Below are 144,179 nucleotides of genomic sequence, written 5' to 3'. Positions count from 1 at the left end.
TTTGGTTTTTTGGCTAAAATATGAGGTAAAAAAAAAACTACTATGTTTAGAATGGCTTTTTGATTTTTTACGAAAAGATGTGCAAAAAGTAGAGAGAAAAGGAAATCTTTGACTTTTTGGTATAGGTTATAGGCTTTTTGATTTTTTTAGTAACTTTTAGGCTTTTAAGCTAAAACATTGACATGCCAAACGAGGCCTAAATATAAGTCTAGCCACCAGAGGAGTTAGAAAAATAATCTACATGGAAAATACATTATCTTCACTGAAGTAAATAATAAGAATAAGAATAATAATTTAAAAAATAAAAAACCAAATTCTTAGCTTTGACCTGCCAGTTAACTGGGTCACAGCATGAAGTATCTATGTGCTCATGTGTAGTTAAGCTGAGGCTGAGTATACATATGCATTGAAAACTAAGAATAAAGTGCAATGATTTCATGAGGCCTTGGGCTTTAGGGCAAATTATTGGATTTAGTCAAGATGCCAATGGTGGTGGATGACAAGCAATAAACTCATTCAACTTAGTAAAGGGCTATGCTCTGAGAGTTCAGAGGATTCTTTGGATTTGGAAAACCAAATTAGAAACCTTCCCAGTAGTCCTGTTCTTTGTTTTGAAGTTTTATTCTTCCTCAAAAGCAAAATATCACTACCTACCTACCAAGGAAGGTGATATGTACCATTCTTAATTCATATCAACAAACTAAAGAAAAATGTAAGGTCATGAGAAGTTATGTAAACTCCAATGTAAGTAACAGCACTAAAGGTCTCGAACTGTCAAAAAATTGTATGATAATCAACATCATTACAAGAAAGCAAGTAAAAATTGGCCTGCGGAAAAAGGATTTCAAATTCTGGGGAAACCTGGAATCTATTGGAGTACACAAGAAATCTGAGAAATGAACAAATCTAGAAAGAATAAATAATGAACATACCTGTTAAGCTTTGTAAGGATTGCTCAATCTCCCAGCAAGCCATTACTGCTTCCATTGCATGCACACGAACATGTTGTTGCAGTTGTTCTTTAAAAGAACAGAGCAAGAGTACATAATGTGTCTACATTATAAGAGGAAGATATATGAAAAATAAGATACATTTAAAAAAAAACTTTCCTTTTGAATGTAGAACATGTTTATGTATCAAAATAAGTCTTAAAATAATATAATGCAGTCATTTTATGACCATGACAGTTGCTCAAAGAAATTAGCAAATGAAAATTTTTGAAACCTTATAAGCGTATTACTTGTATTATAATCAGTGTCTCAGAATATGCTCAAGTATCTGCCACCAAATACTGACTTTGGCATTCAAAAAAAGTGAAATCGGATAATTGAAAGAACTAAAACAACTCCTTAACAAGGCACATTAGATTCCAAATTATGTTCTCATTTTGCATACCATCACTATCCATCTTTAAGGCAAGATTATCACTTCTAAACAAGTTTCAATCATAATACACCAGTTTAATACCTTGCAGAAGATGAAAGTTATGACTCTGTCATTCCTGAAATTGTAACCTTGGAAGTTTCCATATCATTGAGATCAATAAAGATCACTCATTACTGTTCTAGTATATAGTTTGAAATTGAGAGCAGATTCAATCCTTTGTGCACACAATCCAATTTTCCTCTGCTGGGGATTTATCATAAAATACTATTTAGTGCAAAACTACCACAGGGAAAAATAGAAGAACTCTTCTACTACCACATCCATGAGTTATTTATATGAAATATATCCATATAAAATTCATCCACCCATGCAGAATAGTAGTTTTATCTCTAGGAAAGTTTCTTCCTACAAATTTATAGGTACAAAAAATGAGAAACCTTATTATTATCAAGAAATTCTGCTTTCAAGTTCTTTAACCTCTTTCCATTTAATTGACAGGGTTGCAGGATGTATGCCGCTATGTTTACACAATATAGCTGATGTACAAGTGTAGACTCTTGTCAGTGACGAAACACCTTTCATGACTCTCAATTAAAGCACTCAAACCTCGGAGAAATAAATTAATTAATTAACTAAAAATCCAAAATGTATGGCATTAAGAAAATATTACTACCATTCAATCCAAGTTCTCTAGATGTGGGAACCAATTCAAGCTCTTGTAGAATTTCCAATAGAGAAAACTCAAATTCATCCACAAGAGCCTAAGAATTGAAGCAGTTTTAATTCAACACAAAATAGTTAACTAATGCATTTAGTTGTACTACCTTCTTAAGGAAACTAAAACCCTAAAATTGGAGTTAATCAATGAGTTCATGTTTTTCCACATACTCGTCGTACACCTAACCTAATCATTATTAAAATGCCTTTATTCTCATTGTTAATAGGTCTACAGTTTGAAATGTCCAATTAAGATGCGACGCAGAGAGACAATAATGTGTTTGGTTATCTTGGAAACGACTTTACTTGGAAATGACTTTAAAGCAACAGAATCATCTAGTAGCATATGCTGATCATCTTTGACAGTAAAAAATATTTAATGAAATTGTTGCTTCAACTTTCAGATTCATTGAAAATGATCTTGGCTTTGAGTCACATCATCATCACTTTCTACATCTTTTAATTTTGTGAATGCATTACACTCTTAAAACTTTATTTAGATGTGTTTTATATAAATGGTAAAATTAATATCACATTTCCCTAATTGATTAACTAACTAACTTCAATCAAATATGAGTTCAGGGTATCCTCAATTGAAAAATGCAAAAATTATATTATCATAACAACTTCAAAGCTTTCTCAATCAGAGGTTATGAGATTTATTGTTCGCGTCAATTAATTTCTTAAAGAAGAACAAGAAGAAGAAAGCGTTGCTATTGATTCTAATCGTATCTAAGGTCAAGAGCAAGGCTCACAGACTCTTAGGTTTCAGGAGAACCTTAGTTTACAGCAATCTCCATCATCAGCGGTGCATTTTGTAGTCATTGCTCATAGAGTCAGTCCATTATTGTGAGAAGTATGCTGTTGAAATTTTTTTACTACGTAGTTCCAAATTTAAATTTTTCGCCCCCATGTAATCCAAATTCAGTAAATATTTTCTCAAAACTGCAGTTCAAAGCTTCTCAATCATGAGTAACACTCAATGAATAAGCAGCAATATTGGCCATTTTTTCATATCAACAGTCTCAGCTCCAATAAGTAATTGTCTATCACTGCAAATCAAGACCTCTCATATAATTTAGTAAAACAATACTTTAAAGTTCCTACCAAGAACTTAATTTAAGAGCAAAGACAACTAATCAAGACCTCTCATCCAATATTTAGTATAACAATACTATAAGTTCCTAAAATAACTTAATTTTATGAGCAAAACGTTTGATGCCCTTGTTCCAGCCACTCTTCACATTACAATGCAGATCCATACGAACGCAACAAGTACAGAAAGAACAAAAATAACCAATATTTTCCCTATAATATTTACTTGTCAAGAGGATATTGATCAAAATTGATTTAAAAAAATAATCTATAGCAAGGAAAATTTTCGCCCTGATGAATTGTTATCTAGGAAGCACGGGTGCGGGTACGAGTACGGTACGGGTATGAGTGCGGGTACGCCGATACGGCAAAACCCCAAAAAAGTATGATACGGGTACGGCTGCGGTACGCCGATATTTTTTTTTTTTTTTTTTTATAATTATGGTTAAGGGATCCAACCTACAGGAAGATAACTTAAAACCATTGTTGAAATTAACCAATGTTGAAACAGGCAGATAACTTAACTTAACTCAAAACCAATGGTTATGCATCACAAATTAATGCTCTGTTTTTCAGTTACAAAATCCTCATCACTCCCCCTCAAAATAAATAGCTACCAAAGAGAATTTAAGGTGTCAAGGGATTTTAATTTGTCATCAAGCTTTACAACCAATATCATATTGCATATATATATGACATATATCAGAAAAAAAAATAAGGACAGATCTTAGTTAAACAAATCTGGACAGATTTTAGTTCAAAAATCTGGACATATATCAGAAAATAAATAAATAAATTAGGACAGATCTTAGTTCAACAAATCTGGACAGATTTTAGTTCAAAAATCTGGACAGATTTTAGTCCAAAAATCTGGACATACATCAGAAAAAAAAAATAAAATAAATAAGGACAGATCTTAGTTCAACAAATCTGGACAGATTTTAGTTCAAAATCTGGACAGATTTTAGTTCAAAAATCTAGACATACATCAGAATTAAACCTTATGAACAAAGTTTCCTTTTTGATTAAGAATTAAACCTTATGAACGAAGTTTCCTTTTTGATTAAGAATTAAACCTTAATCAAAAAATAGTCATTCAAGTTTTTTCGGTGTCACTTATAGATCCACTCACTTCTCTCAAATTATTTCCCAGCAAAATACACATTAAACTCCCCTTGCTATTTTTTTGCTTCTTCAGAATCTTTGCTAATTGAATCTAGGTGTGAAATGATATACATAAAACTATGACAAACTCTAGTTCTATCAAACCTTATGAACAAAGTTTCCTTATATATGTCCAAAAGAGTCCCATGTAAATCATACAATCATTGAACACCAACCACAACCAAAATAATTAAAAACAATGTCTGGCACAACATTTGGACCTCAATGAAAAAATTAGCTCCAAATCCAAACAAGTGATGAATCATGAATCTATTACAGTGTGAGACTCCAATACCAAACAAAATATGTCTAACAAACATATGCCAATTTCAACAAAAATTTAATCAATCTCCAAGCTAGGAATAAATATGGAGTTAATAAGGCCAATAGATGATACTGGAAGAGTTTTCTGTTACAGGAATCAACATATCACATATGGCATTAGAACCAGTTATAGTGTTTCTAATACCATCTTATGGATCCCAAAACAAACAGTATATGCATGTCAAATTATTAGTTTTCTTTGCACAACCGAAACATTTTCTGTTTTATATAATCAAATAAATTTTTTTAATTTCTATGGGAAATCAAAATACTCACGCAAACATATTATGTTTGAAATTCAAAACTTGAAGAAGCAAAACAAACCTTGTTGGATCCATTTTTGCAGTCAAGGATTTAAGGGAAAAAAGTAGACCGAACATGAGCTTGTGGTCCTCACCTAACATCACATGAATATGATAAACTAAGATTAAAAAGACAATTACATGCATTACATATATTTATGTACCTATTTGCACATATTTGCTCATAGGGAATAACAACCTTTAGAAGGTACTGAAAATATGAGCATCGTCGGTGCTGATTCTTGTTTTTGTATACAATTCTATCAACAATTTCAATCTTTGAACCCATATATTCACCTGTTCAGGAATATATTGCACCAATGTGACCAAACACAAAGCTAATTTCCTTTAAAGAAAAGAAAAAGAAAAACAACAACAGATATTGATGTCAACTGAAATTGGAATAGGTTCTAGTATGAGATCAGTTCATCTAAATATGAACTATAACACTATTTTTTCTCTTTTTTTTCCTTTTCTTCTAATGTTCTAGCAACAAACTCTCTCTCTCCCTCTCTCTCTCTCTACATATATATATATATATATATGAATTTGAGTGTATTTGGGTTCTGCTCTAATGAATGCCAAACAGGGATCTTGAGCAGTGCCTCTCAAGACTCACTGGTTGTTCCTCTTTTTTTATACTAACAAATTCTTTGATTCTTGAATTCATGGATTCTATCAAATTCTCTATAAAATCTCACTCAGTTCTGTTTTTTTTGTTTTATAATTTCCTAGATGCATTTATGTTTTTCTTATAGAAGTCCATATATTTGATTCATGACATCTTATCAAAAGTGAATAGACAAGAGAAATCAAATAGAATCTTGTGTGTGATACAACTTAAGCAACCAAAACATACATAGGTTACCATAAATCTATCCTTCGGTGTGTTCAAATGTCTAAATAAGCCAATGTACCATTTTTTTCATTTCTATAATTGTACCTAATATTTGATATCATTAATTCTAATAAATTGCCACAATTTTTCACTAACACTTCAGTCTAGAGAGCACTGAATCTGAAGATTTCAACTCACCAAATGGCAAAATTGAAGAAAAGTCTCACTTGGTTATGAAAGAACTATCTAGGTTCCAGGTTTTTTCAAAGCAATTATTCCAAAAGAGTGCACACTGCATATATAATAACAGAACTATTTCAATGGAGTTGAAGCATGTCTTTTCTTATTTATATCTTCTCTTACCGTAATAAGAAATGTAGTGAAAGCAATTCAAGTACAAAATGAAATGCAATTCATTTTCACAAAGAGAAAAGGCACTCTTACACGATCCAAGTTCCGGTACTTGGAAACCAAAGAATAAGCTTTCGTAATTCCAATTCCAGGAACAGATGGAAGAAAAGCGCAGCCAACTAAGCGCACATGCCTGTGAGAAAGCTAGAAGATAAGTGCGTCTCCTGTCTCAAATTAGTTCATATATATGATAGAAAGGAACCGCAAAGGGTTGTATAATTTTTAGTGTTATAAGTTTGTAAATAAATTTGAAGTGTCTCAAATCACCTGTGAAAAGTTCTTTATCAAAACATTGGAAGGAAGGCACACGAGATGCAGACTAAAAAACCTTGTTTTGCACTATCTCTTCACCATTGCCATAGCGGTCCATCTTGAAGACAACCTGCTTGCAACCAATGCAAAACATAAAAATACAATTAGTGCTAAAAATGAGGCTTGAGTCATCAATATCAAAGTTCTGTTGAATTTCTTACAGTTGGACAGCCATATGCCAGTAGATCACTGTCCTTTGAAGTCACTGCTACAATTCCACCTTTTTCTGCTTCTAGGCTGGATAGGTATGCTAATTGTGCATCAGCTTCACATGGAGATACTACAAATTCAATGTTCTCTGATCTCAGAATCTAAAAAATCAACAGTTGAAAGAATCAAAGATTATAAAAAATGGCAAATTGGTACTTTTAATTCACAGTAGGTAATGGAAAAACACTAAATAGTATTCCAAGTTGCAAATAGCTGATAAAGAGTCGCAATTTGGTACCTGAATCAGTTGATGTGCTGTTGATGGAGTGATACTCACTGCCCTTTGCATGTGAAAACAGAAAAGTGAGTATGAATACTTGATTGTTTCGATAATTTGCATATAACACATAATTATCAGAACTAGTGAGTTGTTTTTTGTGCATTTAAAAATTTTAAAAAGTGACTAAAAAATCACCAAAAATAGAAAAACTAAAAAACAGTTTGTGAAGACAAAGTCAAACAAGATGTGATGGATTTGGTCAAAAAAAAGATGTGATGGATTCAGAATCATACCTCCTTTGTGAAGCCGTGAATAAGCATCAATACCCACCTGAAAAAAGAATGCAAAAAATGTAACTACGAAGAATCTGACATAGATAGATATATATGAAATGAGAGGAGGTGATTATATTACCCGCTTGCCCGCATACTTCTTGATGTGAATGGGTTCAATATGGGGTTTCATGAACCTGAGAAGATCTTTGATACCCATTACTTATAAGCATTTTATCAAACAGTTGAAAGGCCATTATGCAACAGCATTAAATTGTGTTCTATGTTATCCAAATCCGAAGAAACATCAAATACTAAACCAAATTCAACAATTTCAAATATATGCAAGATGTAATCTTTGATTTTTCATGAATACTTTTTACTATTAGCCAGAAACAAAGAAAGAAAATAGTCTGTATAAATTTTCTTCTCTGTTTCATCAATATTTTCTGAACCCATTGAAGCAAAAATGAACAAAATAAACAGAACCCATTGAACCGATCGATCTGTGTTCATTTTAACATAAATTAGTGTACACACACATATATATATATATATATCAAATAGATCTAAGATCGTAGATACAGATCTGAGTTCGTATATAAACAATCAAAAAATCAGAGAATGAGACTCACAAAATTAATCTTCAAATCGGATTGATCGAGAGCTTTGAGCCAAGATGAAGAGAGCCGGATAGAGATTACGATCGTGAATCGGAGCTTTGAGCCAAGATGGAGATCGTGATCGTGAGTCGGAGCCGGATAGAGAGCTCGATCTAGTGAACTTTCACCATAAGAAAGAGGAGTGATGAGGGGACAAAAAAAACCCTAGATCTATCTCAGGACTGAGAGAAATGGAAGAATGAAAAACGTGTGGGCTTAAAGGGGAAATATGTTATACAACTAGCACGGTGCTTTTTTAAATGAGTTGGCTATAAAATATTTTGAAAACCTTTTAAACAACGATTTTAAAAACAACGCCATAACAAAAACGTTGTTATAGGCCAATTTTTTTTTGTAGTGTGACTGTTTCAATTAAATTTATAAAAAAATATTTTTAATTATTCGAATGATAAAAATTATATAAAAGTGATAATTATTTTTTATTTTTTAACTAAATTAATTTTTAAAGATAAAAATTATATAAAAGTGATAATTATTTTTTATTTTTTAAGTAAATTAATTTTTAATTTTTAATTTTTTTTTCTAAAAATCAAACCATACATAGCCTAAGAATCTTTTAATAAGTCATTTCTTATGTTGGTAACTTATTTAATTATTTATTAATTTTACAACATTTTTACCATCATTTTCAATTTTTAATTTATATTTAAAAAAATTTTAAAAACTGTCATAAAAACTTGTTCAATACTTTTTTTGATTTATAAATGGACGTCTCAGTTTGTAAATTTGAAGAAAAAGCGTAAATTCAAAAAATGAGTTTATGTTGGTTTTTAAACATAAATTTAAAAATTTTACTAATAAATTTTTTTTTCAATTAATTTTTTTTCAATGAATTTTTTTTCTAACTGATACTAACCAAGGGGGCAATTGGTAATGCTACTTTAAACCTTAGGGAGGAGATTGTAATTTCTAAAATGTGAGGGGTGGTAATGTAATTTACCCACTGAGGACAAAATTAGTATTCAAAAAAATTAAATTGCTAAAGGGGAAAATTCGTAATGAAACTTTAAACCTTAGGGGGGAAATATAATTTCCAAAATGTGAGGGGGAAACTGTAATAAACATAAATCTCAAGGGGTGTTAGTGTAATTTACCAAAAAAAATTAATTGGAAAAAAAATTATTTGAAAAAAAATTAATTGAAAAAAAAATTAATTGAAAAAAAAATTTGCTAGTAAAATTTTTAAATTTCTATTTAAAAACCAACGTAAACTTATTTTTTGAATTTACATTTTTTCCTCAAATTTACAAACTGAGACAATCATTTATAAACCAAAAAAAATTATCAAACAAGTTTTTATGACAGTTTTTAAATTTTTGTAAATATAAATTGAAAATTGAAAATGAAATTGTTCTGTTTGGTAACGTTTACGTTTTCTGTTTATATTTACAAAAATTTTATAAACTGGTTTTTGTTTATTTTTAGAAAAACATAAATTACAAACGCGTTTGGTAATTGACAAAATGTTTAACAAAATTTAAAAATATAACAAAGAGTGAGAAATGGCAAGTGGTGGCGGAAGATGGTAGTGGAAAGTGGTGATGGTAGGTGGTGGGTAGCGGGTGGTGGTGGGTGGTGGTAGTGATGGGTGGGTGGGTGGTAGTAGACGAGTGGTGGGTGGTAGTGGTGGTGGTGGTGGCAGCGGGTGGTGGGCGATGGTGGCAGGTGGGTGCCGGAATGGCAGGTAGTGGTAGGTGGTGGCGGCGAATGGTGGTAGGTGGGTGGGTGGGTGACGGTGGTGGTGGTGGTGGTGGGTGGGTGGGTGGATGACGGTGGCAGGTGGTAGCGAGTGGGTGGTGGTGGTGGTGGTGGTGGTGGCGGGTGGTCGGTGGTGGTGACAGGTGTGTGGCGGGTGGTGGCGAGTGGCAGGCAGGTGGCGAGTGGTGATGGTGGGTGAGTGGGTGGGTGATGGTGGCAGGTGGTAGGTGGTAGCGAGTGTGCGGTGGTAATGGTGGTAACGAGTGGTGGATAGTGATGACGGGTGGTGGGTGGTTGTGGCAGGTGGGTGGCGGGTGGTGGTGGGTAGTGGTGGGTGGTGGTGGGTGTAGGTGGGTGAATGTGGTAGGTGGTAGCGAGTGGGTGGTGGTGGGTGGTGGTGGTGGGTGGGTGGTAGGTGGTAGGTGGTAGGTGGTTGGTGGCTGGTGGTGGGTGTAGGTGGGTGAATGTGGTAGGTGGTAGCGAGTGGGTGGTGGTGGGTGGTGGGTGGTGGTGGTGGGTGGTAGGTGGTAGGTGGTTGGTGGCTGGTGGTAGTGGGTGGCTGGTGGTGGATGGTGGTGATAGATGGGTGCTGAGTGGTGGTAGCGGGTAGGTGGCGGGTGGTGGATGGTAGTGGCGGGTAGATGGCAGGTGGGTGGTGGTGGCGAGTGGGTGTTGGTGACGGGTGGTAGGTAGTGAGTGGTGGTGGCAGGTGGTGGTGGGGGATGCGTGGCCGGTGGTGGTGGCGGAAGACGGTGGTGGAAAATGGTAACGGGTGGTGGCTAGTGTTGGGTGGTAAAAAAAAAAAAAACTCAAAACTCAAAACGGAAACACATTTTTTGAGTTTACATGTTTTGGCCAAATTTATAAACTGAGACCACTGATTTATAAATAAAAAATTTACCAAACAAGTTTTTATTTGAGTTTTTAAAATTTTTGTAAATATAAACAGAAAACTGAAAACGGTGCCGTTTGGTAACACTTACGTTTTCAGTTTTCTGTTTATATTTACAAAAATTAAAAAAACTAAAATAAAAACTTGTTTAGTAAAATTTTTGATTTATAAATCAGTGGTCTCAGTTTATAAATTTGGCCAAAAATTAAAAACACAAAAAATGTGTTTCCGTTTTGAGTTTTCAGTTTTTTTTTTTTACCACCCAACACTAGCCACCACCCGCCACCACCACCTACCACCCACCCCCACCACCACTCACCCCCCACCACTACCTGCCACCACCACCCACCACCCACCTGTTACGCACTCGCCACTACCATCCACCCCTCGCCGCCACCACCACCATCCACCACCCACCTGCCATCCACCCACCACCACCCACTACCCGCCACTACCATCCACCGCTCGCCACCACCACTACTTGCCACCTACTTGCCACCACCACTCACCACCCACAAGCCACCATCACTAGCCACTCACTACCACCAGCCACCTGCCACCCACCCGCCACCACCACTACCACCACTATCACCCACCACCCACCTGTCACCACCACCATCATCCACTCGCTACCACCTACCACCTACCACCCGACACCGGCACCCACCCACCCACCCACCACCACCACCACCCACCGCCATCCGCCACTTACCTGCCACCACCACCCGCTACTTCCACTACCACCACCACCACACACTCGCTACCACCCACCACCATCACCCATCCACCCACCATCACCACCCACCACCTGCCATCCGCCATCTGCCATCTGCCACCCGCCACCCACCACCCACCATCTGCCACCCACCACCCGCCACCCACCACCCACTATCTGCCACCCACCACCCACTCGCTACCACCCACTACCCGCCACCGTCACCCACCCAGCCACCACCACCTCCAGCCACCACCACCCATCCGCCACGACCCGCTACCACTCACCATCTGCCACCCACCTGCCACCACCACCCGCCGCCACCACAACCACTCACTCGCTACCACCCGCCACCCGCTACCGTCACCCACCCACCCACCCACCATCACCACCACCACCACCACCACCACCACCACCACCACCCACCACCACTAGCTACCCATCACCCACCATCACCACTTTCCACCACCGTCTTCCGCCGCTACTTGCCATTTCTCACTCTTTTTTATATTTTTAAAATTTTTTAAACATTTTTTCAATTACCAAACGTGTTTGTAGTTTATGTTTTTCTAAAAATAAACAAAAAATAAACAAAAACTAGTTTATAAAATTTTTGTAAATATAAACTTAAAACGTAAACGTTACCAAACACATTGGCACCTTAGAGCTTTAGATGGTAAAAATGTTGTAAAATTAACAAATAATTAAATAAGTTACCAACGTAAGAAATGACTTATCAAAAGATTCTTAGGCCATATATGGTTTGATTTTTAGAAAAAAAATTTAAAAACTAAAAATTAATTTGGTTAAGAAATAAAAACTAAAAAATAATTATTATTTAAGGGTAAAAAATAATTATAATTTTAATTTTTGAGCAGGTTATATACATACGTATGACTGTTTCAATTTAATTTGTAAAAAATTATTTCTAACCACTCGAAAGATAAAAATTATATAAAAATGATAATTATTTTTATTTTTTATTTATTAACCAACTTAATTTTTAATTTTTTTTTTAAAAATCAAACCATACATAGCCTAAGAATCTTTTGATAAGTCATTTCTTATGTTGGTAACTTATTTAATTATTTGTTAATTTTATGACATTTTTACCATCTGAAGCCTGTTTGGTAACCATTTCATTTTCAGTTTTCAATTTATATTTACAAAAATTTTAAAATTTGTCATAAAAATTTATTTGATAATTTTTTAATCTATAAATGGTTGTCTCAGTTTGTAAATTTGAGGAAAAAACGTAAATTCAAAAAATAAGTTTATGTTGGTTTTTAAACAGAAATTTAAAAATTTTACTAACAATTCTTTTTTCAATTAATTTTTTTTCAATGAATTGTTTTTCCAACTAATACTAACCGACGGGACAATTGGTAATGCTACTTTAAACCTTAGGAAGGGGATTGTAATTTCTAAAATGTAAGGGGTGTCAATATAATTTACCCAGTAAGGGCAAAATTAGCATTTAAAAAAAATTAAATTGCTAAGAAGGGAATCTGTAATGAAACTTTAAACCTCAGGGAGGGAGATGTAATTTCCAAAACGTGAAGGGGGAACTGTAATAAACATAAACCTTATGGGGTGTCAGTGTAATTTACCCTATATATATATATAATCGCACTTAATTAGAAAGTGACATTAAAAATAAATATTATCACACTCAATCAGATTAAGTGTGATTAAAAATTTGGGAATTGTATATTTTATATAAAAATCAATTTAAAATATTTTATACAATCACACTTATTTAAAAAGTGTGATTAAAAAGTAGTAATGTATATATAATCACATTTTAATTACCTTAAAAAATATATAAATAATCACACTTATTTAAAAAGTGTGATTAAAAAGTAATAGTGTATATATAATCACACTTTAATTAGAATGTGTGATTAAAAAATATATATAAATAATCACACTTTAATTAGAATGTGTGATTAAAAAATATATATATAATCACACTTATTTAAAAAGTGTGATTAAAAAGTAGTAGTGTATATATAATCACACTTTAATTAGAAAATGTGATTAAAAAATATATAAATAATCACACTTTAATTAGAAAGTGTGATTAAAAAATATATAAATAATCACACTTTAATTAAAATGTGTGATTAGAAAATATATATATAATTATACTTATTTAAAAAGTGTGATTAAAAAGTAGTAGTGTATATATAATCACACTTTAATTAGAAAGTGATTAAAAAATATATAAATAATCACACTTTAATTAAAATGTGTGATTAAAAAATATATATATAATCACACTTGTTTAAAAAGTGTGATTAAAAAGTAGTAGTGTATATATAATCACACTTTAATTAGAAGGTGTGATTAAAAAATATATAAATAATCACACTTTAATTAGAATGTGTGATTAAAAAATATATATATAATCACACTTGTTTAAAAAGTGTGATTAAAAAGTATATAATCACACTTTAATTAGAAGGTGTGATTAAAAATATATATATATAATCACACTTGTTTAAAAAGTGTGATTAAAAAGTATATAATCACACTTTATTTAGAATGTGTGATTAAAAATATATATATATAATCACCCTTGTTTAAAAAGTGTGATTAAAAAGTATATAATCACAGTTTAATTAGAAGGTGTGATTAAAAAAATATATATATAATCACACTTAATTGAAAAGTGACATAAAAAATAAATATTATCACACTCAATCAAATTAAGTGTGATTAAAATATCAATCTAATTTTTTTTATCACACTTCCAATAAAAGTGAGATTTTTTTTTTTATCAAAGTGTGATCTTTAACTATTTTTGTAGTAGTGAGTGCTCTTAAATATTTTAGATATCTAATATATATAATGAAACACTTTTTATTCTTTCCACTCTCAACTTCTCAAGTGCACAACATGGCACCACCAAACCAGGGTCACAGTATCCCCCGCATGGCCACCTTTGCAACTTCACAAATGGTCACCAAAGACACCCTATAAACAATATAACAATTCACTCTCATACATACAATCACATTCAAACAAACATACAATCACATTCAAACAATACACAAATTCAAAACATGAAGTGATCACAATTTTTGTGCTAACGACTATTTTGTCATTTAGGTCTCGTTTGGGAACAGACTAATTTAGTAATTTTTTGGTTATTTGACTAAAGTATGAGCTAAAAAAAATTAGTATGTTTGGGATGACTTTTTGACTTTTTATGAAAAGATGTGCAAAAAGTACAGAGAAAAGAGAATTTTTGACTTTTTAGTATGGGTTATTGGCTTTTTGACTTTTTTAGTAACTTTTTTACTTTTTGGCTAAATGGGAGGGTTCCCAAACGAGGCCTTAATATAAATATAAATAAAAAAATGCCCGAATAATTGAACCTCAATATGCATGATTGCATAAATACATGAAAATAGTACTCCTATAGTCTCAACCATTGCTCTCTAGCTACAAATGCCACATTTAAATATGGTTTTACTTCCTCATAATTCAGGGACTTTGACCATGGCACTATGTTTCTTCTATCTGCTCCTCTCCCTCTGCAGTGGTATTCTCCAAACATTGCAGTCCTGTAATTGCAAACTCGAATTATATTTCAAAGTTTTGAATAGTTTAAAACGTTTCCGTGTTTCATTTTCTATTTTCTTTAATAAGAAAAGATTCATACTTTTGCCTGGATGGTTGATTCCAGTCGCTCCACCCGGATGGAGTTATTATATTGTCGATATCATAGTATGAGTATATTACTCGCGAGTAATTTCCCCAAGCTCTTCCCAGGTAGACAATTCCTGATCCATTAATTGTGCAATTTACAAAAGAGAACCATGTATCATCATATTGTGAATCTCTATGATGAGCTGCAATTGCTCCAAATCTTTCAGCTGTTGAGTGAAGAACACAATCCTAGTTCAAGAAATCTAATTCTACAAATCATTATCAAGAAACATATTGGACATATGATTATCATATATGGGTAGTGAGGATTTGAATGATACTTGATAGAGCGACCGAGATCTACCAAATATAAAATCAACAGAACCTTGAATGTAACACTAATAAAAATAATGTGATCTGTAATCGTCTAGAAGTGTGTCTTGTGTCCCCAATACCCTAACTTTATACAACATGGCTTTATCGGCGGCTAACCTTAATGCTACAGCTTGCATTCCATAGGCTCTAGGGACCGCAACCACTGAGTTCAGGCATACCACATCATTGATGAGAATTGTTTGTGTTTTGGGGTTTTTGTTTTAAAAAATATAAAATCAAAAATAGATATGGGTTTGTACCTCAAAGGTGATACCGATTGCGCAAAAGAAATCAGATTCTATAGTGACAGAGGCCCTGTTTAGTACAGCTTTTTTTCAGCTTATTTCAGCTTTCAGCTTAATTTAAGCTATTTTGATGTGTTTGGTTTAGCTTAACAATGCCGCTTATAGCTTTTTGTAAGTCAAAAATCAGCTTATTCTTTGAGTAAGGCAGAAGAAGCTTAATTTATAAGTCAAAAATCAGCTTATGTTCATAGTTATAAGCTATAAGCTGTTAAGGCATAAGCTATAAATACTTTCCCCAAGCTCTACCAAATAGGGCCAGAAGCTGATCTAGAGGTCCCTAATCGACGTCCATTATTGTCTTTATCAGAAACTTTATAATGGTTTCAGAAGTTCGATTTTCATCTCCAGTGAATGAAATGTAAGGCTTGGAGTTTGGAACAAACACTTTTTCTCTGCATTGTAATTCAATTCAAGTATTTTGAGATCTTTATATGTATGTAGAAACACAAGGAGCTATGATGATGGAAAATGGTACACAAATATAATTTTAAAAAATAAAATAAAATCATCAGCATAACATTACAAAATTAAAAAAAAAAAAAAGAAAAGAAAAAGAGAGTGGTATTTTTTAAATCATTTGTAATGTTTTAGTTTAAATGAAAGGATCACAAAAGGTAGTAATCACATATGAATGGAAAAAAAAAATAATAATAATAATTTACAATAGACAATTCATTATTTTTTAAAAACAAATATGATGAAATTATATAATTTCAATTACCAAATAAATGTGATTTTTAAATAAATGTCCTACACAGAAATTTACAAAATAATAAGAACATGAGACCCGCTTTAGGCTTCACAAATCCAACATAACCAGATTAGACTTCTTTCAATTTGAACAAAAACAAGATCCTATATATAACCCAAACAATTCACTCCAACTATTAGCCTTTTATGTGTCTCCATGTCATATAATGGGTTCTATTTTTTCTTTTATTATATTTTTATATATATATGATCGATCTTATAGATGTTATTTATTTCATTAATATGAGTGACAAAAAAAAAGTAAAATATAAAATGGTGAAATACATTTTCCCTTGTTTGAAATTCTTCATATAACTTACAAATACTCTTACGCAAGGATAATAATTACAAAAAAAAAATATATATATATTGAAGGTAGCTTCAAAATCAATATATAGAAATTAGAATGGATATTCCATAACTTTCAATACCCACGTTCCCACTTTTCGAGTCCCCATCTTCCCAATACAACCCCACATTTATCAACCAAAGAAAGAAAAGGAATAAAAGAGAAATCACCATAGAAAGAGAGAAAATTTACTTACTGTGGAGTTTATTCTCAATGACAATCATAATTATATACATAAATACATACAAACCTGTAGATTCCAGGATGAATGTAAACTTTCACTCTCTGTGAATTGAGCAGAGGAACCATATCAACTGCACCTTGTACTGTAACTGAATCTCCCTTACTATTCTGATCAACAACGATTACTCGGCTTTGATTCTGTTCCTCATTCAAATCCAACCTCTCTTTCTGCAAATCCACCTTCATATCCTCCCAAGTAATGTAATTCATAGTGTAGGCTTGGCTCTTTCCAGAGCCCACTTCAATGCTTCCCAAAAACAGTACCAAAAATCCTGCAACAAGTGAACCCATAACTTGATTTCCTCAAACCTTTGATGTTCTCTTTGTGGGTATCTTTGAATTTGAAAGTTGATGGAGTTGGACTAAGGTGCAAAGGTGGTGAGGAAGAAGTGGAGGCAATAAATATAGGACGGTGGTGGTGTAAAAAGATGGTTTGTTGAGGAGTAGTTATGGAACTCCAAGAGACATTTTTATTGTATACCAGTAGTGTTGGCACACACTATACGGTGTGCAAAAGTGAAATAATTAGATTGATAATTACGAATTAAAGAAGTTAAATAAGGTGAAAAATTACTCCAAGCATATGGATGGACTTAGAGGTGCGGTTGCACCTATTTATATTATATTAGTAATAATAAAATAATTTTAAAAATGGGAAATTATACGTGTATTTATCTCCCGAAGTTAGAATCTTGATTTGTCATTGTTTAAACAGTTATGGTGCCGGCTTTGTCTATACCACCATAATTATTGTTTTATAATAATATAGATAGATATACATTCTTATATATTATGTATATACATATTTATATAACGGTTATGGTTCTTCACTTCAGCTATGTTTGTGGAGGGAGGTGAAAAGTCACTCTATTCTGTGATAAAGCATGAAGGGGAGAACACAATTAGTAGCAGGTCCTCCTTAAAAGCATGAAACATGCATTACTCTCAAAATGTTTTGTAATTACATTCATATCTGTATGAATTTACATTTACTCTCTTGAATATCTCTCTACAGGAACACGAGATTGATTTTGTGTCTTATTTGTTAAGTTTTAATGTTCACTATATTCTTGGGCAAATTATATCTGTCATTCTTGTAATTTGTATCAATTTTACTTTTAATCTTTAATAATTTATAAATTTAGGCTATGTGATAATGTGTGGGTGATTTTCTGACCACACTGCCCTCCTAGTAATCAGCTGGAGAGTACCGGCAGAATAGATGGCTTCAACTAACCTGTAACAGAAAGAAAAGGCTCCGGCGGTGGCTCTTCCACCCGGGGGCACTTCGACGATCAAGTCAGTATGTCTCTCAAAGATATTCAAGTGCTAAACTTACTACTCAAAGCATAAAACTGCGTACCTTAGACTCACGGGAGTGCCTCTCTTTTATAGTTAACTCAATTCCAGCCCTACTAGAAGCCTGACTTTTATGAACTCCTATTCAGTGCTTACTTTGGATTTCACAAGAGATAAAGATAAACTCCCAAAAAGTTTTATCCTCATCCTAACTAAAGTCACCTCTTTATCCCAGGACTCTTGTCCCTTATCTTTTATCCTCTTATCTCGGATTCCGATATCTTCGGAGATAACCTCGGCCTTGCCGAGATAACCTCGGCGTCACAACCAGGACACGTGGCACCTCGGCTGACACGTCGGCGTCACCTTGCCACGTGTTGGTATTCAGAAAATACATCCCCACAACTGTCCCTAGGTTCTATTACCTCGGCATTCTGAGGTGATGGAACCTATATCTGTATTTTCTTTCAACAAATCGGCTTATAATTTGACAGCCGAGATCATTCATTTCTGGCCGACATGCTTTCCCTAAAGAATCAAGATTTTTAAGGAACTTCTCACGTGCATGAGCTGTCATGCACTTCAATCCAACCGTTTTAGACACGCGTTTCCTTCTTATTGGTTCGTACATTTGACGCGTTTGTTAGCCACCTCTTTTCTCACGTCCGCCGTCTGACGCCCTCGTTCTTCTAGGCGTATTGATTGCTTTTGCTGCCGTTTCTGTTTAATCAAAAACTTTTTTCCCCTTTTTTTTTCGTCTCTTCATTTTTTCATTCGAATTTCCTGCTCTCTCTCTAGCTTTCGAAATCCTCCATTGCTTCAAGCTTTCAAAGCTCTGCAACCTTCTCCGTTCACCCCTTTCGGCAAGATTTCCTCCGGTCTTCTGCTCTTGCAATCGTCGTAGAACATCGGCAAATCCCTTTCCGGCTTCCATTTCTCTGGTAAGCTACTGTTCCTTTCATTTTCATTTCCCTGATGTTTCTGCTTTCTCGTTATTGTCATTACTGTACTGTTTTAAGCTTTTTTAATTCATAAATCGTTCATCTGAATGCATTCATCCCTGATTTTTGCCTTTGCCCATATTTTGAACACACGCACCGTTTCACCACTTCTTTGCACTTTTGCCACTGTTCTTGGCTATATACTCTTGTATTCTTCATGTTCTTGATAGCCCATCCCAATTCTTGTTTCTGAAACTTTGTTTTTGTTTTCTATTTTTTGTATCTTTTCCAGATCTGTACCTTTGATCTTCATCTTCATAGCTTTAGGTTTGGGATTTGTTTGTAGAACCCACGATTTAGGGCAAAACTGAAACATTCCTTACAAATTTCTGTACCAGCATAAACCTAAGTTTTTGCCGAGGTCCCATCAATAAGAAACATCTTCTTTCTGAATTTCAACCCTTCTAATTCAGGCCGATATCATGGGTATGTGAAGACATAGGGTAGATACCCCGACCAAACTTGAGTACTTTAGGCAGGAGTTCTTTATCCCTGCCGATGTCCATCTGAGACTGGCTGGGGATGATGACTCCATCATGCCTACAGAAAACGCCATGCCCCTTCCCATTGTAGCTTTTACTGAGTGTGGACTCCGACTCCCACTCAACATCCTTTTTCGCGAGATCCTTCATTATTATAAGTTGAACCCCATGCAACTGGCAATCAATTCTTATCGAGTGATTTTTGGTATTATCGCCTTAACTAAACAAGAAAACGTTAGGATCACCCTAGCCGATATACAGTACTGTTACACCATGTGTGCCCTTAACTTGAAAGAAAAAGGCTTCATTTACTATCTTAAGCCGAAGTCTACAGAATTCAAAATCATAGCCGACCTCCCAGACTCCAACAAGGGGGTTGGAGATGACTATCTTATTACCTCGGGAAATTGGGAGTTTTCTCCAGACGAGGACATCCATCTCTACCCTCTTCCCCGATCAGTTTTAGAGGGCAAGGGTAAGAGCCCAGCATTTAGCTTTGCCTGTTTTCTTTCAAAGTCTTAAATACTTTGTCTGTTTTTGATGTCTGTTCTTCTTGCAGCTGTTCGTCAACCACCAAAAAACTTTCGTCAATCCTTTGTTCCCAGCAAGGATTTAAAGAAATTACTGGACTTACCAGTTCAGAAGCGAAAGGCACCCCTGCTTCTGAACTTCATCCCAACATACAAATCAGCTCTCCCCGACGTCCCCAGAAAAAAGAAGAAGAAGAGCTCATCTCCTCCCTCTGCTACAACTCTTCCATTTGCTTCATCATCGCGAACAGACCAAGGATCAACCTCTGACCCAGCAAAACAGCCGTCGACCTCGGCGCCATACTTTATTCCACCATCCCAAAGAAAGCGTCGCCGACGTCTTGTTCTTGCAGCCGAGATGGGTTGCGCAAAGCCAGTTGCTAAAAACCTCCTAGCCAACATTCCATCATCTATTGACAAATAACCAACACAAACCCAACCTCTAGAAAAACCAAAAAGAATTAAGAAAGCTCAACCGAAGGTGAAAGTTTCTCAGACTGAGTCTTAGGATGCTTTGCCTATATCAAAGTTGGCTAAGAGCGACAAACCTCAACCCGCTGCTGGGAAGAGGCGCTCTGAAACACAGCCATCAGAATCCCCAGAATCCAAAAAGCCGAGGTCTTCTTCCACGACGACTTCGGGGTCCAAACAGAGCGGCGCCCCTTGGACTCCAAAAATTACTCTGGAGGACAAGCCAGTCCTGTCCACTGACAGTGCCGATAATATAAATGTCGGCGTAGCACTCAGTACAGCTCTGCTTCTACCAGGGGACTTGGAGCGTAATGTTGGTTTTAGCGAGTATGAAAATTACGCCCTAATGCTTCAACACTCTGTTCAGGTAAATGTCTTCTAATTGGTAATTTTCCTCTTTCATACTTTAAATTTTTTCTAATACCTCTATTTTCTTTCAGGCCATACAGCATGCCCACTCTTTCTCAATGCAGTCCTTTGAGAATTGGCAAAGGCTGGTCAACATGAAGAGGGAGTTCTCTTCTATTCAAAAGATCAATAAGGGCCTTGAATCAAAAATGAAGAAGCTGGAGGATCAAGCCGAAGCTGCAATTAAAGCTCAGAATAATGCCGAAGAGAAGGCTGAGGCAGCTGAGGCGGCTGAGGCTATCAGAAAGGTGACTGAGTCTCAAAGGAGAGAGGCCGAGGAAAAAATGGCCCAAGTTGAGAAAGACCTTCAGGAGGCCCTGGCCACCAAAGAAGCTGAAATCAAAGACGCTGATGAAAAGGCGTATAATCAAGGCATGGCCGACGTTACTGAGGCCTATGAACTTCAAGTAAAGCAGGCATGCAACAAGGGTTTCACCCTTAGTTGGATGTCTCTTCTGAAAAAACTGAATGTCCCTGAGGATTCGCCTCTGAGAAATGCCGACAATATTCCTCTTCCTTTCCCTCTAGCCCAACCCTCAAGTCAGGACATCGGCGAATCCGAGTCTGAGGATGCCGATGAGGAAGAGGATGAGGCTTTGGTCAGAAAGTCAAAAGATGCTGATGGGGCCAAGTCCCCTCCTCAGAATGAACAAGTCTTAGACTTGACTCAGGATGAGGAAGGTGATGAGGTTATCCAAGAAGCTATTCCCGACATCGCACCAGCCGACATCCCTTCTGAGGTCAAGACTGTTGAAGAAACTCTCCAAGAAATTGACGCCGAGATAGCGGCAGAGAAGGAGGCCGAGGTGGTATCTGATCTTCAATTTTAACAATCTGGAGAGGAGGAGCTTTAGCTTTAAGTCTTCTTCTTTCTTGTATTTTCTTGCTTCTTTATCTTAGGGAAGGATGTATGTTCTTTGTATGGCCGATGTGCCCTCCTTTTTACTTTGAATGTTAATGCAACTTTTCTCTTTTATTGAATGCTTGTAATCCTGTCTTTTCTTCTTTGTCTTCGTATGATTCTATACTTAGAATATTCTGCATATATCGTATGTACTCTTTCTTCTTTGTGCAATCTTCTCGGGGTAACATACCTCGGTTATGCCACCCCATAATTTATCTTGGCAAGTATTTGTCCTGTAAATTGCTTATAAGTTTCAACAAAGATAAACATATAATGGTTATAAATTTTTCTCAAGTTATAACAAATGCTAAGCAATATATTGGCTTAATTTCAACTTGTAAATTGCTACAAATTTCAACAAGTGAAGATAAACAATCATCTCGGCTTAACTTCAACTTGTAAATTGCTACAAATTTCAACAAGCGTTAAGCATTACTTCGATTTAACTTCAACTTGTAAATTGCTAGAAATTTCAACAAGTGAAGATAAACAATTATCTCGGCTTAACTTCAACTTGTAAATTGTTACAAATTTCAACAAGCGTTAAGCATTACTTCGGTTTAACTTTAACTTGTAAATTGCTATAAATTTCAACAAGTGAAGATAAACAATTATCTCAGCTTAACTTCAACTTGTAAATTGCTACAAATTTCAACAAGCGTTAAGTATTACTGTCTTCTCTTTGCCCCCAATGTGAACCTGAGTTCCACTTGGGTTCTCATTATTCAGAAACAATCATTATGTATCTTTTATCAATTCACAAGTCTTTTGGAGAATTCTGCTAAAATTTTATTGATGTCGGTAAAAAATAACAAGGGACATCTAATGATAGAAATATTTCAAATTACAAGTGTTCCAAGGTTTTGGCAATGCTTTGCCCTCACTGTCTTCAAGTCGATATGCTCCATTGCCCAATACCGAAGTGATTCTGTAGGGTCCTTCCCAGTTTGGTCCAAGCTTGCCTTCTCTGGGGTCCTTCTTGCTGCCAACAACTTTTCTTAGGACTAGGTCGCCGACCTGAAAATCCATTGGATTAACCTTCTTATTGTAAGCTCTAGCAAGCTGCTGCTGGTATGTTGCGAGCTGAATTGCAGCTTTCTCTCTTCTTTCTTCTAAGAGATCTAAATCTCGGGCTAGAAGTATGTCATTAGTCCCATTCTCTACTCCCTGGGTTCTGATCCCTGGGATGCCGATCTCCAGTGGGATAACTGCTTCTGTGCCGTAAGCCATGGCAAATGGGGTTTCTCCTATTGATCTTCTCGGCGTAGTCCGATATGCCCAGAGTACATTGGGCAACTCGTCCACCCACTTTCTTTTTGCTGCTTGCAGCCTCTTCTTTATCCCATCCAAAATTACTTTGTTGGATGTTTCTGCTTGCCCATTGCTTTGGGAAAAACTTGGTGTTGAAAAGTAATTTTTTATCTTGAATTTTGCACAGAAGTTCTTGATGAGTTTGCTGTCAAACTGCGTTCCGTTGTCGGCAACTATTGCTCTTGGAATGCCAAATCTGGTGATGATGTTTCTCCATATGAAGTTCTTGACGTCCACATCTCGAATTTTGGCAAGAGGTTCTGCTTCTATCCACTTCGTGAAGTAGTCTGTTGCTACCAGCAAGTACTTTCTTTGTCCAGTTGCTTGAGGCAATTGCCCAACGAGATCCATGCCCCATTGGGCAAATGGCCAAGGACTGGATACAGGGTTCTGGTCAGCAGCCGGCTGGTGTATCAAAGGTGCAAACCTCTGGCATTGTTCACACTTCTTCACATATGCTTCGGCATCTTTTTGCATGTAGGGCCACCAATACCCCTGGGTAATGGCCCTATGAGCTAGCGATCTGCCTCCAACGTGGCTTCCACAAATCCCTTCATGAATTTCGTATAGAAAATTTTCAACCTGCAAAGGGTATACGCACCTTAAAAGGGGTCCAGTAAAGGACCTTCTGTAGAGACGTTCGTCCGCTATCAGACTGAATCTTGCCGACTTCAATCTGACCTTGTGTGCCTCCTTATGGTCTCCTGGTAGTTTTTCCTCTTTTAGGAATATAGCAATTGCATCCATCCAGCTTGGACCCAAGTCCACACACATTGCTTCTTGCTCTGTGATCGGTTGTTCCATGCTCAGGCTTGACAGATAGTCAATCATTATTGTTCTTGTTTTTTCAGTTTGTATTGAGCTTGCCAAGTTGGCCAACGTGTCGGCATGGTTGTTATCATCTCGGCTGACTTGAAGAAGTCAGCAATTGCGAAACAAGGCTGCCAGCCTGATGACTTCTTTTGCGTATGTCGACATCCTCTCATCTTGGATTGCAAACTCTCCTGTTGTTTGATTTACTATAAGTTGTGAATTACAAAAAATTATTATCTCATCTACTTCTGCTGCTATTGCTAGCTTTAGTCCTGCAATCAGTGCTTCGTATTCTGCCTCATTGTTTGAGGCCTTGAACCCCAATCAAATAGACTGTTCTAATATCTCCCCATCAGGAGATATCAACACCACTCCTGCCCTTGCTCCTTGCCGGTTTGAACTCCCATCGACAAACAGGCGAAAGGAGTCACCGATGTAAATGCTGCAGGGTCTGAGTTTTTCCTGTTATTTTGCCTTTGGCTGGGCTTCTCCTTGTTTGCTTGGACATTGTTCATCTTGGCTCAACGGAGCCTGATGTTTGATGGATTCTTGCATGAATTCGGCCACGAAGTCAGCCAAAACTTGGCCTTTAATTGCTGTTCTCGGCCTGAACTCCAGGTCATATTGGCCCAAGGCCACAGCCCATCTTGCTATTTTTCCAGTTAAGTCTCCTTGTTGTAACAAGGACTTCAGTGGGTGTTCTGTCAGCACTATAATCTTGTGCGCTTGAAAGTAATGGCTCACCTTCTTTGAAGCCATTACTAAGGCTAGCATTAATTTCTCTAGTGGTAGGTACCTTGTTTCTGCATCGACCAAGGTTTTGCTTACATAGTAAACAGCCTTTTGCTCCCCATTTTTCTCTCGGATTAGCACTGCACTTACTGCATGTTCTGAAACTGCCAAATACAAAAACAGTTCTTCCTTAGATTCAGGTGTTAAGAGGACTGGAGCCGTGGTCAGGTACTTTTTTAGGTCGGCCAGAGCGGCCTCGCATTCCTCAGTCCATAGGAAGTCCGTGGCCTTCTTCACCAGGTTGAAGAAGGGTTTACATTTGTCTGAGCTTCTGCTGATGAACCTGTTTAGGGCGGCGGCCCTTCCAGTAAGCATCTGAACCTGTTTTGCCGACGTTGGGCTTTTCAACTCTAGGATGGCCTTGATTTGATCTGGGCTGGCCTCAATGCCCTTTCTTGTTACCAGTTACCCCAAAAATTTACCTGATCCAACTCCAAACGCGCGCTTCGATGCGTTGAGTTAGAGCTGGTATGTTTTGAGTATCTCAAAGACCTCTTTTAGGTCGGCAAGATAACCCCTTGGATCCTTGGTCTTCACGACCATGTCGTCAATGTAGACTTCCACTGTTTGGCCAATCAGATTTTTGAACATCTTGGTTACCAACCTTTGGTAAGTTGCTCCTGCGTTTTTCAACCCAAAGGGCATTACCTTGTAACAATGCAGTCCTTTTGGGGTGATAAACGCTGTCTTCTCCTCGTCTGGGGGGTACATGGCAATCTAGTGGTATCCTCTGTAAGCGTCCAGGAAGCTCACCCTTCCATGTCCAGATGTGGCATCTACCAACTGGTCAATTTTGGGTAGAGGAAAGCAGTCTTTGAGACAAGCTTTGTTTAGGCTTGTGAAATCTACACAGACCCTCTATTTACCGTTTTTCTTCTTTACCACTACTGTGTTGGATAGCCATGTCGGGTAATGAACTTCTCGGATGGCCCTGGCCTCCAGAAGTCTGTCCACTTCTTCTTCTACTGCTTCGACGTGCATTAACGTCGGTCTTCTGGCTCGTTGAATCACAGGTTTTGCCGATCTGTTGACATTCAGTTTGTGGCAAGTGACCTCGGGGTCAATGCCAGGCATTTCGTAAGGTGTCCAGGCGAACACCTCAATGTTGGCTCTTAAAAAAGTCTCCAACTCTTTTTCCTCTTCTTCGGCTAAGCCTGAGCCGAGAAGAAAAAAGCGTTCTTCGTCTCCATCCTGGACAAGGATTTTCTTTAGCGTTTCTTCGCTCTTCTCGGCTGGTTCTTTGCCGACGTCTTCTAGGACTTCTACGTCCTTATTTTCAATTTCTGCCTTTTCTGGTTCTCGAATGTTGCAGATGGATTTCATTGCTGCCATGGAGCAATTCTTTGCCTGTAGTTGATCTCCTCTGACTTGTTCAATCCCATGCTCTGTTGGGAACCGCAGTAGTTGATGCAATGTTGAAGGAACTGCCCCCATTGTATGCAACCATGGTCTTCCCAAGATGATGTTATATGGTGAAGGTGTGTCAATCACCACGAATTCTGTCCTGATCTTCTTAGTGCCAACTTGTACTTCCAAGCTTGTTGCGCCCAGTGGCCATGTCGGCGTTTCATTGAAGCCGACCATCGGGCCATTTGATTGCTCCAAGTCATCAGGATGAAGGCCCAGCTCTTTGTAACATCTAACGTACATGATGTCTCAAGAGCTGCCTTGATCAATCAGGATGCGTTTCACTTGGCACTCCCCAACCTGGAGGGATACTACCAAGGCATCATTATGGGGATGCTGGACCATCTCTGGGTCGGCTTCAGTAAATGCTATCGTCAGTCCCTTGCATTCTTCAGGCCGAGGTCGTTTATGTCCAACCTGGTTCACGTGCTGCAGGTGTTTTACCTTCTGGGTCTCCCCTCGCGTGTCATTTTCGTTCACCTTTGAGTGAATTACGTTAACCACCCGTGGTCCTCCTAACTGTGGTTGCTGAGCTGGGGGAGGCAGAGCTACTGGTGCTTGAGGCAATCTTGCCTGTTCTTCTCTAGTCCTGGCCTCATCAACAAGGTCCCTCAGATGTCATTGCCTTACCAAGTCTTCTAAGTGTGCTTTTAGGGCTCTGCAGCCCTAAGTTGGGTGTCCTTCTTCATTGTGGTAAGAACAATGCCTACCGACGTTTCTTCCCATAAATTCCCCTGGTGTCTTGTTGGTCCTCTAAAATAGGGTTGGTTTCATATTTGATCCAAGACTTTGTGGATCGGGACTCGGAATATAGTCGTTACTGTCTGTTTCGCCTTCAAGTCCGTTTCTTGTTTGGTCGGTCCGTTGTTACCTCGGTTTCGCTTCGGCGAGCCGTTTCCTTTCTCCTGCTTTGTTTCTTTATTTTCCGACGTATCCTCATCGGCTCTGGCGTACTTCTCTATTCTCGCCATGAGTTCTTTCATGCTTTTTGGCAATGTTTTTGCCAAAGATTTCCGCAGTGGGCAGTCATCTTTCAGGCCCTTTTTGAAGGACATGACCGCCACCTCTTGGTTGCAATCAGGTATTCGATTGAACACCTCGTAGTATCTTTTTGCGTAGGCCCTAAGGCCTTCATCCTTGGCGATTTTTAAAGCCATTAGTACGTCGACCCTCAAGGGCTAAAGTTTATTTGTCACAAACCTGACCACGAACATCTCGGCCAGGCCCTCCCAAGTCTTTACGCTTCCCTTCGGTAGTTTATGGAACCAATCTGATGCAATTTCCCCGAAGGATGAGGGGAATACTTTGCAGAGCAACGGCTCGTTCCCACTATACAACGCCATTGAATTTAGGTATAGGCCAACGTGAAAGTTGGGATCCGACTTACCATCATATATTTGGAATCTCGGCATACTGAACCTCTTTAGTGCTTGAAATTTGTCCAGTTCCACCGAGAATGGCGTCCTCGGCTTAACCGGGAATGTTACCTCGGCTTCAGCATTCTGTTGTTTCCTCTTGAGATAATCTCTCAAGTCTTTTTTGCTTCTCTCTGGAGCTCAGCTATCTCTGGACTTCAATCTCTTTGGTACACTACTTTCGGCCTCGTGGTGGGATCGTTTTGATCTCTCTTCATGTGTTGTGTCAAAGCAGAGCGCCTGCCTTTGAATATGCCGATGTTCTTTGGGCTCTGGGTCCTTCGTGTGATACGTCCTTCGGGACTCCTCTCGTCTCGGCTCCTCTCGTCCGACTTCCCTAGAAGTTCGGTGAGAGTGCCTTCCACTCCTGGTTTGCTGAGGGGCTTCGGGGATTGTTCTTCCTCCTCCCTTCTGGGTATTAGTTGCTGGCATCGGCGTATCCTACAGCGGGTATAGTGGCTGCATGACATTATTTTGCATCATGAAGTTGACGACCGACTGTAGGTCTGCCAACTTGTTTGCTAATTATTTTACTTCCTCATCCCTCCGTAGTCACCTATCCCTCCATACCTGAAGGTTATCTTCGTTATAGTACTTGCTTTGGTCTGGCCTCTTCGAAGTGTCGCCCTCCTGGCCGACGTCTCTCTCTCCGTGGCCCTGGCCATGAGTTTCTGCATTGTGGTTGTCCCCTTCAATGTCAAGGTCAATTGGTCTGCCACTCCTAGCAGGAGTGTCGCCCCCAATGTTTTCCTTCTGTACGTTACTGGCCATCTATTCTTCTAAGTTTCCCACAGACGGCGCCAAATTGTGTGGGTGATTTTCTGACCACACTGCCCGCCTAGTAATCAGCTGGAGTACCGGCAGAATAGATGGCTTCAACTAACCTGTAACAGAAAGAAAAGACTCCGGCGGTGGCTCTTCTATCCGGAGGCACTCCGACGATCAAGTCAGTATCTCTCTCAAAGATATTCAAGTACTAAACTTACTACTCAAAGCATAAAACTGCGTACCTTAGACCCACAGGGTGCGTACCTTAGACCCACAGGGGTGCCTCTCTTTTATAGTTAACTCAATCCCAGTCCTACTATAAGCCTGACTTCTATGGACTCCTATTCAGTGCTTACTTTGGATTTCACAAGAGATAAAGATAAACTCCCAAAGAGTTTTATCCTCATCCTAACTAAAGTCTCCTCTTTATCCCAGGACTCTTGTCCCTTATCTTTTATCCTCTTATCTCGGATTCCGATATCTTCGGAGATAACCTCGGCCTTGCCGAGATAACCTCGGCGTCACAACCAGGACACGTGGCACCTTGGCTGACACGTCGGCGTCACCTTGCCACGTGTTGGTATTCAGAAAATACATCCCCACAGATAATATTCCTTTAAGAAAATAAACAGAAACTAAGAGTAAAATGGTATATTTAAAAGAGAATGAATAATTTCAAATTGGATTACGGCTTAACAGCTTTGAAATGAGTAAATAAAATATGTTGTCTCTTTATTTCAATCTAATTTCTAAACAGAATTTATCAATTAGACTAAACTAACAAATCATGAAAATTTTAAAAAAAAAATTTAAGCTATACAAATTATAAAAATTAAATTAACATAATAAACAAATTATAGAAACTGTAGATGAAATTTGTCCAAATTCTTATATACATGTTTAAAATCTTAGTGCCGCATTGAATCTGGTGAGATTTTTCTTCTTGAATTTTGGATACATTTTATTTATTTAAGCAAAAGACATTATTTTCTGTATATATGACAAAAATCAAATGTGAAAAAAATAATTATTTTGACTAGAAAATATTTTGCAAGACATGCCAAGCTAAACACCGCCATTAAAAAAAAGCAATGTTTATAAATTTTTTTACAAAATACTCACATGAGTGTGAGACTTACATTCATGAGAATATTTGATAAAAAATTTAAGATTTATAGCATTTTTGTTAAAAAAAAATATTGTCTAGAACATATAATATTCAATTTATTTTTTTATTTTTTATAAATTACATTAACCACTCTTAAATTTAGAAAAAAATATAATAAATACCACAAGTTTAGCATTATTACACAACCTCTATTTTAATAGGATTAAAACTAAGAGAAATAATGCATAGGGTACGTAAACATAAAAGTGAAAATATGAATTTCAATATAAATTAGATAACAACATTAATTTCATATACACTATTAATAAAAATAAGATAAAATATTACTACATATTTTAAAATTAAAATAAAAATCTAATGTATTATATCAAATTTGTGAGACTCGATATACATATTTTTTAATTTATCTAAATATTATTTTTGGTCCAAATAAATTGTTTTTTTAAAAAATTATTGAAATAGGGAAAAAAGAAATTTACATTTGGATAACACTGCGAAACTGTTGCATACCAGAGAGAGAATCAATGGCTGTTTCATCACTTTCTGCTACAATTCGTCACCATTCCCATCACCATAATCATCCAATTTCTCCGCCATTGCTGTCAAGCCTAAGCTTTCTCTTCTCTCTTTGTCCTCAACTGATACACCGCTAAAAGCCCTAAAACCCTCTCGATCATCTACTATTAGGGTTTTTGCTGCACCTGAAGTCTTGGATTCCCAAGAAACCATAGATGGTCCTGACTCTTCTGCGCCTGAGGTTTGTAATTCTTCTAATTTAGTGTCATGAAATACTCTATGTTTCTCTGAATTTGAGGAGATTAATGTTAATTTGGGGATGTTCAGATTGGAGGATTGGTGGATTCTGGTTCGTCGCCGCTCAGTATTGGGGCCGATGCTGAGAAGGTAATCTTTTTCCCTTTATGCTCTGTTTGGTTGCTGAGAAAAGTTGAAAGGAAGAATGACATTATGTTTTTATGTAGAAATAGATCCCAAAACAACCATTTGGGTGGTAAAAGCTTCACAACCATTTGCAATGGGATTGTGATTCTTGCTCTAAATGACATTTGTCTCTCAAATTTTATGAAAAATAGATTACACATGTTTTTACATTTGATAAGAATAGAAGAATGGTGATATGTTGAGGAATTAAACAAATACACAATAGCAAGAAGAATCAATTACAAATAAAAAAAGCATTACATATATAGATACGTGGTTCGGCAAGATTAGTAACACTAGTTTCGCTATATTGAAAAAAGAAAAGAAAAGAGTACAGATTGGTTGCTTGTTTAAACAACAATGTATATGTTAGGGTTCACAGCCCAAAAACTCCCACCTTCGGGCTGGCTGCCGCCTGCAAACCCTCCACCAACTAACTGCCAAGTTGGATTCACAACTTCATGGTGAGGTGTACAATACTAATTAGGCTCCACAAATCCAATATGATAATCTTTTGAAAAAGAATAACTAGTCATTAAAATAGTCTTGCATTGGATAAGTGTCAATTGTTTAATTTAAGCTTTTGATGGCGATCTGTTTAGTCAAATATCTTTGAAGTCCATGTAAATTGTAACAACCCTCATTTTGACTTAGTCATACTTGCATACATTTATGGATGATCTTGTTTTAATATGTGCGATTGCAATCTTGCCTTGTTTTGCTTGAATGATTACTTGCATGTTTTGTTCTCATCTGGTACGTTGCCGAGGCCATCTTAAGCCTAGACACCTTCGAGACCTTGGTCACTTAGAACTATCTTGGAACCCCGTTGGTTGACCTCCATCTTCGCCCTGGCATATTGGCCGAGATGTCACCATCTGGGCCGAGGTTTGCGTTGCCTAGGCCGAGATGTGCATCATCTGGGCCGAGATGTTAATATCTAGGCGTTCTAGATCCTTGATCCTTGCATGAGTGATTTTGTTCCTGGAATGGTATGACCTAGACCGAGGTGTGGCACACCTAGGCCAGGGTGTGGCACAGTTTAGTCAAGTGTTGTCCTTTCAAGCCGATGTCCTTGCCCCTTGATTGCCGGAGTCTTGTTGCTAGCCGATGTCGTTACTTGCTGGTGTATTCGTGTCGCCTAACTTGCTGAGTACGCTTTGTCTTGGTCTTGTCTTGTCAAGTCAGTCACCTTTTTGAGTTGAGCGAATCAGTCGATGCCATGTGTCCCGGCAAAGGGATTAAGTCAGTGATTGGCGTGTGAGGCATATCATTTTGTATCAACCTTGCCTTTTTAGAGAGAAAAACTCTAGTTAGAAGGAAGAGAAGTTTGAGCTAGAAAAGGCGACTTCCAAGCTTGATCGTTAGAGCTTAAGCCGTTAGATTCGAGTTTTGAGGTTAGAATCTTAACCTATTCTTGTTGTTCTTATTCATCATCTAGCTGCATTGTGCGATCAAACCTGTTCTACACACCATTCATCGATTTAAAGTTAGTTTTAGAAAGAGAAAACGGTTTCATGTGTTTTTGAAGAAAAGCCTCGTTTGATCCGAAAGTTTGCATCGAAGCTCATGCATTTGTGTTTGTTTTGATAAGATCCTTGAGTGTGGGTACCCAGGTCCACGTTTTTGTAGTTATAGCATGAAATCTCAACTTTTGTATAGCAAGTTTTGATCTTTGCATTCATCTTCCTCATGTCCATGTTCTTCAAGTTCTTCATGGTCATGTTCTTCATGTTTATCAAGAGGGAAACCAGATTTTTCCCGACTTCACTTTTGAATGTGGCCATCGAGGCTACACCTCGGCAAGGAGGTGTGGGACCTTGGCCCAGACCTGGTAACTACCCAGCGTGTTTTCCAGAATGAGAAACTGTGTTTTGATTCGATTTGACTTAGTTTTTGAAGAACGCCGAGTCATTTGCACGTGTGATAGATTTGTTTTGAGTAGTGCATTCAATAGACCTTGCCATGTGTTTGTCAGGACTTGGACTTGCCCTGACCCCGACGTTTGAAGAACAAGGTGAGTGGTATTTCTGATAAAGTTATGTTATCAATGTTTTGAAAAACTTTGCTTTGCTTGTCTTGAAAGATATTTGTTAAGCATGAATGATTGTCCTTAGCTTCGTATCTCGTATTATATTTGTTTGAACGACCTTCTCGGAAAGTCCCTTATGCTGGAGGACTCTAAACTTTCGCAGCACATCTTGTTTTGAAAGTCCCTTGTACTGGAAGACTCTAAACTTTCGCAGTACCCTTGATTTGTACTCTAGTGTTAGAGGGCTACGGGCCTTTGTAACATAGGTTCCTTATGCTGGAGGACTCTAAACTTTCGCAACACATCTTGTCTTGAAAGTCCCTTGTGCTAGAGGACTCTAAACTTTTGTAGCACCCTCGTTTGAAATGCCTATCTTGCTTTGTCTTGCTTTGCCACGGACGGTTTACCGCGTGGACATATTTGCCGAAATGTTATTATTTGTAATATGTGATGCTAATACGTATCTCTGGAAACTGTGAAGATTTGTTAGATGGACGAGGTCCATTCCTTGTTATATATATATAGAGTTTTGTCTTGTACTGTTTTGAAAGGATTTCGGCTATTATTCATGCAAACCCCTTTATTATTATACCATTCATTGAGTATCCAAGCTCACCCTCTCTATATATATGTAGGTGATGAACAAGAAGGCGGTGACGCCTAGATGTGATTTCTGGAGCTTGTTTTGGGTCTTGTTTATGTCGGCTTAACTTGCATTTATGTCGGCAGTCTTGAAAATCATGCTTCTCGACTTGTAATATTTGTATTTCGAACACGTCGGCTGAGAAGCGTTTTGATCAAGATGCATGTTTTTGTATGATTGTTATGTCGGCAAAGAAGATGTCGGCAACCTGGCAGACTGTGTATTTAAACCTGTAATTCGTACAATTTGTTTATGTCGGCTTGTGGAGCCCTTTGCTAATACGAAAAATATGACTTGCACTTTGCTTGTTTGTTATTAAGTCATAACCCATATGTGAATGGTTGCTATCTCATTTGACTTATACACAGCTCTTATGGACCACTTGTATTCTAAATTTTGCTTCCGCACTTGAGAGCCCCATGTATCTATACTCTGTATGTGTGTGAATTTTGTAAGATTGGCCTTCGGTAACCTCGGATTACTGGCCATCACGGCACCAAACTACTAGGGGCGGTTTGGGGTCGTGACATAAATCGTTCAAGACTAAATGAAACTAAATTTTCGATTAGATATATCTCTTAGATTTTTTTCTTAATATTCGGTAGTTTTAGTGACATTCCGGTCGTCTTATTATGTTTTTTGCCCATTCTCAGATGGCACCGAAGCAGAAAATTAGGATTAAACTTAGGTCATATTGGGTGTGACTGATAGAGGATTCATGCAAGCAAATAATGGATGCTGCAAGGACTACCAATGCAAAGACCATGCATCCTGTGCCGTCACCAACCAAGAAGGGAATTTATTGTGTACTTAAATCTCCTCACGTCCACAAAGATGCCAGGTTCCATTTTGAGATCAGAACTCATCAGCACCTCATTGATATTCTATACCCGACTGCCCAAACGATTGATTTCTTGATGTAGCTTGACCTTCCTGCCGGGGTTGATGTGGAAGTCAAGCTCTGAGAAAGCATTGCTGCAGCTTCAATGAGCACTGTATGTTCACACTTCTTTATTTGAGATAGGTTAGACACCCACTCTTAGAACTGTATATGAGAATTCCACCTCATACAGCCCAAGCAAAAAAACACTCAAATACTAGTTCCAATGGATATGTAACTGAACGTTTGAAACTTCTTAATCTTTGATTCAATCTTTTCTATGGTGTAAGAAAATTGAGAAAGCTCTTCTTTGTGGCAATAATGCCAAATTATCAAGTTGGTTCAGTTGTCTTTATCTTGATCTTGATCTTGATCATAGCTAAAAAAGAGCACTATATTTTCCTACTGGCATTTGAAGCTCTCTTCAAATTTAAAAGCAAGCACAACCGCTAATTTGGTGGTAGTATCATGTCATGCTTGTACAAGAGTTGCTTGAGAATATTGTTGAATGAATAACTAAAATATTGGTTGCAAATGTTGAGTTCTTTTTTGTTTTTAAAGATGTTGCCCATGTCCATATGAGCAGTTTTGAAGGACAATTACTATGGAAGAAAATTTGGGAGATTTGTAAATCATTGAGTATGGAGATGCAAGTGTTCTTGTGCTTTGGTGCAAGTGAAAACTGTGGCCTTATTTGCACTAGAGCACATACTCCACTTGCACTATATTTTTGCAATTAATTTCACTTTTTTAACACTAATTTGCAATTTCCTCAAAATAAAATTTCTTGATTACACACCTAATTGGTATATATGACATATATATGACATCTTTTATTCACTTTTTGAAACTTTTGATGGCTGAGTCCATAAAATTCAGGCTTTAATAACCAATTTTATTTGTTTAGGTGCAAAAGATTACATCTAGGTTGAGAAATTGCTAAGGGAGCAATTGCGGGGCTGGTGGTGAAGGGATGATGTTGTGGTTTTGAGCCTTGAAGGTAAGCTTATGATTTCTTATCTAGGAAAACCATAGACAATTGATTTCTTAAAAAAATGCTCAACCAAGTACAGTCCCTTTGGTAATTGAAATCAATGTATGCTTTGTTTTGAAAACCACGCCAGGAAACAAATTTCCTAGTTCAGTGCACATCTTTTAGAATATTGAATTGGTAGATTTCATGGTTTTCCACATAGTGCCAATATTGATTAAATGTCGCTACTCTGTTGCCAAATTTAGTTATCGACGGTTTAGATGCAAGATAATTCAAGCTTAATAGGATTGGACTGAGTGATAGATATTCTGAATTATTATAATAAAAAAAATTCCACACACTTTTATATGAATAATGTCCTAAGTTTCTGATGTTTCAAAATTTTTGTTATATGGTATTGATAATAAGTGCATTGAAATCATATCTCAAAAATTTTATGGTAACATACCGTTAATAATGAACTAAAAAAATAAATAAATAAAAATCATAAATTTAAGGATAAAGTATCTTGACCACTTGGTGCAGTCATTGTGTAAACTTTTATTAGGATTTAAATGCAATGAATCTAGGGGTGTTTTGAAAAGTTGATTTTTGATTTTTTACCAAGTTTTTTAGTTTTTTGGAAAGTGATTTGTGAAGTTGGTAAAAAATTAGTTTTTTGCTTTTTAGTTTAATATTTATTTATGATGTCAAATAAAATTAAAATGACCAAAATACTCTTACTCAACATAAGAAATTTATTTTTTTTTTTTCATAGGCCTTAATTTGTAATTTTACACCTGCGTTTTTAGCACTTGCCAAACCAATTTTTTGGCGTTTTTGACACTTGCGTTTTTGGAGTTTTTGGATATTTTGTCCAAAAACGTGAGTTTTTGCTATGTTCCCAAAATGGTTTTTGGGCATCTAGTAAGGAGTGAGTGATTGTGAAATAATGATCCAGTCAATTAAATAAAGTTTCAATGGTCATTGGTCCTGTTTGGTAGGGCTTATTTCCAGTTTATTTCAGCTTTTAACTTAATTTAAGTTATTTTGATGTGTTTGATTCAGTTTAACAATACAGCTTATAGCTTTTTGTAAGTCAAAAATCAACTTATTCTTTGAGTGGGGGAGGACAAGCTTAATTTATAAGTCAAAAATCAGCTTATGTTCACATGTATAAGTTATAAATTATTAGATTATAAGTTATAATACTTTTTCACAGCTCTATAATACGGGGCCATTGAAAGATATTGGAGAAGAAATAAAGCAGTTGACACAGATTTATTTGATTGATGTTTTAATTAAATAATAAAATAATTAATGTGAAAAATAATTTTTTTTAAAAATATTTTTAACACGTCTTTTTATTAAATAAATTAAATATAACAATGAATATTGTAATAAAATATTCATTTAATTTTATTCTTGTTCCAGTAAGCTAATAGGAGTCTGCTGTTTTGCATTTTGAAGAGCCACCACAAGCTTGAATCAAAAAAAGAAGAGCTACCACAACCACTAAGCCAAAAGTGACACAGACTGGGAGGGTCCTACGACTAATTGATACGGTTGATTTGTGAGAATAATATTTGAGACGTCTAAAATTTTTGATTCTAACGATTTTTAATTAATTTATGATCCTTTATTATTTACTTATTATTTTTTTGTTTTAGGGTTGGTCTGGCAAGTGTGAAAAAAATTAAAAAGTTGAAAAGTTACAAAAAAAAAAAAAAAAAAAAAAAGTTAAAAAGTTATCACTATTCATTAAAAAAAAATATAAAAAAATTAATATACAAATATTAAATACAAATCAACTTTTTAGCCCATCAATGTACTGGTCAGGGCAGCTTCAGTGAAAGGGGAAAAAAAAATTGCATGTGTACATTTACTAAGTTAGATGGTAAAGTTGGGCCTGTGGGGGCCCACTATGAGTCCCGTTTTGATAATCTGAACCGTTGAAAATGTAGAACTCGTCTAGTACTATATGCCTGTAAAAAATCACGTCTATCGGATATCCTTAACTACATGATCAAATTAGTTTTGTATAAAAATTGAATGGTGCTATAGTTAACAGTTGACAAAAAAAACTAATACGATCAGATAGTTATCGATATCTAATCAACGTGATTTTTTACAAACATATAATAATCGACGAGTTGTACACATTGAATGGTTTCGATTAGAAAAAGGGACCCGTGGTGGGCCTCTATGTGCCGAACAACACCGTCAATCAAAGCCCAAAAAAGAGGCAATATTTTCTTATGTATTCACCAAGCCGCCTGCATTGCCAATTTGTATAGCGTACTACACTATTTTTTCCTACACACTTTTTTATATAATTTTTTAGTACATATTTTTTCAAAAAAAAATCAAAAAATTAACCTAAACATCAATATTTTTTTTCTTAACTTTTTATTCTAAAAAGATAAAAAATACATTTATTTAGAACTCTTTAAACAACCCCTTCTCTCCCCCTCTCTCACAAGGCGGCGGCGAGTGTTTGGGTGCTGGAGGTCCTTATCACAACTGTTTTTCGAAAGCTACATTGTATACAAGAGTGACGCATGCTAATACATCAGACTATAGAGCCTAAAAGTTTAATAAGGATTCTCTTCTTAGGGGTTGTTTGGGATGACTTAAATAAGTGTACTTTTTATCTTTTTACGAAAAGATGTACAGAAAAGTAGAGAGATAATGTGATAAAAAAAAGATAAAAAAATAAAAAAAATAGAATATATTGGAGTCGTCAAACTTGGCCTTAATGACGGTTCCAATGTCAATTTTGTCATTAAGTTGTTTCCTCCTTGATGAAAATAATAATTTAAAATCTCCTAGTGAAGAATCATTGCACCAACCAAGAAGATTAAAGAAGGGAAATAAAATAAAATAAAATAAAATAAAATCTTATTTGGACCTTCAATTATTGTGAGAGATTTGTTAATGGAAATTTAAAAAAACAAAAAAATATAATTAGATTTTTTAAAATATATTTCTCCATCCACAATTTTTGTTGTTCAATATTCTTTGACAAAATTGACCAATTTTTATTTTTTTTTTTTTTCATTTAGACATTTATACTAGGAAAAATTACATTTCAATAGAACTGTGGAAAAAAAATAATATATTTTTATGATGGTACAACTATCCTTTGTGCATGATACAAATTTATTCTTATGCTTAATATAACTCTTTGTGTATATCAGAATTATACCCAAAAAAAAGTTTCATTTATAATGTTATTTTTTTCTCGTTACTAGAAATTGAGATCTTGAGTGAAAGTAAATAGATGTACAGAGTCTGCATAGCGTGTAGTAATTGGTGGATTATTTATTCTGTTTTAGCATTTATTGTTGGAAATTGTAGAAAAATTCTGGGTAAAATCAGAATTTTTTCTCAAGTTTGGTCTATTTTTTAGGTGGGTCCCGAGTGTCGATTTACTCGGGTCAAAGTGGTAACGCGTTCTATGCCGCGTTGTGATTCACGTGATATATTTGGTTGCTCAAAACCATTACCGAGTGAATGAGAAATTGAAGCCAAAGTGTGCTCCATGGAAATAGAGTTTTGGTAGAAATTCCGTAAGGTTGTAAATTGGCTTGTCCCACATTGATTTGGTGGGAAGTTTTGAAAGAGTTTATAAGGCTTGGGTTAGATACTTGGGATGTGTCCCAAGGGGTACCCAAGTGTTTTAGAGGGAGAGGTTATGGGCTACACCCATTGGACCCAAAAATCACCACACATGCGCGCGCCGCCGCCACCGGTCGGGCGGGCTGGATGCGTGGTTGGAAACGGGTTTGTTCGGCCAAATACTAATCTTTTTGGGCAAAAAATATTTGAATTTAATTTTATTTTTGTTAAAATAAAACCAGAATTCAAATTAAACTGGTTTGGATTTACTGTTCATCCAAACAGAGCCCTTCCCATTTTTTATCTATTTGAATTATTAACCCAACAGATTCAAATCTGTTTAAATTTGAAACTAACAGTTTTCATATCTGTTCAATTCAAAACCAAGAGCCACCTTTACATCTATAAATAGACTAGCCTCCCATTTGGATTTCACTCCAATTTTCGTACTCCATCCTCTGCTTTAAATCTCTGCATTTTGCTGCATTTTATTTTTGAAAGAAAGAGTGTAAACACTGTGTGTGTTCGACGAACGATTAAATTGTAGTGCTGCTTTTATTCGTTGATAAGATCATTTTATCCTGGGAGATAGACATCCAAATTCTGAAAGCACCATGGAGAGGACGAATCTGTCTTAAGGATACAGTGTTAAACACTGGACTTGATTAGAAAAGTTATTCAAATAAATTAACCAAGTAAGTTGTTTAATTTTATTCTGTTTTTATTTGTTTATTTAATCAGATTTTATTTTTGTTTTTGTAACAAAATAAAATCTGTGATTTTATTTATTTATTTATTACTTCGAGTTTGATTTTTGTAATCAAACAAATTCTCTCATTTTCTTTATTTCTTTATATTCTTGTTATTGTTTTGTACACAACAGAATTTAACTTAATTAAATACAGTGAAGATTGTCTAACACTTATAAATAACAAAAATGTTTAAGACTCCTTTTCTCACCCACCCCCTTTAACCCCCTTTCTCTTTCATTGGCTAGTTTTTCTTTTGCTATTTTTTTTTTCCTTCTCCTTCAATCACCACCCGCCATGTGTGTGTGGGGGTGGTAGTGGTGGTGATTGGAGGGGGTCTCTATCAATGCTCTATAAGTAATTGCTAGCGAAGGAAAAATATTTGGAATATATATATATATAAAATTGTTGTGGACTTTTTGTGATGACAAAATATTATACATAATGATCATGTTTGATTCACAAGATTAATAGTGAAGTATTAATAATCATATTAAATTAGTGTGGTATTCACTATCCAATTGGATTAATATCTATTGGATTAATAATCCCACCCCTACCCCATTACTAATAATCCTACAAATTTGTTGGATTAATTATCCATTGGATTAATAATCCTAAATCAAAATGTTAAAACAAACATAGGATAATTGGACCCACGGATTAATAATCCTAATCCCATGCTCTAATCCACTCAATCAAACATGCTCAATAAGAGTTATATTTTAATTCTCATTCTCTTTTAAAATAACTCACAAATTTGATTCGACATAGGTGAGATAAAATGTATATACTTAGAGCATGTTTGTTTTGAGGGATAAGGGTGTGGGATTGGATTATTAGTCCCATCGGACTAATAGTCCATTGTTTGTTTGTAAAATTTTACTCCGGACTAATAGTCCCCCCGGACTATTAGTCCCACAAATATGGGACTATTCTATCCCATAAGGGGTGTGAGATAGAAACCATGGGATTGGTATCCCATGGGATTATTTGGTGAAATGTCCATTTTACCCTCCATGCTATTACTTAGTAAACAATTAGAAAGGGTAAAATAGTGTTTTGAACATTTATAAATTATTTTTTTAGTGTTGTTAATTTAAAATTATATATTAAATAAAAAAATTAAATTATAAATTATAAATTAAATTTAATTAAAAATAATAAATTAAAAATTATGGCCTTATAAATTAATTTTTTTAGTGTTGTTAAAAAATTAAATTTACATATTTCTCTAAAATTATTTTTTTAGTGTTGTTAGTTTAAAATTATATATTAAATAAAAATTATAAATTATAAATTATAAATTAAATTTATTTAAAAATAATAAATTATAAATTATGGCCTTATAAATTAAATTTTTCAAAAAAATTTAATTTATATATTAAATAAATTTATTTTTTTATTGTCGTTAATTTAAAATTATATATTAAATAAAAAATATAAATTATAAATTATAAATTAAATTTAATTGAAAATAATAAATTAAAAATTATGGCGTTATAAATTAAATTTTTTTAGTGTTGTTAAATTATAAATTATAGATTACAAATTTAAAATTATATATTAAATAAAAATTATAAATTACAAGGATAAAATAGTCTTTTGAACGTTTATTCTTATCCAGTCCGTTTAACCAAACATTGGATTCATTAAAAATAGTCCAATCCAGACATCTAATCCCATGACTAAACAAACATAGGATACAAATCCAGTCCAACCAAATAGTCGGGGGACAATGTATCTCGGGACTAACAGTCCGATGGATTACAATCCCCCCTTATCCAGTCTGTCCAAACAAACGCACCTTTGGGGTGTATTTGATTGGGGGATAAGAGGGGGGACTATTTACTGTGCGGATTGTAACCCGGGGGAAGCATCCAATCCGCCGTTTGTTTTTTTTTAGACCGCCGGACCGGACTCCTTATCCCCCATATGGGGGACTATTGTATTCTGGGGGGTATGAGACAATTTTTTGGGGACTATTCACTGTTGAGATTAGGTGGTAAAATAATCATTTTGACCATCTACTATTTAATTATATATTATATTTAATAAAATTCAATAAAATTTAAATGTCTCAATTTAAAAATAAAATAATTTTATTTAACTTTTTATTGATGTTTTATTTTTTTTTAATTTTTTTAAAATAATTTTTTATAGATATTTTATTGATGTTTTATTTTAAAATTTTGTTTATATTTGATTTAATTTCATTATTTAAATTTAATAGATGTTTTATTTAATTTCATTGTTTAATTATTATTATTTTTAAAAAAAATTATTTTTTAAAATTTTAATTAAAAAAAATAACATATACTTTTATTGATATTTTATTTATTTAATTTTAAAAAAATAAATTTATTTGATTGTGTAAAAAATAAAATAAAATAAATTTTTATTTAATCTAGCTAAAAATAATTAAAATATTAAAGATATGTTTAATATTGCTATTACTTAGTAAACAATTGAAAAATGGTAAAATAGTCTTTTGTTTATTTATCATATCCAGTCCGTCCAACCAAACGTTGGATTCACTAAAAATAGTCATTTCCAAACATTTAATCCCATGAAAAAATAAACACAGGATACATATTCAATCCAACTAAATAGTTGAGGGGATTCACAGTCTCAAGACTCAAGTCCGATGGATTCTAATCCCTCCTTATCCAGTCCGTCCAATCAAACACACACTAGAGTGTGTTTGATTGGAGGGATTAGAGGGGGACTATTCACTACTCGGATTGCTTATCCGAAAGAGTGAGTAGTCCATCGTTTGTTTTTTTTTTAGTCCGCCGGATATGGAGTCCGGTAGAGGGATTATACTATCTCGGGGAGGGGGTGTGGGATAGTTTTGGGGGGACAATTTATTGTTGGGATTAGGTGGTAAAATGACCATTTTGACCCTTTACTATTTAATTATGTATTATATTTAGTAAAATTCGATAAAATTTAAATGTCTCAATTTAAAAATAAAATAATTTTATTTAGCTTTTTATTGATGTTTTACTTTTTTAATTTTTTAAAATAATTTTTTATAGATATTTTATTTTAAAATTTTGTTTATATTTTATTTAATTTCATTATTTAAATGTTAATAGATGTTTTATTTAATTTCATTGTTTAATTATTATTATTTTTAAAAACAAATTTATTTAAAATTTTAATTAAAAAAATAACATATTTTTATTGATATTTTATTTATTTGATTAAAATAAATAAATTTATTTAATTGTGTAAAAAATAAAACAAAATAAATTTTTATTTAATCTAGCTAAAAATAATTAAAATATTAAAGATATGTTTAATATTGCTATTACTTAGTAAATAATTGAAAAAGGGTAAAATAGTATTTTGTTCATTTATCCTATCCAGTCCAATCAAATATTGGATTCACTAAAAATAATCATTTCTAGATATCTAATCCCATGAAAAAACAAACACAGGATATATATCCAATCCAACCAAATAGTCCGGGGGATTCACAGTCCCAGGACTCAAGTCCGATGGATTCTAATCCCTCCTTATCCAGTCTGTTGTGTTTGATTGGGGATAAGGGGGGGACTATTTACTGTGCAGATTGTAATCCGAGAGAAGCATCCAATCCGCCGTTTGTTTTTTTTTTTAGTCCGCCAAACAAGGAGTCTGGCCGAACTCCTTATCCTCCATATGGGGAACTATTGTATCCTAGGAGGGGTATGAGACAATTTTTGGGGGACTATCCACTGTTAGGATTAGGTGGTAAAATGACCATTTTGACCATCTACTATTTAATTATAGATTATATTTAATAAAATTTAATAAAATTTAAATGTCACAATTTAAAAATAAAATAATTTTATTTAACTTTTTATTGATGTTTTATTTATTTAATTTTTTAAAATATTTTATTGATGTTTTATTTTAAAATTTTATTTATGTTTTATTTAATTTCATTATTTAAATTTAATAGATGTTTTATTTAATTTCATTGTTTAATTTTTATTATTTTTGAAAACAAATTTATTTAAAATTTTAATTAAAAAAATAACATATATTTTTATTGATATTTTATTTATTTTATTTTTAAAAAATAAATTTATTTAATTGTGTAAAAAATAAAATAAAATAAATTTTTATTTAATCTAGCTTAAAATAATTAAAATATTAGAGATATGTTTAATATTGCTATTACTTAGTAAACAATTGAAAAAAAGTAAAATAGTCTTTTGTTCATTTATCTTATCCAGTCCGTCTAATCAAACATTAGATTCACTAAAAATAGTCATTTCCAGACATCTAATTCCATAAAAAAATAAACACAGGATACATATATAATCCAACGAAATAATTCGAGAGATTCACAGTCTAGGATTTAAGACCGATGAATTCTAATCCCTCCTTATCCAATTTGTACAATCAAACACACCCCTAGATTAGTTGTGATGAGATGCTCCACATCCACTTGAGGAAGGAAAAAAATAAAAAATAAAAAATTGCAACATTCAAAAATTGGAAGAAAAAAAAATTAAAGAAAAGAATTTTTTTTGGACGTGGGGTCCACTGCGTTGTAGAAATTGAGCAAGGATCCTCTAGAGTTTTTTTTTCCTAAAGTTTCTTAGAGTGGTGTATTGTGTGGTTGAGATTTAATGACAAATCACATCAATTTTTCAGCATTAAATCTCGACCACACAATATATCACTTCGCAAAATAGAACATTCGCAAATATAAACCCTATTTTCCAAGAAAATTTTCACTTTCCGTCAAAGATCTGTTCTAAGCCCTATCCATGGCGAACTCTCTTCCTCTATAAAAACTGCTTATCACTCGTCCACCCCTACATTATCTCACGCCTCACTTTTCTGTATGTCCATTTTTATTTTCAGATCCCCACTCCTACACGAACCAATTTTCCCTCCTCCAAAACAACAAAATATGGCCGCTTGTATCCATTCCGCTCAAACAAACAGACTTTCTTGCGATCCAAACAGGTCCCAAGTCGATGATCATCTCTTCAATTTCGCAAAATTCTGCAGACCCAATTATCCCGATCATGTTTCCTGCGAACCCATTGCCCCAAATTAGCCGAAAACCACACATTCGCGCACAACAGTTGATGATGATCTGTGGCTGAGAATGAAAGACGAAGCTCGATCAGACGTTGATCAAGAACCCATATTATCAAGCTACTATTTTACCTCAATCTTGTCTCATGATTCCCTAGGAACTGCTCTAGGCAATCATCTCTCGTTGAAGCTGAGCGATTCGAGTCTTCCCAGTGGTACCCTCTATGATCTTTTCCTGGGGATGCTCGCAGAGGATCAAGAAATCATGAATGCTGTTAAAGATGATTTGAGGGCAGTGAAAGAGAGAGACCCAGCTTGTATTAGTTATGTGCACTGTTTCTTGAATTTCAAAGGCTTTCTTGCCATCCAAGCTCATAGGGTTGCACATAAGCTATGGACACGGGGGATGAAAATTTTAGCCCTTTTGATACAAAACAGAGTATCTGAAATGCTTGCAGTGGACATCCATACCGGGGCGAAGATCGGACGGGGGATATTGCTCGATCATGCGACCGGAGTGGTTGCGGAGAGACGGCAGTGATTGGAAATAATGTGTCAATTTTGCATAATGTGACATTGGGAGGCACTGGCAAGGCTTGTGGGGATAGGCATCCAAAAATTGGTGATGGGGTGTTGATTGGTGCAGGTACTTGTGTTTTGGGCAATGTTAGGATTGGGGATGGTGCTAAGATTGGGGCTGGGTCAGTGGTGTTGAAGGATGTGCCTCCTAGGACTACTGCTGTTGGGAATCCAGCTAGGTTGATTGGAGGGAAGGAAAATCCAATTAGGCTTGACAAGATTCCTAGTTTCACCATGGACCATACTTCACATATATGGTCTGATTATGTTATTTAGAGGCTCATTTCACTCTCCTAGTCGTATGATCATCGTACCTCGAAAATCCCATATTTCGAGATTCCTACCATATGGTGCGGTTGTGGAATCCTAGCCGATATTTTGAACCTTCTTTAGTCTTTCTTTTTTACTTTCTAGGAAGTTGGATTTTTGTTTTTACTTTTAAATGAGAGCTGAAGTTCTCCTATTAGCAAACAGAAATGCTTTTGAGCTGCTGATAACGTATATGTTGTTTTTGCCATTAAAATAGTGGGAAAATGTTGCCAAGACCACCATGTATTATTATTAGGTATCAAGTAAACATGTTTCTTGTCATATAATTGTTTTTTACATTGTTCTCTCTTATGTTCCATGACCACATTGTGCTATGAGTATGAAATGGAAATTATGAAATTCCCTTTACATTTTTTGTTCTTTGCATATTCCAAATTATGTTTTCTTTTGCCGAGTCTTTTTGACAGGTAAGCCACTCATAATCAATATCAACCATGATTTGTGAGAAATTCCATTGTCTTTTTAGCAAGGTATGCTTTGGCAATCATGAAATCTCTGCTAGAATATATTAGATTTGTTGTTGTTGAAAGGAAATTGTCATCTAATGCTATTGGAAATGATATGTCTATTGAAGAGATAGTTTCAAGCTTTTACTAATCTGTGGTACATCTATTTCCAATTTTCAATGCTAGATGTCTAACTCTGTGGTTGCCAAAATTTGAGCGTCACAAATAACATTTAGCAAACTAATAGGTTTCATCCAATATAGAGATGGGGTTGTTTTATTATGAAACACTCAAAATTGAGAGGAAAATATCGTTTTTCCCCCTTTATTCATTTATTTCATTTTTGGGTAAATTACATTGACACTCCCTGAGATTTATGTTTATTACAGTTTTTTCTCATCATTTGGAAATTACATTTCCCCCCTGAGATTTAAAGTTTCATTACAGATTTTCCCTCAGACCTTTTAATTATTTTAAATACCAATTTTACCCTCATTGGGTAAATTATATTAACACCCCTCACATTTTAGAAATTACAATCCCCTCCCTAAGGTTTAAAGTAGCATTATCAATTGCCCCATCGGTTAGTATTAGTTGGAAAAAAAATATTAATTGGAAAAAAATTAATTCAAAAAAAAAATTTTGTTAGTAAAATTTTTAAATTTTTGTTTAAAAATTAACGTAAACTCATTTTTTAAATTTACGTTTTTTTCTCAAATTTACAAACTGAGACAACCATTTATAAACTAAAAAAATTATTAAACAAGTTTTTATGACAGTTTTTTAAATTTTTGTAAATATAAATTGAAAACTGAAAACGAAATGGTTATCAAACAGGTCTCAGATGGTAAAAATATTGTAAAATAAAAAAATAATTAAATAAGTTACCAACGTAAGAAATGACTTATCAAAAGATTCTATGTATGGTTTGATTTTTAGAAAAAAAAAATTTAAAATTTAAAATTAATTTGGTTAAGAAATAAAAAATAAAAAAAAATATTTTTTTAAACGAAATGAAAATTAATTTTTTATTTTTTATTTATTAACCAAATTAATTTTTATTTTTTTAAAAAAAATTCTAAAAGTCAAACCATACATAGCCTAAGAATCTTTTGATAAGTCATTATGTTGGTAACTTATTTAATCATTTGTTAATTTTACGACATTTTTACCATCTGAAGCTTGCTTGGTAACCATTTCATTTTCAGTTTTCAATTTATATTTACAAAAATTTTAAAAACTGTCATGAAAACTTGTTTGATAATTTTTTTAGTTTATAAATGGTTGTCTCAGTTTGTAAATTTGAGGAAAAAACATAAATTTAAAAAATGAGTTTATGTTGGTTTTTAAACAAAAATTTAAAAATTTTACTAACAAATTTTTCTTTTTTCAATTAATTTTTTTTTTCAATGAATTTTTTTTTTCCAACTAATACTAACTGAGGGGGCAATTAGTAATATTACTTTAAATCTTTGGGAAGGGATTGTAATTTTTAAAATATGAGGGGTGTCAATGTAATTTACCCAATGAGGATAAAATTGGTATTTAAAAAAATTAAAAGGACTGAGGGGGAATCAGTAATGAAACTTTAAACCTCAAGGGGGAGATGTAATTTTCAAAAGGTAAAGAAAAAACTGTAATAAATATAAACCTCAGGGGGCGCCAGTGTAATTTACCCTTTATTTTTTGTTTTGTCCCCTGTTCTGTTGTGATGGTTGTGTTCCCTTCTTCTTCGTCTTCTTTTTTTTTTTTTTGGATGACTAAACAAAAAAAATAACAATAAACTAAATTCTAGTGCATAATTGCTTTGACGTTTATGTTTGTTTTTTGTTTTTGCTTTTTTGTTTGAAATGTTTAATAGACTAGATGAAGCCAAATATCTCATATATAAAAAAGAAAGAATTAACTCAAAGAGCATATATTTTTCTCAACTAAGATTCCCAAAAACTAGAAAGCAAAACTCTTAGTCGAAAAGGGAATCATACATCTGCAAAAATTCAAGGCTCCACAATGCATAAAACTGGAATCAATGCAATTTCATCAATCATCCCACAACACCCTTCTAAAAAACTTGTTTCTTTTTTCCTATGGAGTTTCAATTTCCCTCATTCTCAGTCCTTTGTACCTTATTCCTTTTTGTATTCATTGTTCTGAAAGCAGGTAAGAGATCCAAAACCAATAACTCAGCTTCAAATCTCCCCCCGGGACCACGGAAGCTACCCCTCATAGGAAACTTGCACCAACTTGCCGGCTCTTTACCTCACCATGCCCTACGAGACTTGGCCAACAAACATGGACCCCTGATGAGCCTACAATTCGGTGAAGTCCCCACTGTTATAATTTCTTCACCAGAAATCGCAAAGGAAGTGATGAAAACACACGATCTCATCTTTGCAACAAGGCCTCAGATTCTTGCTACAAAGATTATGACCTATGGTTTTACTAACATCGCCTTTGCTCCATATGGTGAATATTGGAGGCAAATGAGGAAAATTTGCACATTGGAGGTTCTGAGCGCAAAGCGTGTTCAATCATTTCGATCAATTAGAGAAGAAGAGTCATCAAATTTCATTAGATGGATCGCTTTGAAGGCAGGATCACCCATCAATCTGACTCAGAAAATTTACTCATCAGCATACACCATCACTTCGAGGGCTGCTTTTGGTAATAAGACTAAGGACCAAGAATCGTACATATTGATTATGGAGGAAACTGTAAAGGCTGCATCAGGGTTCAACATTGCTGATTTTTATCCTTCTGCTGAGTGGCTTCATTTGATCAGCGGAATAAAGTCCAAAATTGAGAAGCTGCAAAAAGAGGCAGATAGGATACTCGAAAACATCATCAACGAACATATAGCAGGCAAGGCGACAGAGACTGGCAAGGATAGAGCAGATGAAGATCTGGTTGATGCTCTTCTAAAATATCATGATCACGGGACAAATGAATTTTCCTTGACTATTGACAACATCAAAGCGGTTATCCAGGTTAGGGTTGCATCCAAGGTTTTAAAAAGCGGCCGCAACTGTTACGTAACGCCGTTACGTAACGGTTGTGGTGGTTACCGCCACCCGCTACGACCGCTTTTGCAGTGTGATTGAGATTCACAGGTGTGTTGGCCGTAGCGACTGCCGTAACGGTCTGTTACGCACCGTTACGTAACGGTTCCAAACTGCTTCTTTAAAAAAAAAAAACAAAAAAAAAAGTTGAAAATGAGAGAGGAGGGATAGAGAGAGAAGAGGGAAGATCAAGGTTCTGAAAAGCAGTTGCGGTCGCCGTAACTGTGGCGGTGGCCCGGTTGCGGTTGCGGGGTGTAAAGGCCATAGCGTAACGGTTGCGGTAACCGAAACTGTGAATTTTTTTATTTTTCATACAATTTGAAAAAAATTTACCGATACACATTTTTTTTTCCATAATCATATTTATTGGGTTTTAAAATAAATATTGATCAATGTTTGTAAATTTTTAAGTATGATCCAAATCAACAAATCAATAACATGTTATTCATCTTCCCTCTTCTCTCTCTCTCTCTCTCTCTCTCTCTCTCTCACTCCTCTATCTTCCCTCCTCATCTTTCCACTTCTCTCTCTATCACTCTTTCCCTATTTTCAGCTTTTTCTTTTTCGTTTTTTTTTCGAAAGAAGTAGTTTGGAACCATTACGTAACAGTACATAACAGGCCGTTACAACCGACACATCCGTGAATCTCAATCACACCGCAAAGCGGCTGTAGCAGGTGGTAACGGTTACGGCCGCTTTTTAAGATGGAGGAGTAAGAGATAGAGAGAGAAGATGAAAGATGAAGAACATGTTATTGATTTGTTGATTTAGATCATACTTAAAAATTTACAAACATTGATAAATATTTATTTTAAAACCCAATAAATATGATTATGAAAAAAAAATACGCATTTCGGTAAATTTTTTTCAAATTGTATGAAAAATAAAAAAAATTCACGATTTCGGTTACCACAATCGTTACGCTACGACCTTTACATCTCGTAACCGCGCCACTGCCACCGTTACAGCGATCGTAACCGCTTTTCAAAACCTTTGCACCTCAAATAAATCACTAAAGTCCATTATCATATTGAAGTTTCGTATTATTCCTTTGTAACTGACCAAGTCTCCAAGTTGTTTTTTTCTTTTTGATAACTCGGTATCCGGTCCATTGGGCCAACTAAACTGGGGATCAATCTCACTGTCCACTTTCACGGGTTGAAATTAAAGTCCGGATAAAGCCCCATATAGACTGGCCTCGAGAAATTGTTTGCATCTAGGAGGTTTTATCTGCCAGAACCAAGCCTTTGAAAAGGCCGATGTCCTTTATGTAGGATTGTTATTTTCATTTAAAGGGAAAATTACACAAAAGAGAGCAGAAATAACTAAACCTTGGATTTTTAACTTCTTCAATTTAAATCCGAGTCTTTTAAAGCTTTCTCAATCTCAACTATCCATCCATCTCCATTTAAAGGGAGCAAAAATTGTGCAACACATATGAAATTTGTAAAACAAAGTATAAACACAGTGGAAGAAAAAATTATAGTCATACCTTTTTCTACAGAGTCTGAATTGAAGGATCTCGTGGGTAAATCACATGCTTCCTGAATCTGATCAATCAACCCAGCAATGGAGTGATATTACAGAATGAATATCACATACACAAGTCACAGTGTAAAATGTCTCTTGATTGTTGTCTTTTTTGGAAAGTGTCAGTATATGGGAAAAACATACGACATACGTTGTTTTTCTCTTAATCACCCATATCCCATATCATATCAGATATATAGGATAATATCTCATCTATCCATATCAGTTAATATGATAGATATGGATATCCTAAGTGGTTATCCAAGTAAGTTTTGAATTTAAATTCAAATTTACATGGATAAGGTTCAAAAGGTTCAAAGGGTCATGCCACATGGGCGCCCAATTTCTAACATCTTCCACTCGGACATGAGTTGGCATGACACTGCCACATCTCTATCTCAATCTCCCCAAAAAATGAACAATCTCATACTAGCCACTACACCATGCGACCGTTGAGAACACCTGCATGTGGGAGCTCTATACTAGAAACTCAAAATGAACCAGCATAGAGACATTAACCCCAAAAAAATAAATAGTGTCTCATATACCCTAGACCCATCTAATTACACCGGTCCAAAAAACATCTCTAATCCCTCAAAAAGAGCATGTTTGACCCTTTCAATTCTTGCAATATATTCACACTTAATCCGCCTCTCATACAGAGCGATGTGAGTTGCCGGCAGTGAATATACAACAGTGGTGTAATACTAGATGATCTTCCCTTTGCCCTCATGCCATTTAGTTTAGGATTGACTGCTTTCCCAGTGATGTCCCTTAAGGCCGAATCATACATGACTGCAGACAACATACCAAAGTAGTAGAACATCAACCCCTTACCTTATGACATAGTCAAAAGTTACAAAATGGTACATAAATGAAAGTCATATCAATAATGACACGTAAGACTCACAGTGAGGAAACAGGGATCCATTCTCTCACCTCATTACTCAGTCGCCAAGCACATATAGTATGAATACATGTTACGGTGGAGTAACTCTTCCAAAAGAGTGACGTCATCCTTGATACACTGTACATATATTAGTCTAGTCGCTTTCTAGCGCCTAACCCGAATTCTCTATTTGCTCGCCTTCCAGGCGCCAAATGAGATCTCACATCTAGCTAATCATAACAGGCACAACATGAAAAGTGGGCACTAACATCCATGCTTGGTCCTTAACACGACCTCATCTTGGTTGTAACCAAGGCGACATGCATAGTGGATTATTTAAGCCTCTCTCGGCTTCAAATAAAAATAAACCACTAGTCTCATCCTTGCTTGCTCCCAAGCGCCAAGGGCGATTGCTCGTGTGAGTGAGCCAATCTTGCCTGCTGACATCATCATCTGCTAATTATTATGACACAAACCATAATAGTGTCAGCATCCCATCATCTCAAAATAAGCGATCGATTTAAAAAAAAAAAAAAATTTGACCACAGCTTGCGCAATTCTAGATTCCAAACATAAGCCTTATCAGCAACTCTTGCGATAAGTATATACAACGGAATCCACCATGTGCGCCTCACATGAAGTGATTCAAGATCACAATTTTAGATTCCAAACATAAGCCTTATCAGCACCTTTTGCGATAAGTATATACAACGGAATCCACCATGTGCGCCTCACATGAAGTGATTTAAGATCACTATCTCTTGCGCAATAACCTCTCTAAAGATATTTTGGTGACCAATTTGCGTTCATTCTTGATACGCCCAACTAGCGCATATGTGCCCAACTAGCGCATTGAATCTTACAAGGAGCAAATTAATATACTGCTAGTAAAACATTTTATCCACAGTCTAATGAGCAAGGCCAATGTCTAAACAACTCAGTTGACCATTTACCAAAGATAACACTTACCATGCCGAATACGCCCACATAGCGTACTTTAGGCTCCCACAACAAAGAAAAGATCAAGGAATATAGGTCATCTGTTTCTCCTAAAGACAATCCGAGGATTCACTTAATAGCTAAGGCTCTGGCTTTTACCGATAGGTAAGTCAATGGATTTGCAATTTTGCATCTAGAATCATTCTAGGTTATTCTTTATGTAAGTCATCGAAGACAAACCGAGAGTTTTCCTAAAACAATCCCTAAGGATCATACATCCGAGCATATAAATTACATCACCCATGTCCATCATATCTAAAATAGAGGACTGTCTACCCTAGGTAGCGACAACCTTATAAATTCCTGGCTCATAATGACTAAGTAAGGAAAAAGTTCTTTTAGGACCATTGATCATACCTCAGTGATCTTCATCGATCATCGTCGGCCTATCATGGCTTGACGAAATCTAAGAACCACTATTTGGATAACTGTTTAAGGCTGTAAAAGATTTATTGGAACTAGCAACCTTTTTTGCGCTCTTAACTTTTCACCATAAAAGCAGAAGGTAAATCCTTACGGATCTACTTATAGAATTCTCCAACAAGAAGTTGGGTCACAATGTCCACAAATCAATGTTCCGAACTTATGTCAATCATAGCCTAAGTCGAAATAACCTCACTTCCCAGGAGGAAGTCTTCTCATGGTCTACATTTTCCTCAATGGTGCGACTTTTCGGTATCTAGCAAGCCTTATGCCTCAACAATGACTATCCAAATTACGCATAACTTTAGAACAGTTTCGCGTCATAATGGAAAGTCAACCAAATTATAGAAATGGTTAATCCTCAAAGACTTTGTCTTAAATTGCGCAACATTAATCCACTTTCTAAAAACAGGGGACTAGAGTCTTTGGCATTATCGTAGGCTCTTTATCATCTTGCGGAGCAATCATGAATGTTTTCCTCTCAATCACCCAGTGATGACGTGGAAAAATTTCACAATTACTACCACGTAACTAAGAATGTAGAGTATTCTTCTCTAACGGATTAAACCATTAGTAAGCACATCGCTCCCACTGTCCCTAGGATAATGGAAATTTTTTTCCATTCTCAACTAGGCTACATAAAGCGCTATGCTTAGAATTCTCTATCTTATAGAGTTCCAAAACTCTATTCACGTTACCTTTACTAAGAAAACTTTATGTGCCTTAGTTATACTACCACAAAGCTGCTTACCTATATGCACATGACCCGGAGGGTTTGCATGACCGCATACAATAATGCGCCACACGACCCTTTGTGTTTACAAGACAACATACAATAATGCGCTATAGAACCCTAGGTCTTAACTTCGCAATCTTATGAGAAGTAAAATAACGATAAGCTGCTTAACGGTTACAGATCGCCCATAGATGGCTCTCTGCTAACCCATTACTCAAATGGAGTGTAAAATCTGATATGGAGGGCACTTAGTTAGGGATATAAGCAACAAACTAGTGCAATTCCCAATTGGGAAACATTTTGCGCCATTGTCCACCTAACATTAACAATACTTAATTCCTTATCTCTACTACACCATTGTGTTATTGAGTATTAGGAATAATCAATTTTCTAAGCATCCATTTCTCTTCACAGAGTTTTTTTCTAAAATAGTCTTAATTCCTTAATTCCTTTTCTAAGCATCCAATTTTCAAAAATCATCTCAAAACTTGACTTATGGGAGATCAAATAGTCTTGACTCAGATGCGTATCGTAATATATAAATGTGTCGAGATTGAGGCTTATCTATCATACCCTTACACATATCTAGTCACGATTATCATAGTGGACTAAATGCACCAAAACAAATGACCTTCTACGACTTTCCTACTTACTTGTGCGCACCCATTGCGAACAAAGTTACACATTCACATGAGAGCAGGATGTCATAAGCGAGTGGGCCTGAGAAGGCCTACTCAAACCATCGTGTCATCATCTCATTAATGTGATTAAGTATAATAAGCCACTGGTTCATGACCAATATCATAAACTAATTCCAATCAGCTTAATGTGTGAGTTCTCGAAGACAAGTTTTAAAGGTTTAGGCCCAACTAGGTAATGACTCACGACTAATTCATATTCACTAGATCATAAAAGGATGTCATGGAGATATCAAGTGCGCCTAAGTCGCAAATTTAACTAGTAAGTGCTAATCCCTTGCATCTTCAAGTCAATTTTATTCTCTATACACTTTAATGCATCTAGTTGAAAGATGACGATACTCCTCTTGTCATATCTATTTCTCGCTTCATAGTTACTTACAATTAATTCTACTATCCACAAGAAGGAGAGAATAAGCTATCAACTATGACAGCTCCTGAAGTAACTTAAGCGCGAATTAGGCTAAAGAGTCTAATTCAACACAATGCTCTCACGAGCCATGCGTCAAATTCTTAGAGTCATAACAACCTTGTCGGCCTTGACCTTTTCATTACTATGCCGCAACGTTTGTGCTTAGTGGTAAACGTTATTCAAAAAACGTTAGCCTACCTAAGGAATCATACAAAGAAGCCCCTCCTCATGTCTCACACTCAAGTGTGGAAACAGTAAGTGTCCAGACTTAAACAAGTTGGCAATGCTAATAGATTTTGCAGCCACTAAGCGCTAATCTTTTCACTCAGTGTTAACAGATTTTGCAGCTTCTAAGCGCTAATCTTTTCACATAGTGTCAATAGATTTTGCAGCTTCTAAGCGCTAATCTTTTAAATTCACATGATATTTCAACGCACACTATTATATTGCATGAAATTTTGCTCCATCCACTCCCAATAATTGGGTAGAAAGCAAAACACTGCTCATACTGGCTACTCGTCTTACACTTAATGACTAATTTATTTAAGCTCGCATTTCTTGGATGAAGTGACTCTTGAATGTTACTTCATTTAATGATGTAACATTATTTACAAGTCAAATTACAAAGTCAATCCGTGCAGCTCAATAGTCAAAATCATATACAGATCTATTGAGGGCTTACTAATTTCATAACTCCACAACTCGCCAACCAAAACTACGTAGCGTGCCGCTAACCATAGCGCACACATTAGTTTTTATTATGCCAAACAAGGCAACAAAACCACGACGACTTTGAGTCATGTTTCCTTACTTTGGCTCAATTAAGGTTTGACCTAAAGTCTCCAAGACTTTTGCTCATCTAAAGAATGGGATTACACTGTTCACATTTGAACATCTTTACTAAGTCTAGGTCAACCAATTAAGTTCTGTAAGCTAAGTCAATTTAGAGAGAAATTCGCATTGGGATTAATTTAATTAGCATAATATAATTTTGCCACAAAAATCTAAATTAAATAGTGACAATATTACACAAGTCGCAAGATCGAAAATCCGCTATGCTCGTAATCATCTATTGCGCCACAGGTGACAATTATCCAAAATTTAATTTAATTTATGCGCAAAATATTAGTTTTCGGGAGTTAATCTACAAAGATTTCTCTCAACCGAATAACCTCCCACTGACTATGGCATGTCTAAAAGCATGATAAAAAATTCTAATTCCATACAATAGCATCATAATATAGATTCACAATCAACTCATGCTATGTCACAATTAATAATGGAATTTAAACAAATAACAATTAATCATGCTATTATAATTACAACATATTAGTAACTCTAGGAAAAAAATAACAATATGCTGTATTTAATATTCAAATTATGCCATAACAGAAACTATATTACTTCAGAAATTTTCTAGAATTTTCTGGTATTTTCTGGAATTTTAAATAACTAATAAACACACATAAAATTAGAAATAAATATTTCAAAATTTGGTAAAATGCTATAACTATACCAATAAATAGTAAACTACAACAGTAGTCTACAATAAAAAATTCATCCCCATAAATTTAATCATGCAACACCAGATGCATTTTAAACCATAAATAATGAATTATTATTTCAGGAAAAATATTTTTTATTTTTATAAAATTTTCAAAATTTTACAGAAGATAAAAAATTTAATTCTGAGTCTAACGGTACCAACCACGCTTAAAACAAAGCTATAACGAATTAATTATGACCATTTAACGCGATTCAGAATTTAAAACAGAACAAACAGAGCCTTATGCATCAGCAGCCAAGCCGGCGGAGAAAAACGGCGCGGCTCGGCTCGGCTCGGCTCGGAGAGCGGCTCAGCGCGTGTCTCAGTGCCCGGCGCGCGTGTGAAAACGCAGAACAGCGCACGCGTGGCAGCGCGTCTTAGCGCGTGATGGCGCGTGGCAGCGCGTGTCCGCCGCTGACGGCGTCATCTGGAGCGTGAGGCACACCCGCCGCCTTCCGGGGTGTTTTCTGGTCCGATTTCGGTACTCCCGAACTCCATTTTTCACAACAAAAACATTTATGGCATCAAAAATCACATTTAATGAACATAAAAATGAGGTGTACCATACTCTCAATCTAATGGGAGTTGAAATTTTCCTCCTTCATAAACATTCATGTATATAATGTGTACATATATATATATATAAAATATACACATGATTAGAGAAAACACGAAAATACCCATTCATGCTCTGATACCAATGTAAATCTTAAGTAAACGCAACGGATGAAAAAATTATGGTCATACCTTTTTCTGCAGAGTCTGAATTGAAAGATCTCGTGGGTAAATCACGTGCTTCCTAAATCTGATCAATCAACCCAGCAATGGGATGATATTACAGAATGAATATCACCCACACAAGTCATAGTGCAAAATGGCTCTTGATCGTTGTATTTTTGGGAGAGTGTCAGTATATGGGAAAAACATACGACATACGTTGTTTTTCTCTTAATCACCCATATCCCATATCATATAAGATATATAGGATAATATCTCATCTATCCATATCAGTTGATATGATAGATATGGATATCCTAAGTGGTTATCCAAGTTAGTTTTGAATTTAAATTCAAACTTACATGGATAAGGTTCAAAAGGTTCAAAGGGTCATGCCACATGGGCGCCCAATTTTTAACAACATCTTCTCATTCGTTCTTTCAACTTAACGTCAATGCCAACTTCACTTCAACTACACCAAATCACAATCACCCCTTACCACCCATCTCATTTCTACTATTCACCTAACCACACAGTGTCCTCCCCTTCCTGTTCCCCTAGCGTCACCCGCCACACTCGCCTTCTCCTTCTCCTTCCTCTTCCCCTTTCCATTAGTACATTTAGACTTTAATGGATGAATGGTTGAGATTGGAATCATTTCATAAGACCAGAGTTTAGAGTGAAGAAATTAAAAACTCAGGATTTTAGTTGTTATTGGAGAAGAACCTGATTTTTTCCCTTGATTAAATTTATTTTGTCGACTGTGAAGACAAGAAAACAGGATTTTAATTGTTAACTGAAGTTTGTCAATTCTATATTATCAGGACATTTTCAGTGCTGGGAGTGAGACATCAGCAACTACTGTAGACTAGGCCATGTCAGAAATGATGAAAAACCCAAGAATCATGAGAAAGGCACAAGCCGAGGTGAGACAGGTTTTCAATGGCAAAGGAAAGGTTGATGAAACGGGCATTCAAGAATTGAACTACTTTAAGTAGGTGATCAAAGAGACGCTTCGATTACACCCTACACTTCCTCTGCTACTTCCAAGAGAATGTGGAGAGAGATGTAAGATCAACGGGTATGAAATTCCGGTGAAAACCAAAGTCATCATCAATGGGTGGGCAATCGGAAGAGATCCAAACTACTGGAGTGATCCTGAGTGCTTTATGCCATAGAGATTTTTTGATAGTTCAATTGATTTCAAAGGGAATAACTTTGAATTTATACCATTTGGTGCTGGAAGAAGGATATGCCCAGGGATGGCATTTGGACTGGCCAATGTTGAAATGCCACTTACACAGTTTTTGTATCATTTTGATTGGAAGCTCCCTGGTGGAATGAACCAAAAGAAACTAGACTTGACTGAGGCCTTTGCTGTTACAGTTAGGAGAAAAGAAGATCTCAACTTAATTGCTGTCCCTTATAAACCCATACCAAATTGAAACATGGACAAAAAAGATACGAGCTTAGAAATCGGTCCCAAGACACTTACAAGTGATGGGCCCTATGTGGAGCTCAGACATTGTGGGATTCATTTTTTTGGGTATTTTGTGACCCGTTTCTATATGTTGAAGCATAGATGCATTTGGTATTGTCTCACTCCTTAATTTATTTATGTTTCAGTCAATTTCTGAACTCTAATTATATTTTCTTGTAAAAGATATACTGAGCATGAAATCTAAAGAATCAGATTGAAGAGATACATATGTTGAGTATTTCTTTTGCCTTTAATTATCAAGTTTAATATTGTTTAGTGTGATTATCAATTAAGGTTCTCGTTCCATTTTTATCTTTCTCATTTTTTTCTATTAATTGGTATACAAGACTCGTATAATCTCAAATTCAAGGTTAATTATTCGAATGAATTCATAGAGAGGCAGCCTTACTAATTTCTTTTCATAGAGAGGCAACCTTATGGATCAAGAAATCATGACTGCTGTTAAAGATGATTTGAGGGCAGTGAAAGAGAGAGATCCAGCTTGTATTAGTTATGTGCACTGTTTCTTGAATTTCAAATTTTTGTTTTTACTTTTAAGTGAGCTGAAGTTCTATTAGCAAACAGAAATGCTTTTGAGCTGCTGATAACACACAACAAGCTCTTTGTTGGGCTGCTTGTTTTTGCCATTAAAATAGTGGGAAAACGTTGCCAAGACCACCATGCATTATTATTAGGTATCAAGTAGACATGATTCTTGTCATATATTTGCTTTTTACATTGTTCTCTTATGTTCCACGACCACATTGTGCTATGAGTATGAAATGGAAAAATTCCCTTTACATTTTTTGTTCTTTGCATATTCCAAAGAAAGTTTTCTTCTGCTGTCTTTTTGACAGGTAAGCCACTCATAATCAATATCAACCATGATTTGTGAGAAATTCCATTGTCTTTTTAGCAAGGTATGCTTTGGCAGTCATGAAATCTCTGCTAGAATATATTAGATTTGTTGTTGAATGGAAATTGTCATCTAATGCTATTGGAAATGAGATGTCCATTGAAGATAGTTTCAAGCTTTAACTAATCTATGGTAGATGTCTATTTCCAAATTTCAATCCTAGATACTTTGTGGTTGCCAAAATTTGAACATCACAAATAAGTTTTAGCAAATTAATAGGTTTCATCCAATACTTAGAGATAGGGTTGTTTTATGATAGAACACTGAAAATTGAGATTGTGAGTGGAAAAAGGTGTTTTTTTTCCCCTTTATTTTTTTATTTTTTGGTTTTTTTTTTCCCCTGTTATGTTGTGTTTCCTCCTCCTCCTTCTTCTTTCCATTTTTTTTTTTTTTTGGTTGTTTGTTTTTAATCTTTGGACGACTAAACAAAAAAGGGCAAATTATACTAGCAATCTTTATAGATTAAAACTTGTGTTACTTTGATCTCTGACTTTTTAATTGTGACACATTTGACCATAAATTTTGAATCTTGTTCCAAATAAGAATAATTGAAAATACCATTGCTCAATTTCAAGGGCAAAGTAATTAATTTGATAAAATATAAATTAATTTGACAAAAATAAATGTCAAAAAAATATTTTTGAATTTTTAAAAATTATTTCTAATCACCAAAGATAAAATGTAAAATTGATAAATCTTTTACACAGTTATTATTATTTGTTTTTACCAAATTAATTTTTATTATGTGTTTGGATGATAATCATGTAATGGGTAATTGTTTTTATTTTCATTAAATTAGTTTCTATTTTTTCAAAAGTCAAATATGGCGACACTTTGATATCAATATTAAACCAATCCATTAAATCAAAAATCCAAAACTAAAAACATTTCATATATTAAATATATCGATTACACATTAAAAGCTTAACAATCACTCATTACATGATTATCATCCAAACACATAATAAAAATTAATTTGGTAAAATAAATAAATAAATAAATGCGTAAAAGATTTATCAATTTTACATAATTTTAGTTTGGGTCAGTAGAAATAATTTTAAAAATATTTTTTTGACGTTTATTTTTATCAAATTAGTTTATATTTTATCAAATTGACAACTTTACCCTTGAAATTGAGTAATGATATCTTCAATTATCCTTATTTGGAACAAGATTCAAAATTCAGGGTTACATGTGTCTCAATTGTCCTTATAGGGACTATTAGTGTAATTCTCCCAACAAAAAAATAACAACAATAGAATAAAATTATGGTGCATTATTGCGTCGCCATTCATGTTTATTTTTTGTTTTTGTTTTCGATGTTTAATACACTAGATGAAGCCAAATATCTCATATATAAAAGAAGGAAAAGAATCAACTCAAAGAGCAACTATTTTTCTCTTCTATAATTCCAAAAAACTAGAAAACAAAACATTTAGTTGAGTGGGAATCAGACATCTGCAAAAATCCAAGGCTCCACAATGCATAAAACTGGAATCACTGCAATTTCATCGATCATCCCACAAGACCTTTCAAAAGAACTTGTTTCTTTTATCCTACGGAGTTTCAATTTCCCTCCTTCTCAATCCTTTGTACTTTGTTCCTCTTTGTATTCATTGTTCTGAAAACAGGTAAGAGATCCAAAACCAATAACTCAGCTTCAAATCTCCCCCTGGGACCACGGAAGCTACCTCTCATAGGAAACTTGGACCAGCTTGCCGGCTCTTTACCTCACCATGCCCTACAAGACTTGGCCAACAAACATGGACCCCTGATGAGCCCACAATTCGGTGAAATCCCCACTTTTATAATTTCTTCGCCAGAAATTGCTAAGGAAGTGATGAAAACACACGACCTCATCTTTGCAACAAGGCCTCAAATTCTTGCTACAAAGATCATGACCTATGGTTTTACTAACATTGCCTTTGCTCCATATGGTGAATATTAGAGACGAATATGGAAAATTTGCACATTGGAGCTTCTGAGCGCAAAGCGTGTTCAATCATTCCGATCAATTAGAGAAGAAGAGTCATCAAATTTCATCAAATGGATCGCTTCGAAGGCAGGATCACCCATCAATCTGACTCAGAAAATTTACTCATCAGCATACACCGTCACTTCGAGGGCTGCTTTTGGTAATAAAACTAAGGATCAAGAATCGTACATATCGATTATGGAGGAAACTGTAAAGGCTGCAGCAGGGTTCAACATTGCTGATTTTTATCCTTCTGCTGAGTGGCTTCATTTGATCAGCGGAATAAAGTCCAAAATTGAGAAGCTGCAAAAAGAGGCAGATAGGATACTCGGAAACATCATCAATGAACATATAGCGGGCAAGACGACAGAGACTGAGTCCATTACCATATTGAAGTTTAGCATTAGACCTTTGTAACTGACCAAGTCTCCAAGTTTTTTTTTTTTTTTTTTTTTTTTTTATAACTTGGTATCCGGTCTATTGGACTGCCTAATTGGGGATCAATCCCACCATCCATTTCCACGGGTTCAAATTAAAGTCGGAATAAAGCCCTATATGGACTGGCCAGAAGAAATTATTTACACCTAAGAGGTTGCATCTACCAGAACTAAGCCTTTAAAAAGGCCAATGTCCTTTATATAAAATTATTATTTTCATTTAATGGGAAAATTACACAAAAAAGAGCATAAACAGCTAAAACCCGGATTTTTAACTTCTTCAATTTAAATCAGTGTCTTTTAAAGCTTTCTCAATCTCAACTATCCATCCATTTTCATTTAAAGGGTGCAAAATTTGTGCAACACAAGTGGCATCTTCTCATTCGTTCTTTCAACTTAACGTCAATGCCAACTTCACTTCAACTACACCAAATCACAATCACCACTTACCACCTATCTCATTTCTACTATACACTCACCCCTTCCCCTTTCCGTTAGTGCATTTAGACTTTAATGGATGAATGGTTAGATTGGAATCATTTTATAAGACCAGAGATTAAAGTGAAGAAATTAAAAACTCAGGATTTTATTTGTTATTGGGGAAGAACCTGATTTTCCTTGATTAAATTTATTTTGTTGAATATGAAGACAAGCAAACAGGATTTCAATTGTTAATTCATGTTTGTCAATTCTATATTATCAGGACATTTTCGGTGCTGGGAGTGAGACATCAGCAATGACTGTAGACTGCCATGTCTGAAATGATGAAAAACCCAAGAATCATGAGAAAGGCACAAGCCGAGGTGAGACAGGTTTTCAATGGCAAAGGAAAGGTTAATGAAACGGGCATTCAAGAATTGAACTACTTGAAGTTGGTGATCAAAGAGACGCTTCGATTACACCCTGCACTTCCTCTACTACTTCCAAGAGAATGTGGAGAGAGATGTGAGATCAATGGGTATGAAATTCCATGAAAACCAAAGTCATCATCAATGCGTGGGCAATCGGAAGAGATCCAAACTACTAGAGTGATCCTGAGTGCTTTAGGCCAGAGAGATTTTTTGATAGTTCAATTGATTTCAAAGGGAATAACTTCGAATTTATACCATTTGGTGCTGGAAGAAGGATATGCCCAGGGATGGCATTTGGGCTGGCTAATGTTGAAATGCCACTTGCACAGTTTTTGTATCATTTTGATTGGAAGCTCCCTGGTGGAATGAACCAAGAGGAACTAGACATGACTGAGGCCTTTGCTGTGACAGTTAGAAGAAAAGGAAGACCTCAGCTTAATTGCTGTCCCTTATAAACGTATACCAAATTGAAACATGGAGGAAAAAGATAGCACATAAATCGGTCACAGGACACTTACAAGTGATGGGTTCTATTGTGTAGTTCAGACATTGTGGGATTCATTTTCTTGAGTGTTTTGTCACCAGTTTCTGCATGTTGAAGAATAGATGTACTTGGTACCTACTTAATTTATTTATGTTTTAGTCAATTTTAGAACTCTAATTATCCTTTTTTTGTAAAAGATATATATAGTGTGATTATATAGTGCTTGAACTAAAAAATCAAAGTCAGGAAATATATATATTGAGAATTTATTTTGCTTTTAATTATCAAGTTTAATATTGTTTAGTGTGATTATCAATTAAGGTTCTCTTTCCATTTTTATCTTTTTCACTTTTTTCTATTAATTGATTTACAAGACTCGTATCCTCTCAAATGCAAGGGTAATTATTCCAATAAACTCAGAGAGGCAACCTTAATGCTATGTTTAGATTTTTGAATTTGTTAAGTGAAAAGAAAAGAGAAGATAAATGAAATTAATTACTCCTTCCATCCCATATTATTTGTCCATCTTTCCTTTTTTGGATGTCCCAAAATATGTCTATTTTGAAAAGTCAAAACATAAAATTCTAGAAAATTCCAAAACTACCCTTTAAAAACAATTATAAATATATTTAATAATGAGAATAAAAGGGGCAATATGGTAAATTAATATATTTTGATTTGACTTCAAAGCAATAATTACACATCCCACTAAAAAGTTAGAATCCCCAAAAGGGACTATTATTGTGGGACGGAGGGAGTATATTCATTTAAAAAAAATAAAATTAAATGTAACAATGATACTTACATTGTTATTGATATTTGATATCACTATCTAGTATTTATGTTGTTTCCAAGGCCTTTGGCCTAGTGGTTGTATAGTATCATTTTGTGGTGTAAAATTGCAGATTTAACTCTTACGGAAAGTAGTTTGATATCATTTGTGGTGTTATTTCTTCCCAGTTTGGTTCATTTGTGATGTTTATTTCTCCCTAAGTTTGGTGATGATTCACTTAGTTTGTGTTACAATTTCTCATTGATCGAGATTACCATATAGACAATACCAAATGATATTCCAGAAGTATCCAATAATTTTCCCAATGGTGGTAATCTTGTCTCCAACCTCAGCTCCTCACTATGTGACAACAGTTGTTTTTAATTTGAGAAATACTATATAGTGAGAGAGATTGAAACAGAAAGACAGATGTTTTGGGACAACTTATAGGAATTTCAATTCAAGTTGGACTTCTCTGTAGCCACTTTATTAGACTAGATAACATATTAAAAATCAAGGATTGCTTCTTATCATCATCAACTTATACAAAACAAACAAGACATATATATATTGTACGGGAAAGAAATAAACATTCTCGTGTAATCCTGTTGATCAAGTCTGCACTCCTCCAAACGTCGTCGCTTTACTCCCTGAAAACACAAACGTGAGCTAGCCGGCGGGTGTGTGCCGGAAACCCCTCTGATGCCTAAGTCAGCAAAATAGACAAGTAGACAAAAAGCTCTGTGTATCAAAGTTGTGTTACCTTTCCATAGGTGATGTTATAAGCTTTTATAGGTTCCGCGTGGCACAATCCAAGTAGGACTCTTACTCCTCCATGTAGAGTCCTCCTAGGAATCACATTCTTGAAAGATAATGCTTTATCCTTCAACACCCCCCTCACTGCTTAAACCAAGTGAGATGGTTTTACCACGGTTGGATGTCAATACGACCGAGCTATCATGACCATGCTAAAGCCGCAGACTAGACCGAGCTCCAGCTAGCTTGGTTCTTCCTTTCACTGCGTGTACCTCGGTTTGACATGCTCCAACTGTGGTGTTTACTTACTACCGTGCTAACCGTAGTAAACCCCCGACCAAGCTAATGATAGCTAGGTCCACCGCAAGAAGCCCAAATACCTTGGTTTTGAATACCCTGACCTTTACTCCGTCTGGTGACCGTCATTACACTTGGACCGAGCTAACACTTGCGATCCACTTGCTAAACTCTTTTTACCGTGGCTAACACCTTTACCTCGGCTGACATCTTTACCTCGGCTTACCCTTTACCTCGGCTGATAGCTTTACCTCGGCTAACATTGCGGTCAACCAAGTCACTTCGGCTCTTCTCTCCGTTTGACTACCTTGCTTGGTAGCTCGGCCATAGCGTTGACCGCCTCTAGGAAGTAGCTAAGTCCTGTAGCTAGGTCCCGTGGCTAGGTCTCATAGCTAGGCCGCGTAGCTAGGTCCAATAACATGGTTTCGTAGCTAGGTCTTGTAGCTCGGTCTCGTAGATAGGTCCTATAAACATCTTTGACTGCCACTCCAACCTAGCTCGGCCTAATTTGTCTACACAAAGTACCCTCTCACATATATATATATATATATATATTAGCATTACAGAATCAAATTAGTCATATCCTGAGTATTTTGGAGAAAAGCAGGAGATAAATATATCAGTTGTGCTACTCACATAGAAAAAATTCACATGATGGAACATAAATATGAGATAAAATGTTCACTACATCAATAATTGTCAATATTGTCTCACATTTATGTATTCTATGTGCGAAACTTTCTGTGCACACGTAGAATTTTTCATAATATGCAACACATGCTCAGTAGAGGAGACAAATTTTCTACACATCAATTAACAGCTATGAGAAACTTTTTGTAGTTGTTCATATCATACAGGTCATGAATGGCGGCTACACTGATATCTGGTGACAAACTAAATCTAGAAAAAAACAAGGCACAGAGAAAAAAGATTCAGATAAATATTAAAATTTCCAAATTTGATCATTCTGGGTGTATTGAGTAGTTCCAAGCGTGAGGCTACATTTATGTGAGTGGTGTCACTAAAATTTGAAGAAATAAAAATTACCAAAGTAAAATTATACAAGGTTGTTGAGAGAGTTACAAAATAAGTCCAGTGGTTAAGTCACGTGCCTCTTAATTTTGTTTCCACTTCATGTTTCTATTGATTTTTTTTGGACAATTTGACCCTAAAGAAACCTAGATAGCATTTGGCAGAGTTTTCTAAATATGATTTGAGAATAGGAGTTGTATTTTGAGTTTGTGAGTTTTGGAGTTATAATTTCAGTATAGAAAATTTGTTTGGTGAATAAGTTTTGAAAAGAGTTTTAAATTGAGTGGAGAATTTTTGATGTGACATGTGATATTTGATACAAAAACTTACAACTCATACCCAAACAGACAACTCAAAATTCTATTCAACACTCATAAAAAATTTTAAAAAATTTCAGAATTTTTTTATTTAAAATATAAAAAATAACAGGCGCCAATTGTAAAAAAAAAAAAAATGCACTGTTCCGGTCAACCGGCTAGACGTCCGGAAGGACGACCGGTTAGTCTAAATTTTTCCGCCTTGGATAGAGTTTTCAAAAATGAGTGTCAAATTAATTTTTAAAAACTGTTAACAAATATTATAGGCAAATCAAAGGGTGAAACTAAAGTTTCAAAACCCTTCCAAACACAGCCTTAAACATCCCAATTCTTTTTATATATAGACTTAGCTAAGTACAATTTTGATTAGCTTGTCCTAAGCCTTGGCCTTGACCTTGGCCTTGGCCGTGGGCGTGGGCGTGGGCGTGGGTGTGGGCGTGAGTGCTACTGGCCAGGTGATGCGGCATATTGTAGAGCGCTAGTAGGCAACATTGTGCGCTGTCATGGGCTAATCTTGGCTTTCATTGAGCCTGCTTAAGATATTGCTTGGCGTGTACACCTCAGTCTATTTTTGCCTATATAATACTATGTTTTTATGTGTTTGTTTTTACACGTAGTTTGATAAATTTGAATTATTTGTGTTGATGTTAATGGAAATATATTATAATATTACCATGACAGATTTCGTAAAACTAAAAATCTAAGAGCATCCACAATAGACGCGTTAGCAGTGTTGTTAGTGTGCCAAATTTTAGGTAGCTACAGTAACATTTGGATGCCACAATGAAAGTGTTAAGTAGTGTGTTAGTGGGTTTTGTTAGCATCAGTTGCTAAATTATTTGTTAATTGCGGCTAGCGTTTTAGCTAGCGTAGAGAAGCATTTTTTTTGTGTTACGGGTTGACCGGCCGGTCAACGGAATATTTTTTTTTTTTTTGAACATGTTGGGATTTTTTTTTTTGACTTGAAATTTAATTTTGGGCTTGAAATTTTTGATTAAACTAAATTATTTATTTATTTTATTTATTATATACATATATATATATATATATATATATTTAACACACACCCCTTAACACATCCATTGCACTACCACTCACTCTCTAAAATTAACAAACTCTTAACACATCTTAACAAATATTTTTGGGCCCTACTTTTATCACTCTTTGTCATATAACACACTTTAACAAATAATTTTGGCTATTGGATGCCCTAATAATGATGATACCTTATTGACTGACTCAACTAAATAAAATTACAGACTACGCCACTGTTTTTCTGAGTATAAAATGCATGTTTCCTAGTAAGACGCTAACCTCACATTCCTCTGATAATGGAGCCTCAGTTATCATCACTATCTCTCCTCTCGGCCTTCCTGCTCTTCATTTTCATGGTACTCAAAATCTTGATCAACACAACCAAACCCAATCGCTCAACTTCAAAGCTCCCTCCAGGGCATGGCAACTACCTCTCATAGGAAACATGCACCAGCTTATTAGCTCATCACTAACCCACCAAACCTTGACAAATTTGGCCCAAAAACATGGACCCTTGATGCACCTCCGCCTCGGCGAAGTCTCCACCATCGTTGTCTCCTCCCCAGAAACAGCCGAACAGGTTATGAAAACCCATGACCCTCATCTTCGCTCAAAGACCTTACCTCATCTGCAAACATATGCTTTGCCCCATATGGTGATTACTGGAGACAACTCCGAAAGATTTGCATAACAGAGGCTCTGAGCTCAAAGCGTGTCGAAACGTTCCGGGGAATTAGGGAAGAGGAGGCGATGAATTTTATCAGAGACATTTCGTTGAACACAGGGTCGGCAATCAATCTGAGCAAGAGAATTTTCTCGCATACCTCCGGGGTTACTGCTAGAGCTGCTTTTGGGAAGAAAAGCAGAGACCAGGAAGAATTCATTGAGGTTATGGATGAAGCTTTAAAGTTATTTGGTGGGTTCAGTGTTGCTGATATGTACCCATCTGTTAAATTGCTTCAGGTGATGAGTGGAATGAGAAGAAAGCTTGAGAAATTGCATAAGAGAGTTGATCAGATACTTGAAAACATTGTTAACGAGCACAGACAGAGGAAGATGGAGAGAGAGAGTGGGAGAGGCGAAGCGGAGGATTTGGTTGATGTTCTTCTGAGAGTTCAGAAGGGTGGAGATCTTGAGTTTCCATTGACAGACGACAACATCAAAGCTGTCATCTTGGTTAGTTTCTTATTTTATCAGTCTTTAGACTCACTTTTTAAATCTTAATTAGGGTATATTTAATTATTAATTAATTTTTTTAATACATTATTAAATTGAAAAAAATAAATTTATATATCATTTGTTTATAAATACAGTAGTCTGTGTGCCACATATAATTCTTTGAAATAAACGGTTTATTTTTTAATTTTTTTTTAGGGTTTTGTTGTATCTCTCATTTCACTATTCTCAATTAAACCTCTAATGAGGAGGCAAATAATTTCCAAAAGAGAAAAAAGTTGATTAATTATTATTATTATTTGTCACCTCGTTAAAGATGTAATTAGAAGTGATGAAATGAGAAATAATATATATATATATATATTTACAAGTGAGTGGGTGTGAATCAAATATATGAATTTTTATTTATATTTAATTTAATTTTTTTTAATAAATAATACTAACAATTGAATAATTTGAATTAACGAAATAAATACTAGGCAAACTCTTAACCTCTTGAATTGCAATCTCAAGTCTAATTTTTGAAATGGAGGGAGTCTTGTTCCTTTTGAAATTTGAGGAAAAATTATTGTTCTGTTCATGAACCCAAAATAAAAAAAATAAAATAAAGATAACTTTTTTTTTTGAGGACTAAAGCAGCATAGAAATTGCATTAATTATCAGCAGCATTTCTTACAGAAGTTGCAAGAGAGTGAGCAGAGTGTACCTCGGCTCTGTCTACTTTTTCTAGGACAACATATACAAAATTTTTTGAGCATAACAAAATATCACTCAAAAGAGGGTGAAGCTGCCAATCACTATGTTGCTTGAAGGTATGCAGAAGTTGCACCAAAACCAGGCAATCGGTTTGCAAGAGGAGGCACTGTATACCTTGCTGGGATGCCCAACGCATTGCATGGAGAACCGAAGCAGCCTCTGTTTGTTGAGGAGAGATCATAGGAGGCCCCAAAATGGCTTCATGCTTGACAATGTGGTTATCGGCATCTAGCCAAACCCAAGCCAACCCAGTTCTGTCCGTAACCGAGATCCAAGACCCATCGACAATAATCCGTTGTTGCGGAAAATCTGCAAGAGAAAAGGCAGCATTATGCAGAACAATTTGTGTATCAGTGGGCCTTAGAGCAGCAGAAGTAGCAGATGACATATTATGAGGAACATAAGGGTATGGTGACAGAAAGGTGAATAGCAATTCCCGAGCTGTGGCTAATGTATGCGCAATGGACACAACTTCAAATCGAAATTCAACCGAATTACGTTGCAACCAGATGGCCCATAATAAGGCAATGGAATGAACTAAAATCTCAACATTTGTAATTTGTTCCACCCAATTCTTGAACCAGGAAGAGAAGGATAAAGGGATTCCCACTCCAAAATCTAATCCCAATACAGACCCACGCCAAACCCGATGAGAAAAGGGACAGTCAAAAAATAGATGTTCAATAGTTTCCTCAGATTCGGCGCAACGGGAGTAGAGAGGATCAACATTGAGCCCTCGTTTCTTGAGTTCGTGCTTAACCGGGAGTATATTGTGTAGACATTTCCACAAAAACAAGGTCCATTTGGGAGGGATCTTTAACTGCCATAAGTTTTTCCAGAGTGACCAATCCGGATCAGGCCTACAATGGTCCAGGAATTGTCGCATTATGGCCTGCTTGTAACCTGATTTAACCGAATATTGGCCGTGTTTCAAAGGGCTCCAAACAAGTTTATCCTCAAGCGCCTCGTGTGGAATGTGAATGGATAAGATGTAAGGGATAACATGGGCAGGAAAAAACACATTTAACAAATCCATTCTCCAAGAAAAAGATGAGGGATCAATGAAATGTTCTACCCGCATTGCAGGACAAAGATCAGTCAACCCTCTTCCTCTACAAGGATTGGAGACAATCGGAAGCCATTGATCTTCAAAGGGATTGATACTCCGACCATTACCCACGACCCATTGAAGGCCCGACAATAACAGTGTACGTCCCCATAATATACTCCGCCATCCCCAATGATCTTCAAAGGGATTGATCTTCAAAGGATTGGAGACAATCGGAAGCCATTGATCTTCAAAGGGATTGATACTCCGACCATTACCCACGACCCATTGAAGGCCCGACAATAACAGTGTACGTCCCCATAATATACTCCGCCATCCCCAAGATGATGATGAAGAAGGCTGAGCCGCAAGGAAAGAACTTCGTTGACAATATTTGCCGAGTAGAACTTTTGAAAACAGTAAATTGGGTGAGGACAAGAGCCGCCATGCTTGCTTTGCTAGTAAAGCTTGATTGAAGCAAGTAAGGTTTCGAAATCCGAGACCACCCCAAATTTTTGGAAGGCATAAAGATGTCCATTTTTTCCATGGTAAACCCGGACCCTTGGGTGAAGCCCAAAGAAACTGGCAGATTATTGCTGTAAGCTTATGTTGGAAACAGTCGGGCATGCGAAAAACAGACATGAGATACACAGGAATGGAGTGAAGCACGCGTTTTACCAAAATTCCCTTACCTGCAAAATTCAAAAATTCACATTTCCAACCTTGAAGCTTGGATTGGACTCTGCTCAAAAGAGAATTAAAGATCTCAGACTTAGAACGCCCCAAGAACCCCAAGTAAGCGCCCAAATAGATCCCGGGTTTTGGTACAACTTTAACACCAAAAAGAGAGACGAGCCAGTCCTGGGCTGAAGGTAAAAAATTTGAACTTACGAAAAGTTCCGATTTATGAAAATTTATGCGAAGCCCAGAAAAGCAGCAGAAGGCATTTAAAAACCAGTGAAGGCACCAGATATCCACTGGGTTATAGTGTTGAAAAATAAAACAATCATCAGCGAAGAGCAAGTGAGAAATGGGGGGGGGGGATTTCCGGCTAATGGCAATTCCTCGACAAACATTAAGAGACGCCTAATGAGCAAAGCCTTCCGACAATACTTGCATGACTAACAAGAATAAATATGGTGAAAGGGGATCGCCTTGACGTAACCCCGCCTTGGGTAGAAAAAATGATGAAGGAACTCCATTAATGAGAACGGCAAATTGGACAGTAGAGACGCATTGGGAAATTAATTGTATCCATTTAGGTGAGAATCCCAATTTGGCCATGACGGCCTGCAGAAAATCCCAACTAACGCGGTCATAAGCTTTATTCATATCCAACTTTAACCCAAAACAAGATAAGCGCCCCCGCTTAGATTTTTTGATATAGTCAAGAACTTCATGGGCCAGCAAGACATTATCCGAAATAAGGCGACCCTTCAAAAAAGCACATTGATTGTCTGAAATTAAGTCCGGAAGCACCAAGCTAAGGCGATTAGCAAGAACTTTAGCACTGATTTTATACATCACATTGCACAGACTAATGGGCCGATAATCATTCACCGTAAGAGGACTCTTCGTCTTAGGAATAAGGCAAATGAAGGTTTGGTTGATTGGAGTAAATAGGTTGCCTGAATTAAGAAACCCCAACACCACATCAGAAACCGATTGTCTCACAGTCGCCCAATATGTTTGATAGAATCCCGCTATATAACCATCCGGCCCCGGGGCCTTAAATTTCCCCATTTGAAATACAGCAGATCTAATTTCCTCCATAGAAAAAGGTTTGTCCAGAAAGGTGGAGTTGTCGAGAGATAAATGACTATTCATGACACCAATTAAATTGAAGTGGGAAGGAAAAGAACCTGAGTCCAGAGAGTCCATGTGCAAGTTGTTGGAGTTCGGTAAAGGGGAAAAGAGTTGCTGAAAATGCTCCACAAAAGCCCGTTGAATGTCCTGCGGATGAGTCAGCACAATCCCATCTTTATCCTGAATACACGAGATACGGTTTCGACTCCGCCTCCAGGAGGCCATTTGATGAAAAAATTTTGTATTGCGGTCTCCCAAATGCAGCCATTGTTGTTTAGACCGTTGAGCCCAATATAATTCCTGCTTTTGTAACAACAAATCCAGTTGAAGACGCAAATCCATCTCAGAGGAATAAGAGCCCGAAGATTGTATCGATCCTTGAACTTGCTGTAAGCGAGCTTGGATGCCTTCAATTTGACCTTTCATACTTCGAAAAGACGACGCATTCCAGTTTTTGAGATGTTGAAAAAGGATAGTTTGATGACGAAGACATGAGTCGGCACCATGAATGGGCAGCTTCCAAACTTTGTGTAAAATTTCCTGAGTTGTAGGATCTGTCAACCACACGGCCTCAAATCTGTCCCATTTTTTTCCACGGAGTTCCATTCGATTAGAGTCAAGAAGCAACGGACTATGGTCGGATCTTTGAATAGGCAAAGTCACCAACGAGAAGGAAGTGAATTTTGTTACCCAACTGGAGGAAGCCAAAATCCGATCGAGACGCTCATAAACCCTATCGGATTGCCGTCGGTTATTGCACCAAGTATACCACACCCCTTGAGAGGGGAGATCGACTAAACGATTGTGAAAGATTAAGTCATTAAAGACCGAAGCTCCGGGAATATTGCGGCGATGAGAGCTGATTTTTTCTGACCACCCACGGACTTGATTGAGGTCCCCCATAATAACAAAAGGCTCTTGGAGGTGATGAATACGAGCTTCTATGAGACTCCACACATGGCCCCTATTAAGAACCAAAGGCGAGCCATACATGAAAATAATAAACCATTTCCCATGCACTGAGTCAAGAACTTGTAACAAAATAAAATTTGGATCCCGCTTGCATATGTCAACTAGAGAACCATCCCGCCACCCAACCCATAAACCCCCGGATCTGCCCGAGCTATCCACTCCACAATTATATTTGAAACCCAAAGAATACCCAATTTGATTAACTTGTTGAACCGAGCGCTTGGTTTCCATCAAAAAACAAATATCTGGCTTGTACCGCTGGGTCAAATTGCGAGCTGCTTGAACTGTCAGGGGATGACCGAGGCCCCTGCAGTTCCAACTGAAAAGTTTCATGGCGAACAAGGAGGTTGTTGTGGGACAACCTCCTGCAAAACCCACTGATTAGAGACCCGAGTTCGATCCAAATCTAAGGCCATAAAACGGTGTGTTTGTTGTTGTACGCTATCGAAGTCCGGATGGACTCTGGACTGGAGACTCACATAACAAGACCCGTGGCTGTCCGAGGAGCTGGCTCCAGTATCATAGCCCGATTCCGACAGCAATCGGGTTGAAGCAGATAGAACATTGGGAGCTGGAGATCTTGTACTCTGTCGAGAACGCTGCCCTCGACGTGAGCTTGATGGGCCCGTAGCTGCTAGGAGTTTTCGCTGTCTAGATCGTAGCTTCCGACGCCGACGGAGAGATGAAAACCTGGTGGACATATCTCGGACTGCCCACGGAGGTGCATGGCCATGCACTGGAGTCGGCAGAACAGGCCGAGCTCGCTTCAATCTGCTGAACTGATTGCGTAAAAAATAACCCAACCTGTGAGGATAGCATTGTGAATCAGAAACAATCCCATTCCGATGCATGGCCAACTCGGCAGCACAACCCTCTCCTATATCACGTAACTCATCTATCACAGCCAAAGCCTCTGAGTCATATAATAGTTCATAGCCCGAGTCAACTTCTCGCATCCTTTTCCGTAATGGAAGCCCACCAGCACTTGAATCAGGGGGAGTGAGAGTAGTAGACCCAGAAAGATGAGGTGGACCGTGAGAGTTCAAATTTATAGCAGAGTTGGGTTGCCCAATTTCAAAGGTGGCTGAGCCCAGTTGTGGTACCGTGCTTGGGCTGGGGAGCAAGAAGGCTCGAGTGAGCATTGGGGCCTCACCCATAAAGATAACTTTGATCTAGTCCTTAGATGGTTCAGTTCGCACAAATGGGTGTACCACGTACACCAATGATCTGCTATGTTGGTTTTAAAAATCCGTAGATGATTCAAGAAATAAATCAATAAAATATAATAATTATAAGTACATAGTTTAAATTATTTCAAAAATAAAACAATATATTTTTTTTTAAAATTATATTTGCATATTTTTTTTATACTATAAGGGTGACAAAATCATATAATTATAATTATTGACTCAATTTGGTTTTTTATAAATAATTTACATATAATAAAAAGATTAATTATTGAATTATCAAAATAAAAGCAATAGCCCTCGCAAATATCCAAAACCCCGTCTCAAAAGTTTTTTTGCAACGGCAGCTGGGTTTTAGCGACGATAATAGAGGGGTCACAACAAAGGGGGTTGCTAAAGGCCTTTAGCGACGGTATGACCCCGTCGCAAAATATAAGCGACGGCAAAAGTGTCTTTTAGTGACGGTAAAATACTGTCGCTATTAATGTATAGGATTTTGAATTTTTTGAGACAGAACTGTGTTGTCGTCGCTAAAAAGGTTATTTACGAAGGTAAAAATACCGTCGCCAAAAGTTTTATTTGAGACCGAAAAAATGCCGTCGCTGAAAAAGGTTATTTGCCACGGTAAACATACCATCGCTAAAAATAGTATTGGCGACAGTTAACAATGCCGTCGCTAAAAGTCCTGTTGTTTCAATTTAATAATAATGCAAATATCTTTAGCGACGGCTATGTTACCGTCGCAAAAAACCTTTTTTGAGACAATATAATACCGTCTCAAATGAAAAAAAAAAAAAAAAAAACTGCAACACAATTATTAAAAATATGAAAATTACCTGTATTAAATGAAAATAACTAAAAAAAAATCGATAATTATATAATAATATAAAAATTCCTGTATATAAATAAAAATTCATCCATAATTAAAGTATTCTTCCATTCATAACAACACATCATCAAAATTATCCCATCACATAATGCTGCATAATACATACATAATGTTCACAAATCTAAATAACGTAAATCAAAAATAAATATATTCGTCATGATTCTTCCGCGGGTTACAAAAAAAAAAAGTTTGTCACAAACTTCACACGCCTGCATTCCACAATAAGCAAACTGCTACTCAGGAAATATCTGAAAATAAAAAATAAAAATAATTAATGACAATATAATTATGTGTTAATATTTTAATTACAAAAAAACATAAAAAATTAACTACTATATAATTACAAAGATAGTTATGTAAATAATTTTGGCTAGATAGAAATCCGACCGTAACTCCCAAAGCAGGAACCCGATTGGAGTCCCGTCTTCTCCCACAAGTCTCTCGTGCGTAGGCGGTCGTGTGTGCCAAGTTTCGTGCCAATCCGACCCCGTTTGGTGATTTTGGGGCGTCAACACCTCGAATTCAAGTTTTTTAAGGAACTAGTTTGCCTAGACCGAATTAGGGCTTTAACTCCCAAATCGGGAACCCGATTGGAGTCCCGTCTTCTCCCACAAGTCTCTCGTGCCTAGGCAGTCGTGTGTGCCAAGTTTCGTGCTAATCCGACCCCGTTTGGTGATTTTGGGGCGTCAACACCTCGAATTCAAGTTTCTTAAGGAACTAGTTTGCCTAGACCGAATTAGGGCTCTAACTCCCAAACCGGGAACCCGATTGGAGTCCCGTCTTCTCCCACAAGTCCCTTGTGCCTAGGCAGTCGTGTGTGCCAAGTTTTGTGCCAATCCGACCCCGTTTAGTGATTTTGGGGCGTCAACACTTCGAATTCAAGTTTCTTAAGGAACTAGTTTGCCTAGACCGAATTAGGGCTTTAACTTCCAAACCGGGAACCCGATTGGAGTCTCGTCTTCTCCCACAAGTCTCTCGTTCCTAGGCGTGTGTGCCAAGTTTCGTGCCAATCCGACCCCGTTTGGTGATTTTGGGGCGTCAACACCTTGAATTCAAGTTTCTTAAAGAACTAGTTTGCCTAGACCGAATTAGGGCTCTAACTCCCAAACCGGGAACCCGATTGGAGTCCCGTCTTCTCCCATAAGTCCCTTGTGCCTAGGCAGTCGTGTGTGCCAAGTTTTGTGCCAATCCGACCCCGTTTGGTGATTTTGGGGCGTCAACACCTCAAATTCAAGTTTCTTAAGGAACTAGTTTGCCTAGACCGAATTAGGGCTCTAACTCCCAAATCGAGAACCCCATTGGAGTCTCGTCTTCTCCCACAAGTCTCTTGTGCCTAGGTGGTCGTGTGTGCCAAGTTTCGTGCTAAACCGACCCCTTTTGGTGATTTTGGGGCGTCAACACCTCGAATTCAAGTTTCTTAAGGAACTAGCTTGCCTAGACCGAATTAGGGCTCTAACTCCCAAACCGGGAACCCGATTGGAGTCCCGTCTTCTCCCACAAGTCCCTCGTGCCTAGGCGGTTGTATGTGCCAAGTTTCGTGCCAAACCGACCCATTTCGGTGATTTTTGGGCGTCAACACCTTGAATTCAAGTTTCGTAAAGAACTAGTTTGCCTAGACCGAATTAGGGATCTAACTCCCAAACCGGGAACCCGATTGGAGTCCCGTCTTCTCCCACAAGTCTCTCATGCCTAGGCGGTCATGTCTGCCAAGTTTCGTGCCAATCCGACCCCGTTTGGTGATTTTGGGGCGTCAACACCTCGAATTCAAGTTTCTTAAGGAACTAGTTTGCCTAGACCGAATTAGGGCTCTAACTCCCAAATCGGGAACCCGATTGGAGTCCCGTCTTCTCCCACAAGTCCCTCATGCCTAGGCGGTCGTGTGTGCCAAATGTTGTGCCAATCCGACCCCGTTTGGTGATTTTGGGGCGTCAACACCTCGAATTCAAGTTTCTTAAGGAACTAGTTTGCCTAGACCGAATTAGGGCTCTAACTCCCAAACTGGGAACCCAATTTGAGTCCTGTCTTCTCCTACAAGTCTCTCGTGCCTAGGCGGTCGTGTGTGCCAAGTTTCGTGCCAATCCGACCCAGTTTGGTGATTTTGGGGCGTCAACACCTCGAATTCAAGTTTCTTAACGAACTAGTTTGCCTAGACCGAATTAGGGCTCTAACTCCCAAATCGGGAACCCGATTTGAGTCCCGTCTTCTCCCACAAGTCTCTTAGCTTACAATGCAAAGAATTGAAATATACATTTTAGCTTAGAATGTAAAGATACATTTTATACCTGATCTTCTGGTGGTGGTGTATATGGATTCTCGTCTTCTGCAGATTCCCTAAATGCCCGGTGGCCACTCGATGCATCAGGAGCCTATGATAGTCAATGCATAATGTGTTAATCATATTCGAATTTTATACATAATGTTGTGTGAAAATTTAACTATCAAACAATTTAATTTATATCAAACCTGTCTGTTGGGATCCACACTTGCCCCTGTGACACAAAGGCCATCATCTCAGCTCTCAGCTGCTGTAAATGTGTCGAGAACTTTGCTCGTAGCTCCTCTCTCAACTCATCCCTTAGCTCCGCATGAACTTGCTGGGTGATCTGAACAATAGTCGATGGGTGGGGTGCTGACTGTGATGGCCCAGCACCATCTTTATACACTGTTCTCCGAGGCACATTTCTCCCGTATGTGTGACAATATCCATGATTGTCATGACCTATCAACTCATGGAAAATGGCATTCCTAGCCTCTAAAGTCCGACAATCCTCAGGTAGCATAGAGAGTTAGCCATTAAACTCATCCTCTATTAAATAAGACATACAAGTATATGCCAAATTAAGAAGGTTGACACACAAAAAATAAAAAATAAAATTTAAATACAATCAAAGGTGTTTGGAAACTACCAAGGTCTGGATAACCTCTGGGTCGTCTGCTCTACGTGTCATAAGCCAAACATTCATCTTATCAGTAGACTCCCCCTTATTGGTCATCTACATTTTTTTAGAAATATGAAAATTAGAATCCAAATAATTTGCAAATATACAATGTTTATTTATATACAAAAATAAAACAGTAAAATATAAACCTCATGCCGTATCTGAGCGAAAGTAGTACTCCCTGTGGTATGAGCTATGCCGTGAGCTCGTCGATTTTTAGCGTTCCTAGTTGCAATTTTCTATTACATGTTCAACAAATGTAAGTATATAAATATGATTTGTATGTTTACATATCATACATATAACTTATTTGTATACCTCAGCATCGGAAGTACGCCAATACTCCACAAGTTCTTCCCACTGGCTTGGCACAATGTGCAAAGGAACATCATCCTTCAAATTAGGATCTTCGCTTCTAGGCTTGAAATACTTACACTTAATCTTATTCTTGTGATCCTTCCATATGCTGTTACAGTTTTTCATGCAGATTGGCTTGTACTCCTCTGGACATATATTCAAATTGTCCTACAAAACACAATTTCAAAGTTTAAATAATAATAACACAATTTTGGAATTTAAATTTTTGGACAAAAATATACTTTTACCTTCACATCCTTCCAGATAGCATCAAGAATGTCATCAGGCACAGTGTTCTAGTCAAGAAAAGTAAGAGGAACAATGTTACAATTTTGCACAATAATGCCAAGTTGAGTAGTTAACTTAGACACGTTAGGCCCTATTGGACAATAATTTTCATCAAATTGTATGTCCAACTTTGTACCAGTACCCCACTCCCTAATGCCCTTGGCACATCCTCTACCACGCCTACTCGAGGTTGATGAAGAACTAACATGACCTGCGAGATACAATAAGAATAAACAATATGCAATGATAATAAACAAATGCAAATTTAAATAATGTCAATACAAATCAATTTCTTATACTTGAGGGAGGCTGTGAAGAAGTCGAAGGGTCTGAAAAATACAATGAAAATAAACAAATTATATGTAATGAGAACAAATAAATATATATTTAAATAATTTTCATACAAATCAAAGCAAATTTATATACCTGCGGATGGCTCATAAGCCGATGACTCTAGCCGAGATGATAGCTGCTGCGGTGCCACTGATAAGGGTCGATGCGGTGGCACTAATGGCCCCTCTGATGGTGCTCGCTGTGATGCCTCCTCTAATGGTGGTGCCACTGATGGTGGAGGCACCAATGGTAGGCGTGGAGACTGAGTAGATGATAGCTGCTGTGGTGGCACTAATGGTGGTCGATGTGGTGGCACTAATGGTGGTTGACGCGGTGGCACTAATGGTGCTTGCTGTGATGCCTCCTGTAATGGTGGTGCCACTAATAGTGGTCGCTGCGGTGGCTGGTTAGATAGTGGTGGCACTAATGGCCCTTCTGATGGTGGTCGATGTGATGCTTCCTCTGATGGTGGTGCCGCTGATGTCCTCTTATGTACCACATCGGACATCATGCGCCGAGGATGATCAAGCTTCCTCTTCCTTCCTATAATAATCTGTAAGCAATATAATATTAATTGACATTAGAAACATAGAAAATGGTTTGTCATTAACTATAATATGACATTAATTGAACTAATACAATTACAAAGACAAAGTAAATTAAGAAACTGATGATTAACTACAACCTTAGCCTTAATTGAATTACTGATGTTGATTAAATATCAACCTATTTGAACATCAACTGTTTCCCCTTCTGCGGCTTCCCTCACCCAACCAACTTCTTTATCACGAAGCATTATATTCTCTTCCCATTGTTGGCTCATATATGGCTCGATTTGTGGATCAGTTGAACTCATATCAAATAAACCTCTTTGAGACATCTTCACCGCCACTTGCCAGTCTGGTTGTAATGGGTTTGCAACATACCAAACTTGCTCTGCTTGAGATGCCAAGATGAAAGGTTCATTGGTAATTCGATCATCTCGGTACAACAAATGATTGAAGTTGACTAACGTGAAATTGAAGACATCTTGTATCTTCCCGTGAATGTTGTCAATCCAATCACACTTAAACAACACATGCTTCTTTTCATTGGAATATCGAATCTCAACAATATCTGCCAATTGTCCATAATAGTACACAGACCCCACACGAGGATTCTTGTCTTTCCGACTAGCATAACTTATGGTATCTGCCTTCAAAGCTACACCACAATTTTGTGTGGCTCGGCGGTCATCCATGGCCTTTACTTGATACCGAAACCCATTCATTATATACCCGTTGAACCTCCTTGCCAGGTTATGAGGACCATTTGCCAATACAGTAATCTCTTCAGAAAATGTGACATCACTAGTCCTTCGCAAAATTTGAACCTATTTTAAAAAATAAAAATTGTAAAATTTAAAATGTAGTTTGACTTAGGTAAATAGAATCTGTAGATTTAAATACATACATGTTCCTTGAACCAAATGTGAAAAGTTTCAAAATGTTCACGCCGAAGCTGGTGATCGTCAACACGAGGCATTTTGACCTTAAGTTCTTCAAGGTGTTCGCTGTGTAGATTGAAATTTTATCAAAAAACAAAATTTGGTTCAAAATTCAATGAAACATAATAAAATATTGAGTGAGTGACATAACTTACTTTATGAATGGCTGAACCGCGGATGTATTGAATAAGACATACCGATGAGTTTGTGCCCAAGAAGTGTTATCAAGATAAAAGCTTGTGATTTCACCAACAACACGACCCATATTATCATCACCACTGTAGGTAAAAATCTGCAATGACCCAAGTATGATTGTTTCCTACTATGCTTCAACCAACACGATGTAGTTTCCTTATTGCAACAAGGACATGCATATTCACCTTTAGTGCTCCATCCTGACAAGTTTGCATATGCAGGAAAATCACTAATTGTCCACAGTAAAGCTGCATGCATTTGAAACATTTGATTTGTTGATGCATCAAATGTGGAGACATAGTCATTCCATAGTTCTTTCAATTCCTCAATCAACGGTTGCATATACACATCAATCTTGTCACCAGGTCCTTTCGGGCCGTCAATAAGCACATATAAAATTAGAAATGGTTGTTTCATGCACATCCATGGCGGCAAGTTGTATGGAATGAGTACAACAGGCCAAGTGCTATGAACTATATTCATCGTCCTGAATGAGTTAAAACCATCAGATGCTAAGCCAAGCCTTACACTTCGGCAATCATTACTAAAGTCAATATTCCGACGATCAAAATCTTTCCATGCAAGGGAGTCTGCAGGATGCCTAAAGACACCGTCATTAGTTCATTCCTCTGCATGCCATCTCATTAACTTAGCCGTCTTGGATGACATAAACAACCTCTGCAACCTTGGCTTTAAAGGAAAATACCTCATTTGTTTTGCAACTATTTGTTTGCCACCGTTGTGAGGACCATTTGAACCACCATCACCATTTGATTTCTATCTTGAACTGTTGCATATGACACATTTATCAAGATTGGCATCCTCGTTTCGAAACAACATGTAACTGTTGGGACATGCATCCCACGTCTCATACGTGAAGCCCAAATCTGTTGTGACCTTTTGAGCTTTGTAATATGAGTCCGGGAGTTTCACACCCAATGGGAATGCCTCATTCAATAACTCAAGCAACATGTCAACAGACTTGTTTGTCCACTGATTAAGCACCTTCAAATGTAGAAGTCGAACAATGAATGACAAAGATGTGAACTTCTGACAACCCGGATACAATTCACTTTGTGCATCTTGAAGAAGTTTGAAATACTTTGCAGTCTCTGCATTTGGACCGAGCTGGAGTTCAGATGCATGGGGATCAACTCAACACTTGTACCAGCATGTGGATTTCCCATAGCCCCTTGTATCATTCCAATCATATCATCCCCAATGTCTAAATTAGCTAATGTTTCATTCTCTTGATTACCATGCAGAGATACGTAAGATTCCCCATGATTAATCCAATGTTTGTATTTTTTAAAAAAACCATTCAAAATCAGATGCTCCCGTACACCCTCTCGTACAAGATGGTATCGATTCTCACACTTCCTACACGGACAACTGATCATCGAACCTTCAACCCTATTGATGTAGGCAAACACAAGGAATTCATCAATCCCATTAATGTATTCGCTCGACATCCTATTTGGCAAATCAATCCAACTCTTATCCATCATCTGTACTTCCCTCAAATGCATACTTCACTTCTTTTGTAATCTTCTCAATAATATATATAAATATATTTAAATGTCAGTCACTTGGATATACATCCCACATGCAAAACAAATATGCCCTAGAAAAAAATATAAGTACAACAAATGTAAGTCATAATGAAATGTAAGGGTAAAAGTATAATTACAAGACATAATATCACATATTAATTGAACTTTTGCTGTAAATTACAAGACATAATATAATTACAAGGCACACAAGTGTCTTTAGGACGAATAACAGACTACGAAATTTTTTATGTTAATTCTCATCAAATACCACAACGCAACAGAGATTTAATCTAAATCAGGACCGAGTCAAGTTTCATCAAATAAATATGATAACAAGGCAAGAGAGATAAGTCTTAGATCAATCACTAAATTTATTGTGCTTATATCATTCACCAGCAGTGGCATATGAAAAAGAAAGACCAAAAAAAGATACATTCAAAATGACTTGTCAAGGTTGGAGATAATAGTCAATCATTCAGAACATCCACCTGTTCAAAGAAAGTAAACAAAGTTGATAACAATAATGTTCCAAAAATGTGGTTACTCAACCACTACTCGCATTAGAAGCAAAATAGACATTTCCTGATTGTAAGCTAGTTCCGACGTACACTAAAAACCTCATAAGCTGAAAATTTGGGGCTCATCTTTGGCCTAAACGAGCCTCTAATATGGCAGTGGTGAAGGCAGTGAGGAAGGAGGTGAGGGGGGGGGGGGGTAGTGGCATATATGGCAGCAATGCACAGGCATGGCTCACTAGTGCAAACTGTAAAGCACACAGTGGAGAAGCATAAGGTAGAAACAAATATGACTGGCACTTCCTCTCATTCTGACACTTCTCTCTCCCCTTTTTCTTCCTCTCACACTACCATAAGCACTCCACCACTGCCGCTGCTACCCATTTTTAAAGAAGAAAGTTAAAATGAAAAATATTGTCTTTACTAGCAAAGAGAAATATTTTACTAACATGAAAAATATGAGCATTGTCCAAAAAAATGATATCAAAGGAGATTCCATATTTTACAGTTTGGTTGCCATTAGACCCTCACTCACTCACGGACCAAACATTTAGTAAAAAATATCTAAGTCCTTTTGCGACATGTTTGGATACTACCACCGAAACGACAAGATAGATTCTATCTAATCCGCACCGTTCAACATTTCCTCTTTTCAAATATGAAAATGATTTATAAATAAAAATTCATAGTACACATTTTTAAAGTGAAAGTAACATATTATTGTAATTGTGTCAAGTGTGTTATGAGTGATACATTATAAATGTTATAAATTATTTGTGATATATGTTATAACATTGTAATAAAATGTATGTAATGTATGGCTTTTTTGAAGAGCTCCCTAACTTGGGAGGCAATGCAAGCATAGAGAGAGAGGGAGAGAGAGAAAGAGAGAGAGTAGTGCAGAGAAGAAGGAACCAAATGAAATGGCTCAATTGTGCACGCCTCCTCTATTCCCTGGCATAATTTTTATTCAAATATATATATGATGTGATACCATTTACAACAGAGGAAGCAAACTAAAGGCCAAAAGCATACCACTTAATTAAAAATAAACTACTAGTTATTAATTCAATTTGGAAATATTAAAAAGAAGATCTGGACCAATAATAATAATAAATTCACCAAACTAATTTTTATTATGAGAGTTTGGCACATCTTTTAGACATAATTGTGCTAAACTTTGACCTTTAAAACTATATATATATATAGGGACTTCAAAAAGAGGGATGTATAATAAATCTAACTAACCATGATTGAAAAAAATTACAAAGATACCAGCCTGTGTCAATGTGTGTGGCCTTTCACTTTCACTTTCACTTTCATCATTTTTCCCATATGGCCAATCAAAGGCATCCCCCCCAACCCAATCAATGTCATTCCAAGCCTAGCTCTCACAAGCAACCGATACCTTTTATTTATTTTTTTCTTTTTCTTTTTTCATGTGGGAAAAAGTCAGATTAAGATGAGAATCTCTTCAAGCAAAACCAAAATACTGTTCCATTCTCTCTGTCTCTCTCTACACAAATTTTGATGAAATACCAAACTTTGGCAGACACTCCCCTCTATCAATTGATGATGAGGACTATTAATATTAATATTTTACAGTACAAAAATGTTAAAAATTGATAATTTTGCTCCAATATTTATATCATTTTTCCAGCACAACCATCACCTCATATTTGTAACCCCTCTTCAATTTTTATAAAATACATCTAACTGTTAATAGAAATGTCAAAATTTATACTAATTTGACACTAAAAATAATGATGCTAAAATTAGACAATTTGAATGACAACTCCATTAAAGCACAAAACTGTTATAATGCAAGTATGATAACTCAAACAGCAGCAACACAATAATATGAATTGCATCTACAGAGAAACTATCAGAAAGAGACCAACAGGAGAAAGAATCTTCGCAGCCAATTCTTCTTCTTTTTTTAAAATGGAGGACGGGTTTGACTATACAACCTGATATGTTCAGAAAGCATATTTTGAATTACAAGCATGAACACATCAATCACAATTTAAGAACAAAATTGTTCTTAAATCATACAATGATACCTGCACTCTCTTTTTCATGTTTAAGAAATTCACAGGAGATGGAATGAGAAGGAATACACTGACCTTTATGAATGGCCGTTCACAGTCGCTCACAGTCGCTGCTGCTCGTCACTCCGGCGAAGGCCGTCGTTCACCCTCGTCGGTCACCACTATTTTGATTTTGAATGATTTTGATTTGAGGATTTCGGGGATTTTGGTTCTACTAGTTGGATCAATGGATTGGGATTTTGGAGATTTTAGGGATTTCAGTTTGAGCAATTTAGGAATGATTGAGGCAATAATAGATACAATTGAGGCAAAAATGGCCTAAGTAAGGGAATGGTTTTAGGGTCCTCGAATTCAAGTTTCGATTTGAGCAATATAGGAACCAATTTCGATTTGAGGGATTTCAATTTTAGGGATTTTGGAGATTTGAGGAATTAAGGACTTTGACCGCGAAATGGGATACAAAAAACGGTATACCAAATATTTATTTATTTGCGACGGTATATTTTAACCGTCGTAAATGAGCATAATTCCCAAATGAAACAACGTCGTTTTACCCATAGTTTTTTGCGACGGGCTTTTGCCGTCACAGATGGTCCACCATTTGCGATAGTAACATCTTACCGTCGCTAATAATACGTTTTTTGCGACGGTATACCGTGCGTCGCCAATGTTTCTGCAAATTTCTTTTTACAATCTTTAGCGACGAAATACGCCCGTCGCAAAAGTCCATGTTTTCTCGACGGTAGATACACGCCGTCGCAAAATCCTTTTTTGGCGACGGCAACTATATACCATCGCAAAAAACCCTTTTTTGCGACGGCAGTCACCCCGTCGCAAAAACCTCCGTGTTATTAGCCAGGTTTTCTTGTAGTGGCCTCCACGGTCGAGACTAGATCCGTCGTTGCAAGAGTATTTTTTTGCGTTTGCAAGGGCTAATCGGGACAAGTCTCATGGGTTGGTTAATTACTTGACTTTTTCTAGAACAGTTGCGATTCAGACCACTAATGGACGAGCTTTAAACGCAGCTCTACTTACGTGGCAGCTAACAAGGGATGTAAAACCACACTTTCATATTACAGTGTGTGCGTTTCACGCACTAGAAAAAAAAAAGAAGAGACAGATGTAAAACCACACCTCTTTCACCGTCTTCTTCTCTCCCTCTAAAAACATTTCCAAATTTGTACCAAGAGCAATATACAGAATAGAGAGAGAGAGGCATATTCTTTCTTTTTGTAAGCCAATTGTAATTTCTTCTAACCAACAAAATGTGCAGAAGATAGAGACAAATATATATATATATATATAGAGAGAGAGAGAGAGAGAAGAATGGACAGAGAGAGTGAAATGAAGCAATCCAAGTTCAAAAGGGTTTGTGTCCTCTGTGGGAGTAGCCAGGGGAAGAAAAGTAGCTACCAAGATGCTGCTATTGAGCTTGGCAAGGAATTGGTATATTATTGCTTTCATGTCATTAATGCCTCTATTTCTTTTATGGGGGTTTCATGGTGTTCTTTCTTTGGGACCTTTCTTCACTTGGGTTGTTGACAAATGTTGTTTTGTCTCATGTGTTTTGTTTGAAATGTGTTTCTCACACTTTTTATCTATTGGATTTGATGTGGGTTTCTCTTGAAATCATGTAAATGTGTTTGTAAGTTGGTTCATAGGTCTTTTTTCATTTAGAAATTTTGATTGATACCTTTTGGTGCTGCTTTGGAAGTTTTTGGTGTTGCTTTTATACCTTCATAGGTCTCTCTCTCTGTGTACCTCTTTTTCATAGAGCTCTCTCTCTCTCTCAATTTTGATGTGTCGGCGCTGATCTCGGTTGGAGACAGTTGGGGGTTCGAATCAACTCGAAGACAGAGAGAATCGCGAATAGAGAGATCGATTGTCGATCGGCGGAGAGAGAGTCCATCGTCATCAAATAGAGAGAGGGGGGAAGAGAAGGAAGGAGCCAATAGAGAGAGAAAGAAAGAGAAAAAGGCAAGTCAGCAACAGTGGGCACAATAGGCCCCCCGTCATTAGTGCTTGCTCTAGTGCTCTAAAGCATTTTTGTTTCTAGAAAGCCCATGAGATCTTGCTGATTTTTATTCTCGGTAGTTTATTTTTATTTATTTACTTATTTTTTAAAACTTTTTTTTATCGTCCTTATTTTTTTAAACATGCACAGCAACTCTGGCAACATCAAGAGTGTTAGATCTCATGATTTTTATTGTTGATATTTCAATTCATCTTTTTTTTTTTAATTTCTCAAACAAGATTCTCAGTTTGATTTGTCATTGTTGTACTTGCTTAGCAATTCTACCAACTTGAATAGAACTGTTCAGATGATGCAATATATTTTTGATAAAATTTATAATTTTAGAATACACTTGTTGAGAAAAATTTTAGTTTATGCAATAAGAAATTACTCTCTCTTTTTTATTTTTTTTACTTACAAAATTTCTAAACTTATGCATTGACAATTCTAAAACGGATAAATTCTACTGTTTCTACACTAAAATTTAACTTTTTTTTTTATTTATAAAATTTGATATTGAATATAAATTTTGTTTGATAGATCTCCTTTAATAAGTTTCAAAAATATAAAAATTTCAATAATTTTCAATTAAAGTTTTTGATTGCACATCTCATTTCAATACAGCTAGATGTTGCATGCATTCTATTTCGGGACATTTGTAAAAGATTTGAGATCAACATTAATGATGTTCGATGTGTTGATTCATTTGTCTTTCATTCACATCGCTATCCAGAGCTTCAAAAGATTTATAGGCATGAAGATGGATAACTACTTTAAGAATTATTGACAGTAATAGGAACCTATTATGAATACCATCAACCCCATTTCAGGATATTTTCAGTGCTGGAAGCGAGACATCATCAGGAGTTGTAGAGTGGGCAATGTCAGAAATGCTAAAAAACCCAAAAGTGATGAAAAGGGAACAAGCCGAGGTAAGGCATGTCTTTGATGGGGAAAAAAATGTTGATGAAACTTGCATTCATGAATTGAAATACTTAAACTCAGTAATTAAAGAAACATTGAGGCTACATCCTCCTGCTCCTCTATTACTTCCAAGAGAATCCAACGAGCAATGCACGATTAATGGATACAAAATACCTGTCAAGACCAAAATCATCGTTAATGCATGGGCAATTGGTAGAGATCCAAGATATTGGAATGAAGCAGAGAAATTTGAACCAGAGAGATTTTTAAACAACACACTTGATTTCAAGGGGACATGTTTCGAATATATACCGTTCGGAGCTGGAAGAAAGATATGTCCAGGCATAGCATTTGCTATTCCTAATATTGACCTTCCACTCGCGCAATTGTTGTACCATTTCGATTGGAAACTCCCTGGTGGAATGAAGCGAGAAGAGCTAGACATGACTGAGGTGCTTGGTTTGACTGTAAAAAAAAAAAATGATCTTCACTTGATTCCCATTCGACGATATGTTAGATGCTAGTTTCTATATTTTCCAATGATACTGTAAATTTTGCAATCACATTAAGTCTAATAGACTGTCAAGGAGAGAGCTTGAGTTCATGTTCATGGTTCAAAAAGTAGGAAAGAGATTCAAAACCAATGACTCATACTTTGGTGATGACTCACTAGTTTTGATGATGCTAAGGCATCGGTCCCAATTGTTTGGCAATAGGCTAAAAAAGCCACCAAGTCTTTGTCATGAGCTAAAAAAAAACCAAATATCACATCATCTTTTTTCACTCACAAAAAAATCTTTCTTTTTTAGCAACTTTTCAAACATATTAATTAAAAAAATCAAAAAAACCAACCCGAAACGCCCATTATGTCTAAGGTTCTTTAATGAAAATTTGCAGACAATATGCAACACATGACACATGCCCAGTGGAAACCAATTTTTCTATACATCAATTAAGCTATGATAATTTTTTGTCGCTGTTAATATCATACAAGTCATAAATGGCAGCTACACTGACTTGTCACAAACTAAATCAAGGAAATGAGAAGGAAAAAAAATTACTCAAAAAAATATCAAAACCGAAAATGTAGGAAAATTCTATTTCTACACACTTATTTATCTCAGTACATATCTTCTCTCAGTACACACTTATTAATTTGATTATTAATTAATTTTTTCAATCCACACACTTAAAGTTACAATTATACCTTTCTCTCATAGTCATTGCACACACACCACTCAACCCTTCTGTCCCCACTTTTTTTGTTTTGTTTTGTTTTGTTTTTGTTTTTGTTTTTGTTTTTGTTTTTTTTTTTTAATGTTTTTCTGTTTGGAGATTTTGGCACTAGTTTTTCAAAATTATACATTTAATTCAAAACTTAACTTCCAAATAAAAGTGATTAGTTCGACAAATTTGTTCTAAAAAAAATTAAAAAAAACTTTCAGTAGTTGATGTCTAAATATAATAAAATAATTCAGCATTGGTTGTTCGACTGAAAACCACAAAAAGAAAAGAAAATAAAATAAAAAGTTTTACACGAAAAAACTAAGGCTTTGTTTGGAAGAGTTTTGAAATTGTGGTTCTAGCTCTTAGTTTGCACATGGTGTTTAGTTGTGGCTTTCAAAAATTAATTCTACGCTCACTTTTGAAAACTCGGTCTAAGGCGGAAAAATTTGGGCTAACCAGTCGTCCCACCGGACATCCGGCCGGTTGACCAGAACAGTGCATAATTTTTATTTTTATTTTTTTTTTGTTGCAATTGACACATGTTAACTTTTATATATTCAATAAAAAATATTTTTTGAATTTTTAAATTTTTTTTATGAGTTTTGAATAGAATTTTGAGTTGTGTGTTTAGTTAGGAGTTGTAAGTTTTTGCATCAAATATCATATGTCACATCAAAAATTTGTCACTCAATTCAAAACTCATTCACCAAACAAATTTTTCACACTCAAATCATAATTCCAAAACTCACAAACTCAAAATACAACTCTATTCTCAAATCATATTTACAAAACTCTACCAAACGCAACCTAACATTTTCATCACTAATAAAGTATAAATTTAGATATTAAAATAATATGAGAGTTATTATGAGAATATTGATTTGCAAGCAATAGAGGAGTATAGAGTGTGTAGCAAGCAAAGCGACAATAATGAAAAAATTAGGATTTAGTTTTTTTTTTTACTCAAAAGATGTAAATTAATTTTTTTTTTTAAATGTGTACAGAGAATATATTCATATAATATTATGGGTGTTAGTAGATATGTCTATTATAGTCATTTTAATTTAAGGTATAATGACTATTAAAATAATATTTCATTAAGTATTTGTACTGAGGTAATTAGGTATGTGAAATAGAATTTCCCAGAAATGTATCATTCTAAGTGGATGCATGGCTGTAGATGCACCCGTGGGCCTCATGCTACAGTTCGGACTCGATTTGTGTCACGGTTCTTAATCTGACCCAAAGAGTCCAAATCTGGCAAATCGTTTTGAGAAACAGATTTGTGAAAAGTAGTGCCAAACATGGACTGCTTTGCCAGATACAGAGTCGCCACCTAAATATTTAAAAATGGGAGAATTTAGGAAACCCTGACTCGGTGCCGAAGGCCACATGTCCGTCATCACCGGAGTTGTCTCGGCTCGGGAGCTAGGGTACGATTGGGGAAGGTCAGCTATGAGCACCCCCTCTCGCCCGATCCGAAGACCAGCCTCTACTAACCGTGATATCCGTTTTCGAAAACGTTATGTGTTCTTATTCCAGTTATTAGCCTAGCGTTACTATGTTATGCGTGCAGCAAACAAGTATAGACTAGATTGCCTAATTTGGAAATAAGCATTGCATATCCGTTTGTCTTAAAAAGTACTTTGGAATTTGCTACTTGCAAGTAGGTTAAAATACGGATTTCAACGAGTTTTTCCAACTCAAACAATCCAACCTTCACCCACAGGCATTCAAACAATTTAGCACATAAGCATTTAGCCACATGGTAAGCATGCTGTCATGATAACATTCACACGCATGCGACATGCTAAAGCATAAATACTTACATCGTACTCCGTGCCAAAACAATAAACTAGTTAGCAAACATGCGTGTCCTAGTTCATGTTAAATTGCCTAATGCAACACATACAGGATGCAATTAAATAGACTTGGCTAACCTAAGCATGGCATATGAAATGCGATCAACTATCACATATTCAATTTTGAATTGAAGTACAAATGCAGTTAGCATGATGTACCAAGCCTAATGCATGCAATACAAATGTACGAATGCACGCATGCATAGCATAAGGTATGCTAAGTTAAACGTGCCCTAATACTAACCGCCAAAGCAGGTAAGTAAAAGGGAAGAAAGAAGTGGGGATTGGAAGACATACACACTACTCACACACACTTATTACAGATTTGCCCTCGCTCGGAGGGACCAAATGAATAATACAAATTAATTAACTACGCAAGCTAATTAAATATTACAAATTGCCTAATCAACTAAGCAAATTAACTAAAGCTAGAAAAACAGTAAACCGCCTCGGGAGGAGAGCCAGATGCAATGCACGCTCGGTCCTGCTCGGAAATGCACTGCCATGCATAGGCTGCCTCTGTTTTCCTTCTTTTACTCCCCTGGAGGCTGCCAAAACCTCAGGACTGCTTCTCTGGAAATTGAGGAGTGCCACCAGCTGAATGGAATTGCCACCGGCAGTGTGGGATGGTCACCGGCACAAAGTAAAGCTATCGGCTGGTGATTTACTGCCGGTCGGCAATATATACTGCCGGTCGGCAAAGAAAGCCTGCAGAACCTGCAACTCACAGCAACAGAGGGCAAGGCAAAGCATGGCAGCACGATTCAAGGCGTATATGCAACAATCATGTCCCTTATCATATTAATGACTCAAAAGGGCATGTGTCTCGATTCTCGGACCACCAATCACGCATTTCCATGCATGATGGCCAAAAGAATCAAGTGTGCAACTTTCATGTCAAATGAAATGCAAACCAATCAAACAAACCAAGGCCCAATTCCTATCACCAATTCAAGGAACAAGGCATGCATGCAAGATGCAATGCAACCTAGGCATACAAGCTAAGGATGCAACATGGCATGGCAAGACACTTATGCAAGCATACAAGCAAACATGAGGCAATGCTAACCAATGAAAATGTGGTCTTAAACATGATTTGGGCAGCTCTAAGTAGGCCCAAAAATAGTGGCTAAAATGACCAAAACAAGGGACCAAAACACATGCACACATACATATGATTAAGGGCCAACACTTAGGCACAAATTAGACAACCCTCAAGCACACTTGAAAGGGGGAATCATGGACTAATTAGCATGCAACATAAGCATTAAAAACATGTAGGAAATGATGCCAAATTAACCTACTCATGCAAGCTATACATGCAACGAGGCCCAAGGACCTAAAGCATGATCACATGAATCATGAAGCAAATGACCAAATTGAGTCAAAACAGTCCCAAATCATGCAAAAACAAGCCTCAAGAATCACTTAGATGGCATCCAACTAACCTAATCCTAGAGGTATACATCATGGCACAAATATGAAGCATGGAGCATCAACTCTTGAAGCAACAAAAGGACCACAAAATGCAAACATTTAGGCATGCTAAAAGGACTGAAATAACACGTGGGGTGGTTCCAAACCACCGAAATGATGCGAGCAACACATACTACACATTCACATACTCGAAGCATACAAGCTCGAATGCAAAGGAGCTATACTAAGCATGCCAAATCCGACCCAAACAACTATGGACAGACCTAAAACATGGCAAAATATGCACAAAACCTTCACAAGACTAAGCCTAAAACATGCTTGGACAAAGGCTAACAACCTAAGGCATATTAAGGCAATAACATGGCATTACATGGTAGGTATGCTAAGCATGCATGGTGTACCAAAACCAAAAAAAAAACAGAGGTATATTACAACATATTAAGCATGGAAAGCAGCCAAGACATGGCCAATACACACTTTAACATGATGCTCTCTCAAGAGGGCAAAAATGGTCCATTTCAAGGACAACAAAGGGAGGGGGTGGCCCTCCCCTTTTGGAGACTTCAAGGCACCATCTTCACCACTGAAATCCCTCAAGATTTCAGTGGTGAAGAGGCCCAAACACCAAAGTCTCGAAACTTGCACAAAATAGCACAAAAATGGGGCCTTTCAAGGCCTAAGAGGGGTCAAACGCCTCCAAACCACAAAACACTCTTAATAAACAGTCAAGAGGGCCTAAAAAAAGAAATTTTTTGTATTATACACTAAGCTCAAAAATGATTTTAAGATAGGTAGAAATACACTGCAAGATTGGGGTAAAAAGGGGTAAGATTCTTACCCTTGAAGACCTCTTCAACAATGATGCTCCAATGGCCCTCCTTGGCTTGAATCCAGCACCAAAACCTCAAAACCAACCTCTTAGAATCTCAGGAGCCAAAGGAAGGTGAAACACTATGTGTTTGTGTGCAATAGTAAGACACAAACACACTAAAACACACACAAGAGGGAAAAAGAGAGAGATAATGTATATCAAACCCTAACAATGGCTGTCTAAGCTCTCTCAAGTGTCTCAAGTGTCTAACCTCTTGCAACAAGAGAGAGCCCCTCTCTTTATAGAACTTCTTGTCTTGTAAAGCTTACAAGACAAGCTTCATAAGAGGGAGATCCCTCCATACACGTGTATGGAGGGGAGCAAAAAGCAAGACAGCTGTCTTAAAATATTTGCAAAAGCAGATGCACAGTAGTCGGCCGGCCAAAGATGCCATTTTGGCCAAAAAGAGTGCCGACCGGCACTAAACAGTGCCGACCGGCAATATACATTGCCGGTGGCAGCAAAAACCAGCCGGTGGCCTCTAGCCACTGCCGGTGGTGTGTGGGGATGCCTCACAAGGCATTCCCTGCCCCTCCAAGGCAAAATGCAAGTGTTTGGTGCAAAACCAGACACTAAACGGTCGAGTTCGGAGATCCTGAGGCAAGGCACGTAGCCGAGACCTCCGGGAACTCCAAACGAACACAAACATGGATGATCACTGAGTGTTCAAACGGTGACGTCCAAGTCTTGAGGACGGTCAAAAATGGGGTGTCTACAATGGCCCCGTTTGTTTTGGGGTATAGAGGGAGGGATGTGATTAGGATAGAGGTGTGACCCATTTAATATTGTGCTTGTTTGTAGATTTGGGAAAGAGATTGAGATGGAGAAGGCGATTAAGTTGGGCCTTGGAAGGGGATTGGGATGAAGAAGGTGAAAGTGATATTAGAAAAATAGTCCACCGGACTATAAATTTTTTATTAATTTTTTTTATTTTTTTACATGTTGAGCACTTTTTTGAACATTAAAATTTAATTTTTTTGTATTTTTTTGTTAAGTAAAAATCATTATTCTATTTGTTTTATTTTTTTTTGAAATTTTTTGATTTTTTTTAAATTTTTTACATGTTGGGCATTTTTTTTTAAACATTAATGTTTAATATTTTTGTATTTTTTTTATTTGTTTTATTATTTTATATTTATTTTATATAAAAAAAAATTAACAGTCACTACACTAACAATTATCATCAAAACTAGGGGTGTCCGCGGTTTAGATTTGGGCGGTTTGCGGATCGGTTTGGACCTGCCCGCATTTATGTGGTTTGGAGAATTGCAACCCGCAACCGCCATGTAGCTCCTATATCCTTCAAAGCTTTTAGGAGGTGTATTTGAATCCTTTATTTTATTTTGGAAATCTTTGGTGTCGTTGTATCTTGGTTTTGGAGGAGTACAAATCGATTTAAACATGTTGGGATTGTTTGTTTACGTTTGTTTACGTTGAAAAGTTGTTTGGGAACCAAGAAATTCTATTCTAGGGTCGACACCAGCCTCCCTAAGGGTCGACCCTTAGCTGTTGGTGAAGTTTCTGGAAGTGTTGCTTGAATTCAGGGTCGACACCAACCTTAGTGGTGTGGACACCTGCTCCTTGTTGCTGTCCACAAGGGTCGACACTAGTCTAGGAAGGGTCGACCCTTGTATGTTGCTGAATCTGAAAGTTGCTTGTTAGAATTTGGTGTTGACACCATTCTGGGAGGGGTCGACGCCTTACCCCTTGCACTCTTTGCTTTTTTGTTTGAAGGGTCGACACCTCTGCTGCAAGGGTCGACCCCTGCGAGTTTTTTTTTCCAGATTTCAATCCAGTTTAGGCCCTATTTTTTGGGGATTTTGACTTGATCTTTTGGATTGATTTTGGGACTTCATTTTACTTTGACCTAACACTATAAATAGGTCCCTCACTTAACCTTTTCTTTACTTTTTATTCTCTTCTTCCCTCTCCAAACCGTGAGTCATTCTCTCTCTCTCCAAAATCACTTTTTGCTCAAAGATCTTTAGATCTACTCACTTGGAAGCATCTCCTCGCCTTGCTCCTTTGAGATTAAGTGTAGAACTTGTCAAGGGCTTCGTTTTGATCGAGGCAAGTCGTTGTTTCACCGCCGTCGACTTTTAGGCTCTTCTCCCTTCTCTCTCTTCTAAGCTTGAGCTAGGGATCTTTTTTACACTTTCATATGATATTTAGCTTAGTTATTTGTATCTTGTACAACAATGATGTGATTTGGGGGTGTTTAAGGCAAACCTAGGGTTTAGGCATAAAATGGAAAGAGGGGTTTTTGGGTGAAGGTGAAATAAATGCTTGAGGGGTTTGAAAATGATGTTGTATTGTGTATGATTTGATGATTTTGGCACTTGGCTAATATTTGGGGGAAAAAAAGGGATTTGCCCTAATTGAATCAAATTATTATTTGATATAAATAATGGAAATTGATGTTGAAAATGTAAAATTGAAAGGGTATTGAAATGAATGGTGGGATTGGTTATGTGTTACTCCAATCTTTGGTAGTTTCGAATAAACTATCTGTTATGAGATTTTATATTTGCTTAGAAATAACTGTATTGGGCTATCGGTGTAGGATAACTATGATTGTTGTAGAAATTGCATGCGGATTAAGTGAATTGAAACTAATCTCTTGTGCTTGTCATTGAATATGACTATATTTATATACATTGTATATGTATGGTTATTTGGGAGTGAAAAGAGGATGTACTCCATTGTTAGAGTTTGTGATTAAATACATTGCATATGTATGAATGATTATTTGGGAGGAGAAAGAGGATGGACTCCATTATAATTAAGTTGGCCGGAGCGTCCTGGGTAAAAGTCCCGAAACTATACATGGGTGCCTAGCCCGTGGACGAAATATCCGTAAAATGGCAATTATAGTGCTTGTATAGCCTACGTTTACATGGGTCCCATTTGACGCTACCAGCGGACGAAATATTCGTGAAAGAATACATGGGTCCCGTTTGATGGTTTCCTGCAGACGAAATATCCGTGAAAGAAAAGTTTGAAATGCTTATGTGTTGATAATGTGGTTCTAGAACTAATGAGTTGTAATCTCATTTGGATTGTTGACAAATGATGAAATTGGCTTATGTAATTAAATGAAATGAAGGGAAATGGCTTAATGATTGAGTTCAGTAATTTAAGACTATACAAAATGTGGATGCCTTTATCTTTGATGTTGTATATGTATAGTGTACTTTATACCTTTACTAAATTTCATATACTGTGTTAGATGGTTTCTACTGGGTTGTGGCTCACCCTACTTGGGAATAACATTTTCAGGTAATGATGGCATGCCTCCACCAAGGCAATAGTGTCGGAGAAACTTTTGGAAGCAAGGGCTTCTCACTTTTGATTGTATATTTTTGTAAAGCTAAGGGCTTAAGATGTAATGAGCGAAACTCACTTTTGATTGTAACCAAGATATGTCTTGGAAAGATGTAAGCTCGTAGGACATTTAATTTGTTGTTATTAATTTGCATTACATGCTGTAGATTCAAAATAAACGTTTATGAATGTAAATTGCATGTAATCCCTTTTGTAATACGAATTCTATTATGTGAAAGTGTACCAATTATGTTATATTTATTTCTCTTATGCATTGGGTTATTTGTATTATTTTGAGGGTGTTACACGCCAGCAGTGTGGTTTGCGGTTTGTGCGGATAGAATTCGCAGATGTGCGGGCGGTTGCGGGCGGTTTGCATATTGGACTTTTTTCTTTAAAAATTTATTTTTGAGCCCCCCCCTTTTTTTTTCTTCTCATTTTATAAATATTTATTTTAGGCCCTTTTTCCCCCCATTTTCTAAAATGCTCCAACATTAATAATTATTGAATTAAAATTTATAAAATTACAAGCACAACAAAATCAATTCGTAATACAAACAAATCATTCAAAATCTTAAATTAAATCATAAACTGACACAAGCAAATATTTCAAAATCCTAAACTAGATCATTAATCCCATTCACTATATATCATATAGCAGATTGTATATGTCACGCCCCAAACCTACCCCTAAAAGTTTGGGCATGACCACTTTGGAACGGACACAAAATTTAGTTCACATAACATATGGGGCCTGAACAGAAGCAATTATCAACATAAATAATATCCATTGAGCTACCACTAACATGCCGGGATCACAAACAGTGCTTTAGATAGACCAACATACAATGAACATACATACAAGAAACAGTCATGTACATACATATATACAGACCCGGCCCCATGATTGGGCATGTAACAAAAGCATTAGTAAGGAGGGTTATACACATTTCATAACTTTAGGCATAAAATGTAGAGCACAAAGCTAAAAGTTTAGCAAGGACTCCGCAAAAGAAATGAGCTTTAACTAAGTGCTTGTACGCATTGAAGTTGACAAAAGGGAAACGGACATGATGGGTTAAGACTGACCTCCAGGTTGATTACCTACAGAGACAGACATAACACAGAGTGAGCAAGGCTCAATGAATAATAGTACTTAAACAATTCAATGAATAACTTGAGTTATAATGCATATAAGTGCGGAGAACATATGATTAATTTTATTCTGTAGCTATTTTTAGAACGGCCTTGGGCCCAATCTTTAAACAGGGTGGCTTCAAGCCCAATAACATACAGAACGGCCTTAGGCCTAACAGATTTTACAGATTGGCCTTAGGCCCAACAGAGTTTACAGATTGGCCTCTGGCCTTACAGACTTTACAGATCGACCTCAGGCCTAGATATTAACAAAGTAGAATAATTTCAGAGTTGTACAAACGTACACAGATTTTCCAATCGTTTATGAATGTTAGCGTAATTGACTTGCGAGAAACAAAGCGTTAATAATAATTACTAACAATAAGCAAATGTACAATTACAGTACTATTACTCACAGTGCTGCGATGGAGCGGTAGTCCCTCTCGGTATATGCCCTTGGTTCAATCTCTACAAACCCTCTCAACTCCCTAATCTTCTCCTCTTCCACTCTAACTCTCTTCTTCTAACTCTCTCTCAGGAGATATTTATGAAAATGCTTCCAAGTCAAATGTTTAAAGAACATAAATATGTATAAAAGGTGAATAAAGACAAAATCCAATCAGTTTAATCATCACAAATCAAATTTTTACAGGAAATCATATTATGCTCTAAAAATCATGTTGATCTCAAATATAAAGTCAATTTCAGATTATTAAGCTTATAAGGCTTTCAATTTCTGATCTGAATATTACAATTATAACATATATTTCTCTTAGGAGACAGATATGAATTCCTTATCATAAGATTCTCTTAATTAAGCTTAATTTCACATGAAATTTCACAATAAGCATACAAATGAACAGAATAGGGGACTGAAAGCATACCATAAAACATGTACGATGGTCGAGTTATTACAGTATATATATATATATATATTACCAATTTGAATTCACAGAAAACTGAATAAATTATTTAATTTCGTTTCCATGGAATATCTGGACATCCACAAAAATATAGCCAAGCAGAGATGAAATGGATGCTGGACACATGAAGTGGGATAATCAACAAATAATTTAAAAATATTTGCATCATTTCATAAGATGCAAATTGAAAGATGCTACTACATATACAAATATTTTTAAAAACCACAGTACATAAATTATCAAGCAACACCTTCCTTCTCTATTTCTTAATGAACATTTCATTTATATTTTTTTCTCCATCCCCAAAAGGCTGCCATATAGTAATTAATAGGAAAAAAAGCAAGAGAGTATTATGAACCAGCTTGACTAACATTTAACTTTGGTTTGTTTGGGCATAGATGAACGGTCCAAATTAAAAAAAAAAATGTTAATGCGGGCGGATTGTGGCGAGTGCAGTTACAATCTGCAATCCGTCCACAACCCGAAAATCAATCAGAATCCAAACTGCACCCGACCCTATTGTGTTTGCGAAACTGCCCATATGTGTGCGGGTCGGTTCGGGTTGGCTGGGTTGTACGGGTCGGATAACTCTATACCTAGTCCTAATCAAAACAAACACAATTTTATTTAATCCCTTCACTATCAATCTCCTCACTATTAATTCCCTTATTATAAATCTCCTTCTTTTTATCTCTGAAAACAAACAGGCCATGTGTATTTTCAAGGGTGGGGCTACATGGTTGTGAATGTGAGTGGTGTACATGGGCGTGGGCATTACTGGCCATAGGACATGTGCTATACACGTGAACTGTGATAGATTGAAAAAAAAATCCTTTAAAAATAATGACAATTTAGACAATTAAAAATAAAAATACAAAAAAATTGTTGAGAGTGGATGTTGCGCAAGATGAATTACATTTTGGGGGAACCCATAATCAAGTCTAGCTCAAAGTTTGTTGTAAAATACCTTTCATATCATACAAGCCTAATTTAAAAAATAAAAAATAAAAAAATGCAAGACATAAAATTTTTGGATTAAATTAACCACAAAAAGATAAAATAGGCTAAAAAATTAATAAGATAAAATATCACATTTAAACCATAATCATTTTATTTTTTCTCTCACAAAAGTCAAAAAGTCCATCCCAAATGAGGCTTTTTAGCCCCAGACTAAAATAATCAAAAAACTAAAAAACTAACTCACATCCCAAACAAAGGCATAATGTGGGTTTCATTCTCAAGAACAAGAAATAAATAATTTGGGATAATTAAAAAAAAAAAAACTTTAAAGTTTGAGCCTTATAACAAAATAAACTCTGAATTTTTAGTTAAGTCAACTTAAACCCTAAGTTTTTAATTTATTTTTAATATAAACCATTCGCATGTTTTTGTGTCATGACCCAAACCGGCCCCTATAGGTTTAGCGTCGTAACTAACCAGTAATCCGTGATTACTGAAGGCCTGTTTAATAATAATGACGATAATACAATATAAAGGGGTTGGGGGAAGCCAGTCAATAATAATATACATCGTCCAACGAGCTGTGAGGACCTGAATGGAAATAAACTTTCATATACATAGTTATATCCACAAACACTTGTATTCATAAAACACATATATACAAGACAAAATAAAAGCTAGGGAATTAAATCCATTATCAAAAACAGTATTATCAAAAGTCATAGAACATTCTTTTCACTTAGTAATATCAAAAGGGTGAATTTGAGCCACCCAAAAAGCTTTCACAAAAGCTGGTTCGGAACCTTGCAATGAGGCACAATGGCTGGCTTGACAAAACAAGGGTTCGGGTCATCGCCACTAGCTTTGATGCGGTGCTCGATCACCTACATATATATAGTAAACAGTGAGGTACAACCCAATGAATAATAGCTATGTAAAGAGGTTAAGAATGATATCCTTACAGTATTTGAAACAATCGATTATCAATAGAACATTTTCAATCAATATCTTTTTGTCAATTAATTGTTCAATCGTTCAATTCAATCAATCATATTTGTATAGGTCATGCATGATACATCCAAAAACAGCAATACAATAGGTTTTAAAGACCGAACAATCAATTGATGGCCATCAAACAATAGACAATAGTTCCAAGAATTGGAACTGACAGAGATCTTTGTAACAATAGCGATAACAATATCAATAACAATAACAATGTGCTATGGATGCCACAAATACAGTTCAAAAGAGGATCATCATTCAATCAATAAAAAGTGATAGTTCAGAAACAATATAATTTATTATTCAGAAAATAAATACAATTGAGCATATCTTTACAACAGTGTTACTCACAGTGGGCTTCTCAATACACGTACTAATGAGTCGGCATCCAACCTAAACAAATAAAGTCAATCATAACACAATTACAATCACATTCTTACAATACCACTCAATTTGATTGTTCGATCTCTATTTGTTTTCTCTTGTTCGGTTCTCATTCTATTCTTTATTTTGTTTCGTGTCTATAAAATGCACATGAATGTAATGCGTATGGAAAAACATTTTAAAACAATGCAAACGGAGGTCCGGAAGGTGAAAAAGATAAGCAGAAACAAAACTTGGTCTGCCCAAAAGGCCGCACATGCGAGGGTCCTAGCCGCACGTGTGGGACCTCCACCGCACCTACTCCCGCACGTGGAATTATTTCAAATTGCACCTTAGAACTGCCCTATTTTCCGCACGTGTGGGGCTCTAGACCGCACGTTCAGTGTTGCTTCAAAACAGTCCGAAAATTGCTCTTCAGTTTGACATGCATCCTTTTGGAAAACCAACCTCATTTTCATATGCATTGCAAGCTCCAAAAACTTTCAAGAACACATTGAATTTAACATAGTAATCTTAAACAAAATTCATAACTTTAATTTGAAGCTCAACTCCATGCAAAAGTTCAAACTCTTGAAATTTAATACAAAATCATAACCTATGCAATTTGAGCTCCAATCTTTGAATTTTCATGGAGTTTACCTCTTCAATGTTCAAAACTCATGCAAGAAGATCAATGTATGATCATGAAGTTCAAGACTTATGCCATGCATGGTGGAATTAATAGTTAATTCATTTTTTACTTCTCTATATATACTTGCATGTCTTAACTCTTAGTAATATGAGCAAAACCTCTAATTGATCATCCATTCATCCTAATTTAATCTCAAATCTTAGAAGATGATGAATGTGCAAGTCTCAATTTCAAGAAAGTAGAGAGAAAATGCTTACCTTACCTATTGCTTTGTGAGAATTCAAGACAATTCTCTACCTTCTTCCTAAGTTCTTCTCCTCTCCCTTTCTTTCTTGTTGAATTCTTTCTCTAGTGCACTCTCTCTCTCTCTCTCTCTCTCTCTACGTGTAATGCTCATTAAGGCCACCAATTCTCTCTTAGGTTCCTTTTGTTTGTATCCAACTTGAGGAGTAGAAAGTAGGCTTATAATAACTTTGTGCTAATTATACATGAAGTACTAATTAAGTTAAATTAAACTACAATATTTTCACTCAAATTAAATTAAATCTCATCATCTTTCTTAATTATACTAAATTAAATTATACTAAGGTGAATTAGGCTCTAATTCCTGTTCAAGTTCTTAATTCTAACTTGTTAAAATTAATGAATCAGACAGGGTTAATTCACGCCTATATGTATCTGTTCACAATAATACATGGCACAAATCAATATGATGCATATGATACATGGCACATAATTCACAATTAACACATAATCACATGATCAACATTAATCACATAATTAACTTAATTAACTTACTTAATTAAGGAGGTGATTATCACATTTTGTTAAATAAAATTAATAGAAAAATAATATTTTAGTTATTAAATTCAATGTAAGTATACATTAAATATTTAAAATATTCTTTTTTATTGAGTTTAATAGCTAAAAAATCATTTTTTCAGTTGATTTTTTACTTAGGCAAATGATTTACGTTGAAAACAAATCAAAAATTTTTGATTTAAATTGATAAAAATTTAAACTCATAGTTTAATTTGTGATAAAGGTCAAGAATTAGGATTTTTTTTTTTTTTTTTTTTTTTTTTTTTTTTTTTTTGTAATACATTGCCTTCGTTTGGAATATAGTTTGACTTTTTGGCTATTTTAGCTTGGGGTTAAAAAACCTCGTTTGAGATGAATTTTTTGGTTTTTTTTATTTTTATGAGAGAAAAAATGAAATGATTATGGTTTGGATGTGACATTTTATTTTATTGGCTTTTTAGCCTATTTTTGTCTTTTTGTGATTTTGTGAGTTGGTTTTTTTGACTAGTTTAGTCACAAAAAGACAAAATATGGTAAAAAACTAATGAGACAAAATATCATATCTAAACCATAATTAATTCATTTTTTCTCTCACAAAGTCAAAAAAAATCAAAAAGTTTATCCCAAACGAAACTTTTTAGTCTCAGGCTAAAATAGCCAAAAAATCAACTCACATTCCAAACGAAGGCTTAGGGTTGAGCTTATTTCATGTTAAAATTTGAATTTTACTATTATGTTTAAATTTATGGGATTTACTATGAGTTTATTTCAATGATTCGAATGTGCTTATCATCTATAAAATGAATTAGATCAATATGATAACAATTACATTTTTATTTTATCATATCTGTTTCTAAGAAAATAGATGACAAATATATTTATAAAATTAAATTATTTCTTTTTATAGACAAACATTATAAAATGAAAATATTACGATTATTGACTTGATATAATTGTTTTCATATATGATATACACGAATGACTCTATAAAATAAAATATTTAAATTATCAATACAAGACCCATAGTAGGACGAGCTCGAACATGACGATCAAATATATATATATATATTATATAAGGAAAAGAGGGGTTTTAACCCACAAACCTTGTGGGAGCTCCAATATTCCATTGTTAATTTTCTTATTTGTCGATTTCAAAAAAAAAAAAAAAATCAGCATTTATTGACTTCTCCTAACCCACAATCCTTTTTGACTTCTCTCATACCTACTACTGCACCATTTTCGACTTCTCCTATACATTATGGTTAATGATGGGATTGTTAAATTATTTTTATAAAAATATATATATATATAAAAAATGTGTATATTAAAAAAATATCTAAAACACTACAAGAATTTTCACTTTTGGCGATTAAATTTTTAGTTGCCAAAAGTCAATTTTTAGTCGCCGATGGGCTTTAGCGACTAAATTTTTTGGTCGCAAAATTAGTAGCCGAAGAGTAGTCGGGAAAGCTAATTGGCGACTAAACTTATTTTAGTCGCCAAATGTATTCATTTGCTGACTACATATTTAGTTTCCAAAAGGTTGGAAAATTAATTAAATAATACATTTTCGCCGACCAATTTTTTTGTCGCCAAAAGCCTCAATTATTGTTAACGACCAAAGATTTAGTCGCGGAAAAAGTTTTTAGCTACTAAATTTATTAGTCGCCTAAAGTAAATACTAGTGTTTTGGCTACTAAAATTTTAGTTGGCAAATAGTATTTGTTTTGGCTACTAAAAATTTAGTCGCCTAAACTATCACATTTTTGGCTACTAAAATTTTAGTCGGTAATAGTTTTTGTTTTGGCTAGTAAAAATTTAGTCGCCTAAACTCCTACATTTTTTGCTACTAAATTTTTAGTCGGCAAAAGTGTTTTTATTCTTCAGCTTTTGTTTTTAGCTACAAAATATTTTAGTCGCCAAATGTTTGATTTTCTTTTGGCTACAAAACTTTTAGTCAGCAAATGTTTGATTTTCTTTTGGCTACAAAATGTTTAGTCACCAAATGTTTGAATTTTTTTTTTTTTTTTTTTTTTTTTTTGCTACAAAACGTTTAGTCGGCAAAAACATGATATTATGTTTTATTAAAAATATTATAATGTGTCCATAACCTGTATGTATTCCATGTAACCTGTAATACGTATATAAATAAAATGATACATAAACTATCAATCATTCCACAATCTGCATCCGTATACAAAAAATAAATAACTTTAACTGTCCAAGTACATACAAACCAACTATTGTCCAAACTAAAATAATAATTCTATACAAAATATAGAATCATACAAAAAGTAAAGCCCTCCATATATAAAAATTACTTTTACTACCATGTGAAATGACCAATTGGCATGGTACAAATTACCATCATAACCTGTACCATGACAAAAGGTGATGTATGTACCAAGACAAAAGTACATCTATGTACCACGACCAAAAATCATATATATGTACGGCGACAAAATGTGATCTATGTACGATGCCAATAATTATCTGTTGGTTGCCAAAAGTTTTATGTATTAGTAATAGTTAACTGCACAAAAGCTGGGGACAACAAAAGTATAATATTACTTCTATACAAAAGTACAATTTCTTCACCATACACCAAAAAATTTCTGTGAAAGTCCACGCAACAAAGTCATCTATAAAAAAAAAAAAAAAAATTAGAATTGGACCAAAAAATGCCCAACTTCATGAATGAATTTGGCAACAAGTGACAAATAACATATCAAAGAAGCAACCTTCCATGATGAATCAATTATTAGTCTTTCTACAGTCTTTTGTTATAAGGAACATTGTTAAATGCAGAACAATCATTACTAAATCTTTCATTACTAACATAAAATTAATGTAACAATCTTCTATTTGTATGCAACATGTATCCAAATTCTGTGGCTAAACCAATATCGAAGCCCAATGTGAATAGAAAGTATTCTTTTTACCAACTTCCTTGTAACGCCCTCAAAATAAGAACATTAAACCCTACAAATAAGACAGGCATTGATATTCAAAAGTTCCACATTCTTTCATTTCTCAAAGTTTCGTTATAAAAAGTATTACATGTTAACAACAAAAGCAAATGCCCTACAGGCTTACAGCTTTCCAAGTTAACACTTGGTTACAACCAAAAGAGTACTAACTCATACACATTAAGCCCTTGGCTTGTATTTACATGTAATACATCAAAAAGTAAAACGACACCATTATGTCCGTCTTAGCCTCCCAAGCTATGTCCTTGGAGGTGGCATGCTTCCTGTACCTGAAAATGATATTCCCATATAGGGTGAGCCACAGCCCAGTAGAAATGCACTAAACCAACCATGGACAATGACTAAAAGATTAGCAATTGATAGATGGCTAACACAGATACATTCACATAAATTACACATTTATGTCATACAACTTACGAGTCCAAGTTACCTTTCATTTTCCCCTTTTCAACAGATAAGCATGCTAGCTCTATCATCATTTCAACAGATATGTATAAAAACAATATCCACATTCACAGATAAGCATATGAGCCATATCCACATTCTATACAGATATGTATAACCACAATATCCACAGATAAGCATGTAAGCTATATCCACACTTCACAAAGATAAGCATATAAGCTCTATCTTCACTTCTCTAGACAAGCATATGAGCTGTATCTACGGAGTTCATCCCCTATCTTCTCCCAACACTATCCGGTTTAGAGGTACATCCCCTATCTTCCCCTAAACCGCGGAGTACATCCCCTTTCTCCTCCTCTACACATAACGTATACAAACACAATGGTTCTATATACAATCACCCAATACATACAGTTAATGTATTCTATCAACCGTCAAGTTCCATGACATACTTCATTGATTAGTTTCAGTTTGCCTAATCATCATGCATTGTCTACAACAATCACGATTATCCTCCATCGATAGCCCAAAGCAGTTATTTCTAAACAGAATATAAATGCACAAATGGATATTCAATCAACATTTCATTCCCTCACTTCTCGCCATTAATTATCCCAATTAATCAATAATGTAATTAGGTCATTATCCATAATTACCATTTCAACCCTTAGGTCCCATTTTCATCAATGATTTAACATTCATTCAATTTCTCTATGCCAAACATGCATCCAGGTTTATTATGAATAAAACCCCAACTTTTGTAAAATTACGCAAAAGCCCCAAACTTTCACAAATTTACCAAACCAAGCCCAACATCTCAAAATACCAAAATTTAAAGACAAAATCCATAGAGAGGAGTAGGATATCCCTACCTCAAATTCAGAGTTCCAAGGGAGAAGACGACAAAACCCAACGTGCTCCAAAACCCGAGATTTTCAGATTAAAATGAAGCCCTCGACGATCAACAACTTTTTTGTAAAGGCCAAAGGTGAGAAAATCACTCTTACTAGATCAAAACCTAGAGAGAATGTAGAGTCTAGAGTGAGAGGCTCAACAATGGTGATTTTGGAAAAGTAAGAGAGAGAAGAGAAAGTAAAAAGTGATTTGAAAAGTCACAATTTCGGGACTTAAACCCAGTCGCCCGCTCGAGCGTAAAACACCCCGCTCGAGCGTCACTCACAGACTCCCGCTCGAGCGTCCAAACTTCCGCTCGAGCGCCGGATGCACTCTCCCAGCATTTATACAGAACCAGGCCTCCGCTCGAGCTTCCAACTCTACGCTCGAGCGGCACTCAGACAACCCTACTCGAGCGGCCAATACCACGCTCGAGCGTACAACGCTGCACAGGAAAATACTGAATGGGTGTAATCTCCGCTCGAGCGTCAAAACCCCCGCTCGAGCGTACAGGCCAAAACCTGGGCAACTAGTTTTGGTTTCTAAACTCAACCAACCTGTAACAAACCTGCCCAACACATCCTATAACTCAATTACGAAGTAAAAAGGATGTAAACAAAATAATAAACAACTACCAACATCCACGGACACATGTCCGAATCACTGTACAACAAGGATAAACCCGAGATCGCTATAACCTCCCCCCCTTAAAGAATTTCGTCCCCGAAATTAAGCACAAGTTTTCAAAAACAAGTTTTTCTTCATTTTAAACAATGTTACACTTTAACATTCAACAATTCGACCCATTACCGGTCATCCCATCCCTTTAACAAGAGACATATCACAATATGTAAACAACATATGTACTTTCAACATGCATCAACATTATGCATTATCTTTCCAATTTCAACAATATATTCAACATATACAATGTTACATTCAACTCCCATATGAGGCAAGTTCCCAAAACATACTTCCAATAAACCAAACATTTTCAATGTTTCACAACTTAAGACATATATAAAAGTTCTTAAGTTCAACAATAGCTCAAAATTTAAATACAAGATTACATATCAACAAACAAGTCCGGATATTTCTCTCGGACTTCCAACTCACGTTCCCAAGTGGCTTCCTCCACTCCGTGATGTTTCCACAAGACTTTCACCAAAGGAATGGTCTTGCCACGCAGGACCTGATCCCGCCTATCCAAGACCCGAACCGGTCTCTCCTCATACGAGGCATCCTCATCTACCTCTAAATCGGTCTAATCCAACACATGTGATGGATCTGGCTCATACTTCCGAAGCATACTCACATGAAACACGTCATGCACTCCGGACAACTGCGGCGGTAAGGCTAACCGATAAGCAACCTCACCAATCCTCTCAAGAATCTCAAAAGGACCAACAAACCGAGGGGATAACTTCCTACTCTTCCCAAACCTCATCAAGCCTCGCCTAGGTGATATTTTCAGAAAGACACGATCACCTACCTCAAACGCCAAAGGTCTCCTCTTACGGTCGGCATAACTCTTTTGTCGACTCTGGGCTGTAACAAGCCTCCTACGGATAAGCTCAACTTTCTCCGTCGTCTCCCTAACCAACTCCGGACCCAACAAAGGTGCATCCCCCACCTCGGCCCAACAAACTGGAGACCTACACGGTCGGCCATACAAGGCCTCAAACGGTGCCATACCGATGCTAGACTAAAAACTGTTGTTGTAGGCAAACTCTACCAAGGGTAAGTGCCTCTCCCACGTCCCACTGAAATCAAGGACACAACCCCGAAGCATATCCTCGAGGATCTGGATAGTACGCTCGGACTGCCCGTCAGTCTGAGGGTGATAAGCCGTACTAAAGGTCAACTTAGTGCCCAGGGCACTCTGCAAACTCTGCCACAACCTAGCAGTAAAACGAGGATCTTTATCTGAGACGATCGTCACTGGGACCCCGTGCAATCTCATTACGTCCCGAATATACAAATCGGCAAGATGATCTACCGAATCTCTCACGCGCATAGGAATAAAGTGCGCTGACTTAGTCAACCGGTCTACAACCACCCAAATAGCATCACTACCCCGCTGAGTCCTCGAAAGACCTACAACGAAGTCCATAGTGACATGCTCCCACTTCCACTTGGCAATAGGCAAGGGTTGCAACAAACCCGCTGGCCTCTGATGCTTGGCCTTCACTTGCTGGCAAGTAAGGCACTTCGATACGAAAACAGCCACATCTCTCTTCATACCCCGCCACCAAAACTGGCGACCCAAATCCTGATACATCTTAGTACCTCCCGGATGCACCGCAAGGCGCGAATGATGAAACTCTCGGAGTACTTCCTCTCGGCAAGACTCCGGTACAAACAAACGGTCTCGGTATCTCACACTCAGGTCGGGATACACCGTCAAACCCTTCTCAACTTTCCCACTGGAGATCTTCTCTCGGAGAGATTCTACCTCAAGGTCACCTCTCTATGCCTCTAACACTCTAATCACAAGTGTAGGCTGCGCAACAACAGAAAACAGGACCGCAGCCCCAACAGATTCGCCCAGTAGCAAATCAAACTCGTCAAGTGCTCCCAACATCTCCCATTCCCGGATGGCTATACAAGCTACATCACTAATGGATTTCCTACTAAGGGCATCGGCCACAACATTAGCCTTTCCCGGATGATAGTGCAACTCAAAATCATAATCCTCGATGAACTCCATCCATCTCCTCTGCCTCAAATTCAAGTCTCTCTGTGTAAACAGATACTTCAAACTCTTGTGGTCCGAGAACACCTCGAACTTCTCACCATAAAGGTAGTGCCTCCAGATTTTCAAGGCAAAGATCACTGCTGCTAACTCTAGGTCGTGTGTGGGGTAATTCTTCTCGTGTATTTTCAACTGACGTGAGCCATAAGCTACCACATTCCCTTCTTGCATTAACACACAACCCAAACCCTCTCATGAGGCATCACAATAAACCGCATAACCCAACCCTCTCTCCGGAATAATCAACACCGGAGCGGTGGTCAATCTAACTTTCAACTCTTGGAACGACTTTTCACAAGTCTCACTCCACACAAACTTGACTCCCTTCCGAGTCAGTCTAGTCAACGGTGACGCTAACCTGGAGAAATCTTTCACAAACCGACGGTAATACCCAGCTAATCCCAGAAAACTGCGGATCTCAAACACACTCTTAGGCTGTGCCCAATCTTGCACTGCCTCAACCTTGGATGTATCAACAGACACTCCTTCCCCGGATACCACGTGGCCTAAGAATTTGACTTCCCTCAGCCAGAACTCACACTTCCCAAACTTGGCATACAGCCTATGGGCTCTAAGCAACTCAAGCACCATTCTCAAGTGTGCCTCGTGCTCCTCCTCTGAAGGCGAATAGATAAGGATGTCGTCCACAAAGACGACCACAAATCGGTCTAAGAACTCCCGGAAAATCTGGTTCATCAAGTCCATAAAGACTGCCGGTGCATTGGTAAGCCCAAATGGCATCACCAGAAACTCGTAATGGCCATACCGCGTACGGAATGCCGTCTTCGGAATATCCTCTTCCCTGACCCTCAACTGGTGGTAACCCGATCTCAAGTCTATCTTTGAGAAACAACGGGAACCCTTCAACTGGTCAAACAAATCATCTATACGGGGCATAGGATACTTATTCTTAACCGTAGCCCGATTCAACTTCCGATAGTCAATACACAATCTCAAGGCACCATCTTTCTTTTTAACAAAGAGGGCCGGTGCTCCCCACGGCGAAACACTAGGGCGAACAAAACCCTTATCGAGCAATTCCTGGAGCTGAACTTTCAACTCAACCAACTATGCTGGAGCAAAACAGTAAGGTGCCATAGAAATCGGCGCCGTACCAGGCACTAAATCAATAGAGAACTCTATCTCTCGGTGAGGTGGAAAACTAACAAGATCTTCGGGAAAGACATCCGAATACTCACAAACCACCCTTGGCAACACAAGCTGGGTCTCACCACTCTCACCACTCTCAAAGCTGGCAAGTAGACTACTAAGCTCACTTCGCCCTCGCGAATCATACCCCGGTGGCAAAACACTACCAACCCGGTCTCCCAAGAAATGGAACCACTCCCCGCTCAAGGTACATAACGTGACCCTCTGGCGGTAGCAATCAATAACAGCCCGGTATGACGATAACTAGTCCATACCCAAAATAACATCAAAACTCTTCATGGGCATGACAACAAACGGAAAAGGAAGCCTATAGTCGGCGACCTCTATATCACATCCTCTAACACCCTGTTTCAGGATCAACTCACCACCCAAAGGCGATACCACACAAATAGGAGATGCTAACTGTGCTAACTCCAATTCCAAAACCGATGCAAATGCAGCAGATACAAAAGAATGAGATGCACCCGTGTCTATCAACACATTAGCAACCGAGTTGCAAAACAGAAAAGTACCTCTCACTACTGATGGAGCTGGCACTAAATCCTGCGCGGTAACAGCATACACGCGCCCCGTAGGCCCATGGTCTACCTGCTCACCTCTCGGAGCAAAAGACTGTTGCACAGACTGGGATGACGAAGCTCTCGGATTGGCCCTCGAGGCCTGCACAGACTGAGCTGGCTGAAAACCCTGCGTCTGCCTAGAACCAGACGCTCCCGAAGTGGCACTCAACTGCGGGCAAAACCTCTTCAGGTGCCCAGGCTGTCCACACTGATAACAAGTCAAGGGCTGCCCCCTGCCCAAACTCTGACTCTGCGGTCTAGCTGAAGAAGAAGCAGCTTTCTGACCCCCACCCTTCTGCGGGCAAACTGAAACCTTGTGACCCAGCTGGCCACACTTGTAACAAGTGAATTCCCCCTGACCACCTCTCCCGGAGCCTACACTCGGCACTGGGAAGGTCGATCTAGCAACACCACCCTGCGACTGCTGAGGGTTAGAACCCCTCTGCCTCCTGCCATCACTTTGACTATCCTGGCTCCTCTTGGAGCCTCTCTGCCCCTCATCCTCCTCCTGCATCATAAGCTCCATGTGAGCTGCAGCATCTACCAGGTGTCTATACTCTCGGATATATGACCCACCAACTCTCAACTTGAGGCCCCGCCTCAACTTCCGCTCAAACTCATAGCAACGGCGTTCCTCAGACGCCACCAGTTCAGGTGCAAACCTGGACAGACTGGTAAAAGTAGCCTCAAACTCGGCCACTGACAAGCCCTATTGATTAAGCCGGCTGAACTGATCCCTCAGCTTCTCCCTAGCTGCTGCAGACAAAAACCTCTCCTGAAAAGCATTCACAAATGCCTCCCAAGTACCACCAACACGAGCCTTCTCGTACTTCCACCATTGACCCGCATCTCCCTTCAGCTGGAAAGATGCCAAGGTCACTTTCAGTGCTCCGTCCCCGATGCCAAGCATCTCGAACGTCTTACTCATTTGCTCTAGCCACTCATCAGCCTTCAGTGGCTCCTTCGGATCCCCGATAAACTCATCCGGATTAGACCGGAAGAACTCCCTCTTCAAGAAAGAAGGCCCTGCTTCAGCGGCCTGATTCCCAGCTCTAAGAATACCCAAAGCTCCTGCCATCTCTCTGGCCAAGGCACCCATAGCCTGCTGACCCACTGGCTCGGCCACATTGGCCTAACCAACTCCCTCCTGTATTGCCGGAATCTCCCCCTGTAACGGTATTCCCTGCCTCGCAGGCCTACCACGCCTAGCACCTCTTCCTCGTCCTGACATCCTAATAAAGGTAACACAGAACGTTAGCACATCCACAAATGTGCCGAAACTAAACACTCACGTCCTAATGCATGGACAACTGTAATTCACTCCACGTAAGCACACAAACACATAAGCACTTACGAATTTCATTTCCGGATAATGATAGTCCCGAGGCGTTACTAGAGTTCCGGTTAGAAACAGCATTGATCAAGTGCTTTTCCAACAAGACTCCCAGAAACCCAAGGATCCAATCAACATCCTAGAAATTAAATCCCATACCCACATAGTCACATAAGCATGTTAGCATTTAAGCACATAGCATATGATACTACATCTAAGTCTTTATCAAGCGACACAAACCCATTGTGATACTAATCACTTCCCACGTACCCAAAGTATTCGAACCCGGTACGCTCTGATACCAAGTTGTAACGCCCTCAAAATAAGAACATTAAACCCTACAAATAAGACAGGCATTGATATTCAAAAGTTCCACATTCTTTCATTTCTCAGAGTTTCGTTATAAAAAGTATTACATGTTAACAACAAAAGCAAATGCCCTACAGGCTTACAGCTTTCCAAGTTAACACTTGGTTACAACCAAAAGAGTACTAACTCATACACATTAAGCCCTTGGCTTGTATTTACATGTAATACATCAAAAAGTAAAACGACACCATTATGTCCGTCTTAGCCTCCCAGGCTATGTCCTTGGAGGTGGCATGCTTCCTGCACCTGAAAATGATATTCCCATATAGGGTGAGCCACAGCCCAGTAGAAATACACTAAACCAACCATGGACAATGACTAAAAGATTAGCAATTGATAGATGGCTAACACAGATACATTCACATAAATTACACATTTATGTCATACAACTTACGAGTCCAAGTTACCTTTCATTTTCCCTTTTTCAACAGATAAGCATGCTAGCTCTATCATCATTTCAACAGATATGTATAAAAACAATATCCACATTCACAGATAAGCATATGAGCCATATCCACATTCTATACAGATATGTATAACCACAATATCCACAGATAAGCATTTAAGCTATATCCACACTTCACAAAGATAAGCATATAAGCTCTATCTTCACTTCTCTAGACAAGCATATGAGCTGTATCTACGGAGTTCATCCCCTATCTTCTCCCAACACTATCCGGTTTAGAGGTACATCCCCTATCTTCCCCTAAACCGCGGAGTACATCCCCTTTCTCCTCCTCTACATATAACGTATACAAACACAATGGTTCTATATACAATCACCCAATACATACAGTTAATGTATTCTATCAACCGTCAAGTTCCATGACATACTTCATTGATTAGTTTCAGTTTGCCTAATCATCATGCATTGTCTACAACAATCACGATTATCCTCCATCGATAGCCCAAAGCAGTTATTTCTAAACAGAATATAAATGCACAAATGGATATTCAATCAACATTTCATTCCCTCACTTCTCGCCATTAATTATCCCAATTAATCAATAATGTAATTAGGTCATTATCCATAATTACCATTTCAACCCTTAGGTCCCATTTTCATCAATGATTTAACATTCATTCAATTTCTCTATGCCAAACATGCATCCAGGTTTATTATGAATAAAACCCCAACTTTTGTAAAATTACGCAAAAGCCCCAAACTTTCACAAATTTACCAAACCAAGCCCAACATCTCAAAATACCAAAATTTAAAGACAAAATCCATAGAGAGGAGTAGGATATCCCTACCTCAAATTCAGAGTTCCAAGGGAGAAGACGACAAAACCCAACGTGCTCCAAAACCCGAGATTTTCAGATTAAAATGAAGCCCTCGACGATCAACAACTTTTTTGTAAAGGCCAAAGGTGAGAAAATCACTCCTACTAGATCAAAACCTAGAGAGAAGGTAGAGTCTAGAGTGAGAGGCTCAACAATGGTGATTTTGGAAAAGTAAGAGAGAGAAGAGAAAGTAAAAAGTGATTTGAAAAGTCACAATTTCGGGACTTAAACCCAGTCGCCCGCTCGAGCGTAAAACACCCCGCTCGAGCGTCACTCACAGACTCCCGCTCGAGCGTCCAAACTTCCGCTCGAGCGCCGGATGCACTCTCCCAGCATTTATACAGAACCAGGCCTCCGCTCGAGCTTCCAACTCTACGCTCGAGCGGCACTCAGACAACCCTGCTCGAGCGGCCAATACCACGCTCGAGCGTACAACGCTGCACAGGAAAATACTGAATGGGTGTAATCTCCGCTCGAGCGCCAAAACCCCCGCTCGAGCGTACAGGCCAAAACCTGGGCAACTAGTTTTGGTTTCTAAACTCAACCAACCTGTAACAAACCTGCCCAACACATCCTATAACTCAATTACGAAGTAAAAAGGATGTAAACAAAATAATAAACAACTACCAACATCCACGGACACATGTCCGGATCACTGTACAACAAGGATAAACCCGGGATCGCTATAACCTCATTATTTGTTTGCAAAAGGCACTTGAATCAATAGATTGGATATAAAACCATCCCTACTTATTAATGTCTGTCAGTGCCATTTCATTCAGGAGATTAGAACATGTGAGAAAAATAATAACAAAAATAAAGTTCAATCATAAAAAGGAAATATGTAGAAATGTATGTTGAGACACCTATAAATGGTTCATCAAAGAAAGAATACTTGATATCTCATGAAGAACATGGCCTCAAAAACACCATTCACAATTTGATACTTGTATGAAAGCTTAGATATAATATAACACACTGGTGTAGGTTCAAGAAATTAATATAATATAACAACGCCTAAAGTGAGAATTAATTAAGGTTTCTGAATATTTTTCCCATAATTTTCCATTACAATACATCTCCAATACATTCCGCAGTTGTCACAAGTCATATTTGGCATGGGGAAGCTTCACGTGTTAGCCACACGGCGGTTAGGGGCTGTTTTCAATTTTTGCCTCGGAAATGCCCTTGTTCGACTAAGTTTTGGGCGTATTCGGCTCTAAATCCCAACCTACGGGTCCGAATAATATTCTGTCAGTTGTCACAAGTCATATTTGGCATGGGGAAATAGTTCGTGTCGGCCACACGGCGGTTTGGGGGCTGTTTTGAATTTTCGCCCCCGAAACGCCTTTTTTCAACTAAGTTTTGGGCGTATTCGGCTCTAAATCCCAATCTACGGGTTCGAATAACATTCCATCAGTTGTCACAAGTCATATTTGGCATGGGGAAGCTACCTGTGTCGGCCACAAGGCGGTTCGGAGGCTGTTTTCAATTTTCGCCCCCGAAACGCCTTTTTTCGACTAAGTATTGGGCGTATTCAGCTCTAAATCACAACCTACGGGTCTGAATTACATTCCGTCAGTTGTCACAAGTCATATTTGGCATGGGGAAGTTGTCTGTGTTAGCCACATGGCAGTTTTGGGGCTGTTTTCAATTTTCGCCCCAAAAATGCCCTTTTTCGATTAAGTTTTGGGCGTATTCGGCTCTAAATCCGAACCTACGTGTCCAAATAACATTCCATCAGTTGTCACAAGTCATATTTGGCATGGGGAAGCTTCCTGTGTCAGCCACACGGCGGTTCGGGGGCTATTTTCAATTTTTTCCCTCGAAACGCCCTTTTTTCGACTAAATTTTGGGCGTATTCGGCTCTAACTCCCAACCTACGGGTCTAAATAACATTTTGTCAGTTGTCACAAGTCATATTTGGTATGGGGAAGCTGCCCATGTCAGCCACACGGCGGTTCGGGGGGCTGTTTTGAATTTTTGCCCCCGAAATGCCAGTTTTCGACTAAGTTTTGGGCGTATTCGGCTCTAACTCCCAACCTACAGGCCCGAATAACATTCCGTTAGTTGTCACAAGTCATATTTGGCATGGGGAAGCTGTTCGTGATGGCCACACAGTGGTTCGAGGGCTGGTTTCAATTTTCGCCCCTGAAACGCCCTTTTTCGACTTAATTTTGGGCGTATTCAGCTCTAAATCCCAACCTACGGATTCGAATAAAATTTCGTCAGTTGTCACAAGTCATATTTGGCATGGGGAAGCTGCCCGTGTCGGCCACATGGCGGTTCCGGGCCTGTTTTCAATTTTCGCCCCCGAAACGCCCTTTTTTGACTAAGTATTGGACGTATTCGGCTCTAAATCCCAACCTACGGGTCCGAATAACATTCCCTCAGTTGTCAAAGTCATATTTGGCATGAGGAAGCTTCCCGTGTCAGCCACACGACGGTTCCGACGCTGTTTTCAATTTTCACCCTCGAAACGCCCTTTTTCAACTAAGTATTGAGCGTATTTGGCTCTGAGCTCTGAATCCCAACCTGCGGGTCCGAATAACATTCCGTTAGTTGTCACAAGTCATATTTGGCATGGAAAAGCTGCCCGTGTCAGCCACATGGCGGTTCGGGGGCTGTTTTGAATTTTTGCCCCCGAAACGCCCTTTTTTGACTAAGTTTTGGGCATATTCGGCTCTAAATCCCAACCTACGAGTCCGAATAACATTCCGTCAGTTGTCATAAGTCATATTTGGCATGGGGAAGCTGTTCATGTCGGCCACACAGCGGTTCGGGGGCTGTTTTCAATTTTCGCCCCGGAAACGCCCTTTTTTGACTAAGTTTTGGCGTATTCGGCTCTAAATCCCAACCTATAGGTCCGAATAACATTCCGTCAGTTGTCAAAAGTCATATTTGGCATGGAGAAGCTTTTCCTGTGGGCCACACGGCTTTTCAGGAGCTGTTTTGAATTTTTGTCGCCCTTTTTCGACTAAGTATTGGGCGTATTCGGTTCTAAATCCCAACCTACGAGTCCAAATAACATTCCGTTAGTTATCACAAAGTCATATTTGGCATAGGGAAGCTATTCGTTTCGGCTACACGGCGGTTTGGGAGCTGTTTTGAATTTTCGCCCCGGAAACGCCCTTTTTCGACTATGTTTTGGGCATATTCCGCTCTAAATCCCAACCTACGGGTCCGAATAACATTCCGTCAGTTGTCACAAGTCATATTTGGCATGGGGAAGCTGCCCGTGTTGGCCACACGGCGGTTCGGGGGTTGTTTTCAAATTTGGCCCCTGAAACACCCTTTTTCGACTTAGTTTTGGGCGTATTCGGCTCTAAATCCCAACCTATAGGTCTGAATAACATTCCGTCAGTTGTCATAAGTCATATTTGGCATGGGGAAGCTGCCCGTGTCGGCCACACGGTAGTTGCGGGGCTGTTTTCAATTTTCGCCCCCGGAACGCCCTTTTTCGACTAAGTATTGGGCGTATTTGGCTCTAAATCCCAACCTACGGGTCCGAATAACATTCCGTCAGTTGTCACAAGTCATATGTGGTATGGGGAAGCTGCCCGTGTCAGACACACGACAGTTCAGGGGGCTGTTTTGAATTTTCGCCCCCGAAGTGCCTTTTTTCGACTAAGTTTTGGGCGGATTCGGCTCTAACTCTGTACCTACGGGTCCGAATTACATTCCGTTAGTTGTCACAAGTCCTATTTGACATGGGGAAGCTGTCTATGACAGCCACATAGTCGTTCAAGGGCTGTTTTCAATTTTTGCCCCGAAACGCCCTTTTTAAGGGAATTTTCTGTGACTTATCCTGACTGTGAGCTCAATGGATATGTAGATAACAGATAGTATTACAACAATATAATAGCACAACATTGGTGTTATTGTTGCCAAACAAAAGAATCTCCATTGGTCTATCGTTCCAGCTAGAAAGTGGCCATACTCAATAATATTTGGCACATTAAATTTTAGCCTATTGACAAAATGAAAAAGAAAAATAAAATAAAAAAATTGACCACAACTCTAATGTGATTAGTCTAGCTCTAAAAGATTAGTGATAGAAGCATTCAAGGTCAAAATCGCATAACGGGTACTATGATCGGCCCTCTTTACCTACACATATTTTAATTCTTCAATTGCATGATTTTTTCTTGCCCTCACGCTTAACAACAAAGAGATGGTATTGTTTAGTGAATAAGTAAATCTAAGTTTGTAAAAGTGTTAGTATGATACGAATGAAATTCTTCTTACCAAATACGACGATGCCCGCCTGAACCCTCTAACAGTGTGGAGAGTTATAAAACCACAAAGTTCAAATGATTCAGTTGTTCTTGTTGCGCCTCCCTTGTTTTTCTTCCTTCTTCTACTTCTTTCATCAACTCCCCTCTCTCCCTCATCATCTCTTCACGATCTCTCTGGTACCCTTCTTTCTCCTTCATCAAATTTTCTTGAAGAACGTCAATCTCAGATCACATTGCCTCCATTTGTTTGTCACGAGATTGTGCCGCACTATCAGATGACGAATAGGGTCGTGGGCCTATCCCAAATCCACGCAAGTAATTCTTTCTCTGTCCAAGCACTTGCCGTGAGAGTTCCTCATGTGTCAATGGGATCCTCGCTTCCGTGCCTGTCGCTTGTAGATTCACCATCGCATCCTGTCATTACCAAAAAAAGTAGACTATTCAACAAAGGCACAAAGAATCACATGCGATTTTGTGATAAGATAGGCATTAATATTACAACGGTAGGCCAAAAAAGTTTACTCCTTACATGTAGGTCACCACATTTGGGATCAATCCATTCGTTTGTTTTCTTCAATTTGTGTGATTTGGAATAAAATTTCAGAAAATCCAACTCCCCATTTTCATCTACCTGTTAGTTTCAAATAACAAAATTAATTCGTCACAATGGTAACCATGACTTTCATCTTACATATATAAGTGATGACAAATCTGTTCCAAATGTATGTAACTCACCATGAGCGACATTGCTATTGGAAAGGAGCGAGATCCATTGGTGTGATTGTATGGTAGCAAACTCCGATTTGCTTTACCAGCTTTAGAGCGTTTCTAAAAAAAAGAATTATTCAAGAATTAATACATATCAATGCATAATACACAAATAAAGCAATAGAGTCGTTTATATTTGTTTGTTACCAAATGAGATTCATCCTTCCAAGCCACATCAATCATGTGTTTCCAATCATCCAAGCAAACTCCTTTAGGCGGATGACTATATGGGTCATTAACACCCTTTTCTATAAGTTTTTCGCAGTGTTGCTTCAGGGTGTACCTCCAATCCTTGTACAAGAGATACGCCTTCGTATCAACGATCTCTTGAGCTTGTTGATCAATATGGAAATCCTCACCAATTTCAAACGTGTCCTGCAAGTATAAGTGTGTGACGTATTACAGAAATGAAATGCAGTAATTGGAACTTTAAATAATGAAGACATTTAGTTTAAGGTCCGAAATTACTAGCACAACTTATACTACAACATCTTTGATACTCAGATCAATTTTCTTCCATGACTTCACTCCCTTTAGGGGGCACAATCGCCTTATCTTCAAGCCCAACTCATTTGTTGCAGGCGTGGCATTCCCTCCAGTGAGTGCATTCAGCATGCGATCGACATATACATGTAGTTTCTTCCATTTTTTTCTCGCAAGCCTTTTTTGCACTCCTTTTCCGACTGTAGGACCGCGTACACGATTTGACGTACTTTTCCCTGGTCAAAAAGGGGCAACAAGTGTAAGGCCTTCATATGCAATTAGTGCCGCAAACATATAATCAACAATAATTAATATTAAATTTAACAATCATCCAAGTAAATTTTGTAAGGGATTATAATTTTTTAATACATGCAAGAAATTGTGGTTCTAGATGAAGAAAAATCCGTTGCTTAAGTCAAGTAAAGTGATCTTTAGGGGCCGAAACACACCTACAAAACTACCAAGAAGAAGAATAAACATTGTAGTCCGTAGTTAGTCAACCCTGAAGATGCAACAAAAACGTACAATGGTCTTACCTACGTCGTGCGCCTGTGTCTTTTCCACAAATGTTTGTGTGTCATCCGGCGGTTGTGTCTCATTGGATAAAGTCTGTGGTGTGACAATGACAAGTGCAAATGTTCCTGAGGGTGACGCTATGGGGTCAGTTGTTGTTTTCTTACGCCACCCTGTTTTCGTCCCAGGAACCATGCCGGTACCTGCAAAGTAGCTGCAAACATGATATATTAAGTAAACGCATCACATGCATCATCGATATTATGACCAATATGGATTGTTTACAGGCGCTCAAGTATTCACAAAATTACAACAAGACAACAATAGAAAACTAATTGATAATGATTGTCAAATAAAAGTGATGTACATAAATCAATGTTAAGCATAAATGTCAAATGAGGAGGTTCATCAATTTAACAGGTTCATCATTGCGAAAAAGTTTACAATATAGCTCAGCATGATGACATGAACAACAATATAAACAAAAGGACTAAACTCTTATCTAATTACATAACACATAAAGAAGGGAAATCTCCTTCATCTATTTCCCCATTACATAAACAAAACGACCAAAAGACAAAAACAACAACTACCAAAAACACACATCGAAATTTAGAACCGCTACATCAAGACTCTATCACACATCCAAATTTAGAACCCATACATCAACACTCTATGTCCATATCTGAATCAAAATCACTGTCAAGCTCATCTTCTTCTTCATTGTCGCCCTCCATTGTCGGTTCATATTCATCATCACATATGAAGTCATCGTCCACACCAACCAAGGGTTGTACACGGTTATCAGACTGCAAAACTTCCATTGAAATAATTTCAGTGTCAATATCATCTCGACGCAACACCACATCATCATCCATAGGCTCAGTTGGTACAATATTAGTGCTTTCATCTTGTTAGAACACATCATTAGGTTCTGGCACATCCACCTCGGGCACATCCCAAATTCTTTGTTGTTGAAACTTTTCTACTACTCTCCAATTGGCACCTAACTTCGTATCATGCACGTAGAAAACTTGTTACACTTGACTTGGTAACACAAACGGGTCATCTTTATACCATCGACTTCGTATATCAATAGTAGTGAAATGTGGTTCGACACGCAAAGTTCTGTTACTACCGGTGTTATACCATTCACATTGGAATAAAATAACACAGTGCCTAAACAAATATGTCATTTCCCAAACTTTACAAATGTAGCCATAGAAATTTATGAGTTGGCCTTCATGGTCCCCTTCCACTACCAATCCACTATTTTGAGTTTTACGACGGTTGTCACGGTCGCGAGCATGGAATCGGACGCCATTACAAATGCATCCCGAATGTGTGTTCACTAAGCTGTTAGGACCATTTGCCAGTGACCACATGTCATCGGTTGCTTCGGGTGACTTGTTGTGCCGCAATTGGTTCATCTATATAAGAAAAAACTGTCATGTTATTTTTGACATAACTTAAGTTGATGTGTAAACTACACTATAAGGAATTTTAGCATATGCGATCTTTGAACCATTTAGGAAATTTTTTGCATTGTATCTTGGCAATGTCTCATGCACTTCCATGTTGTTGTTGCAACAACATCTTGTGTTCCCTACGTAGGACAATATAATTCATAAGTAATTTGAAGAATGATTACTAAAAACAAAAAAAAGCATATAGGTCGCATATAGGTCACATATAGTACGTCACAGGTTCGACACGTACTCTAGATATTCTTTCACTTCTAAGTTGTTGCGTAAGACAAACCAATGAGCCCTTTCATGATCAGCTACAGACACATCAGTTTCCCTTGTTAGTAGACCAAACGGACGAACATTTTGAGTGAAAATCACCAACCCCGGGCCGTTGTCACCCCCGTCATAGTTCCGTTCTTCCCGATTAAATATCGTTTTAACGCCGTCTAAATACATTGAACAAAACGTCATGCACTCTTTTGAAATGTAAGCCTCCGTAATGGAACCTTCTGGCCAAGCTTTATTGCAAACAAATCCTTTCAGAAGTTCGAGCATCCTACATGCCAATATGATTTGAATGTTAATGTTTACATTATATACTATATGTAAATAGGGATGTTCGGGAACTTGTGGTATTACCTCTCAATGGGATACATCCATCGATATTGCATAGGCCCTCCAAGCATAGTCTCGTGAGACAAATGAATTTCTAAGTGGACCATGACATCCAAAAACACAGGAGGAAAAATCTTCTCAAGCTTACAAAGTATAAGTACGATTTGTTCCTCTATTTTCTCCAAATCAGTCACCCTCAATGTCTTTGAACACAACTGTTTGAAAAAATTTCCCAACTCAAAAAATGTGGTCCCAATCTCCTTGGAAAGGTATCCACGAATCCCAATCGGAAGTAGTTGTTGTAGAAGGACATGACAGTCATGAGTTTTGAGGCTAGCTAATTTTCCACCTTGAGCGGTGACACAGTTGGATATATTTGCTGCATAGCCATCAGGGTACTTAATCGATTTCAAGAAATCACAAAAACCTTGTCGCTCTACCAGGGACAATGTGTACGATGCCGGAGGCTTCTTAAATGAGCCATTGGAACGCCTCTTCAAGTGTAACTCCTTTCGTATCCGCATGTCTTCTAGATCCAAGCGGGCTTCATTCGTGTCCTTGTTCTTGCCATCAATGCTTAGTAGTGTCCCAACCAGATTATCACATATATTCTTCTCTATGTGCATGACATCAAGGTTGTGTCAAAGCTTCAGCGTTTTCCAATAGGGTAGGTCGAACATAATGCTTCTTTTTGTCCAATTGGAAGGTGGATTTTCATTCCGTTGTCTTCTTCGGTTGTTTGGATGCTTGCCATACGGTCTATATGTCCCTGAATCAATTTGATGTAGTATTTGTTCTCTCGATAACTCCACAGGTTTGGACCGATGCTCGTTCTGACCATTGAAGAGCTTACCTCTTCGCCAAATATGGTTCTCGGGCAAGTGGCGGCGGGCACCCATATACCCTATCTTACTTCGCAGACGCTAAGATGATACATCCATGTTACAATTAGGGCAAGCCAAGTAACCTTTTGTAGTCCAACCAGAGAGGGTACCATATCCGGGGAAGTCATTGATGGTCCACGTGACTGCTGCATGCATTGTAAATATTTGACCGAATGTGGCATCATATGTTTGCACACCATGCTCCCACAAATTCTTTAACTCCTCCACTAATGGTTGCAAGTAAACATCGATGTCTCTTCCAGGAGAAGATAGACCAGGAATAAGCATTGACATCATCAGATATGGCTCTTTCATACACTTCCACGGGGGAAGATTGTAAGGCATTAACAGTACGGGCCACATGCTATACGATGTGCTCATATTTTCAAACGGATTGAAACTATCCGTGGCAAGCCCTAACCTTACATGTTGGGGTTCCATAGAAAACGTAGGATGCTGCATATCAAAGTCCTTCCAAGCCTGACCATTGGCTGGATGCCTTAACACTTCATCATCCACACGCTTCTCTTTATGCCAATTCATATCTACGGCGGTTTTTTCGACGTGTACAATCTCTTCAATCTCGGTGTCAAAGGAAAGTACCTTAATATTTTGTGAGGAATATTTTTACAACTCTAATTGTTGAACTTGTATCTAGACTCCTTACATGTAGGGCAATTCTCCAGTTTTGCATTATCCTTCCAAAACAAAATACAATCATTCTTGCATGCATGAATGGCCTCATATCCCAAACCCAATTCACGTAAGAACTTTTTTTCTTCATAAAGGGTCCACGGAACTGTTTCATCACACTTTGGGAGAATGTCTTTGAAAACTGGCATAACAATATCGAAAGATTTGTTGCTCCATTTATTGTACACCTTAATATGAAGCATCTTAATAATGAAGGACAACACGGAAAACTTTTCACACTCCAGGTACACTTTGCGTCGAGCATCATCAAACAACCTAATGAACTTCACCAAATTTTCTCTTTGCGAGCTACTAGGTTCGTCGTCGATATGATCATCCATGAGGCCACTCATGTAAATCTCTTCCAACATAGTAGGCAACTTGCCCAAATTATCATCAATGTCAAAAATTACAGCTCCAGATCTTTCACCATCAATGTTTGACGCACTAGGATGATCATGACACAATGGAACATGCTCCCCGTGGTACACCCAAGTTCTATAAGAACACACGATTCCTCTTGGAATCAAGTGCAGCCGTACAACTTGTGGACTATGTTTTGTGCCATTCAAGCAATCGACACACGGACAATGAATGTCATCGTGTGGGCCTAAATCCTTCGTAGCAAAGTCAATAAATGACTTAACACCTTGTTGGTGCTCTTTGCTTTTCAACCTATCTTTTATCATCATCCAACTCTTGTCCATCTTGTGAACCCTACAAGTCAAGCAAACTTTAACGTAGGAATGGACAACAAATAAACAAAAATACTCAACAACGGAATGATATGATCGTCATATTTTGACTTTTTAATTAAGATAGATGACATTTATATATATTTAAGTTTTAGAAGAATAAGTATATTTTTGGACAGATGACTGTAAATATAATGTATTCCCTATGTGGAATCTGTCAATGTGATAATTAGCAAGTTGAAATGAATAGACTGATTACATTTACATATTGGATTTATCATCTTTATTTCCATATTAGTGCCGCCTCTGATTAATGGACCCCTCAAAATAAAAAATGAACCGGTTCTAAAGCGATCAAAAAAGACCATTCTATCTACATCATCAAAAAAGAAGCATTGCAAAAGAGACTTGAGTCATGTGCTACTATGCATTTAAAATCACATAAATCAAACATAACTAGTGAGATAAAACATTACATGTAGAAAAATCCTTAACTGTTATGCAATTGTTATGTAAAAATAATACAACTATAGAATTAATTATAAAACCTCAAATGTTTCTTGAGTAGGGCTTCATCTAAGCTGTAAGTGTAAGAAGATTAGACACATATGATTGTAGAAATTGTCATACTCTCTTGGAAGAGACCTTGGAAAAAAAACCTTCTCTACACACTCTCCTTCACTTCTTCTTCCCATTTGATCAACCCAACCTTTCTATTTATAGAGAAAATACATGTACAAATTCATTTATTTCCAAATATTTAAGCACTAGTGTATACTTGTGCCTAAAGGCATGGTGTAAATAAAAATAAGTGAACAAAAAGAAAAAAAAAATTACATAAACTGGGAGGAAAATAAAAAAAAATAAATGGAGGGGGAAGAAAAGGAAAAAATAAAAAGTAAAGGAGGAAGATGGGATCATATGATCATTCATGGGATAATTCATGGGATCATGGGTGGGTGGGTGAGAAAAATAAATTACAAATACCATGTTATCAGATTTGTTCTTTGTAGGATCAATCTTCTGTGTAAATAAAATAACTTGAAACTTGAAATGAATTCAAACAAAATAAATAAACAACATACCGGATTTATTTATCAAACCGAAATAAAATTAAGACCAAGTCGAGTGTGTGACACTCTATCCTTAAGACAGATTCGCCCCGCTACGGTGCTTACGGTTGAGTGGCGTCTATCTCCCAAGATGCAATGATCTTCACAAATTGTAGTAGCACTCCAAACAATTTGTTCGGCAAACCAAACCTGTGTTCTAACTCTCTAAATATTTATTCCTAAAATTATAAATGAAGAATAATGTACTAAAGATTACAAACGGACAGAAAGAACAAATTTTAGACTGATTTCTTCGGATGTCCTAAAAACTGGATTTATGGCAGTCTATATAGGCAACCAACCACTGCCCGAACAGGTTCAAATAAATAATGAAAAGGTGCATAAAGCCTATGAACAGGTGCACCTTCTACTATTCAAATTTGAAGTGTGGTTTTGACCGTAGTAGGAACAGATTTCCAAATAAATTGAAAAGGGACCCGATGGAACAGTTAAGGAACTGTTTCACCTTTATTGTTTAAACCATTTAAAATATTTATATATATATATATATATATTAAACTAGTTTAATAAATAAAGGAAGAGGTACTAATTTTAGAAAACTATTAAGGAACCTAAATTTTGAATTTAGAATTAAATTAAATTCCCATAATAATTTTTTATTGAAAAAATTCAAAAGAATTTTTATCTAAAAAATTAATGTTAAAATCGAAAACGACGTCAACTTCCCATTCACTCATAAATGGTTTTGACGTTCCGTCTTCACCGTGTAACTTGCCACGCGGCAAGGAACACTTCACCTCTTTGGACCCACACCTCTTCGGACCCACCCCAAAAGACGTTTGGGGCCCACTCAAATTTTGAGCTAAAAAATATGCCTATATTAAACCATTTTTCCAACAATCCCTCACATGAATAAAATTTGACGGAGAGAAAATGCAACAACATGACCTAATAACAGAGAGTACAGAAATTGAAAATATTCTGCAAAGAATAGGTAGCTTTTGGCTTTGAACCTTCCCTTGTGAGACACTATCGGATTTACTAGCTAACCAGTGAACATGATGTCTTGAACTGTTCAGCCATTTGTGTAAACCAAGACAATAGAACTCACACAGATTATCTCTAGACACAGTTTAGTTCTCACTATTGTGTTCATTTTGGCCCTGAACAGCCTGGTTTTTCATGAGTTCTCTAAAGACTTGTAGCCCTTCACAAATCTTATAGAACCGGCCCAGTTCACACTCACATAGGTGATTCTTATGAAGAGTATCCTGCCATACTCCACTAGGTTTACCTAGATATAAGAATCATTAAAATTTTACTTAACCTCAAACCCTGCAAACATCACTATTTTATCAAAGAAATGGGTAGGAGTTAGACTCCCCAGTGATCCTTCTGGGTCAATCACAACTCGGTTGTCCCTTTGAACCTAGATCTTGGGATCTCCAGTCAACTAGGTTGGGTTGCCGTTGTGGTAACTTTTATTTAATAGGCTTAAGTCCCATTCCCCTCGATGAATTCTCAACTAACTCTTTTGCTAACCCTTTGGTTAGTGGATCCGCTATGTTATCTTTAGACTTAACATATTCTATGGAAATAATTCCATTAGAGAGTAGTTGTCTCACGGTGTTATGTCGACGACGAATATGTCGTGACTTACCGTTATACATATGACTCTGTGCTCTACCTATAGCTGATTGACTATCGCAATGTATGCATATAGCAGGCACCGGTTTTGGCCATATTGGAATATCTTCAAGGAAGTGGCGAAGCCATTCTGCCTCTTCCCCTGCTTTGTCTAGAGCTATGAATTCAGATTCCATAGTAGACCTAGCAATACAAGTCTGTTTGGAAGATTTCCAAGATACAGCCGCCCCACCAAGAGTAAAGACATACCTACTGGTGGACTTCGAGTCTCTAGTATCCGATATCCAATTTGCATCACAGTATCCTTCAAGTACTGTTGGATATCTAGTATAATTCAGCCCAATATTACGAGTAAATCGGAGATACCTTAGAACCCTTATAATTGCTTTCCAGTGTTCTACTCCCGGATTACTCGTATATCTACTTAATTTACTTACTGCATAAGCTATATCTGGGCGAGTGCAGTTCATCAAGTACATTAAGCTTCCAATAATTTGGGCATACTCTAATTGAGAAATACTTTCCTGTACATTCTTAGAAAGATACAAATTAACATCTACAGGTGTTCTAGCAAGATGATCATCATCTTTGTTGAATTTGTCAAGTATTTTCTCAATGTAATGAGATTGTGACAAAGCATATCCTTCTGATGTTTTGGTAATTTTCATACTAAGAATTACATCAGCAAAGCCCATGTCCTTCATGTCAAAATGTTTATTCAACATTTTCTTGGTCGTTTTAATCATGTCATTATTACTACCTATGATGAGCATATCATCTACATAAAGACATACAATGACATAACCTTTATCTGTGTTTTTAATATAAACACATTTGTCACACTCATTAATCCATTTGACATCATTGCCTTGTCAAATTTTTCATGCCATTGCTGTGGCGCTTGTTTTAAACCATATAATGATTTAACCAATTTACACACTTTCTTTTCTTTCCCTGGAACAGAAAACCCTTCTGGTTGTTTCATGTAAATTTCTTCATTTAACTCACCATTTAAGAAAGCGGTTTTAACATCCATTTGATGAATTTCTAGATTGTATAGAGATGCGATGGCAATTAGCATTCTAATGGATGTTATTCTAGTAACCGGTGAGTATGTGCCAAAGTAATCTAGACCTTCTTTTTGTCTAAAACCTTTGACTACAAGTCTTGCCTTGTATTTGTCTATTGATCCATCCGCTTTCAATTTTCATTTGAAAATCCACTTGTACCCAAGAGGTTTACAACCTGGTGGCAAGTCCACTAATTCCCAAGTGTGATTTTGCAAGATGGATTCAACTTCACTGTTGACAGCTTCTTTCCATAAAGGAGCTTCAGGACTGGACATAGCCTCTTTAAAAGTTAAAGGCTCATTTTCTAACAAAAATGTTAGAAAATTTGGACCAAAAGATTTTGAAGTTCTAGCACGTTTACTACGCCTAGGTTCTTCTACCTCATTTTGATCTAACTCTTGTTCTTGATCATGTTCTTGATCCTGACTAGTCATAGCATCAAAAGATCTTTTATTAGTACTAGTCTCTTGTCCAATCTTCTTTGGAAATACATGTTCAAAGAATGATGCATTCCAAGATTCAATAATAGTATTTACATGCATTTCAGAATGTTCTGATTTATGAATCAAAAACCGATATGCACTACTATTCTTGGCATAACCAATGAAAATGGAATCAATGGTCTTCGGACCTATCTTAGTCTTTTTAGGACTAGGAATAGCCACTTTAGCCAAACACCTCCACACTTTTAAGTATTTGTAGGATGGTACTCTTCCATGCCACAATTCATAAGGTGTTTGATTTATTTTCTTTCGGGATACTTTATTTAAAATATAATTAGCAGAAAGTATTGCTTCCCCCCCACAAGTTCTGAGGTAATCCAGAACTTATTAACATGGTACTCATCATTTCTTTTAAAGTCCTATTTTTCCTTTCAGCAATTCCATTTTGCTGAGGTGAGTAAGGAGCGGTGGTTTGATGAATTATTCCATGTTCTTTACAAAATTCACCAAAAGGTGATTCATATTCACCACCTCTATCACTTCTAAGTTTCTTGATCTTCTTGCCAAGTTGATTTTCAACTTCATTCTTACATTGAATGAAAGTTTCCAAAGCTTCATCCTTGGTTCGAATTAAATAAACATAACTATATCTAGTATAGTCATCTATAAAAGTGATAAAATACTTTTTCCCACCTCTAGTTTGAATTGATTTAAAATCACAAATGTCACTATGAATTAATTCAAGTGGTTCCGTACTTCTTTCAATTGAATGAAAAGGAGTTTTAGATAATTTTGCCTCAACGCAAACTTCACATTTATGATTTGAATCAATGTTAAATTTAGATAAACATTCCATATTAATTAATCTACGCAAAGATCCATAATTAACATGTCCTAGTCTACCATGCCATAAATTTGAAGACTCAAGCAAGTAAGAAGAAGATGTAGTATTAATAACTGAGGGTACAACGGTCATTACATTTAATTTGAAAAGGCCATCAGACATGTAACCTTTTCCTACATACATCCTGTTTTTGGTAAGTACAAACTTGTCACTTTAAAAAACTAGCCTTAACCCATTCTTACTCAGCAAAGATCCGGAAACTAAATTCTTGCGAATGTCCGGTACATGCAGCACATTGTTAAGAGTGAGTTCCTTTCCAGATGTCATCTTGAGTACAATCTTTCCTTGTCCTTCAACTTTGGAAGTTGAGGAGTTGCCCATAAAGAGTTGTTCACTATTGTCCACTATAGAATAAGATGTGAACATCTTTTTGTCGGCACAAATATGGCGAGTAGCACCAGTGTCCACCCACCATTCTTTAGGATTTCCGACAAGATTAGCCTCGGAAACAACTGCAGAAAGATTGATGTCATCGACACCATTGGAAATATTGTCCACTTTGGTCATATGGGCTTGAGCAGGCTTCTTGCTTGTTCTTCTTTTGCTTTTGCCTTTGCTACGGCAATCTTTGGCCCGATGTCCCTCTTTGTCACAGATGTAACATTTGCCATTAAACTTGTATTTTTTATTATCCCCCCCTTTAGAGCCTTGTGATGAACTTTCTCCAAAAGACTTTCGTTTCTTGGTTTTTGAAGCATGTTCCACCACATTTGCCTTAGACTCCATAGGAAGCTTACCAGCCCGCTTTTCAGAATTGCGGTTATCCTCCTCAATCCTCAAACGCACAATTAACTCGTCCATAGAAATTTCTTTGCGCTTGTGTTTGAGGTAGTTCTTGAATTCCTTCTAGCCTTTTGGTAATTTTTCAATTAAGGCTGCAACTTGAAAGGATTCACTGAGAGACATACCTTCAGCGTGAATGTCATGCAGAATGAGTTGGAAATCTTGAGCTTGGCTGATCACAGTTTTTGAATCAACCATTACAAAATTCAGGAATCTGCCAACCACAAATTTCTTTGAGCCGGCATCTTCCGTTTTGTACTTTTTCTCCAACGATTCCCAAAGTTCCTTTGCTTTCTTGATTGGACTATAGACATTGTATAATGTGTTTTCAAGTCCGTTCAAGACGTAATTCCGGCAAAGGAAATCGGCATGTTTTCAAGCATCAATCGCAGCAACCACTTGCCAGTCGGTTTCATCCTCTTTCAGGATAGGAGCATCTTCACGGAGAAAACGAGCCAGGTTCAGAGTTGTAAGATAGAACAAAATTTTCTGTTGCCATCTTTTAAAGTCAGTTCCTAAGAACTTCTCTGGCTTTTCTCCATGATTTATTGGTACTGTCATCACAGGAGAGGGGGTTGGCGTCATTGCAGCCACCACAGTAGTACTTGTTTGGGCATTCGTTTCAGTAGCCATCAATTCTAATATATAAAACAAAATTAGAATTAGAATTTATACTACACAGAAAATTAAACCAAATTCACAGAATTAAATTCTGTAAAAATAAAAGAAACAAGAATGTAACTTTTATTTTCCAATTAATTTGAAAATAAAATAAAATTTTATTTAAACAAATTAATTCCACACAAAAAATTAAATTCTGTAAAATAAAAGAAATAAAAAATATAACCTTTATTTTTCAATTAATTTGGAAATAAAATAAAATTTTATTTAACCAAAATAATTCCACACAGAAAAATAAATTCTGTAAAAATAAAAGAAATAAAAATTATAACTTTTATTTTTCAATTAGTTTGGAAATAAAATAAAATTTTATTCAACCAAATTAATTCCACACAGAAATTTAATTTCAGTAACACTTCAATAATTAAAATACTGAAAATAGAATTTTAATTAATGAAAACTCAGAAAATAATTTCTAAAAAATCAAAATTAATTTTCTGACAAAATTTCACAAAAACATATTCTGAATTGTTAATGACACCAGTATCGTACTACTAGTTGTTGTCAAAGAAAAGAGACAGTGTATTACTACTATCTGTCAAATAGCATATAATCACTATTTGTTTTTCCAACCAGAATATTATTTTGTAAATTCATAGAAAATAATTTTCTTCCGAAATTATTTATGAAGAATGAAAAAAGGGAAACAAACGAAAAATTCTGTAAACAGAATAATTCGATTATGTCTTAAGATTGTAGGATCAATCTTCTGTGTAAATAAAATAACTTGAAACTTGAAATGAATTCAAATAAAATAAATAAATAACATACCGGATTTATTTATTGAACCGAAATAAAATTAAGACCAAGTCCAGTGTGTGACACTCTGTCCTTAAGACAGATTCGCCCCGCTACGGTGCTTACGGTTGAGTGGCGTCTATCTCCCAGGATACAATGATCTTCACAAATTGTAGTAGCACTCCAAACAATTTGTTCGGCAAACCAAACCTGTGTTCTAACTCTCTGAATATTTATTCCTAAAATTATAAATGAAGAATAATGTACTAAAGATTACAAACGGACAAAAAGAACAAATTTTAGACTGATTTCTTTGGATGTCCTAAAAACTGGATTTATGGCAGTCTATATAGGCAACCAACCACTGCCCGAACAGGTTCAAATAAATAATGAAAAGGTGCATAAAGCCTATGAACAGGTGCACCTTCTACTATTCAAATTTGAAGTGTGGTTTTGACCGTAGTAGGAACAGATTTCCAAATAAATTGAAAAGGGACCCGATGGAACAGTTAAGGAACTGTTTCACCTTTATTGTTTAAACCATTTAAAATATTTATATATATATATATATATATTAAACTAGTTTAATAAATAAAGGAAGAGGTACTAATTTTAGGAAACTATTAAGGAACCTAAAATTTGAATTTAGAATTAAATTAAATTCCCACAATAATTTTTTATTGAAAAAATTCAAAAGAATTTTTATCTAAAAAATTAATGTTAAAATTGAAAACGACGTCAACTTCCCATTCACTCATAAATGGTTTTGACGTTCCGTCTTCACCGTGTGACTTGCCACGTGGCAAGGAACACTTCACCTCTTTGGACCCACACCTCTTTGGACCCACCCCAAAAGACGTTTGGGGCCCACTCAAATTTTGAGGTAAAAAATATGCCTATATTAAACCATTTTTCCAACATTCTTCAATTGAGCTAACTAGGGGTGGGAAAGTATCCACCAAATTTGCCAAAATCGAACGGCCTGAACCAATCTGCCATAGAATAGATGGTTTCAATAGTCTGAGTGAACAAATACGGATGCATTTTTTTTCAATTCACCTAAGTTCGGATGGATGGTGGTTGGGAGGCCATGCAACCCAATCCGATTCACTAACAATTCTAAGAAAATGAAGTTAGTCTTTTATTCTTTGTATAAAAAAAAAAAAGCAAAATATGAAAGTTGGATCTTTTTTTTATTATAAAAAATTTTAAGCGCAAAATAGTAAAGATTTATTTAAAAATAGTTTGAAACCCCCCCTCCAAATAAAAAAACAATAAAGCCCAAACTGCCAAACCAATCCACTTCTACCCACCAACATGCATGGCTTGATCAATCTGCATCCGCTAACTAAGCGGATGGATTGAGATTAATTTTTCCCAATCCGTCTAAGTTCGAACAGATGGCGAATAAGAAGCCACCCAACCCAACCCGATCTGCGAGCACCCCTAGAGCTGACAGAAAATATAAAATAAACCAAGTACCCTCTACTACCAAAATGAAATTATCATACAACTCTCATTTTCATCTATGCTCCACCAATGTTTCTTTATACATCACCACAATATTCCCTAACCCTTCTTGATAACACACAAAATGTTTGTAGACAATAATGATTGTGGTGCTGATCAAGAGTGGAAGATGATGGTTCTAATAAACTTAAAAAGTTGTATTTATAATAGGAAAAAAAAAACATAAAAGTGGTATAAAAAAATTACAAAAAAATGATAAATATTAATAATTAAATTATAAACTTTTTCTCATGTAATAATTTTGAAAAGCATCCCTTGAATGATAATTTCCCCTTTATAATATCCTCTGAAAAAATGTTAAAGATTTCTGTAAAATCTAATCCACTTTAAGACTATAAACAAAACAACCAACATGGCATGCTTCAAAATCCAATCCATTCACAACACTATAAACAAAAAAAAAAAAGAACAAAACACATAGTAACTTTTTTCAAAATCAAGCCCATTCAAATATGAGCTATTGCAATTCCAAATTAATGAAACCCAGTATTGTTTTCATCACCTTATTGCAAGGTTAGTTTCACACACATTAAACATCATGTTCGAAATTTTTAATCAATTTCCGAATTACATATTTAAATAATTAAAATTTGATTTGGGATTGTTCATTCAAATATCATTCACACACATTAAACAACAACAATGTCAGAAATGGGGGAAACACAGAAAAGGGGCGACAGAGAGAGAGAAAGAGATGGAGAGAGACAGAGACAGACAGATACATAGATAGATTGTTTCAGAGAGCTCGAGCAAGAGACGCACAGATGGACTGCGAAGCAGAGCGCGAAAGCGAGAGAGAAAGAGAGAGAAAGAGAGAGAGAGAACCTGTGATTCAAGGGCTTCGACGGTGGTGATTGGCACCGGTGGCAGTGGCGGTGGCCGTCGCAATGTCACCCGTACAGTAGAATACGGTGAGGGGGGCTAAGTTCTATGAGATTTGGTGAGGTGTGTGTGATACACTGTTGTTCACTTGTGTGTGATATTGTTGCCTATAGATCAACGCGCGCGCCTCAATTAATGAAGTGGCGCGAGTGGAAATTTCAACTTTTACGGACTAGTTTTGTACTTAGTCGGGGAAGGAATAAATTATCACTCAACAGTGACGAAATTTTTGGTCGCTAAAAGTCCTATTTCGCGACTAAGTACTATTTTAGTCGGGAAAAATAAATATTACAGATTAATTTTTTTTTAGCCTAAATTGTACACTAACAGCCAACTAAATTTAAATTTAGTCTCCAATTACAAATATTTATCGACTAAAATATTTTAGTAGGTACATATTGAACCAATGCCGACCAAATTAAATTTTAGTCGCCAAAAATTATACTTTTGGCAACTAAAAATGTTTTAGTCGCCAAAATTAGTCGGCAAAGGTGCATGTTCTTGTAGTGAAACAAATATAAATTCTTATTAAAAAATAATAGGTTGCAATTGCGAAAAAAAGAGAAAAAAAATTACACTGTAAAAATAATTTGCATATTAAAAAAATATCTAAAACAAATATAAATTTTTATTAAAAAATAACAGTTTATAATTGTGAAAAAAAAAAGAAAAAAAAATTACACTGTGCATTTCATTAAAATCTAAAAAAAGATTAATTTGTATATTAAAAAAATACCTAAAACAAATATAAATTCTTATTAAAAAATAACATATTACAATTGCGAGAAAAAAAGAGAAAAAAATTACATTGTGCATTTCATTAAAATCTAAAAAAATAATTTATATATTAAAATAATATCTAAAACAAATATAAATTCTTATTAAAAAATAACGGGTTACAATTGCAAAAAAAAAAAAAAAAAGAGAGAGAGAGAGAGAGAGAGAGCAAAAAATTACACTCTAAAAAATAATTTGTATATTAAAAAATATGTAAAACAAATATAAATTCTTATTAAAAAATAACATGTTACAATTGTAAAAATATATATATATATATATACAGGGAAAAAAATTATGCTATGCATTTCATTAAAAGTTTATTTTTAAAAAATTAATTAATAAATAAATAAATCATTTTTATATTTCAAACAATTTCATTTTTGTTTTTGTTTTTTATTTTTGCTTAAAGTAGTTTTAGTTTTGGGCAATCACTTATTCTATATATTGTAATTTTGTGCATTTTAAGTGTATGATGTTTTCACTAATACACTCGGAGATGCACTATGAAAGAAATATCATGCGAAAATCAAGAAATTGATTTGTATGAAAAAAAAGAAAAAAAATATTTAAAAATCACAATTTATATATATACAAATAATTATAAATACAACTCGTGCATAGCACGAGATGGAACACTAGTGCATATTTAAACAAACAAGACTGATGGTTTTTACGTGAATGGTAGTTGAGAAGACAATATGCTGGAAAACAAGAAATGTAAGAAAAAGTGTGATTTTTTTTTTTTTTTTGGAACGTAAGAAAAAATATGTAGAATTTTAATTTTAGGTCAGACCAAAAAACCAAATAAAAAACAAAACTATTAGAAATTTCAAAAGTTCCACTAATTTTTTTACTAAATGTCTTACATGAGTGTGGAACTCACATGATGTAAATGAGAAGTTGACATAGTTTTCGAGTTCGTAGAATGGACAATTAAATAATTAAATCTGTATTTCCTTATAAGGCTTGTCCCACATTGGGAATTTAAGAAAACTTATGTGTGTATATAAGTTCTAGGTGGCAACACTTGGGTTGTGCCCCAAGGGGCACCCCAAGTTTGCAGAATGGAGGAGTTATGAACAAAGTGAACCTTGGCTCAAACCACCACACGCGCGCGCCGCCGTCATCCGACCGACTGGTCGTGCCGGGCGGGGGTGTGGGTCGGGTCGGTCCTAACTTTAATTTTTTGAACAAAATTTATTTTAAATTTTTCCAAAAATGCATGCGGGAAAATTAATTTTTCAGAATGAAATTAATTCAAATTTTGTGTCAAATTTGAATTCAATTTCTGTCCTAAATTCTTTACTCCTTCGGTCCAGTTCCAACAAGTCCAACAGGTTCAAAAAGACCAAAAGATTCGGTTTTTTTCTAGGACAGATTCAAATTGCCCTGCAGTTTCTGAACAAATATGAAACTGCTACAGTTATCTGTTCGAAATTTGAATTGTATCTATTGCACCTGTTCATTCAAAAACCTACCTGTTTGGCTTGAATGTCAGACCAGTTCGGGTCTATATATACCAGGCCATTTCCAGCAGCCAACTGATTCCAAAAAATTCATTTTTTTGTCTTCATTTTGCTCTCTTGCATTATTATTCTTCATACTAGTTTTAGAGAAAAATTTAGAAGGTATAGTACATAGGCTTTGTTCACCGTACAGATTGTTTGGAGTGCTACTACAGTCTGTGTAAAGATCATTGTATTCTGGGAGATAGACGCCATTTATCCGTAAGCACCGGAGCGAAGCGAAGCGAATTTGTCTTAAGGATAGAGTGTCACACACTCGACTTGATCTAAAAGTTGTATCGGTAATAAATTCTGTAAGTAATTTATTTATTTTTGTTTGATTTGTTTCCAGTTATTTATTTTACACAAAAGATTGTTCCAACAATTGTTACTTTAGAAATTAATAATTTGTCTATTTGGTTATTATCTTTATTAAGAATGGTTGACAAAAAATATCTGAAAAAGAAAAAAAAAAGATAAGATGGTGATCTTACATAGAAACCTTTGTTAACTTCTTACCTATTAAACTACGTGATCATCATTCAAAATAACATTGTTGTTGATTTAAGTCTGAATATTTTATATTCATAAGGTATATTTAACATTTAAATGTGTAAATATATATTTTTAAGTAATTTAGAAAAAGTGACCGAATCTTTACGATTCACAATTCGATTCAATTTATGATTCGGTACAAGGCCATTTCAATTCACGATATGAATTTCGATTTGACAATTATGATCCTGAGTACTTTGGAGAAAAACATGAGATAAATATATCAGTTGTGCAACTCACATAGAAAATTTTCACATAATGAAACATACATATGAGATAAAATATTCACATTTATAGTAACTGTTGGCACCATAAATCTACAATTTTTATTATTATTTATTATTTATATAATTGCAGGACATGTGGCATCCTCCTACTCATTTGAAGGTTATGAGAAGTTATGAAATGTGAAAAGATAATGGAGAATAAAGTGGAGAACATGGAGCATGAATTGGAGGTTAAAGGAAGTTATGAAGACATTGAGGGATATGTGGCATTATGGGAATAAAGATGGAAGAGTGGGTAGTTTTAGGTGGTTATTGAGTAGTTATTGCTGGAAGTTTTTTCCTACAAATATTTGCCTATAAATAGCCATTTATGGATACATTGTAAAGGATCCAGAATTCAAATCAAAGACAATTGATTTCAATATTTCTTGTCATTTTCCTTATCTTAGGAGTAGTTTAACATAGATTTATATTTCGAAACATTTATTTTCAGCATTTCCTTTTCAAAGCATTTTATGTACTTCCTTTTCGAAGCATATGAGTAGAGGTAAGTAATTATTATTTTGATTGTTCACTCAATTGTCTTTCTCCATCTCCCTCATTCTTCTTTTAATTTTTCTTTTCTCTACACTTGGCAATTTTGAAGTCCTCTTCGTTGAGGCAAAGAACCGTCAACGCAATCGCTTGATAATTGGCTTGAATTTAATCTGTATGGATTTTTCAATCCTTGCTGGCACGCTCGCATTTATAATATTTTCCTTCATAGAAAAAATAAGCCAACAATTTTTGGCACGCCCAGTGGGACTGCCAAGTGTAAGAAATGACAAACGATTTGGATTTCGACATTCGAACTTGTCAATATGAAATATATTGGTGTGAAAGAAAAATTTTAGATTTTCAAGAAAAGATCCATTTTCTTGATGGAAAAAATTTCCAAGTTGTTTCTTCATTACCATATTATTTGGTAAAAGAAAAAATACACCACTTAATTGGAGTAACTCATCAACTTGATGTAGAAATTTGCCAATGGAGACATGAGTTATTAACCATTTTTGTCAAGTCTTTAATGACTGAATTTTGTGGAGTTTTACAAAATGTTTTAAAGTCATTTGTGACTGAAATTAATGAAAATATAATTTCATCAATGGCTGGGGGGGTCGAAAAACCCATTTTTAAAAAGCCAACTTATGAAAATAACTTTGATAAAAAGCATGTTGTTGAGTCATGCATGGTTAAAAATAATGTTCCATATAAAGCTCGGGGGGTTGAAAAAATCATTCTTAAAGAGTCAAAGCATGGAAACAACATGTCTATGAAGGATTTTCATTAGCCATTAATGGCTAAAATGTAACAACCCATTAGGCCAAACAATGATGAAACTCACATGAAGGGTTTTCATAAGCCGTTAGTGGCTAAAATAGAAAAATAGCCCCATTTGTCAATAAATGATGAAAGTTATTTGGCTAAAAAACATGTTCTCAACCCAAACATGGCTAAGAATGATGAACAATTTAATGTTCATGAATTTGAATTTTTTAAAATTGTTCAAAATGTCAAGTTGTTTGAATTTTTAAGGCCATCTTGTACTATGGTTCTTGGTGTTCAAAACCTGCTTTGGATTTGTGGATCACACCAAAAATATAATTCTGATGATGTGGCTAATAAAATTAACAAATTGTTCTTATGAGTTCGAAGCACTAAGAACAGGGGATGACCATTTAAAATGCATGAACTTGGCTAGGAAAAGCCCATGCAGTTAAATAAGTGGTTGAGAATGGCTTATCTTTTCAAATTGATGGCCAGTTGTTTGTATGTACACAATCAAAGCAACGAAGATACATTCAAAGCATCAAGAGTTGTTTCGAAGGTTGATTACTTCACCTTCGAGGCTGTATAAAGCTTTGAAGATACATTCGAAGCATTAAGAGTTGTTTCGAAGGTTGATTACTTCATTTTTGAAACTGTATAAAGCTTCGAAGATACATTCGAAGCATCAAGCCTAACCTTGAAACTTCATTATAAGTATCATCATCCTATATCAATGCTTCCAACCTTCAAGGGGTGATATTGTTCCTTCAAAGCTGTGCCGCAAGACCTTCAAACGATGAATGTGGTCTTTTATACTACCTTCGAAGCTTGTTATTGGTCATCTAATCATAATTTCATACTCATTCGAAGCACTTTATTGGTGTTATTATATCATTCGAAACACTTTATTGCTTAGATTAGTCATGTGCTTGGTTCGGCCCTTCAAAAATTCAAGTAAACATCATTTTTAAGGGTCGCGGGGGGTAATGTTGGCACCATAAACCTGCAATTTTTATTATTATTTATTATTTATATAATTGCAAGACATGTGGCATCCTTTTACTCATTTGGAGGTTATGAGAAGTTATGAAATGTGAAAAGATGATGGAGAATAAAGTGGAGAACATGGTGCATAAATAGGAGGTTAAAGGAAGTTATGAAGATATTGAGGGATATGTGGCATTATGGGAATGAAGATGGAAGAGTAGGTAGTTTTAGGTGGTTATTGGGTAGTTATTGCTGGAAGTTTTTTCCTACAAATATTTGCCTATAAATAGCCATTCATGGCTACATTGTAAAGGATCCAGAATTCAAATCAAAGACAATTGATTTCAATATTTCTTATCATTTTCCTTATCTTAGGAGTAGTTTAACATAGATTTATATTTCGAAACATTTATTTTCAGCATTTCCTTTTCGAAGCATAGGAGTAGAGGTAAGTAATTATTATTTTGATTGTTCACTCAATCGTCTTTCTCTATCTCCCTCATTTTTCTTTTAATTTTTCTTTTCTCTACACTTGGCAATTTTGAAGTCCTCTTCGTTGAGGCAAAAGAACCGTCAACGCAATCGCTTGATAATTGGCTTGAATTTAATCTGTAAGGATTTTTCAATCCTTGCTGGCACGCTCGCATTTATGATATTTTCCTTTATAGGAAAAATAAGCCAACAGTAACTACGGGGTTGTTTGGGGTGTCCTAAACAAGTGCACTTTTTGTCTTTTAAGACTAAAAAGTTGAGGAAAAAAATATGGAAGTTTGGGTTAAGTTTTTGACTTTTTATGAAAAAATGTATATTAAAAAATTATATTAATAAGTGTGTCAGAGAAGATATAATAAAGAGATGGTACGGATTGGCAGTGGACCGGTTGGGTGAGTAGATGAGGAATTATTGTCTCCTTCTCGGGCTTTGATTAGATGGTGTTGTTTGGCCCGTGGGGCCCTACCAGGGGTTCCGTTTTTCTAATCGGAACCGTTTGATGTGTAGAAATCGTCGAGTAATATACATTTGTAAAAAATCACATTGATTGGATATCGATAGCTATCTGATCGTGTTAGTTTTTCTTGTTAACTGTTAACTATAACACTATCCATTTTCATACAAAACTGATGTGATCATGTAGTTAGTGATATCCGATAGAAGTGATTTTTTATAGGAATATAGTACTAGACGAGTTCTACATATTGAACGGTTCATATTATCAAAACGAGACCCATGGTAGGCCCCCACAGGCCCAACTTTACCATCTAATTTAGTTAATATTCTACTACAAATTTTTTTTTCCTTTGTCAGCGACCGACAGCGTCACGTTAGCGACTGATTTGGGCCAACTTTTTGATTTGTATTAATATTTATATATTAATTTTTTAATATTTTTTTTGATACACTACGCCAAAATTGGGCTTTAGCGGCGGTTTTTTACCGCCGTTAAAGGATGTAAAACCGCTGTTAAAGCCTTTAACGGCGGTAATTTAGGACCGTCGTTTATACTCGTGTCGGAAAAGGTACAACCATCGTAAAAGGGTAAATTACCGTTGTTAAAAAGTCGACCAAAAACGGCAGTAATATAGGACCAAAAACGGCGGTTTTTTACCGCCGTAAATAGGTTCAAATTTTTAAAAAAGTAATTCTCTCTTCTTGCACCCCTCAGGTCTTGAACCCTTGACCTCTAATCCACGCACGCCAACCACTCCACCACATCCACTCTATATGAAATATATTCCCTAAATAAATATTTAAACATTACTTTTGCTTTCTTGTAGATGGTCATGTTCAACCTCTGGCCACGCGTGGTCACCATTCGCCGGAGTTCCGCCGGAGCTCTGCCGGCAAAGACCGCCGTCATTAATGGCGGTAATGAGAGGGCTTTAGCGGCGGTTTCGTTACCACCGTTAAAAGAGGGCTTTAGTGGCAGTTTTTTTAACAGCGGTTTCATTAGCACTGTTAAAGATACTTTAGCGACGATTTTTTTAATGGCGGTAATGAAACCGTCGTTAAAGATACATTAACGGCGATATTAACAACGGTTTCGTTCCCGCCGTTAACAGTATCTTTAACGACGATAACGAAAACCGCCGTTAAAAAAATCGCCGTTAATGCCTTGTTTTGACGTAGTGATAAATAGTGATAATTTTTTAATTTTTTAAATAACTTTTTAACTTTTTAGATTTTTCTAAACTTGTCAAACTTAGCCTAAATGTTTACATCAATAATTGCCAATATTGTCTCACATCTATGTATCTATGTGTGAAACTTTCTGTGCACATGTAGAATTTTTCATAAAATGCAACACATGCTCAGTAGAGGAGAGAGAAACTTTTTGTAGTAGTTCATATCAGACATGTCATAAATGACGGCTACACTGATATCTTGTCTTGGGAAGTAGGTTGACTTTTTAATTTTTGATTTTTTAAACTATTTTAGTTTTTTTTTTTTTGAAAGAGCAACAACAAAATTTTATTAAAAATAAAAAGAGAAAGAGGACAAGAAGTCCTCATACAAGGAAAGAAAGAAAAAGAGTGAAACAAAAACAAAAAAGTCATAGCCCTAGGTAAGGCAAACATCGGCCCAATCCCTAGAGATCAAAAACAAGGGAACTCCTTTAAAAGGAGGGGATACAAAGGCCCAAAAAGACGCAAAATAATTCATCCTATCCCACAAAGTCTCTACACTTGCTTCCTTGTCATCAAAGATTCTAGCATTTCTCTCCAACCATATAGCCCAAAAAATAGCAAAAACAATACATGCCTACATTGTTTTGGCTCTCTTGGTTCTCCCAAACCCTATAAACCGAATAAGAAGCATCTGAATACAGTCCCGCGGAGCAACCCACTGCTCATCACATAAGCTGAATAACCGCTGCCATAATACACGAGCCATCGGCAATGAAGAAATAGATGATCCGCTTCCTCCAAGTTCCTCTTGTACATCACACACCATTGAGGACAAAGAGAGTAATTAGGCCTTCTCCTTTGGAAAATATCATTAGTTGTTACACCCTTTTGAGTCAAAGACCACATGAAAAACTTCACTTTATGAGGGACATCCACTTTCCAAATTTTCTTATGATAAAGAAACAAGGAAATAGAAGGATTATCAATGAGCTTATCAAATAAAGATTTATATGAAAAGACACCTGAAAAACCCAGATTCCACACCCTAATATCACAAGATGTAGAAAGAGAGACCCCCTCAAGCACTACCAACAAAAATGCCAGCTCCCCCGCCTCCCTATCATTCAAGTTTCTAATAAAATCAAAATTCCAAGAGATGAGTGCCATAAAAGAACAAGCCACCGACGCTATCGAAACATTTGAAGAACGAACCAACCGATAAAGAAGAGGAAAAACTCTATCAAACAAGATATCCCCTAACCAAACGTCCTCCCAAAAGCGAATGTTCACCCCATTCCCCACTCTCAAAGAAAAGTAGTTAGACACGAGGATACAAACGAGAAATGGATTTCCACGGTGAACGACAATTGCCTCTAGTAACCACATTAGAATCTCTACCATTGGGTTGAACTCCATACTTGCTTTTAATAACTGAACACCATAGCGAATCACTTTCAATCGAAAATCTCCACAACCACTTGCCCAAAAGAGCAATATTCCTAGCAACGATATTTCCAATAGCTAATCCACCCTTTTCCTTAGGAAGAGAAACCGTATCCCATCTAACCAAATGAAACCCTGTGCCCTCTCCACACCCTTCCCAAAGAAAGTCTCTCATCAATTTCTCAATTTTCCTCGCAATGCTAATCGGGATTTTGAAAATGGATAAGAAATAGATAGGAACAGATCCTAATACGGATTGTACCAAAATATATCTCCCCCCTTTAGACAACAAAGCTCGCTTCCAACCCTCCAAACATTTCCCAATTTTGACAAGAACAGGTTCCCAAAAGGGCGCCAATCTAGGATCTCCACCTAATGGGAGCCCTAAGTATTTGATAGGAAAGGACTCAATAGAACAGCCCAACATATCCGCTACCCTACGCACATAACTATCATTCAAATTAATACCCACAACACTGCTCTTGCTAAGATTGACCTTAAGGCCCGACACAATTTCAAAAATTCTCAGAACCTGTAGTAAACACCCCACTTTATTTTCCTCCTTTGATGAAAAGAATATAGTATCATCCGCAAATTGTAAATGAGTAACTTCAATCCTATCCCTTCCCACCACAAACCCCTCAATGACACCCTTATCCTTAGCTAAATCAATAATCCTACCCAGCACATCAGTAACCAAAATAAACAAAAATGGTGATAAAGGATCGCCCTGTCTTAGACCCCTAGATGCTAGAAAAGAATCCCTAGCTTTACCGTTCACAATGACCGACATATTACATGACGACAAGCACCCCCAAATCCACTTTCTCCACCTAACTCCAAACTCCTTCCTTTCTAAAACAAAATCCACAAAGCCCCAATCAACATGATCATATGCCTTCTCGAAGTCTACCTTGAATACAACACCATCATTACGTAGCCCCCTATACTCCTCCACAACCTCATTAGCCACTAAAACTACATCCAATATCTGCCGACCCTGCACGAACGCACCTTGTGCCAAAGAAATAGTTTCCCCAAGGACAACTCTAAGTCTCCTAGAAAGCACCTTTGCTAAAATCTT

The 144,179-nt window shown here is 36.6% G+C and overlaps 5 protein-coding genes and 3 pseudogenes across 12 annotated transcripts in view; 5 read left to right on the top strand and 3 right to left on the bottom strand.

Annotated features, from left to right (window-relative positions):
* LOC145788679 (homeobox protein knotted-1-like 2) overlaps window positions 1-8,152 on the bottom strand; it is an 11,818-nt gene extending 3,666 nt beyond the window's left edge. The window contains exons 1-9 of one of the 8 annotated variants that reach the window (XR_014338923.1): window positions 7,887-8,152; window positions 7,394-7,458; window positions 7,273-7,309; window positions 6,998-7,040; window positions 6,711-6,829; window positions 6,505-6,619; window positions 5,188-6,370; window positions 5,011-5,083; window positions 933-1,053 (exon numbers count right to left, since the gene is read on the bottom strand). Coding sequence is in view for 3 of the 8 variants with exons in the window: in XM_082884478.1 (XP_082740604.1) it covers window positions 933-987 (55 nt within the window). In the remaining 5 variants the exon portion in view is untranslated. Of the gene's footprint in view, window positions 1-932; window positions 1,054-1,467; window positions 5,084-5,187; window positions 6,620-6,710; window positions 6,861-6,997; window positions 7,041-7,272; window positions 7,310-7,393; window positions 7,753-7,886 lie in introns of those variants that run through there. The other 7 variants (XR_014338922.1, XR_014338920.1, XR_014338919.1 and 4 more) reach the window with 7 other exon arrangements.
* Window positions 8,153-14,663: 6,511 nt separating this feature from the next.
* LOC114318972 (pectinesterase QRT1-like) lies at window positions 14,664-19,219 on the bottom strand (annotated as a pseudogene).
* A 10,869-nt stretch (window positions 19,220-30,088) lies between these two features.
* Window positions 30,089-58,496, top strand: LOC114318971 (premnaspirodiene oxygenase). Its single transcript, XM_082884487.1, is given in 7 exon segments — window positions 30,089-30,405; window positions 30,492-30,551; window positions 33,255-34,257; window positions 35,050-35,142; window positions 45,848-45,910; window positions 48,047-48,873; window positions 57,720-58,496. Coding segments are annotated over 2 exon segments (1,305 nt in total). The 5' UTR covers window positions 30,089-30,405; window positions 30,492-30,551; window positions 33,255-34,257; window positions 35,050-35,142; window positions 45,848-45,910; window positions 48,047-48,189; the 3' UTR covers window positions 58,341-58,496.
* Window positions 44,214-45,701, top strand: LOC114318969 (serine acetyltransferase 3, mitochondrial). Its single transcript, XM_082884488.1, is given in 2 exon segments — window positions 44,214-45,052; window positions 45,055-45,701. Coding segments are annotated over 2 exon segments (783 nt in total). The 5' UTR covers window positions 44,214-44,601; the 3' UTR covers window positions 45,387-45,701.
* A 331-nt stretch (window positions 58,497-58,827) lies between the features above and the next one.
* LOC114318968 (cytochrome P450 71D9 pseudogene) lies at window positions 58,828-63,326 on the top strand (annotated as a pseudogene).
* A 4,217-nt stretch (window positions 63,327-67,543) lies between these two features.
* LOC114318967 (ibogamine 10-hydroxylase pseudogene) lies at window positions 67,544-68,555 on the top strand (annotated as a pseudogene).
* Window positions 68,556-69,075: 520 nt separating this feature from the next.
* On the bottom strand, window positions 69,076-73,338 carry LOC145798373 (uncharacterized). The gene is made up of 2 exons (XM_082885902.1): window positions 71,354-73,338; window positions 69,076-70,969 (listed from the first exon to the last, which is right to left on the bottom strand). The coding sequence occupies exons 1-2, from the start codon at window positions 73,336-73,338 to the stop codon at window positions 69,076-69,078; spliced, it is 3,879 nt and encodes a 1,292-aa protein (XP_082742028.1).
* Window positions 73,339-86,124: 12,786 nt separating this feature from the next.
* On the top strand, window positions 86,125-88,260 carry LOC114318965 (cytochrome P450 71D10-like). Its single transcript, XM_082885901.1, has 2 exons — window positions 86,125-86,244; window positions 87,643-88,260. Exons 1-2 carry the CDS (start codon window positions 86,125-86,127, stop codon window positions 88,258-88,260), a joined length of 738 nt encoding a protein of 245 aa, XP_082742027.1.
* Window positions 88,261-144,179: the final 55,919 nt, after the last annotated feature.

The sequence above is a fragment of the Camellia sinensis genome, chromosome 8, assembly GCF_055761805.1.
Source record: "Camellia sinensis isolate YWXY chromosome 8, ASM5576180v1, whole genome shotgun sequence".
Classification (NCBI taxonomy): Eukaryota; Viridiplantae; Streptophyta; class Magnoliopsida; order Ericales; family Theaceae; genus Camellia; species Camellia sinensis.
Note: the sequence above shows the minus strand (reverse complement) of the source record. Positions and strands in the feature narration are given on the sequence as shown.

What these genes read in the sequence shown, in the direction of transcription:
- LOC145798373 (XM_082885902.1), bottom strand. Translation starts at nt 73,338, where the DNA reads ATGAAACTTTTCAGTTGGAACTGCAGGGGCCTCGGTCATCCCCTGACA. An exon ending in CTTTCACCATATTTATTCTT is followed by an intron (nt 70,970 to 71,353) that starts GTTAGTCATGCA and finishes TCTTTTGAGCAG; the next exon opens with AGTCCAATCCAAGCTTCAAG.
- LOC114318965 (XM_082885901.1), top strand. Translation starts at nt 86,125, where the DNA reads ATGGACAGAGAGAGTGAAATGAAGCAATCCAAGTTCAAAAGGGTTTGT. An exon ending in TTGAGCTTGGCAAGGAATTG is followed by an intron (nt 86,245 to 87,642) that starts GTATATTATTGC and finishes ACCCCATTTCAG; the next exon opens with GATATTTTCAGTGCTGGAAG.